The sequence below is a fragment of the Lemur catta genome, chromosome 8 (assembly GCF_020740605.2).
Source record: "Lemur catta isolate mLemCat1 chromosome 8, mLemCat1.pri, whole genome shotgun sequence".
In the NCBI taxonomy this organism is placed as follows: Eukaryota; Metazoa; Chordata; class Mammalia; order Primates; family Lemuridae; genus Lemur; species Lemur catta.
The window spans coordinates 92,717,553-92,861,731 of record NC_059135.1 but is presented as its reverse complement, the minus strand read 5'-3'; the positions used below and the strand labels follow the sequence as shown (position 1 = coordinate 92,861,731).

At 44.8% G+C, this 144,179-nt stretch overlaps 2 protein-coding genes and 2 long non-coding RNA genes across 9 annotated transcripts; 2 read left to right on the top strand and 2 right to left on the bottom strand.

Annotated features, from left to right (window-relative positions):
* Positions 1 to 15,134: 15,134 nt before the first annotated feature.
* TMEM177 (transmembrane protein 177) lies at positions 15,135 to 18,248 on the bottom strand. Its single transcript, XM_045559156.1, has 2 exons — positions 18,161 to 18,248; positions 15,135 to 16,422 (listed from the first exon to the last, which is right to left on the bottom strand). Exon 2 carries the CDS (start codon positions 16,398 to 16,400, stop codon positions 15,465 to 15,467), a length of 936 nt encoding a protein of 311 aa, XP_045415112.1. The 5' UTR covers positions 16,401 to 16,422; positions 18,161 to 18,248; the 3' UTR covers positions 15,135 to 15,464.
* A 7,845-nt stretch (positions 18,249 to 26,093) lies between these two features.
* LOC123643569 lies at positions 26,094 to 29,820 on the top strand. The gene is made up of 2 exons (XR_006736837.1): positions 26,094 to 26,353; positions 28,627 to 29,820. It is a non-coding gene; the product is annotated as an uncharacterized LOC123643569 (long non-coding RNA).
* A 16,046-nt stretch (positions 29,821 to 45,866) lies between these two features.
* CFAP221 (cilia and flagella associated protein 221) lies at positions 45,867 to 140,075 on the bottom strand. Of its 6 annotated transcripts, none has more exons than XM_045559149.1 (24): positions 139,948 to 140,075; positions 137,643 to 137,828; positions 136,335 to 136,435; positions 127,096 to 127,182; positions 126,863 to 126,961; positions 124,703 to 124,803; positions 98,927 to 99,030; positions 85,044 to 85,203; positions 82,403 to 82,523; positions 82,206 to 82,317; positions 81,905 to 82,013; positions 79,341 to 79,428; positions 75,037 to 75,126; positions 73,587 to 73,685; positions 69,754 to 69,859; positions 68,082 to 68,215; positions 65,525 to 65,605; positions 64,812 to 64,919; positions 64,587 to 64,721; positions 60,787 to 60,945; positions 59,376 to 59,467; positions 53,462 to 53,554; positions 50,339 to 50,434; positions 45,867 to 46,158 (listed from the first exon to the last, which is right to left on the bottom strand). In XM_045559149.1, the coding sequence occupies exons 2-24, from the start codon at positions 137,779 to 137,781 to the stop codon at positions 46,050 to 46,052; spliced, it is 2,523 nt and encodes an 840-aa protein (XP_045415105.1). In that variant the 5' UTR covers positions 137,782 to 137,828; positions 139,948 to 140,075; the 3' UTR covers positions 45,867 to 46,049. The 6 variants fall into 6 exon arrangements, with proteins under 6 accessions (XP_045415105.1, XP_045415109.1, XP_045415106.1 ...); XM_045559153.1 differs by lacking the exon at positions 139,948 to 140,075 and adding an exon at positions 139,728 to 139,782; XM_045559150.1 differs by lacking the exon at positions 139,948 to 140,075 and adding an exon at positions 139,594 to 139,611.
* Positions 111,003 to 120,096, top strand: LOC123643568. Its single transcript, XR_006736836.1, has 3 exons — positions 111,003 to 111,106; positions 114,552 to 114,657; positions 120,083 to 120,096. It is a non-coding gene; the product is annotated as an uncharacterized LOC123643568 (long non-coding RNA).
* Positions 140,076 to 144,179: the final 4,104 nt, after the last annotated feature.

The following is a 144,179-nucleotide window of genomic DNA, read 5'->3' as shown; positions in this document are numbered from 1 at the left end:
AACAGCTCTGTTCCCCTCTCCTGCCCCACCCCTAACCCGGGGCCTCTCAGGGAAAGAGGGGCCAGCCTCCCTGTGCTCTCGCATCCCACCAACCCACCTGGGTTCTGGACACATCTCAGGGGCTCTACAAGCAGGGCCTAGAACCAGCCTGGGCCAGAAACTTCACTCTTATTCTCCTGTTCTCTCCTCCCAGATCATTTGTCCAAGCCCAGGTGACACTCTCTTCCCCTAAGGGTCTAGGAGAGCTTTTGGAAAACAAAAGCCAGGAAACTACTGCTTTTTTTCTGCTTTCTAACTTCAAACCACTTCCCTGAGGCAAGGAGCACAGTAGCTTAAAGTGGGAGAAGAAAGGAAGAGAGGGAAAGGGGTTGGGAGGACAGGGAGGAATCCCTGACTGTTCCAGAACCATCAACCCCACATTCCTGCAAGGCCCTGCCTTCGCCTCCGTCCTGCCCTTCCTGTCCGGGGTCTGCCAGGCCGGGTGAGCCCTTCAGGGACAGCATCCTGTCCGTGATCCCGGCCTCCAGCACAGCCCGGCCTGGGGGAGCTGTGGATGCCGACAATCAGCAAACATCGCAACACAGCCAGAAACAGCTCCTGGAAGACACAGGCAGAGACAGAGAGAGGCGGAGAAAGAACAAAGCTGTGTAGATCTCCAGGGACAGCAATCCCCAGGAGAAGCTGCCTTTAGGGAAGTGAGACTTGCCGGGAGCCAGGAGACCCATGTGCAGCGACACCTTCCAAACAGGCTTGCATTTTCCCAGGGGCCAGGCCTGTCATCCACTGGGGGCGGGGGCAGAAACGACGGGAAAAGAGGCTGCCTTTCCCACCTAGCCCGAAGGCGGGTGCGACTGTGGGTAAGTACTTAGCCTTCCTGTAACTCTCATTTTTCTCAGCTCTAAAGTGAAGACAAGAGTCTCCCCATGAGGACTGAACGAGAATAGACGCGAAAGGACCCAACACGGTACCCGCCTGGCATAGGAGGATGCCACTTTCTCTCCCCATGTGGACAAGCCAGAGTTGCCCATTGCTTCAAATGTCCAGGAAAGCCGAGGACAGTGCCCCGGCGGCCCTCAGGCTCCCAGGAAAAGTAAACTGAGAGACACTGCAATGCTGGCTTCCCCCAGGAAGCCACCCGCCTGTGGACGCCCACGGCACACAGCTTCCTGCTGGTCCCTCCTGGCTCCACGCCGAGTACACCACCTCCTGTCTGTCCCCATCTCCTCTTTCGCTTCCGTCCCTGGTTCCTCTCCCCCATGAAGTTTGGTCACTAGAACCAGGGAGCCGACGAACCCGCTTCCTTGCCTCCCGGAGTTCGGCCGGCACGTCTTGGCGCTCGTGCTCATGTTGGGGCTCAGAAACTCAGGCCTCAAAGCTCGGGGCTGGGACATGCTGCGTGCTTTTGGATTAAAGGAAATCGGAAGGCCTTAGAAGCTGTCTCAGAACCAAGGACTTTCTAACCTTCTCCTGCCCCCTCTCTCTGAAGTTCCCTTATCTGAAGCTCCCCCAGAAGCCTTTGACCCCCTCCCCAGGAACCGCATCAAATAGTCAGGAAAGATGAACCACCAGAGGAGAGAAAAGACTAAAAGTTGTCACCACGTCCAGACTTTTCATCTGTTCTTCTGCGGGCAGCTCCAAGACATTACCTGGGAGACTTTGTACAGTGAGACAACCTTTGCTCACACTGAGCAAATTGTCACCACCTTCCTGGAGCTTAGAGGACCTTTGCTCCCGGCCATTGTCTGATCTTTGGACTCATTTATTTCCCCTAAAAACATCATTTGCTGCCCCTCAGCACTGCCTACATCCCACCCCCCACGAAGAGGGTGCTAGTTGGGCGTCAGCCCTCCCAGCCTCCATGAGTCTCGTATCTTATCAGTGCGCGCTCCCACGTGAGCTTGCATGCCACACACCCGCACGCCACACACCCGCACGCCACACACCCGCATGCCACACACCCGCAAGCCTTTTCCCCTGCTCATCTGTCTACTGCCGGTTCATCTCCGGGAACCGAATCGCCCAACAGAGTGACAGGGTGAGTGACAGAAGCAGCAGACAGGGAGGGAGGAGGAGTGAGGAATTGGCAGGTGTCCTGGGGGCCAGGCCTGTGTGGTTCAGGAGAGGGAAGAGCACATGCAAATCTCCGGCGGCGAGGAAGAACGGCCTGTAGCTCTGCGGAGCGGGAGCCCCGGCGAGAGGCATGTGGGAGACACAGAGCACAGGCAGACCCAACCCTCTGTCCCAGCAAGGGGCTCGGTTCTATGGGTGGCTCCAGTACCATCGAAGGCATGTCAGGTGTGAGCCGCACCCCTGGGTCTGCTGGGGAAGCCAGGTGCGTGGAGCTGTCAGCACCAGCCCGCAGATGGCCAGTCAGGCCTGTGTCCGGCCCCAGCAGCTCTCCAGGGCAGGCCGCTCCCACAGCGGCAGGGCTAGTGGGAGGGACACCTGACCTCACGACAGAGCGAAGACAAGGCAAAGGTTCCCAGATGAAGGTGTGGACAACCCCAGCTCATCCGTCACAAGACCCTCCACAGTCTAGCCCCTTCCCTGCCTGTCTACCTCCCCTCACATCCCGCCCCTGCCTTCCAGGCACGCGCCTGCCTCGGGGCCTTTGCCCTTGTCCTTCTCTGCCCAGAATGCCCTCCCCCAGATTTCCACTTGGCTCCCTCCCTCTTTGCTCCAGTGTCACCTCCCCATGGTGGGTCATCCTGGGCCACCGTACTGAGGAAAGCACCTGCTCCCTGCCCAGTGCTTCCCCTCCCTTGTCCCGCAGCCCCTCTCACCGTGCTGCGCACACTGTCGCTGCTTATTCCTCGCTCGCTGTCTGTGCCCGCACGGGAACACAAGGGCAGGAATTCTCACCCACTGCCGTTTCTCCAGGGCCTAGAACAGAGCCCGGCACATAGTAGGTGTTCAATAAGGGTGTACTAATGAATGGAGGGTTGGTGATACAGATGTGGCAGATTTGTGTAAAGCACCCCCGCCCCCCACCGTGGTCACTGTGAGGTCAGTGACAAAGTGACAAATACCAGCAGCAGGCCTCTCCAGGCCCAGTCCTCCTGGGACTTGTTGAGTGACCTCAATAATGACCTCAACAGCTGTCCACCCAGCCACACCTTTCCCTTGGCTCTGGTTTAATCCCTGAGGCCTGACCTCTGCCCACATGCTCGTGAACAGCTGGGATTTCTGGACGTGGTCCCCATCCAGGCTGCCCATTCTTCACTCCTGCATTTATCCATTGTGCCTTCTGGGCTGGGCCCTGGAGGACGCTCTGTGGACACAAAGACGAGGCGGTCACGGACCCTGGCCCTTCTCCCTGGACTGGCTTGCCCTGAGCCCTGAGCCAGCCCTCATACTCGGGGCAGCTGTACATCTCTTGCTCGGTAAATCAAAGAGTCTCGGGTTTTAGGCCAGGCCAGGCCTGCGAGCAGTGTGCGGCGGCAGAGCTAGTCCCCTCCTTTGATAAACTAGGATGCTGCTGAAGCTTCCCGAGGCCACACAGCTGGATGGGGACAAAGCCAGGACTCAAAGCAAGATGCATGGCCCAAGGCCACTGCCCTTAACAATATACTCACATAAACTCTGTAAATTCTCTCTCAAAATAGGATCGTTTATGTACAATTTATTTCCCCAGGGTGTTGTGAAGTTAAAAAAAAATAACATATATGAAAGTGTTTGTAAACTGATAAATGTGTCATGCAAATCTGGACTTTTCCCAGAACCTCGCACTGTGACTTGTACACAGTGGGTGCTCAAGAAATGCTTTCGGATTAGCTTGCGCTCAGCCCGCAGGCCTCACCCCCATGATGCTCCTCCCCACCTCTCTGCCCGTGCTCCGTCCTCCCACACACCGCCTGCCCACTCGCAGTCACCGAGCACCTCCAGCGGGCCGGGTGCCCAGCCAGGTGCCCGGGATGCAAAAAGGAGGACCCGGCCCTGCCCGCAAGACATTCACAGCCCAGTTGGGAGAGACAGACAAGGCACCAGACAAAATGCAGTGTGAAAAGTGCACGGAGAGCGTGCCAGGCTGCCATGGGAACGGAGGGGCGGGCTTGTAGCCACAAGAATGAAAACAGCTCCTTACATCTGTGCTCTGCTCTCAGCTTTTCACAGAGATGGGCGTGAGAGGTGGGGGAGGGATGGAAAATGAAATGGAGTTTTCCCAGACCCATTTTGTTCACATTGCAGGGCTGTCACCTCCGTTGAGCTTATGTTCTTTCAGTGGAAAAAAAGACAGACACAAAGACACTCTTGCCCACCCAAACGAAGCATCTTTAGCAGCTCTGTGTTGCACAAGCATTTTTTAATGTTTTGTTTTCAGAAGGGCTTTGCAGCATCAGCGGACGCTGGGCTGTACAGCCCGAGCACTAGCAATTCGTAGGGCTCCTCCAAGGGGCAGAGTTCTCACCTCCTCTTCATGATCCCCCCCCCCATGGCCCACTTCTGCTCACGCGTCTAAGTAGAGTGAATTTACTTGTGCTGGTTTGGTTCTTAAGCGTGGTACAGCTCCGGGGTGGGGTAGATAATGCTATGGTAACAAACAGCCCCCAAATCTGGGCCTGAAAAGCATAAGGTTTATTTTTGCTCCCACCACAGGTCCCTCACGTGTGGGCTCCACTCCACACCCTCCTCACCAGGGCACTCAGCACGTGGACCCCAGCAGGGACACAGAAGATGAAGAATGACACCTTGGCTCTCCAATGCGTTCGTGGGGCAGTAGCCCCCATGGCCAGAGCAGGTCCCGCAGCCACACCTCCCTGAGGGTGAGGAAGTGGGTGGGAACAGCGCCTGGGGAGCAGCACGTGCGCACAGCGCTGCCTCTGAGGGTCCCCAGGCTTCCGCAGCCCCACTCGGAGCCGGCCCACTCTCTCCGCACCTCGGCTCCCAATACCTGGGAGAACCTGGTGGGGCCAGCAAATTAATACCTTATTTAGGCTGGACTTCCAAACGCTGCCTGGGCGTGTCTGCATGCGTGGTGTGTGTAGATAGGTGTGTGTGTGTGTGTGTGTGTGTGTGTGTGATATGTCTGTTACGTGTTGTGTGTGTTGCTTATGTGTAGTGTGTATGGTGTGTGTGGTAAGTGGGTGTGTGTATATGCATGTGGTATGTATGTATGTGTGTATGTAGCATGTGTGTATATGTTTGTGGCTGGTGTGGTGTGTGGTGTGGTATGTGTGGTGTGTGTGTACAGTGTATGGTATGTATGTGTGTGGTGTGTGTGTGGTGTATGTGTGTGTTTATGGTATACTGCTTGTGTGTGTCATGTGTGTATGGTACATGTGTGTGGGTGCTGTGTTGTGTATGATGTGTGTGTGGTACAGTGCGTGTGTGTGGTAGTATACGGTATGTACGTGGGTATCGTATGTGTGGTGTGTATAGTGTTTATGTGTGTGGTGTGTATAGTGTTTGTGTGTGGGGGATGTGTGGTGTATGTGTGTGGTGTGTATAGTGTTTACGTGTGTGTTATGTGTGCATGTGTATCTTCTGTGGCTCCAGCTGGCGGGCAGAGGTCACGTGGGTGGGTCACATGCTGGAGACCTTGGTTTCAGGTGTGGCCGAGGTCTTTTCCCTCTGGAGGGATTGCATGGATTTGCGGGGCTCCACTCCTCTGGTAGTTAAAGAACATAACCTCAGTGTGGCTTACCCAAAAGCAGGGACTCCCAAACTTTAGGGCACCCAAATCTCCCCTTGCTCAACCGAATCAGTCAGGGAGAAGCTTGTGGAAACAGCAGCTTCCTGGGTCTTGCCCAGGGACCGCCTCACTGAGCAGCTCTCGGCAAGCCTGGGAACCTGCATCTAACGAGTGTCCCAGGTGATTCAGAGCTTCCTCTTCTGAAAGCTGATCGAATTTCACTATCTTCCTCTCCTTGGAGAAAGTTTTACGAAGAACCAGAATTTTAGAAGTGAGACCTTCAGGCCAGCACCGTGTGGGGACAAGGCAGTGACTGAGTGACAGAAACACTCCAGTCAGGGATCCTGGGTGTCCCACATGCTATGGCTTCAAGTCACTCCTCAAGAGCACCTTAGCACAGGGGCGAGGGGGCCCCCCACAGTCTCTGGGGGCTTTGCTGCTCACAGATGGCAGCTGCTGTGATCCTACCTCCCCGGGGAGGCCACACGGCCTTGGCAGAGAAACCAGCACAAGGTCTGCGAGAGGGGGCCACGGGTCCCCACCCTGGTCCCATCACCAACTACTCTGTTCATGGACTTAACCTCGCCAAGCTGCTGCTTCCCATCTGGCCCCAGGGACCGATCCCTGTCTTTCTTTAAGGGGTCTGTGGTCATTCAATGAGATAATGTAAGGAAACAGCCCGGCTCCCTATGTGGGAGCTGTAATGCTGTTCCCTGGAAGAACTTCCAATGTGGGCCTACACAGAACAGGCCTAAGGTGAAGCACCAAAAGCTCTCTCTGCCACCTCTGCTGAGAGCCACCCCGTGCTGGACTTGTCAGGGGGATGTGGCCGGGTGCTCTCATAGGTGCCACAGCCCGAGCTACAAGGCAGGCCTGCAGGCCCTTCCACCCGCACCTCCTTAATGGTCTCCAGGCCTCTTTCTCCTGCCCTTTCCTGGACTGTCTGTCCAGCCTTCCTCAGGCTAATGTAACCTCTGCATAATTGAGCCCCCCCCCCACTTGCTCAGCTGAAGATCTTATCATGAGGCAAAGCAAAACTGATTCATATGTATGCAAGTATTTTCCCAACAGCTGCCACGGTTTAGGCAACAGACGGCTCCTGACATTCACTTGGCCGGCAGAGCCAGCCTGAGGGGCTGGATCCAAAGTGGGTCCAACAGGAGTTAGGAGATGGAGGAAGCTAGGGGTCTCCAGGCTTAGGAGAAGGAGGCACTGACGGGCCAGGGTGGGCATCTGTGGCCCAAATCTCGAGCGGTCTAGAGTCCGTGACATCTGTGCTTGCTTCCTCTGCAGAGGCTGAGTCCAGACCCCACGGCTGGGCCACCTTTCCTTCCCAGGACCAGCACAGGACAATCGGGGTGTAAGAAGGCTGAGCGGGCTGCTCTGGTCCTGGGGAACAGTGGCCCAGCGTGGCCTCCAGCTGCTGCTGCACCAATGCCAGCAGGTAATGGGGATCCTTTGAAGGAGCCCAATCCAGAGGGGACAAAAAGGGGTCTGAAGGCCTTGTCACAGCAGTCTCTCCACTGTGTGGCTCTTGAGAAATGTGCACTGAGCCGACCTTGACAGGCCAGCATCTCTGGAGTCGGCCCTCTTGTCACGCTCCCCTTCTTTCCCTTCTGTCACACTAGCTCATGCATTCAGCAAACACTTCCCGAACAGGTACCGGGAATGAGACGTGGGTGTGCCCAACTGCTGCCCTTATAGAGGTCCCAGGCCCGCAGGGCAGTCAGACATATAAATAAAACTCTGCCAGGGGCTTGAGAACGCTGTGTAGGGCAGTGCTGCCAACCCTGACTCACACCGCAGTCACCTAAGACGTTTCCAAAAGTGCCACAGTGGGCCAGCTCTGATTTAGTCACTTCCCGACAACTGTGCCTTGGGCAATGACCAGTGAATAAAAATTGTGTTCAACTTCCTCAAGCTTTTTAACTCTGTGCCAGGGACTGTTCAAGGTGTTTTACAAATATTAACTCATTTTATCCTCAAAACAACCCCAGGTGATAGGCACTGTCATCATTCCAACTTATATACGGGGAAAGCTTAGGCACAGAGAGGGTAAGTGGCATGCCCAGAGTGGCAAGCTGCATGCAGAGCCAAGATCTTAACCCGGGTTGTCTGGCTCCAAGGCCAAAGATGGCCCAGCAGCCTTTCAGGACCCGGATTCCAGTATTTTCCCCGCCTCGGCAAATCGACCAAAGACACACACGACTCAGGCCTCCAGAGCTGCTCACAAGCACTGGCACCAGAAGGGCCCTCCCAATCTGCTGTGTTTAGCTCTGAAGTGGGCCGGGTCAAGGAACATAAGCTCAGAGACCTGGGGAAGTGGGAGTCCCTGCCACCGGGGAGAAGCCCTAGGATCTTGGTGGATGAAGTCAGGGAAAATTCAACACTGACCTTGATTCGAGGTCTTGGGGGAACCAAACCAGTGAGCAAACAGTATCCACCTGCCCGGGCTGGGTAAACCTCGCATGACTACAGCCACACCGTGACTGTCCGTGCCTAGCTAGCCCCCAGTGTCACGGCGTCAGACCCTGGCAGGTCTCGTTGGATGATGACAGTAGTCTGTACATACAGAGTCTGATGATAGAGCAATGACACTGCTGTCTGTGTGGCCCATGGTATCACCTCTCTCTGTGTGGGCTCTGCTCCTTAATCTGTTCCTTGGGCCCCCAGCCTTCACAATGCCTGCAGTGCCTGCCATCGGCAGCCTGTCCCCACAGCACCCTGGGCAGCAGACTGGGAGAAGGGACAGGGAGACGTGCGTGATAACATGAGTCTGGATCCGTCGATACGATTCACCCTTGACCTCTAGCAAGGAGCAAGGCCCTCTGGAGAACAAAGGCTCTGGGGGCTGGGATTGGAAGAAGTCAGGGTCAGTGTGGCTCTGAGTCCAGATGGCTCTTGCCAAGCCAGTCCTTGTCACTCCAATCCCCCATTATTACAGTAATAATAATTCCTTATAGAGTAATTCTTCATATTGAATTCTCCCTGTTCAGATGACTGTGGGGTTTCAGTTCCTGGCTGGACCCTGACTTATAAAAACCCCGCACGAACTGTCTCATGCTGGCTTATGTACAGGCCGTTCCTGTGGCCTGTTTCGCCCGGCTAAGTGAAAGTCGGGTGAGTAAGAGCACAGTGCTAGAGTCAGACTGCTTGGGTTGGGATCCCAAATCCAGCACTGGCTGGTGGGAAGCCATTCAACCTTTCTGTGCCTTGACCTACCTATCTATAAAATGGGGATAATAGGACTGTTGTATTAATAGAAATTACATGAGTTAATATATGTAAAGTGTTTGGCATACAATAAGTAATAGTAAGTATTTGACATTACTGTCATTGACTTCCTTCAACTCACTCTTGGGGGTTTCAGCAACAGGGTCACCTCTCCTGGGACGTTCTCCCCGACTGCCTCCCATCTCAGACTGAGTTGGGTGCCCTCCCCCCATGCTCCCTCACACACCTGCACAGCACTGATCTCACGTGTTGTCACTGCAGGTGTACTTGTCAGACTGTCTCTTCTGCAGGACTCTGAGCCCCTTGAGGGCAGGGGTGTGTCCCCAGGACCTCACACTGCACCTTACTGAGGGGGTAACTGTGTTGGTTCAGGTCATGTGAGAACTAGACCCCGAGACAGGGCTGCATGAGTAAGAGCTGTATCGGGGGAACGCCTGTGAAGGACAAGGCCCGGGGGAGGGACAGGGAAGGGTGGGGAGATTGTTCGGACCATGGCACAAGTCTTACATTGTGGAGGAGAGGGGGAAGGAAGGACCTCAGAATTCAGAGCAGTTCTAAGAATGGTTTGCCCAGGCCAGTGCAGAGTCCTCAAGCCATAGTCACCCACTGGAGGACTCAATTCACCTGCAGCAGTACTGCCACCATGCTCAGTCACTGGCTGAAAGCAGCCCTTGGAGGCACAGCACTGGATGGATCGAGAGAAACAACAGCCGGGGCTGTCAGTCAAGTCTGCTCCCACAGCAGGTCTGAGCGGCACATTTTCATGGCCGCCACCGTAACCAACAGACAGAAGGTTGGCCGTGCCCCAAAAATGCGGGGCCAGAAGCAGGGATGCCAGAATCTGTCGCCTTGATGCCAGGAGAGGGTGGCAGTCCAGAGCCCCTCTGAGTAGGCCTTTACATACACATGCACACGCACACAGAGTCCTGCTGCATAATGACATTTGGTCAATGTATGCATCATGGTGGTCCCATAAAATTGTAATATCATATTTTTACTGGGCCTTTTCTATGTTTAGATATACAAATACTTAGCATTGTGTTACCGTTGTCTACAGTATTGAGTACAGTAACATGCTGTACAGGTTTGTAGCCTGGAAGCAACAGGCTATACCATATAGCCCAGGTGTGTAGTAGGGTATATTATCTAGGTTTGTCTAAGTGCACTCGACGATGTTCACACAATGCTGAAATCATCTAAGTGATGCCTTTCTCAGAATGTATCCCCATCGTTAAACATGCATGACTATAAATGTCTGTAGCGATAAATCCTTACTGCTTGAATGAATAAACTCATTCAAATTCCATCATAACAGAATTACTTTCAGTTTTGTGAATTTCCTCCCAGGTCTTACCATGTTTTTATTATTGCAATCCCCATGCAGATAGTACCTCATATACTTTTTAAAAGATTTGGCATTTACAACTAATATTTCCTCATGCTTCTACTATAGTCTTCATAATGATATTTTTAATGGCTGAACAATATTCAACAAGTGATGTACCAAAATTTCCTAAGTTACTGCTATTCAACATTTCCATTATTCCTATTTTTTTGTATTTATACCTAATGCTCTTATGTATCTTTTTGGGCATACAGTATTTAATTTCTGTTGGATTATAGTCCTGGGATAAATCTAGATTTGAAGTTATTCAGTCAAAAGATACAGTTTCGTGATTGGATCAAGTTTTGTCAATTGCTTGCTAAAAACATTATGCCAGTTAATAAAGCGTATTAGTTATCTATTGCTGCATAACAAGTTACCACGACACCAAGCGGCTTACTGCGATGCACGTCTATTGCCTCGCTGTTTCTGGGGGTCAGGAATGCAGGCATGGTTTAAGCTGCTTCTCTGCTTTAGGGGCCCACAGACTGCAGTGAATGAAGGTGTTGGCTGAGGCTGGGACCTCGTCTGAAAGCTGGATGGGGGAAAGATTCTCGCCCAAGCTCACATGGTTGTTGGCAGGACTCAGGTCCTCGTGGCCTGTTGGACGGAGGGCCTCAGCTCCCAGCTGGCTGTTGGTCAGAGGCCACCCTTAGTTCCTTGTGACGTGGGCCTCTCCAACATGGCAACATGCTTCAAGACAAAACATATAAAGCCGAGAAGACAATAGAGTCTGCTTAGAAGACCAAAGTCACCATCTTTTGTAACTTAATCACAGAACGATGTCCCCTTAATGTTGCTGTATTATTGTTTAGAACCGAGAGGAGCAAGGGAAGCGGTTTATTACCCACAGCCAAGAACACCAGGACTGGGGATCACTAGGGGCCATCTCAGAGGCTGCTCAACACAAATACCATCAACAGCACATTTGTATCAGTTTTACCACGCCCTTACCAACACAATGTTTCAGCATTTAAAAATTAGTATATGGCCGGGCGCAGTGGCTCACGCCTGTAATCCTAGCACTCTGGGAGGCCGAGGCAGGTGGATAGCTTGAGGTCAGAAGTTCGAGACCAGCCTGAGCAAGAGCGAGACCCCGTCTTTAGCGAAAATAGAAAGAGATTATCTGGCCAACTAAAAATCTATATAGAAAAAATTAGCCGGGCATAGTGGTACATGCCTGTAGTCCCAGCTACTCGGGAGGCTGAGGCAGTAGGATCGCTTAAGCCAAGGAGTCTGAGGTTGCTGTGAGCTAGGGTGATGCCACGACACTCATTCTAGCCTGGGCAACAAAGCGAGACTCTGTCTCAAAAAAAAAAAAAAAATTACTAGTATAGCAGGTGTAAAGGACCATCTCCTGCTTCAACGCCCAGTATCTCCCCGTAGAGTCACCTGGGTCCTCTGCTCTCAGTTGCTGGCAAGTAATTAAGTAATTTCCCAGAGACAGATAGTAACCTGAACTGCCCTAAGTGGGGATTTGAAAAGCTTTACAGTAAAGCTGTATTAGGCAGCAGTGAGTTCTCTGGGAGGGTTTCAGTCTCAAGCAATTGCTGGTATTTGGGACCAGAGGTGTGAAATCATTTATTCAAGATCGCTCTGCCAGAGTGGTAGGGCCAGGATTTGAACCCACAGCTGGCTGCCCACTGTGCTCCCTCCCTGCCTCCTAAGGCCCCTCTGTCCTCAGCTGGTGCCTCCTGGAGCTCCATGACGCTCTGCCCTCTGCCCCATTCCCACCTCAGCACTAAGCATGACAGGTGGGTGCCCCTTCCTCTTCAGTGAGATGGAAGGGTCTCCCTGGAAGTTCTGCTCAGTGACCATTTCTTCCTAATAGAACAAGTGAGCATGAAAAGTCACCTCTAACCCAGCATGAGATGGGCTGCAGAATCCACAGTAAAAGTTTGCACCATGAAACCGTCAGCATAAATAGGCCAGTATAAATTTAGTGTTTTCAGAACAAAATCTGGAACCAGACTGCCAGCTTCAAATCCTTGTTCTGCCACTTACAAAGCTTTATGATTTAGGGCAAATTTCTTCACCTTTCTGTGCTCTTTCCTTGCCTGTAAAACTGAAGTAACAACATCACTAACTATGTGCCCCAATTGGGATAAACGAAAAAATGCCTCTAACAACATAGCACAGGGTGGTGCATAATAAAGGCCCCATTACATTACTTTGGGGATGTGGTGACAGGAGACAAGCAGGGCTCACTGGGTGGTGACCTGTGCATCCATCTGGGACTCAGCCTGTGATCTATGCACACATGGGGATCAGGTTCTGCATGTGTGTGCCCAGCTCCAGGCAAGGCTGAGTGGGGTCCTGCATTGTGGACACCGCTGGGGACAGAGGCAGTAGGGCCAGCTAGGGTCAGAGCCAATGCCAGAGCCATGACTCTGGGACTCCCTTCCCCATAATCTGGCTGGGTCCAACTGTGCACACGCATATGCGGGGGGTGAAGGGGCGGTCTCTGTGTGTCCACGTAGCTCCTGTAGGTCAGCCCTGGACCCCAGTTCTGGGTCTGTGCATGATTGCTCTGGGGTATTGGGCATCGCTGTACATTTATACCCAGAAAACCATGGACTTAGCATGGGCGGAAGCAGGGCCCAAGTCAGCAGAACAATGTTCTCCAGGGATCTGGGGCAGAGGCCTGATGACTACGGCACACAGTGGGTAACATTTACATGGTAACTTCTTGCCACCTGGCTCACCTGCAAAGCCCTTGAGCATGTTTCTTAACCTTTCTGGGGTCAACCCCTAAATCTGTGTGTAGAGGCACAATATTATCACAAAATCCTCCTGCTGCCCTGGGTAGTAATCTGTGGTATACAGGAAGTGACCCAGAAGTGTCCTGGGTTCCTCAGTGAAGCCAGCATTTGTAGAAGATTGGGGCCAAGCCCTGCCCTTGGAAAGCCCCAAGGTAGGGAAGATAGGACAGGATCAGATAGGTTTCACAGTGGCTTCATCCAGGGCATCCAGCCAGCCTTACTGTAGCTGCTGAGACTTTAGGGAGCTGGGGCTGTGTCTGCTGTAGCTTAGAGCCTTGTTCATTTATTAAAAAATATGGACAGCCTCAGTCCAGAGCTGTAAACAAGACACACAATTCTGCCACTGTAGATATTACTTTCCAGCAGAGTTAAACCATTAACTCTACCACATCTCAAATACAGTTAGCAGTCGGGCTAGGAAGAGGTTTAGGGTACATGACAGTACATAAATGGGGATCTGACAAGAGATGGGGGAGGTTCCCTAGGTGGAGCGATGCTGGAGGGGTCAGGACCCTGAGTATTCCCGCAGCAGCACTACATAACTGAGCAAAGGGCAGGCCAGAGACAGCGTCCCAGAGCAAGGACACAATGAACACAAGGCCTACATGGGGAAGGAGGGGAAAGCAGTTAAGGAACAGAAGTATGGGTGGGACTACGATCCTAGGGTCCGCAGAACTGGGACAAGTGGGATACCGGACGGGTGGGAGACAGAGCTTTAGCCAGAAAGCAAAGGGATGTCCCTATAGGGTTTTAAGCAGGGGAACCACCCAATCAGACCTACACTGCAAGAGCTGGGAGAGATGGGAGAAGAGCCAGGAAGCCCATGGAGATGAAGAAAAGGGGATGGAGCTGAGAGCCACTGGAAGGGCAAGGCTGGATGCTGGTCAGCCACAGCGGGAGGGAGAGGGACTGCTGGGCCGGAGCAGGCCCCCAGCAAGGCTGCTGCCTGCCTGCCAACCTGCCGGGAGGGGTCTCAGTGGGAGGGTTTGAGACGGCCTGGGCCAGGCTGTGGAGGACATGCAGAGCAGAGTGCGATGAGGCAGAGCAGCGTGCATGATGACCTGCGAGATGAGCAGGGGACCAGCTGCCCTCAGGAGCCAGCCTGTCCAAGTCCCGTGTGCAGCACGCTAGGCTCCAGCCCATGGCGAGTGACCCAGCAGGAAGGTGTGCTGGCCCCACTGCGCCCTGTGGCCCCCTCCCCTGGCTCACTTGCCTCTCAAGGTCTCCTGCCACGAACTGTCTGCCACCACTGAGTACCCTTCCCTGCATGTGGCCTAATCCCTTTGCCCTGAGTTACATAGGTGCCAGGCCTGAATTCTTCAAAACTCTCCCAGGGAAAATGTAATCTCCAGTGAAAAGATGCCATGAAGCACAGTCGGGCCTGGCTCCCTGATCACAACACAACTCTCACCTTCTGTAATATCCCGTCCAAGGATCAATACTTGGGGTCTGTGGCATCCACCATCAGAGGGCTCAAGAGAAACAAGCAGGGCAGGGACACAGCCTCCCATGGGTCCCTAGGGGGACATCAGGCCCAGTCCACTGCTCACCTCCACCCCTATGCTCTCCTCACTGCCCCCTAAGAGCCAAGCCCACCCCACCTTACTGCCTCTGCTCTCCAAGCCCTGGCCATGCTGTGTCCAGGGAGGCTGACCACTCCAGGGCTGCACCAGCGAGCTCCCTCCCTGCAGGGACTCAGTTTTGCAATGGTTTGTTCTTTCCTTTACCTTCGTGCAAAACTCAGGCCAAGTCTCCCAAGCCACAGGTTTCCTTGCCAGGTTCTGGAAACACCTCCCCTCTCCTTGGGTCCAGGGGACTCCCGGTGCCCTCTACCCCTTCTTGGTTCCCCCCTCTGTGAGACTGTCATCTGCATTTGCAGGACCCTGACTGTCACAACACCCTTAAGGCCCCACCAGAAAATAGCCTCTCAAGCCCACACTAACTTCTCATAGTGGCCTCTTAAATCTTTTAACCTCTACCACAGTGGAGGGAAATTGGGATTTGACTGCCAGGCAAATTGAGGGGTGGTTCTTCGCTATAAGAAAGTGTTCACATACTGCCAGAACCTCTGGTGGTGAGGTGTGGCCTGACTCCCACAGCCCACTGGAGACCAAAGACCAAGAAGGAGGGACGTACTGTTTATTTATGGCACGTCCTCTCTGCCAGGCCCTTAAGTTCATGATCTCACCTAACCCTATAATTCTTCGAGGTAGTTTACATTGTCTCCTCATTTTACAGTTTGGGAAACCAAAGGCTCAGATTCATAAAGGGACTTGCCCAAGGTCAATGAGTTTGGAAGCGGTGAGTTCATAGGGTAGAATCCAGGCTATTTAATTTCCAAGCCTGTGATTTTTCTGACCGTGAGCTGTGGGTGTAGAGGCACTAAGAGCCCCCGAGAGTCAACAGCAGTGTGGTGCCTGCACAAGGTGGAACTGTCCTTGTGATGAGCCCATCAGGAGCGGCCTGGGTTCAGGGTCATCCTCCACATCTGCAGCACAGAGTCCCGGCGGGTGGTGAAGGGTAAATGTTTGATGCGGAACCAGTGTCTGGGGATGATGTTCCCGCTGGGCGTATACAGCTTCTCCCCTTCCCTGCCCAGAAGACTGCGCAGGGCAAGGTTGCCCGACAGAATCTTCTCATAGAATTCCACTCCACCCTGGGCATAGGCTGCAGAGAGGGAGGCCGTGCAGCGGTCCTGCCAGGCTTCCAGGGAATGAGTGAGAGAGTCCGTGAAGAAGGTGTAGGCCACAAAGCCTGCCACTGCTGCCACCAAGTTGAAAGCAACCCGTAAATTCATGGGGCCTCCATAGAGCCCCAGGGCGTGCTTGGCACCCACACCCAGTGCCCAGGTCCCTGCCAGGCAAGCTGGGGCCAGCAGAGCCTGCAGGGCAGCTGCACTGCTTTCCAGGTACACCACCTCCCTGGCCAAGGCGAACTTCTGGGCATCATGTGACAGGGTCAGGGAATCTCTCAGCCTGGCACCTGCTGGGGTCTGCCAGTTCACACTTTGCCCATGTATGACCACAGTATGGTCAGCGTTAGTCACTAGGCCCCCTAGGAAGCTGGCAGGGATGCCCACCACAGCCCCAGCAGGGAGTTTTGGGAAGCCTGCAACCACAGGCTGGAAGGTGAACGTGGTGAAGGGCTTATAGCAATGGCCTGAGGGGATGCCTATGTCCTGTAGCACCTCTTGGAAGAGGTGTTGCAGCTTTGGAGCAAGCGGGGCTGGCCGGCCCTGAGGCCAGTACTGGTACAGCCACTGGACCACGGGGTCCGGGAAGAGGTGGTATGAGATCTGAACCCCAAAGAGGCCTGCGCAGGAACCTACCAAGAGTCCTGTCCTGTGTCTTTGCACAAATGCTGCAGCCTGCCACAGAGGACCAGCCATGAGTGCTGCCACCGCTGACAACCTGGGCCAAGAAAAAGAAAAGTCAGCCAACACTTCTCCGGGCCTGCCAGCAGACTGAACATTCCCCAAGGGCTGCACCCTTTTTAACTGAAACAATACAGTGCTGCCTGTGCATAGACTGCCTGTGTTCAAATCCCAGCTCATCTCTGTGCGTCACTTCTTCATCTGCCCTGCCCATCTCTGGGGTCGCTGAAGTAAGCACACGAATGAACATACATACAACTTAGTGCCTGGCACAGCAGCAGACATCCCTTGTGATAACGGCTGTAATTATTATTTTTATTCCCATGGCTAGGCACAGCACTAAGTGTGCTCCACCTTCATCCCATGGTAAAGCCCTACCATATGTTCAATTTATTGAGTACTTACTATTAATACATGCTAGACACAGTTTGAGAGTTTTACATATCATACCTAACAAACGAATCCTCACAATCTCATGACCTAATTACTACTATTGTCCCTATTTCAAAGCTGTGAAAACTGAGGCACAGGCAAAGTAAACTGGCCGAAACCCCGAGCTAGTAAAATGTCAGTGTTATGGGCCAAATTGTGTACCCCAAAATTCTTATGTTGAATTCCTAACCCCAGTACCTCACACTGTGACTGTATTTGCAGACAGTCTTTAAAGAGGTAATTTAAGGTTATTAGTGTAGGTTCTAATCTAATCTCACTGGTGTCTTACAAATAGAATTAGGATACAAACACAGAGGGAAGACCATTTAAAGATCCAGGGAGAAGACAACCATCTACAAGCTGAAGAGGGAGGCCTCAGGAGAAACCAGCACCTTGGTCTTGGGCTTCTAGCCTCCAGAACAGCGAGAAAATAAATTTCTGCCAGTTAGGCCACCACCCAGTCTGTGGCACTTTGTTACGGCAGCCGTAGGAGACGATAACTAGCACAGTATTTGAACACAGGCTTTCATGTACCCACAGCAAACTTCATTTTAGAAAATCTGTTATGCTAAATTACAAACATACAAAAGTAGGCAAAACAGTGCATCAACCAACTTCAATCATATCAACTCATGGCCAATCGTGTTTCATTTCTCTTCCTACCCACACCCCCATCCCACTATTGCCCCTATTTTAAAGCTGTGAAAACTGAGGCACAGGCAGGTTAAGTAAACTGACCAAAAAACCCTGACCTAGTAAAGTGGCAATATTATGGCCGAATTGTGCACCCCCAAATTCTTACGTTTAATTCCTAACCCCAGTACCTTGGGATATTTTGAAATATCTTAAGCAACCTATCACTTCATCCGTGACCATGTCGTGAAAACTTCACAATTATTTAACTTTGAAGCTTTCTGTAATCCTGTGAAAGTGTTTACTTAGCAATGAACTTGCCGCAAACAAGAACGCAGGGTACCGCTTGGCCCATTTTAATCAAGAACCCCTACAAGAATCGTATTACTTGGGCTTTTATTTTCCCAAGGCGGAACCTGAGGGTAGGTAAGGAAGGGTCGGTCCTTCCCGGGCAGGGTCCCAACACGCCAGGGCCGCCAGGACCACCGGCACCAAGACCGCGCTCTGGGCTAGGCCTCGGAGGCGGTGCCGAGCAGCCCGCAGGGGGCCGGGCCACCGGGGTCGCAGCTACGCTTCTACCCCGGCCTTCCAGGCTGCTCTGGAGGCCGAGCGCGCTCCGGAGAGGAAGCCGGAGAGAGGTCCAGCCCCACAGCCGGAAAGGGGTCCAGCCCAGCGGTCTGCGCGCACACCCGCCCGCTCCGCGTGCTCACCTCCTGCGCCGCCGCCCCGCACGCCGCCGCACGTGAGCGGGACGGGCGGCCGCAAAGCATGCCGGTCCAGGCCCCGGCGCGGGGACCTCAGGGGCGGGGCTGGGCCAAAGCTCGCGGGCCCGGGCTGGGGGCGGGGCCCTGGGGCGGGGCCGATGGCGCGAGGAGGAGCCTGCGGCTGCTCAGGCCGGCGGCGGAGGCCCCGCCCTTACCTGTGCGCCTAGGCGGGGTCTGTGCCCGGCAAGTGCGCGGACTTGGGGATTGAGCTGGGGGTTTAGCGTCGCAGGGTGGCGCTTCCTTATCTGAACTTGTAAGGCGTTTTTGGCCATTCCGTCTAACACTCGAGGGAACCGCGGCCCTGCCTGGGTCAGAGGGCGGCCTATGGCAGAGCCCCCCGCGGAGCCCAGACACATGGGTCTGGCAGGCCCGTGTCCTTTTCTGTCTGGAAGCGTCCACTCCCCGCCCGGGGCTCAGAGCTTTGTTTGTAAACACGTCCGCGGACCCCCAGGCTTCTCCCAGGTGCTCCCCACTGTGCAGTCCACGTCTGTCAGCTCTGCTTCCCAGCCCCTCTGTGATTTGGCCTGTGCGCCAAATTCAGCTCTCCAAGTGCCTTTGTAAACAAAGTTTTATTGGAACAAACCACGCCTATTCCTTCACCAGTTGTCGGCTTTTCTGCTAGAAGAAAAGAACTGAGTAGCTATGACGGAGACAGTCTGGTCCAGAGAGACTAAAATACTTACTCTGTGGCCTTTTACAGATAAAGTGTGCGGACCCCTGAAATATGAATAGATTATCTCAATTTTACCGACTGGTAACAGACATGGAGCTTGAGCACAGTGCCCAGCTAGTACGCACCGGAGCACGGTGGGACCCCAGCCCTCTGCATTTCCATTACCACTCCCGCCTCGGTACAGATTCCCTCCGGTGGGTCTTGCCAGTCTCCCAACTGGGTCTGGGCTCTGTGTGGCTTTCTCTTCCATTCCAGCCCCCAGGGAAGGGGTAAGGAGGGCTTATCTCCTGGGTGGAAAGGTTAGGACTAGGAAAGATGAAGATGTGAGGTGACCCGGCAGTGTGTGCGCATTGGGGTTGGGCTTTGGAAGGTTAGTAGCCTGTGGGCCACTGTGCCTCCAGGAAATGCCCAGTGTTGCCCTCCCGTCCCAATTACAGAAGGACCCGCCACAGGGAGTCAGTCAGAGCTGACCAGCCAGACCACGCCTGATTCCCAGCAAATCCCCCGTGCCCTTGAGTTTCCTGTGGCGGCACCTTGGGGTGGGCATTTCCTGCCTCAGGTTTGGTCCAGCAGCCCCTTGTGGAGTCATGGGCTGGTGAGGCAGAGAGAACCCTGCTGGCTCTAGCGGAGAACCTGGACTTTGTGTGGCTGTCCCAGACCTTGGCCGGTCCCTCAGCCCAGAATCAGTGCTTAGAAAGACTAAAGCCCAGGGAAAGAGACCTTGCTTAGGAGGCAGGGGGACCTCGGGATAATATGTGTCTCAAAGAGCCCTGTTACACTCTACTGCCAGGAAACTAGCTGCCAGCCCTAGAAACTAATTTGTGTAACTGGGGGGGGGGGGCACTTCCAATCACTTGCCCCAGAAAAGGAAGATCTGACTGGGGTCTTTCATTCAATCTCAGCGTTGAAAAGCATCCTGTCATAAATGGCTTCTGTGACCAATGCAAATCTCACGAGAGGGAAGGGCACAGAAGCTGGAACAGACTGCCAGGGTTAAATCCTGGCTCGGTCCCTTACTGGCTTGTGCCTTGAGCAAATTAGCCTCTTTGGGTTTAGTGTTCTCATCTGTATAATGGGGATAATAGTACTACCTACCCCCTAGGGTTGTTGGGGGGGGATAAAATGAGTTCATGTATGTATAGTGCCCCGTTTGTGTCACCTAGCTATGAGCTATTATTATTAAGGTCTGCTCTGCTTCTGAGATCCCAACTTTGGCCACTCAGTTCTTTGTATGTAAATGGTGCAATGTGATCTCGACCAAATCCAGAATGTGGGACATTCTACGGGGCAAAAGGCATGGTTCATCCAACATATCAATGGCATAAAAAAAAAAACAGAGAGGAGAAGGGGCCTCATAAAATAAAAGAGATTCGAGAGACATGGCAGTTAAATGCAATATGTGACTTTTGTGGGGATCCTGAATCAAATAACTGTAAAAAAAGAGACACTTGTCAACCTAAAATAATCAAAAAGGTCAGAATCTAGTTTAAAGAGACCTGAGACAGACTTCGGAGTTGCTGTGAGGAGTGCTCTGAAGAACACGAGGGGCTCAAGTTTTTAAATAAAAAAAGGACTAATCAGGAGAGGGGTGATTACAAAAGTGGTTCATTAGGAATTCTTATTGGTTTACAGAAATACCATTGGTTAGTGATTGGCTGCACATTGTTGAGCTATAGGGTGTGTGGCATTTTATGGCTACTTGTCCTCAGTAGTCTAGAGCCAGAATAGCAGGTGGCTTCAGGAAGTAATTATTTAGCTCAAGGGGGATTGAGATGTGACTATTGTTACATTTTAGATGACTTTCTGGGCCTGATGATTTAAAGGGGCTCACATTCTTCAGATAAAAGGTTTTTTCTTTCTCACGCTTTTGAGACAATTGGAAAAATTTGAATATGGATTGCACATTATATGCTATTAATAAATTATTGCATATTTTGTCAGGTGGGATGATAGCCTGAAGTTTATATAAACCAAAAAGTCCTTATTAATCATAAATGCATACTCAAGTATTTACAGGTAAACAACACAATGTCTACTATTTGATTCAAATTATTCCAGCCAAAACAAAACAAACAAAAAACATAGGCATAGATGAAATAACATTGACAAATGTTAGTTATTGTGAAGCTGCATGACAGGTTCAAAAGTTTTCATTATACCATGCTCTACTTTTGCGTGTGTTTGGAAATTTCCATAATTCCTTTTTTTCCAAAATAATTTCTAAAAATGTTTTTCAAATGTTTTTTAAAGTAGGCTGGCCAGTTGGACTTCATCAAAATGGAAAACTTTTGTGTATCAAAGAGCAGTATCAAACGCAGAAAGACAATCCACAGAATGGGAGAAGATATTTTCAAATCATAGATTGGATAAGGGCATAGTATCCAGAGTACATTGAGAACTCTAAGAACTCACAACAAAAAACAACCCAATTAAAAATGGGCAAACGACTTGAGTAGACATTTCTCCAAAAAAAGATACTCAAATAACCAAAAAACACTTAAAAATATGTTCATCATTATTAGTCACTAGGGAAATGCAAATAAAAACCGCAGAGATACTACTTGACAACCATTAGAGTGCTATAATAAAAAAATGGAAAATAATAAATGTTAACAAGGATGTGGAGAAACTAGAACCCTCATACGTTGCTGGTGGGAATGTAAATGGTACAGCCACTGTAGAAAATAGTTTCATGGTTCTTCAAAAAGTTAAACTTAAGCCATGTGCAGTAGTCTGAGCCTGTAGTCCCAGCTACTCAGTAGGCTGAGGCAGGAATGCTTGAGCCTAAGAATTTGAGGTCAGCTTGAGCAACATAGAGAGCCCCCATCTCTTAAAAATTTTTTTTAAAAGTTAAACTTAGAATTACCATATGACCCAGCTATTTTACTCCTGGGACTATACCCCAAAGAATTGAAAACAGGTACAAAGATTTGTACATCAATGCTCATGAAAACACTGTTCACAGTAAGCAAAAGGTTTGAAACAACCCAAATGTCCACCAGCTGATAACTGGATAAACAAATTATGGCATGGCATACATATCTATACAATGGAATATTAGAAAAAGAAGCCAAACTCTGTAAAATCTTTTTTTTTTTTTTGAGACAGAGTCTCGCTATGTTGCCCAGGCTAGAGTGCCGTGGCATCAAGCTCACAGCAACCTCAAACTCCTGGGCTTAAGCAATCTTTCTGCCCCAGCCTCCTGCGTAGCTGGGACTACAGGCATGCACCACCATGTCTGGCTAATTTTTTTTCTATATATATTTTTAGCTTTCCAGATCATTTATTTCTATTTTTAGTAGAAATGGGGTCTCATTCTTGCTCAGGCTGGTCTCGAACTCCTGACCTGGAGCGATCCTCCCACCTCAGCCTCCCAGAGTGCTAGGACTACAGGCATGAGCCACCATGCCTGGCCCTGTAAAATATTTTAAAGAGGTTTATTGTGAGCCAAGTTTGAGGGCCATGGCCTGGAGCTTCGCCCAAGAAGCCTTGAGCAAGCAGACTCACTATGGTTGGGTTACGGTTTGTTTTTATATATTTCAGGGAGACAGGAATTACAGGTAAAGTCATAAATCAATACACGGAAGATATATGTTGGTTTGGCCTGAAAAGGTGGGACATCTTGAAGTGGGGGCCTTACAGGTTACAGGTGGGTTTACAGATTCTTTGATTTGTAATTGATTAAAGAAATGAAGCTTTGTCTAAAGGCTTAGAATGTTTTAAGTTAAGATAAGGAAGTCTGCTAATCAGAGACAAGCCACTGGACATATATTGGGCATATGCCCAGACTTAAGTAACCTGTTAAGTAAATTGGGGACCTGCAGGTGTGGTTCAAGCTTTGTCTTGCATAGCCTTAGGCCTGTTAATGAGTTACAAAGGATATCTCCAAGAAGGGAGAGGGGCACCATGAGGCGTGTCTGACCTCCCTGCTCATGGCCAGCAACTAGTTGTAGGGTATTTCTGGGGGCTTATTGGCCAAGTGGAGGTCCATTCAGTCAGCTGGGGGGGCTTAAGATTTTATTCTAGTTCACATTACTCAGTCATGTAAAGGAATAAAATACTAATACATGCTACAACATAATCGACCTTAAAAACATTACACTACATGAAGGAAGCCAGATACAAAAGGACAAAGATTGCATAATTCCATTTATATAAAATGTCCAGAACAGGTAAATTCATTGAGACAAGAAGCAGATTAGTGGTTGCTAAGGGATAGGGAGGGGTAATGGGAATGCTAACAGGTATGAGGCTCCTTTTTTCAGTGATGAAATGTTTGGGTATTAGATAGTAGTGATGATTGTACAACATTGTGAATACACTAAAAACCAATTTTTACACTTCAAAATGGCTAAAGTGGCAAATTTTATGTTACGTGAATTTTATCTTGACAACATAAAGTAAGTGACTGAGGCAAAGATCTCAATCAATGTAGGTTTATTAAGCCAAAGTTTGAGAATGCATCTGGGAAAAATATAAGCCACAGACAAATCTGTGACTGTTTTTTCTGAAGAGGGATTTGGGACCTCAGTATTTGAGGGGAGAGTGCACACAGAAAGGAACAGGAGGAGGGGGTAGTGAGGAAAATGGTTACACTCTCGTGAGGCCCCGGAAATCTACATTTTACGTAAGATAAGGGGAAATTAGAAGAGAAGAAGGGACTGAAGGAAGAATCAATTATGCAGATGTCTCTGGGTAGGTGGACGAATTATTGATCTTGTCTCTGTTCTGCACCTGGGAAGATAAACTTGTGACCAACATTATTAGGGTGGAATAGAACAGATTTTAGTTTTAGGCGCTAGACTTAGCCTGTAGACCTAAGGTTACAATCTGCTTGTCCTTGTTTATGGGAGGCAAAGAAATTCCAGCAAGGAATTTCCTTATGAATGATCTGTGCGGGCAGTCCCTGTAGTTGCCGGAGGCCTTTTACCTTTTTGTGGGGATCTGGCTGACGCCTAGCAACAGCTGTTCATTTGGAAGGGGGGTGCTGCATGATTCAGCCTCCAGGTTTGACCTTCCTTTTTGCCTAAGGGGTTGGGGGAGAGGTCCTGAGATTTTTATTTTCCTATAGAATTTCAATAAAAAATGCATATATAAAAAAGTAGGTTGACTAATCCTATAGTAGAGCTGATAGACATTTATCAGTCATTCAGCTAAAGCCCCTGGGAGGATTATTTTTCAGAAATAAGGAGCAAGAACTGCGTGGGCTTCCCTGTAGAAAGAGGGTGTAGTCATCTGCATTGTTCTTGCGGGTACACCCAGCCCCACCAACTCCTCCCTCACCACTTTCTGGATGTGGTGGAAACTCTGCCACTCCTGTGTTCTTTCATTTATTCGTTCAGCTCCTGCCCTGTACCAAGTGATGGGGCTAAAACATGGATAAGAAAAAGTCACTGCCCTCAGTAGCTCCGTGGCCAATAAAGCAGACAGACGAACCCCTGGGAGCGCACAGCCCTCTTCTCTTCCCTCCGGTACAGCCCGGAAGGAGGATGCGGCCACTTCTTCCCTGGGAGGTGGCTTTGAACCTGAACTTTGGAAGACTTGTTGGAATTTGCTGGGTGGTCAAGGGGCGGGGTGGGTGCTTTTCCTGAAGAGATCAGGTCCCTCATTAGGGAGGGGAGGGCTGGCCACTGTCCGCTCTCAGCCAGATCCTCTCCCGAGTGAGGGAGTGGGGAGTGCTGAGGGAGGGGCCGCCACAAGAAGCCAGGCAAGGCCCCAGAGGGAAGCCGCGTGCATGACTTTGGGCTCAGGGGGCAGACTCTCAGAGCCAAGGCTTACATGGTCCCTCAGACCTCCTTACTACCCCCTAGTGTGAGGTCAGCACAGGCTGCACAGGGTGCTCTCTGTCCGGGAGGCTTCCAGATGGATGAGAGATGGCACTTTGTTGCTGCCGTTTGATAGGATCCAGGAATGGCTGTGACAGGTCTCTCACGGCTTCTCCTCCTCTGCTGGGATTCTCCATCTCAGGAACGTCCTGCTGAGGTCTGGGAGGAGCTGGCCTGACCCAGGGGGAACACTGCTAGGCCAGGGCTGGGGCTTGCTCCTACAACAGAGCCCCTGCCCTCCTCCTGCCAGGCAGACCTTCGGGGGACAGTACCCACTGGAGGGGAAGGGTTGTGAACCAAGCCCACAGTTATGCTCATGAATGGTGCCCCTGGGCTGCCAGCCAGCCAGGGGTCTCAGCGGCAGAACTGACAAGCCCTGGCCCTGCTAGCCGGGGTCGTACTTCTCCCCACTCCTCCCGAAAGGATGGTCTTGCTAATAAACAACTAACAGAGAAAAATAAACTATCTAACTTGCTATCTCTAAGATTAACCACAGGGATCTTAACTCGCAGTTTCTGATAATTAACTGCCCATAGAGAGTGTCTTCATAGCATTTGAGAAGAGCTGAGCAGAGAGAAAGGAAGTGTAAATCCTCCTTACCAGACCAACTCGGCCAGACTACCGGTAAGCTAGTCTCCAGAAGAAGAGAAAAAGAAAAGAACAACAAAACAAAACCCAGACGCAGCAGCTCCATAGCCGTTTTCCTGCTATCAGTCTGCCGCAGAAAAATTTTCTTTTTTTCCCCCTTTTTCCCCCTTAAAAATCCCAAGCTCCTTCTGCTTGAAACCAGCACTTCCCCCTTCTTTTTTTTGGGTGCCGAACCATTTCCCTCTTCTCTCTCTCCCTTCTTTCTCCCTCTCTCTCTCTCTGAGAAAGTAAAATAAACTTTTAATTCTTTCTGCCCTAATCTTCATGTTGAGAATTCTTTCTACACCCGTGTATGAATTCCTGCTAACACTGCTATTTGGGTGTTGGGTAGAGATTTCAGTAAGGGTTTGCTTATCCATTTATTTAGTATTTTTTATTTATGTAGCACCTGCAAACATAAGAAAATAAGATAATTCCAGTAGGGATAAGGCTATTAAGGAACTAATATGTTGGGAGCCAGCTTAGCCTTATGCAAAACGCCATCTTATACAAAGCGCCATCTTAAGCTTACATACTTCTTCTTCCTCCCTCTTGCACAAAGAAAGCGCGCGCAAAGCCTGTAACACCCCTCCCACTCCCTCGTCTCATATCACACCACCACCCTTCCTCCTATCAGCAGCTGCCACGAGTCCTTATTCCTACCCTCCCCCCGCTACAGTGCATATAAGCAGCCACCCAGCAATAAAATTTTGGGGCTTGATCAGAATCTTGTCTTGCCCCCATTTTGTGTGTCTCTTGTCTCTTTTCTTTCACCAGCAGCAGGTAGTCCTCCTCGCACCCCTGCGTTGTATGCCCCGCTGGTCGGGACATAAACTGGCGCCCAACGTGGGGCTGGAGGCACGGAACAGCGCTGTTGGCACCTACTCGGAAGACGCCCCGGCCGGGCACCCCCTGAGCCCAAGAGCTCGCTTGGAGCCCGTGAGCCATCAGCCCACGGGATAAGACTCCGCGTTGATCGTCGCTGGATTGGCCGCCCCAGCAGACATCGGAACGGTGAGTAGGTGATCATAATGGGACAAGAATTGAGCTCGCATGAGCTCTTCCTTAATGGTCTTAAGGATTCCCTCAAGGCACGCAGAATTAAGGCTAAAAAGAAAGATTTACGTAGTTTTTTTAGTTTCCTGGCTGATGTCTGTCCCTGGTTCCCTCAAGAGGGCACCACTGATCAAAAGTGCTGGAGACGGGTTGGTGACTGCCTCAATGACTATTATCGCACCTTTGGCCCTAGCAAGGTCCCTGTGTCTACCTTTTCCTACTGGAACTTAATTAATGATATTTTACAAATTCATTCTCAAGATTCGGACATTAAACATATAATCCAGACGGGCGAAGCGGCTCTTAAAGCCAGCTCTCGCCCCCCCTCGGCTTGCCACTCGGTTACCATAAGTATGCCGGAAGAGCCTGACAACTCCAATATTGAACCCCTCAAAGAAACTCTCAAAAAGGTCCCAAAATTATACCCTCCCCTCACTTCCTCCCCTCCTCACGATGATCAGCTCCCTCCTGAGGACCAGGAAGTCTTAGACGACCAGGCGGCTTATTACCATGATGAGGAGGACCCCTGGCGGCTTACTGCGCCAGTTCTTCATCCGTTACCCTCCGCTCCCCACAACCCCCCCCCTTATCACTTCCCTCAACCACTTCCGCCGTTTGAAAACCTTTTATGCCCTGCGCCCGAGGCACGTCCTCCAAATGACCCCCTGCCACAAATAAATTCTTCTCTAACCCAACAAATTTCCTCCCTTAGGGAAACACTCCGACAAAAACGGGAACACATTAGCTTAGTTAAAGAGCTTAGAGCCCTCGAGAGTGAGCTCGGCTCACTTCTTCTCAACAACTCTAGTACATCATCCAAGAAACAAAAAATTCCCGATCGGCCGTTACTGGCCTTTCCAGTTACACGAAGTCGCGCCCCCAGACCCCCTGATCAAGACAACATAGATGAGGAAGAGAGAGAGGAACAAGAAAACCCTGACTCCCAGGACCCGCCCTCTGCGGAGGAGGCCTCTGACACAGAGGAGCCTGAGGGTGACTCTTCCCATAATTCAGGACAAAAATATCGCAGACTCAATCTTAAACATCTTAAAGATCTAAAGGCTGCGGTCAGTTTATACGGGCCCACTGCGCCCTACACCATGGCACTTCTTGAGGGCCTTAGCGACCGATGGCTAACACCAAATGATTGGCTCATGCTAGCTCGTGCCACCCTCTCCAGGGGTGATTTTGTCCTCTGGCGTACAGACTTTGTAGAAAATTGCCGAGAAACAGCACAACGCAATGCAGAAAATAGAACTTCTAGGACCTGGACCAGAGACAAACTTTTAGGAAGACCCCCTTACCAGACTAATGAAATACAAGCCGCCTTCCCTCCGGGGTTACTAGGCCAAATTCAAAATGCTGGCTTGAAGGCCTGGCACCGTCTCCCGCCTAAGGGGTCCGCCACCACATCCCTAGCCAAAATCCGCCAGGGCCCAGATGAACCATACTGTGACTTTATCAGTAAACTTACAGATGCAGCAGAACGACTGGTTGGGGAAGGAGAAAACGAAAGTGTTTTTCTTAAACATCTAGCTTACGAGGACGCCAACCCCGCCTGCCAAGAAGCAATTCGCCCACACCGTAACGGCTCTCTTGCTGATTATATCAAATTATGCTCAGGAGTTGGGGCCTCCCACTCCATCGGTGTAGCCATCGGGGCAGCCCTAAAACCTCTTGTCGCCTCCGCACCTATAATTTCTTATCCAATGCCAACCCGATATTCTCAATAAGACTTTAGAAGTATATGTAAATGTCTGTTTTTCATAATTGCTCTTTATATTATGTGTTGTCAGACAAGATAGTTATTTAAGAAACATGGAAAATGCAGAAGTGACTATAGACAATGTTTTCACAAAAGTAACTATATAATGGTACAATAGATGAAGGCAATGCATGGCCTTCCAATAAAAAATATTTAAAGATTATATTATATTATATTACATCATGTTATAGTGTGATATAATATGTGACTATAAAATTAATTATATAATTGATATATAATGATATAATGTTTGATAATATTTGATAATGTAATTGATAATTGATGTAATATCATGATCCTGATTGTAATTGTGATATTATATTATATTGTGTTATATTATGAAATAATTATTAAAATAATTATTAATAATAATATAAATAATAAATAATTATTAAAAAGAATTATTTAACATAATTCAGCCAATCCAGGGACAAGTCCCTGAGAAGACTTGTTTCCTTCCTTGCAGGCAATGAAGCTCTGCCTCTTTATCCTCCTCATATGCTCCTCCTGCGCATACGCCGGCTTCGGACCCCCGCCAAATCCGCAGGAACTCATAAGACTCCTCTATGGGAACCCCTGTGACTGCGGTGGAGGTACGACCACGATTACCCCCTCCTCTTATACTAAAACAATTGACTGCTCCTCAAAAATAGCCTACCTAGCCTATAGTCAAACATACTCAGGGATTTCAGAACAACAATGGACCTGTGTGTCCAAGCCCACAATTATTCCCTCCACACAGGGCCGTCCTGGGCCTTGTCCTAGCAGCTGTTTGAGTGCAGTCTACACAGCAATCCATTCAAGCTGCTACACCTCTGCTCAGTTATGCACCCTTAATAATCAAACCTATTACACTGCCATCTTAGAAAGAAACTACCCTGGTACCTTTGGCAGTATCTTAGATGGAGAAAAATATGCTCAGGCATCTTGCTTGGGAACTGTTGGAAAGGACGTATGCTGGCACACCGTTGCCCCAATTCATATATCGGACGGTGGGGGCCCCAGCGACATTCAAAAACAATCCCAAGTCGCTCACCGCCTAGAGGAACTTGCCTGACGCCTATATCCTCTCTTAGATTATCATCCACTTGCTCTCCCCAAACCCAGAGATATTGCTCTAGACCCACAGACACAAAATATTCTCAAAGCCACATTCTCTCTATTAAATGCCACTAATCCCTCCCTTGCACAAGATTGCTGGCTATGCGTGACCTCTGGAACGCCCTTGCTTACCGCGATCCCCACCTATAACGTTTCCTACATCCCCCTTGACGATAGGACCAATTGTTCATTCTCCCCCCCTTTCAGAGTGCAACCTTCAGGCTTTAATTCCTCCGGTTGCCTCCAAAGACCATTTCAAAATAACTCTTACGATGTTGAGGTTGGATTTATTACCTTCTCTAACTGCCATACCATAACCAACATCTCCACCCCTGTTTGCTCTCCTCCGGGTCAGGTATTTGTCTGTGGGGGCAACCTCGCCTACACTGTACTCCCTACCAATTGGACAGGCCTCTGCATTTTAGCGAGCCTCCTCCCTGACATCTCCATTATCCCCGGGGAGGAACCTGTTCCCCTCCCTAGTTTTGACCTTGTGGCGGGACATCACCGACGCGCCCTCCACTTCATTCCCTTGCTTATAGGTTTGGGTATAGCAACTGCTATGGCCACTGGAGGTGCAGGAGTCGGGGTTGCTACCCATACCTATAATAAGTTGTCCCTCCAGTTAATCAATGATGTTCAAACTCTTTCTGGGACCATCAATGACCTACAAGACCAAATTGATTCACTGGCTGAGGTTGTCTTACAAAATCGCAGAGGATTAGACTTACTAACTGCGGAACAGGGAGGCATTTGTTTAGCCTTACAGGAACGGTGCTGTTTCTATGCCAACAAGTCTGGCATCGTCCGAGACAAGATCAAAAAATTACAAGAAGATCTCATCAAACGAAGAAAAGAATTATTTGAAAACCCACTCTGGACTGGACTTAACGGACTTCTCCCCTACCTTCTCCCTATCTTGGGCCCCCTCCTTTGCCTCCTTCTGCTTATAACCTTTGGACCCTGGGCATTTCGCCATTTTACAGATCTCATAAAAAGACAAATTGATGCTATCCTTGCTAAACCTATCCAAATTCATTACCAACGACTGGCAGTAGAGGATGGTTTTGGTGAAGATTGCTACGGCTCCCTCCCTACGGGGACGACATGCTAACCAGAGACATGTCTACCCCCTCCCTTCACAGGAGAGGGGTATGAGTACCGGGATGAGTGCAAAACAAAGTATTGCAAGGGAAGGTCACAAAAATTTCGACTTTCTCTGGGTATCCCTGAGAGCATGCCTGGCTTGCATAGAGGTTGGTATCTACTATTCTCTGGAATAAGTTCGGCTCTGCCTCTCCTCCCCAAAAGATACCAAGAGCCATCACTGGTGGGCACAGACGACCCACGGGAGGAGCCAGGCCCCTGCTCCCTCACCCGGTTAACGCTCACCTTCCTTCTTGTTTTAAAACAGAAAGGGAGATGTTGGGAGCCAGCTTAGCCTTATGCAAAACGCCATCTTATACAAAGCGCCATCTTAAGCTTACATACTTCTTCTTCCTCCCTCTTGCACAAAGAAAGCGCGCGCAAAGCCTGTGACACCCCTCCCACTCCCTCGTCTCATATCACACCACCACCCTTCCTCCTATCAGCAGCTGCCACGAGTCCTTATTCCTACCCTCCCCCCGCTACAGTGCATATAAGCAGCCACCCAGCAATAAAATTTTGGGGCTTGATCAGAATCTTGTCTTGCCCCCATTTTGTGTGTCTCTTGTCTCTTTTCTTTCACCAGCAGCAGGTAGTCCTCCTCGCACCCCTGCGTTGTATGCCCCGCTGGTCGGGACACTAATAGACTTAACAGGGTAGGGTAGGGAGTTCTTAGGGTGGTTAGGGAAGGCCTCTCTGAAGAGATGTTTGGGCTGAGATCTGAATGCAGGGAAGGAGGAGACGGACTGAGATGGATATCTGCATTAGGCCCAAAGCCCAAGGGCAGGAATGAGATCAAGGGCCGGGGAGCAGAAAGCACAGTGTGGCTGCACTAGAGTGGGCTGGAGGAGAGAGGAAGGAGAGGTTAGGGAGGAGGGCAGGGCTGGATGCCATTCTGATGGCAGTGGTGGTCATTGGTGGCCTAGCCAAGAGCTGTTTAGGGAGAGGTGAGCAGGAATGTCCAACCGGTTGAAGAGAGAATGGGAGGTGAGGCATACAGACAACTCTTCTGGCTGTGAGGGGAGCAGGCATGGGGTGGTTGCTCCAGGTGCACTTGGGGTCCAAGGGCTCAGTTTTGTTTTGTAAGGCATGTTTCTATGATAAGGATCTCTTTGAGAGAGAAACTGGTGATGCCAGAGAGGGGGACTGCTGCAGGAAGGCATTCCTGGGGTAGGTGAGGGAGGTCCAGGGCACTAGTGGGAGGATGGGCTCATGGGCAACCCGTCACTGCAGTGAGAGGGAAGCTGCCATCCAGGGCCCGGGCTGGGAATTTCATGCTGGGAAGATGCGGTTGTCCTTATCAATTGCCTCTTTTTCCTCACTGATCTATGGAGCAGCAGCGTCAACTGAGAGTGCAGTGGGGAGGGAGGGTTTGAAGAAAGCAGAAAAGATGTAGAATTTCTACTTGAAGGGAAGAAAGACCTTTCCACCAGGAAAATGGAATGATTTTTGTACAATATTGAGTGCCTATTTGAGATCTGGGTCAAAAACTCAAGGTGAGACTAGTTAGCATGGTTGTGGTATTCTCTCTAACAGTGTTTGGGTGCTCAGGTTGCAGGGTGGGTAGATAGACAGCTGGGTTTAATCAGAGCTGGGGTTTGCCAGTCAAGCACAAAGTAGAGAGAAAGGGGCAAGGCTGGGGAGGGTGTTTGCAGAGAAGTGGTTATATAGTGATGGACCATGAACTCTAAATCTAGCGAGGAGGATAGTGAGGGCCTGTGGGGTGATTTATCTACTTAACGCTGAACATACCATATGCCCTGCACTGAAGGACAAAGTGGCAAGATCATTGGTTCAGTGGAACTGCTGAATGGGGTCAGCACAGAAAGCCAAGTAGAAGTATGAAGAGGTGGTGATTAGAGGGTGGGAGTCCCGAAATGCACCTTTCAGAAGTGACGGCAGTATTGGTGATACCAAGTTCAACGGTATGACCGTGGGAGCAGATCACTGAGACCGGGAGGAAGAGAAGATGAAGAGTTGAGGAGGTTGTTAATTATGTTTTTATTTTCTATATTTTATGATGCTTTGACATCCGGGGGCTTTGCTAATCCTGGAGAGAATGCCTCTCCCAGGGTTAATTCCCAGAGAATGCAAATGACTCTCCAAGAGCATGGCTTTTGTATGCAAACCATCCAACCCAGAGCCCACATCCCCAGCCATCTCCTTTATCCCACTAACAGTGAACATTTCCCCCCTCTAAGTCTCCCCAGGATCAGATACCCAACAGCTAGAGAAAAGCCCGCTACTCCAGAGCCCGCTGAAATGATTCAAACTTTCCAGTCCTAAACTCCCTGCCTTGCTTGTTCCTTCCCACAGAAACCGCAGTAAAACCTCCAGGCCACGTGTTCCCCTCGCCCAGATATTTCCCACGTGGCCCTGCGTGGTACGGTGTGCCTCCCTACTCTCTAGAACTGAGGGTAATAAACTAATCCTTCAATGGCCTTGACCTCTCTGTGCTGTTGCTCTGGCCACCTCCACAAGTGAAATTCCAGGTATCATCAAAACGGGAGGCTGAGCCGTGGAGGATGTGGGTGGATTGCGTGTGCAGACGCAGAGTTTGCCAGGAATGGCGAAAGGTGGAGCGCTAACGAACCAGGGATGCAGGTGCTAGGACCACTGAAGGACGGGAGGCAGTGCGGGAGGTGGGTAGATAACAGCGGCAAGGACGGGTGGTGTACGGGAACGGTCTGCTGGCATCTCGGAGGAGCTGGATTCTGAAGGAGAAGGTGGCTGTGACAGCAGAGAGGACAACTATTCCGCCCTGATGTCCGAGGAGCAAGGGGAAGAAGGTGACTTCACTCGAGAGGGCTGTGGTGTCCTCCGGGAAGAGAGCCAAGCTTGGGGAGAGCAAGGAGGCGAAGAGAGCTGAAGGGGTGGGGATCTGCAGGGGAAGGACAAAGCGCTCTGAAGGTCACAGTGAAGTGACCCTGGGAGGCCTGCAAGGGGTGAGTGATCGGGACCAGATTCGGGGTAAACAGGAAATGAATACTGGGGTAAGCACCCAGGAAATGACAATTGACATCTGATGGGTTTAAAAAAATTTCTGAGGGGGATTTGGGCAGGAAAGGAATTGTTAAATTAATCAGGAGACTGTAACTGACTCTGTACCAGTCACCGAGTTTCAGCCACTCAAAGGCGGCCAGCTGTCCAAACCGTGTACAAATAAGGTAAACGTCAAGCTGTAACCAATCCAGCTGCTTCTGTACCTCACTCCCTTTTCTGTCTGTCACTTTCGTTTTTCTGCCCATAAATCCTATTCAACCACGCAGCAGCATGTGGCCGCTCTGACCCTATTCTGGTGGGGAGTGGGAGGTGGGGATCCCTGCCCCGTGCTAACTTGTTCTTTGCTCAATTAAACCCTGTTAAATTTAATTTGTCTAGACTTTTTTTCTTAACAGAGTACTTAAGAGTTACTAATGTTTTATTTACTATTCAGTTGACTAAAGTTTAAATATCTCATGTCTCTTAAGCCTAAAATCTCAATTTATAAATATTATCTTAATAGGTCCAGTAATTTTTATATAAAAATAAGAAATTTTTCTACTTGTTCTTTGATTAACTTTCAATTAACTCATAGGCTTCACAGATTAAATCTTTTTTAATTATACCACACCATTTCTGTACTTAATTGATCAAATTTCCTTAGACATTTCAAACCACACTTTCAAATTTAATTTAGCTGATTCTCTTAAATACATTAACACCCTGTATTAGGGTCCTCCGGAGAAACAGAGCCACTAGTATATATGTTCGTGTGTGTGTGTGTGTGTGTGTGTATTTAAGGAGATTTATTAGAAGGAATTGGCTCACGCAGTTATGGAAGCTGAGAAGTCCCAAGATCTGCAGTGGGCAAGCGGGACACCCAAGAGCAGTTCCAGTCTGAATGCAAAGCCCTAAAGAGGCAGGAAAGCTGAGGCTGCATCTGAGTCTGAAGGCAGAAGACTGATGTCCTAGTTCTAAGATAGTCTGGCAGAGAGAGACTTTCTTATTCCACCTTTTGTTCTGTTCAGGCCTTGGTGGATTGGATGCAGCCCACCCACACTGGGAAGAGCAGTCTACCCATTCAAATGTTCATCGCGTCCAGAAACGTCCTCACAGACACATTTAGAATAATGTTTGACCAAATATCTGGATGTCCCCTGGTCCAGTCCAGTTGACATGTAAAATTAACCATCAAGCCCCTGCAAAAGTAGTCTTTCAAATCTCATAAGTAAGATCTTCCTAACCTTTAAGCAATTCTTGTAAATCCAAAAAGATAGACAGAAAAATGTAACAGAGTCTCTTACTTGTTTCAAACGTCTTAAAATGGAAGTACATATGAAACAGTGGGGTGATTAAAGACCTCCTTATTATAGATAAACTACCAAGCACCAAAGTACCTGTTGATAATATGAGGAGATTCTTTTATGCATCCTGGGTTACAAATACACTCTCCCAACCCAGGGGCACAGAACCATCATCTTGGGCCATTTCATACTGAACCGCTTTGAATTGAGCTGTTGGGGGGATATTCGTGCTCAGGACAGGGGGCCAGAAAGGCTTCCTTATCTTAGGTTGGTGTCTATTAGGCCGAGAATCTGTGGGGATACTTAGACTTTCCAACACCATTTATTTATTTTTTCTGTTATAGCAAAATTTTCTACAATTTTTCTTTGCCTGGGTAGAGCCACTAAGGTTCTTCATCCCCTACTGGGATAAAAATGAATCTTTTAACTGCTCAATTTGCAATGATGAAATTCTGATATTGACCAAAACTTGAATACGGTATAGTTTGACTTGGTCCATGTACGGTAAATAAACATCATTTAAAACTTATACATGCCTTTTTTCTTCTTTTTAATTTTTTTTGGCTGCCTCATATGGCTCTACAGAGACCTATTGCTTTCTTTCTAATGCCAAAATTATCACAATTTGCTCAGTGGGAGCCCCTTTAGACTGGCTCCTATATCCTTTAAAACCACATGGGCAGTTTTGGAAGCATACTTTTTTTTTTTTTCTGGCAACAGATTGATGCTCCAGGGCCATCTTAATTATCCTTGCTCCAAGATATAAAATCAGATGCTTTCCCAGGATCCCTGGCTCCTTTCACTGGGAATGTGTATTTGAGACCAAAATCCAGGTGCTTTGGGCGTATCTTAGATCAGTCTACTTGACACTGGGAGTGGGTGACAGCACAGCAGGCCACATTAGAGACAGACTCAGAAAAGATGTATTTTTAAAATGTCATAGTATTGTATCATTATTTTTAATTTAACTCAACTGAGTACTCAAATAAACTTCTTCAAATATAAAAGATTCATTTTTTCTCATCTTGTCTGAGATACCAGCTTCCCTTATTGCCACAACATCCTCCTCTTGCTAATTTTAGCATGCCATGCTCTAGATGGCGGTCCACAGAGACAAACCCAATCCTGGATCCCTTGCCTGGGTTGCATCGCACCTCCCTGTCACTTTCACGATCCTCATTTTTCCGTCATGATAGACAAGACTATCTATCATGTCTTTTTGACATCAGAAGCTGGGACTTCCAGGAATGACTGTAGGTGAATCCGTCTGATTGAGTAGTATCAGCTCATTGAGGGATAAATGAAATGACTTTATTTTCCCAGTAATTGCTACTAACTGCACTCTTTAAACAGCTGGATTTCCTTATTAGCTGCTTTCCTTAATGATGCACAGTCCAAATCTGTAACTTGTCGGTCAGTATCAGTCTCACTTTGGTTAAGACTCAGACTCAGTGTTTGCTTTAAAACTTCAATCCCCTATTCCACGCAGAGCTGCCCCTACCACACCAGCACCCCATCCCCAGTGTAGACGATACTTGCTGCTCCAGGGGCCTGGGGTAGGGGGTGGTCTGCTCTCTCATCCATGGCTTTTTTCCTAGAGATTACTGTTCTGGTAGGAAGGATAGAAAGAGAAACAAAGACATTTCCCACAGGACTGCTCATTGGCTGTCCCCCGACCTCCACATCTGGGTCATAATGTGAACGGCCATGTTAGTGGTGGCCAAATTCTTGTCCCCTTTTGTTAACCTCTCTGCTAATCTAGTTTGATTTCTGGTGGTGGTGGCGGCAGGGGAGAGGGTAAACAGGACTGTGAGGCAGGATGAGATGAGTCTTGGTAAGTACTCCAGAGTTAGAACCTAGGGAAGGTGGGCAAGCAGTTTAGTTAAAGGTCCAGAGTCATTCTCTGCAAGTTACAGAACAGGCCCTGGGCAATTGGCCAGGCTTGTGGCTGGAGATGGGTGCATCAGCATAAAGCAGAGGTAAGAACTTCTGGAAGGTGGGGGACTAGGGGGTGCAGCAGAACCATTGGTGCCTCAAGGTGGACACCTTGGAGCTCTAGACAATGGGGACCTTGAGAGTAGCCTGTCTGTAGATTCAGCCTTGAGCCACATCAAGTTCCAATGTCAGGGAGAGTGAGCACATGAAAAAAGAGCCCTACATTTGGTGGGCATCCAGGTTTTGAGATATTGACAGCTGGACCTGAGACAGGACGTGTGTGTGTGTGTGTGTGTGTGTGTGCGCGCGCGCGCAAGGGTTTGCACTGTTGGTTACTGGGGATGGGGGAAGCATCCTCTGACTATCTTCTATCTACACCTCAAGGTCTTCCTTTTGCATTGCTTCCTCTTAAGTCTTTTCACTACGACTTTAACAAACTTCCTGCCAAACAGTATCAGAAATGAAACATTTTTCTGAAAATACACCACTTTTGGAGGATGTGTCACCAGCCCCCTGGGTCCATGCCTTGGCCAAGTCCCAAGATCTGATCAGGCTCTTTAGCAGAAGGAACGGACTCACTTAGGCTTCTTCAAGTAAAACAGAGGTTGTCGTAAGGCCAGAACCTGTTCCTGGGCTAGCTGGGAATGGGGAAGGCAGCTCAGGGACGGGTGTGCTTGGGTTCCATCCTGGCTCACCTCTTGCTGTCTCGTGGTGCCTCTGCTCTTTTTCCGTGTTGTCCAAATGCCACAATCCCACTTCCTTGTTGCCCTCTGACTTCAGTTCCTCATGGCCCATGGTGGCTGCCCCACCAACTTCTCTACTTCATGACTGTCCCAGCTTCTGTCCCTGTTGCTAACTTGCTCAGTCTCTTTCCACTCCTTGGTCCAGATTCCTGAGAGAAGGGATCAGACCAGCTCAGCCTACCTTTTTTTTTTTTTTTTTTTTTGAGACAGAGTCTCACTCCGTTGCCCAGCGGGCTAGAGTGAGTGCCGTGGCGTCAGCCTAGCTCACAGCAACCTCAGACTCCTGGGCTTAAGCGATCCTCCTGCCTCAGCCTCCCGAGTAGCTGGGACTACAGGCATGCGCCACAATGCTTGGCTAAATTTTCTATATATATTTTTAGCTGTCCATATTATTTCTTTCTATTTTTAGTAGAGACGGGGTCTCGCTCTTGCTCAGGCTGGTCTCGAACTCCTGAGCTCAAACAATCCTCCCGCCTCGGCCTCCCAGAGTGCTGGGATTACAGATGTGAGCCACCGTGCCCAGCCCAACCTACTTTTTAGTGCCAGGCTGTGAGTCCCTGGTCTGCCTGGCTTGCTCTGATGGGATTCACGTGATGAGGATGGGGAGGGGTGCTGTGGGCTCTCTGCCTTCCAGGTGAGTGACTGTCCCTTTCCTCGGTGCTCCTGGGCCTCCTGCAAGATGTCCTCCAGGAGAGCTAGGTCTCCTTGCCTTCGAGGTGAAACTCCTCTCTGTGATGATATCTAGTGAAAGGAGGGCAGACAGTCTGTGGCTGACCTGGAAGGTCTGGACAGAGACCTGAGACAGACTCCTCCACATCTCTGGAAGACATATGAGGGCGCAGTGAGCCAATCAGTCCATTCCCCTGCCTCCAGGGGGTCCATACTCTAAACTTCTCCACTCCTTAAACATTTACCCAAACCCGCCTCTGAAACCTGCCGGAAGAGTCAGAGACTTAGTGTTCTTTAGTGAAATGCTTCATCCCCTTCACCATTTGGAAAGTTCTCTTTCATGCCCAGATCCCAACTCAGCTATTGCAGGATGGGACATGGGTGGATGGAGGGTGGGGAGGATAACTGAAGAAGGTGGGTGGTGAGTAAGGACTCAGCTTCACTCCCTCAACAAATAAAAACATTGTGATGCTAATAATAGTTAATTTTATTACTGTGTACTTACTGTGCATTGCGCTAACAAGATTATCTTATTTAACCTCACAACAATCCCATGAATCAATACTGTTATTTCCTCCTATTTAATAAAAGGCAAGGGAACTGCATGAACTTGATAAATTTACAGAGACTACACACAATATTTATCAGGTCGGGGCTACATGACATGCCATGTCCTTCCATCTCTGACGTTCTGGATTCTAAATTCATCTATTAGGTTCAATTCCTATTTTTCCTATAGCAAATATATCCTATAAACATACATGCGATTGAAAATCTAAATGGTGTTAGACACATATTTTTCATATTTCTTTTATATCCTTTAATTCAGCAGACATTTATCAAGAGCCTGTGCCATGCCAAACACCTCGCTGCATGCTGTGGGCACGGAAGTGAGGAGGACACAGCTGCTGCCCTGGTGGGGCAAACACACCATCTCATTTATTTAGATCACAGCTGGTCACTTTCAGAGCCAGGACATTTGCTAATTTGTGTTTTTTCCATATTACATATCTTAAAGAACAAATAATTAAGTAAAGTATAAATATCATTATGTCATATCTTTACTCTTAGAGACCATAAAGCTGAATGTTTAAATAAAAAGTAAAGACATCCAAATCTGTAATATTTCCACTGACTGTCATGTAGTAGAGAGGAGAGTGGACTGGGTACCAGGAAAACTGGGTCCTCCCCAAACTTGGCTCTTCTGTTAATTGGACAAATCCATGAACCTTTCTGGGCCTCAGTTTCCCCACATATAAGTCGTGATAATTAAAGCTACTCTATGTATCTCAGAGTGCTGTGAGGATTGTTGAGATAATACTTTATAAACTGAAAGTGCTAGACAAGGAAGCAATTATAACTACTTCGAAATGAAGAAATTGCAGGGAATTATCCTGAGGTTCTTTGTTTATGTACTTCTCTGGCCTTAGAAAGAGAACGACGTGATAATCTAGAGACGAATGTTAGCCCTGATGTCCTCGCTCACTAGCCAGACTTGCTCATACCCAGGATCCTTAAGGAACCTGGGTGACTGATCCCACAGGGAGCCCCCAAACCTCACGTGGTCAGTGATTTCATTGAAGAAGCTTTTTTCTAAGGGATCGATTGTGGAAGAAAGTAAACGTAGAGTTTCTTTGCCTTTTCCACCTAAAGGAGGTCTGAGAAAAGGAAGAAAAACACAGATGACAATCCAAGTTTGGAAGTCAATTTGATTCATGGTGGGAACCGAGGGTACAACTTGGAGTCAGGGAAGGCCTTTCTCTAGGCATCCACCAGGTGGCACCAGATCCCTAACACAGTCAATGTAGCCTTTCCAAGGGGCCACAGCCGTTGGATGGCCCTTGGAAGGCAGAGACAGAAATAAAAGAAATTGGCTTTTGTTTATAGGTGGGGAAAATGAAATGGACACAAACAGGTGCACTGACATGAGAATAGGCCCAAAGTCATTTAACAAGCCCTGAGCCAGAGTTCACACAAATAATGCAATGCCGGGTGCCCAGAAGAAAGGGGGCTGGAGTAGGGGATTAACCAGGGGCTCAACAAGCATTGCTCGGGCCCCTCCTCTGTGGTGAGTACGGGGCCTGGTGGGCAGAGGCCCAGGAAAGGCTGAGCTGAGAAGGGCACTAAGGCGTGAAGGTGGTGGAGTCTTTGGGAACAGCATGTGCAAAGGCCCAGGGGTGTGACTGAGTGGGCTATGCTAGGGAACTGCTGGCAGATGAGGCCACAGACTGGTGCATGTGGAGGAGGAATGCAGAGAGTAGAGCATGGGAGCCTTTGAGGCCTTAAAATTATCAGTGAAAAGGATAAACCAGAAACCAAAGAGACCGGTTACCTGTAGAAGTTGGGTACCAGTGGGGCAGATGGGGGAATGAGAACAGGGCAGCAAGATGACATGTCCCTGAGTATGTAGTGTGCACAGCTCTGTTTCATACAGCATAGTAATGATCCACATGCCCTCCCCAAAACAAATAATTAACACCAACTAGGATGTGGGGGAACCCAATATGGAATATGAACAGTAATAAATGAACCTAACTGTCTCTCCAATGACTAATACAACCACACTAAAGGGAGTGAGGGGAAAAAAGAACTAGCCCAGGTTAACTTTGGAAAACTGTATTTTAACAAGGTCCTATAGCGCTAAAGTCCAAAAGAGCACAAATACTGTAATCTAGCTGGTAAATGTGCTTCTCACAGGGAGATGGGTTAACAATTCTGACATTACTTTACAGATATGCTAAGCTTGAACAAATAAGTAATGATATTGTAGATGAGGAGAGCAGGGTTTCTCACTGCAGGGAAGAAAATTACAAATAAGGAAGGGGGGAGCAAAACAAACCCACTGCATTGCACTGGAAGTATCAGTATAATGCGCGTTTTTGATACATATGCGGATATCTAGGTGCAGAGATACAGACGTGTGTCTATGTGTGGCTTGGTATAAATATGCATGTTTTCCAGCTCTGTCCACAGAGAGGGCCCAGAAGCAGTGGGACCCCAGTGGCAATAAGTACCCAGGTCTCTGTTTCTAAGCACCACTCTCTGATAAACGGAACTAGGGCTTCTGGGAGAAATGGTTGATTCCAGGGCTGAGGCTGGGAAAACAGACGGGCCTGGAACATCTTGTGGTGCTGGGAGGTAAGGCCGTGCTTCAGAAAGGCTGGCGGCAAGTCGGAAGGTCAGAGGAGCAACCCGAAGGAGCCCCCAGTGGCTGGGACAATTTGGACAACAAAAATAAACAATCATAGTGTTAGATTACAACCCATATAATAAAATAAATGTCCATGCTTCCATACTGCTATGAAGAAATACTGAATGAGGAAATAAATGACTAAATAAGGGAGAGGTGCAGCTCGTGGAAATCGTCATTAAACAGGCAGTGTGGTAATCGCTGTTGCAGACAAGACCCACTGACGGTCGCTAACGTGGGGATTCATATGCAGATTGGAAGATACACGGTGGGGAAAAGTTGAGGAGCAACAGGATGTTTGCATAATCTCAAAGCCTCTCCCCCAAGACATTTAATAATTACCAAGGGAAAAGCAGTAACTTTGCAGGGAGAAACTCGGCAGACACCACTTTAGCCAAGTAATCAAGGTAAACATCACCAGTAATAGGACACATCGACATCACAGGCCCCTTGACAAGATGAACCAAGACGGACATACTGCTTCTGTGGAATTCTTGCAAAAATGCATGACCTCTGGCCAGATGTGGTGGCTCATGCCTGTAATCCTAGCACTCTGGGAGGCCAAGGTGGGTGGATTGCTGGAGGTCAGGAGTTTGAGACCCTGTCTCTACTAAAAACAGAAAAATTAGCCGTTGTGGTGGCGCATGCCTGTAGTCCCAGCTACTTGGGAGGCTGAGGCAGGAGGATGGCTTTAGCCCAGGAGTTTGAGGTTGCTGTGAGCTAGGCTGACGCCACAGCACTCTAGCCTAGGCAACAGAGAGAGACCTTGTCTCAAAAAAAAAAAAAAAAAAATTGAAAACCTCATCCTAGTCCTGGAAAAACATTAGACAAACCTGCACTGAAGAGGCCTCTACAAAATAACTGCCGAATGTGTCCAGGTCATGAATGATAAGGAGAGACCGAGGGACTATCACAGACTAGTGGAGACAAAGCCGACACAATGACTGAGTGCAATGTGGACTCCTGGAACAGCGAGGGGACATTAGTCAGTGCTGTACCAGTTTTAATTTCCTGCTTTTGACCATTGTACCACAGTGGGTGTTAACATTAGGGGAAGCTGGGTAAAATGTACATGGGAGCTCTCTGCACTAGTTTTGTAAGTTTTCCTTAAGTCTAAATTATTTCAAAATAAAAGTTTTTAAAAAGGCTGAGGTCCTGCCCTGTGAGTTAAGGGGAACTCATGTGTTTTGAGCGATTGCTTCATGCCAGTTTTACTTTGCACATTTCCTAACTGAACCTCCCAGCCCCGTGTGAGGCAAGTTCTGACGCCTGCTTTTGCGGGAGGGAAACTGGCGTTTGGAGATGTCGGGAAGGCCCCGCAGTGTACGAGCAGGACTGGGATTCTAAGGCAACCAGTCAGGCCCCCAAGTTAGACTGTCCCCACCTCCCTGCAGGGAGGGGAGAGGCTGCAGAAGAAAGTGGAGGCAACACACCGAGGAGCAAGGGCCTGCAGTCTGGGGCAGGGTCTGGACTTCACCCGGCTTGGCTGCGGGTCAGATGCAGCTGGGGAGCTCTGACGGCTGCCATCGTCCAGCCTGCCCGGAAAGTGCGAAAGTGCCACTCAGCGCGTCTGAGGAGGGGCTCGGCCTTGTACGCCTGCAAAGCTCTCCGGATGGTCCTAAGGCGCAGCTGGGGTGAGGTCGCTCATGTCTAAGCCCTGGAGTATGGCGCTTCCCCGCAGAAGCCGCTAGGCTTTTGTTTTCCTTTGTTGGTGGGACAAGAGGTCTGACCCTGTGAAGAGCCTGACCAGCCTGTCCTCAGAGAAGTCCCCGGTGCCAGACAGCAGGAATTCTGACGGAATGTTCCAGAGTGGGGCACCTGGCTGGTCTCCTTTATTGCACCTCTGCCCTCTCTAGTCAACTGTCCACACAAACATGAAAAGTCTGCTTTAAACAGAAAACAGCTCATGTTACTCCCCTGCTCAAAACCCTCTAAGGGCTCCCCATGGCACTTGGCATGAAATCCAAATCCAAAGTCCGTTTCCTGGCGCAAGCTGCCACGTGAGCTGGCCCTGGCTGCTGCTGTGTTCAGTCCCTGCCGCTCTCCCCTCAGCTCACTGTGCTGGAGTCCTCGGGCCTTCCCCTTGACCCTCCAGCAAGCCAAGCACACCTCCTCGGAGGGCCTCCGCACATGCTGTCCCCTCGCCTGGAAAGCTCTGTCCCCGAACGACTGCATGGCTTGCTCCTTCACTTCAGTCAGGTCTCTGCTCAATGACACCTCCTCCGAGGGGCCTTTGGTGGCCACTCCCTGGCCCCTTGCCATCCTTTAGTATTCCTTTGTAACAGTTCTCATGACCCGGTACACCACACGTGTAAAATCTGTTTTCTGTCGTGTGTCTGCTTTGTCATGGGCAGACCCGGGTACTGACCCCTCCTAGACTTGATCTGTGTCCAGCTCCTGGAGGGTGCTCGGCAGCTCTTCTGAATTTTTCGTGTATGTGTGTATATCTGTGTGTGTGTGTGTGTGTGTGTGTGTGTGTGTATGTGCGGTGCCATCTCCCAGGCCTGTGTGGGTCTGGGGTTGCAGCTCTTCCCCTCTGCACCCCCGCCCAGCCAGCAGCGATGGTGTGAGCCTCAGACCTGGGAGAGACAGACGCCCATCAGATGCCAGGCTGCAAGGACAGCCTCAAGCTGGGGCAGCAACTGCAGCCAAGAGCCCAGGGTTCCTTAGTGGTCATCGGACCAGCCTCGGGCCGAGTTAGATCCCCCCTCTCCCAGGATGCCTGGACTTATCCCTGAAGGAAGAGAAACCTCTGGAAGGTAAGCACTTTTTGTTAAAAGTGAGATGGGAGCTGGTTGTGGTGGCTCACGCCTGCAATCCCAGCTACTCAGGAGGCTGAGGTGGGAGGATCACTTGAGCCCAGGAGTTTAAGACCAGCCTGGGCAACACAGTCAGACCCCTATCTCTTAAAAAAAAAGTGGGAGATACAGGTTGTAAACTTTGAGTAGTAAAAGTAATACAACCTCATCGTATCCCCTAAGCTGATGAGGTGGGGCAAATTGGTAGTTTAAAAAAGGAGGAGGAGGAGGAGGTAGGTGGAAAGCAGAGAAAGAAAACACAGAGGCCGCTGTGGGTGACTCTGGGATGAGATCTCTGGTGTTCGCGACCAGTAGCAGGCACTGACTCCGCCTCCTCTCCCCAGCACAGCCCACCGGCTCTGTGTCCTGGGTGCCCAGAGAGCCCCTCTCTGATTTTGCCCAGGCCTTGAAGTCACACAAGCTTTAGGATCTTCACCAGCTGGGGGCGTCATGTGACTTCTTGATCCCTGGGGTCTCCCCTGTGGAGCAGGAGGAACATGGCCTCCGGAGGGGCACTCCCGCTACAGGCCCAGAGGGTCTGGCACGTGGTAGACCCCAGGGAAAACACACTGTTCTTCTCGCTGGTCAGAAAGCCTGACTCGTGCCTTACTCACAATCTTGCGTTAATCGCTGCCTGTCCCCATTCCATAATTCCTTCACACACTGTCTCTCGAAAGACCACACTGAGTGTTGAGTAGAGTTTCCAGATTCAGCAATAAAACATAGGATGCCCAGTCCAGTTGGAATTTCAGATAAATGATGAGTGATTTTTCAGTGTAGCATGTTCCAAGTTGCATGTACACTATTGGGACGTACTTCTATGAGCACATTGTTTGTTGCATGTCTGACACTTCCTTTTATCAGGGAGCCCTAGGTCTGAGGAGTGACCACTGGGCTCTGGTCCCACAACTGTGTCCCTTTCACCCGCTGCCCCTGCCACCGGGGCATTTCCCACAGGGACTTGGTGTGTAACCGAATGAGGAAAACCTCTGTTTTCATCTAGGCACAATCTGTTTTGCACCGGGACTGGGATGCTCTTCAAGACAAACACTGAAGAAATGGCTTTCACAGACCCAAGCTCGCCCCTTTACCTGTATCGAGTGACGACAAGGAAATGACCCATAGTGATATTTAACTGTCCAAAGCATGTGAAGGGCTGCCTCAAACACGCCAGAGCTGGGGGGCCTGTACCTAAAGACCTTAGGTTTCCTGAGGGGAAAACAAATTTCAAAAAAATGTCTGAATCAATGAGTTAGGGAAGAGTACACATGACAGTCTGACGGCAGCTATTTATATGTGTGCACAGAGAAATGAGTGGAGTGGACACACCCAAATATATTTGGATAATTATGGGTTGTTACAACATAACCCAGATGTCATCAGACTTGCTGGCCTGTGCGTATGAATGTCGTCGTGTTAACAGACAGAAGTAAAAGGCCTGGAGTTCACTGGCCTCTTAGCAGTGACCTCCTGTCTTGGGTGCACCTGTGAGTCCCCAGAGGGCTGCCTTCCAGTCGTTCCCAAACCCGTCTGTGAGCTCCAGTCACCTCACAGTGTCCTCCCCAGGTCCAGCCCCTCCTCACCAGGGTCTGCCACCGGCACAGCTGCTGGGAAGCGGCATCCGTGCCAACCCTGTTCTCCCTGGGAGCGGCTGCCAAGCCGAAGCAGCAATGCTCGGGGGCTGGGGGGGCTGCTCCCACAGAGGAGGGAGCGAGCAGCCCCCCGCAAGCCCACCCTACCTCTGGCGCTGTCGGCACCAGGCTCTCAGTCTCTCATCACGCCTTGCTCACAAGTGTTCCAGCAATAAATCTTGTACCAAAAAGCCACCAACGTTGCCATCATACTAATGACATTTTATTTTTAAAAATAAAATTTATAATTTAAAAATATATACATCATCTACATATCAATCTTTTTCTCTGGAAGCTTTAATGTGATAAAATGGTTGGAATGTACATGCACACACAGGACCACAGTGGCCCGCAGAAAGCACATGAAGGGACCTGACCTCCTTGTGATTCTTATTCTAGGATCAGGTATGCGTTGAGAGCTTTGCTCCGCAGACTCTTCATCTCCTCCAGCACCTTTTCTCCCACCTTCTCTGCTGGTTGTGCCTGGTCTTTCACTTCTCTGAAAATCAAAAACCCCGACAAGGACATATGAGGGCACTTAATAAAACATGCAAGTCACCCACCACCACCCAGCGCTGCTGGTGAAGGGTGAGTTATTTTTTTTAACATATGAAGAAGGTTTTAATTACACTTAGTAATAATTTAGTTACTAGTGAAAATACTCAGCTTGTAAGTGATTCAAACCTGGCTTCCGGTCTCAGCTGCACCGATTCTCAGCACAGGCAAGTCACCTACCTGTCCTGAGACCCTGTTTCCTGATGTGCACACGCCTGTGACTCCATCTCCCAGGAACATTGTGAGGGGAAATGGGATCGTTCACAGAGATCCTAGCACGATGCCTTCTACATGCTCAGTCAGCCTTACCTGGTTTTCATCCTCATGAATGAAGGGGACACACACTATTTCTGACTCTGACCCTGCTCCAGACGCGTGGGAACCGAGAGTCAAGTGGTGGCCGGCGTGGAACCAAGACTGATGCCAGGATGGCCACAGCTTGCCGGGTGCCGCTTCAATTGGAGTGGTGTGAAACGAGGCTGTCAATGGAGGGGCACAATGGGGGCCAGACAAAGGGTGGGAGACGGGGAGGATCTGGGCTGCTTGGGGCCCAACTTGCCTCCTGGGGGGCAGGGCCAAGGCTTAGGTGCAGAGGCAGACTCGGTTCAGAGGCTGCCATGTGCTGACCAGTGTTCATGGATCTGGCAGGAGGTATGAGTGTGTTGGCTGAAAGGACAGATGTCTCACCTAAAGGTTGTGAACTCAGCTATATGAGCTGCCTGAGAGATGGGAGAATCCAACATAAATTTAAGTGCTTTTCAGACATTTTCTAAAGAGGGTGACATGTAAAGTTCTAACAAATGCCTGACAGTTTTGGAAAACCAGAAATACCTGAAAATGGACAATTAAAATCTCCCTAATGCATATAACTAAAGAAATTAATTGGAACCCTTTTAAGGAATCATGTCTAAAAATATACAGATCATGCATCCCTTTTGTTTTTTTTGAGACAGAGTCTCTCACTCTGTTGCCCGGGCTAGAGTGAGTGCTGTGGCGTCAGCCTAGCTCACAGCAACCTCAAACTCCTGGGCTCAAGTGATCCTACTGCCTCAGCCTCTCAAGTAGCTGGGACTACAGGCATGCGCCACCATGCCCAGCTAATTTTTTCTATATATACATATGTTTTTAGCTGTCCATATAATTTCTTTTCTATTTTTAGTAGAGACAGGGGTCTCGCTCTTACTCAGGCTGGTCTCGAACTCCTGAGCTCAAACAATCCGCCTGCCTCGGCCTTGAAGAGTGCTAGGATTACAGGCGTGAGCCACCGCGCCCGGCCCATGCATCCCTTTAAAGACACTAATGATTGAGTGATACTGTGATAGCCTAAGGAGTGTTGAAGGATGTGTCAGCAACTAAAGTCACTCCCACGGTTTCTTGGACATTTCACAACATGATTCCCTTTAGAGGGTCCTGAGGGGGCCGAGACCGCTGTCCCCGCAGCAAAGAATCTCTCCAGGTGATCTCAGCCCCTGAGGGAGAGCACATGGTTCTTTGCATCCATAAAAACAAATGTTTGCTGGAAACAAAATAAATAGCAGTTGTGCTGGGGGAAATTAAACATCAATTATATGTTCCTTTTGTTCTTTTCCTGTCTGTCCAAGCTCTGGCTGCATGTGCATCTGACAGGAGGACTCTGTTTGCTTCTGGCTGAGGGGAAAGGAGGTGAGGAGAGAAAGGACTAAGAACAGAGAGGAAAAAACTGAGCATCCGGTAATGCTTCACATGAGCTGAAGAGAATTTCAGAATCAAATAACTTTTGAAAATAGTCTGTGGGATATCAACCTGTTAGAATACTGTGCAGCCAATAAAATGATACTTACAGTGACAATTTTGACATGTGAAAAGCACACATAAAATAATTTTAACTGCAAAAGAGGTAAATTCCAAATGCCATGGGAATGTTTATTGCAAATGTGTGAAATTTATATATATATATTTTGAAAAATTAGAAGCTATTGGTGTGCAAGAAAATGTTTAGAGTTTATTATTTGTTAGTTTTTTTTACTCAAAATACATAAAAATGTAGCCAACATACATTAAAAAAAGAAGAAAAAAGATATACCACTTTGGGTGAATATATAAAGTAACTTAAATTTCATTTAATAATGATTTAATATTCAAATGTCATTCAACGTAAGCTACATAGTATAAATGGGGAAAACTCAAGTGAAAGAGCAAGTGGAGAGTTATATTGGATATTCCTCTGCCTGTAGGGTCAGCCATTACTACATCCAGGGGTAATTTTTGAAATAGAAAAAAAAAGTTTTTGTTTAAAACCTTTAGTCAACTATTTCAAACTTGAAGCAAAATACAAAGTGCATCTACTTGTTGGGGTGCAGGAAGTTTTATGTGCTGTGTAGTATAACATGATACTTTAATGAGTTAATTAACTAATCAAAACACATACTCACTGGAATTCTACTTAAAACTTTTATTTCCTAAATTGTTTTTCACCAGAAACTGCCAAGCTATTTTTCTGAAAAGCATTGGTTGCTGCAGGCCTCTGAAACTATCACAAACAAACCAGAGAAACCCCTTACTGCTCTAAGACATGTGACCTTTCCTTTCGGAAATGGCAGGGCCACCCACGACACCCTAAACAAAGGTAGAAGACAAACAGAAAATGAATTTTCAGCATATATAAGAAAGGGTAATTATCCTTAATAAATGGGAGACCCCTATAAAATAGGCAAAACAATCTTCTCATAAAAGAAGAAACATAGTTGATAAGGATAGGAAAATTTTTAATATCACTTGTAAACAAAGAAATTAAAACAATGAGATGGTCTTTAAAAAATCTGTGCTATTGATAAGGATGAAAACAACATGATAATATTCCATGTTGTCTGGGGCATTTGAAGGCAGGCAGCCCTAACCTCTGCTGGTAGTGGTTAATGCACTTTCAGGATGGCAATTAAATGATCTATGCTGAAAACTTAAAAAGCACATTGACCTAGAATTTCTCCTAAGGACAGTCCTAAGTTTGTAAGGAATTATGGCACAAGGACATTTGTTGCAGCACTATTAATAACAGCAAAACATTAAAAAGAGTTTACACGTTCATGAGTAGAGGGTTGGTTAAATAAATTATGGTACATACACTTAGTGAAATATAATGATGCATATTTATATTTACAAATATGTGTTTATGATATATTATTAAAACTACAGAAAACAAAACAATATGTACAACATGATCTGATTTTGTTAAAACCATATATATTTTTGAAAGTCCATATATCAAAATGTATGAATTACTACTTTTGGGTGGTAGGATTATTGTTTTTATTTTATTTTGTTATACTTTTCTGTATTTTCTGATTTTTTAATAATAAAAAGGGCATTTTTAAAATAGAAGAGCAAAAAAAAAGTACTGTATACCTGGAATTTCAAACTTATAAACCATATGAACTATAAGTGGTTATTTATATTACAGAAGTATTCTTCAAGACCAATTTTTTTGTTTTAATTTGTATGTCTTTCATTACAAATGAGTGTTTTTTGAACACATTTTCCATGTTTATTGTCATGTTTTCAAAGCCAATGTTTAGAAGGATGATGCTTGCTTAGCTAGTTAGCCTCTGATGGAAAGAAGGAGGAAAGAACATTTACTGAGCTCTAGTTCACATCAGGCAACCGCTAGATGCTTCCACACTTGGCATCCCATCCAATCCTCACAACTGCCCTGGGAGAGAGATTTTACTTTCTGCGTGTTACAGATGAGGAAACTGAGGCCCAGAGAAGATAAGTACAACAGCTTGGCTCGAGATCTCACATGTGATAAATGGTGGAGCTGGGATTCAGCCCCAGGGGTTGCTCCAGAGTCTGGGTTCTTTAAATCAAATGAAACTCAATCAACTATTTATAAAAAACTAACACGTGTCTGAAATTGATTGATAAACAAATGGAAAATCGATTTCAGTTTTTAAAGGCTTACTTGCCAACAACATTTCAGGGAGTATAATTGTGCATAAAATATACATATCAATATATGAAGCATCAGAAATGTGTCTCTTTCAAAGATTGAGATATTTAGATTCAGACAATGTGACAGTCCTGTACTCCATGTAGGACAAATTTTATTCCAGGCTACCTACTAATAAGGCATAAAAACATCCACTTACTTCTCCTTCCTGATGTCCTTGTAGTACAACATGGGGAATTCTGCTCGGATCATTTCTGGAGTCAATGTAACTTCTACATTCTGTTCACAGAGCTCACTGAAAGGTGATAAGATGTTTAGTGGGAACTGCTATTCCTTCCCAACATAAAAATAGAATGAAATATTGTGATCACTTAGGAGTTATGCAGTTCTTGTGGTATTTAACTTTAGTCCCATCTATTTTTGTTGAGTTTATGTTAAGAGAAGGATAAGGGTGATAAATTGCTTTCCACCAACAATGGTAGGAATAGTGGAAGTTATTTATAATCAGAGAATAAAAACAATTTTTAAAAATAGGGTTACAGAATTCATATTCCTTTCAGGTGCATATGGAACATTTACCAAAATTGACCATATCTTGGACTATAAAGAAAGCCTGAAAGATTTCATAAGGTTGAAATCATTCAGAGTATGTTCTCTGGCCACAATGAAATTATAATAGAAAACAATAGCAAAGAAGATAACTAGAGTCCACAATTGCTTTAAAATTAAACAATATATTTCTAAATAGCCTATTGATGAAAGAAGAAATTAAAGGGATCTAGGTTATTTTTTTATCTTTTTGTGGTCTGCTATCCCCTAGAGCAGGGATCAACAAACTTTTCCTGTAGAGACTTTGTGGGTCATATGATCTCTGCTACAACTACTCAACTCTGCTACTGCAGAGTGAAAGGAATCATAGAAAATATATAAGCAAATGGGTATGGCTGTGTTACAATAAAACTTTATTTACAAACACAGGTGGTGGGCCAGATTCAGCTGTGGGCCACAGTTTGCCAGCCTCTGGTTTAGAGCTTTGTTGTTTGATGGTTCAGGCTGGCTCACTGCATGTTGGGGTTGCAGCTGGAGTAAAACGAGAAGGAAGAGTGTGGAGAGACACATTGACTCTGTTAAGAGTCCTGAGCTCAGAAGTGAAATATATCTCATCTCGTTACATTCCACTGACAACTGCAAGGGAAGCTGGGAAATTTAGCCTCTAGTTTCAATGACTGTGACTTTAGAAGAAGAGAACAATAAATTTTTTGCAGTAGCCATCTCTGCCACACTCAGTTGAAGAGAAATGCTTCCAAGATTAAGAAGGCAACAAATCCTTCAAAGTTTGGAATTAAAAACAGGAACACTTTACTCAGCAGCAATATATGTAAACAGAGGTGGGCACGACAGGTTTTGTTAAGAAAAATGCCCTTGAAATCTGAAAAAAGTTGTTCTAGCCCCATAAGATTGAAAGCTATAATTTACGGAGTAGCAGCTACATGCTGGTGCTTTGCAAACATTATCTTCCCGTTAGCAGTTTCCAGCCCCTCTTCCTATTTCCCTTGACCTCCCCACTGGACTAGGAATCCCCCATTTCCACCATCTCTCCTGCCTCCCAAACCTCAACTCCAAGAAGGCTCTGAGGGTCTTATACTGAGTTATAAGTAAGACCCAAAATGTTCCCTCCCAGAGCTATTTGTGCTTTAATAGGGACAAAGCCCAAAGCTAAAGGAATGGATCTTTGGTAATAGAAGCTCAGGAAATAGAGTGAGGGAATAACTGTGGGGCTAAGGGTCTTCCTGATGCGCCTGTGACCTCGCCATGTAAGGCCGGCGGTCCTCTTTGTGCTGCACCTCAACTCTGTTGTCACAGATACAGCAATACATCCAAGTGTTCCTCTACACCCCAAGGATATTAAACATCAAAATTTAAAAATATCAGAAATATTTATTCATCTTTTATTCTTTCAGTATAACACAGGACAAAAGGAAACCTCTTGGGACATGACTATCTCTTCATTTGATATTTTGGAGCTCTAACCACGTATCTTCTTTCATTTTCATTTTCTCACTCTGTTACCATTGGGTGATATATTTTATTCAAAAGTGAGTTGTTGCTTGCCTACCAAGTGTCAGATACTGGGCTAGGGGTTTGGAATATCAAGGTCATTAATAATAACAGCTAAAGGTGGGGGAAAACACTAAACAAAAGTAAATTATATAAAAAATAATAATAGCTCCAATGACCAAGACCTTACTATGTGCCAGGCACCTGACTCAGCACTTGACACGTATTTACTCGTTTGCTTTTCGCAGCTACTCACGAGAGGGTCCTGGGGTTACCCCATTTTAAAGGTGAGGAAATGGAGGTGAAGTCACTTGTCCAAGGTGTATTGAAAGTGGGTGGCAGGGTGGAGGGTTTGAGCCCGCAGCCTACTCCCTTTATTACTATGCTATTAAACATCTCGAGTGCTCTACCATCATTCTGATGGAATCTAATTTTAAGGAAAGATGAGTATGTATGAAACTTTATGCTATGTTGGATAATTAAACTAGAAAACAGAAATGGATTTTACTTTTGCCTGGTAGAAAAGTACCCGCTAAAATGTACAGAACTTCTAACTCTCTCCCTGAAATTATGTGGTGATATAACAAATAGCTACATATATTTTTACAAAGGAGAAAGTAATGACTGTGATCTAGAGGCATCTGCAGGTGGGGCGAGGGCAGGTGATGCAGCTGGTTTCACGTGTGTGCTGGGCATTTGGGTGCCACACACTGAGGAGCTCACCATGGAGAAGCAGCCCTGGGAGAAGGGCACATGCTCTTCGTGGCTCGGAGTCCCCATTCTCGGGTCTGCTGCTGGTTCTCCAGCCACTGGGTTTAAATGGGCATAGGGATAAGAGATTCAAGGACACATTTTCATTGGTTGCTGGAGGCTGATCAGTAAAATCAAATGTAAGTGCCTTGCTTCCGGGCTTGTATTGCTTTTTGCCTATCCAAATCCTACCCATCTTTCATGCACTAACCCAATCCACATGACCACTAAAGCCTTCCAAGCCCATCTGGCACCACCTCTGATCTCCCCACCCTTGAGCTCCTGGAGCACCTAAGGATCAGTAGATTGTAGAGCTTAGAGACCGCGATTCTCCACCATGAACTTAATATCTAATCTTGGTGGTGATGTGGTTGGGTTATCTCCTCATTTGAGTCGCAAGCCCAGGCACTGTGTGCTCTTTTGAAATCCCTCACAGAACTGCACATGTTTTTGGAAAACAGACCACATTTAGAGACCAAAGGCAAACAAACAAACAAGCAAACAAAGAAAATACCGTTCAACTGTTTCTAGTCTGTCTTCTTCTGGTAAGGCAGCAAGAATTGCAGGGACTTCTGTGGGAAGCAAAACTGAACTGAGGGAGTCACAGCTGTGGAAAAATCCCATAGGCAGTCAAGAATTAGCGATCACATGAGAAGTCCTGGGGTCTTTATATAATTTTCTAAGGCACTTTTATTTCACCACTGATGAGGCGTCTACTACCCTGTCCTCCCTCCTTCCTGAAAACACACTCGTGGTTCCTGGCAGGCAAAGGTGGGGGGTGCAATAGGCCCCAACCCAACCCAGGCGAACGTTGCCAAATAAGACATTTTCTGGAGTTCAAAAACAGAATCATAGATTTTTTCAGTTGGTAATGTCTAAAATCACATTATTTCCTGGGGTGGGCATAGACAGTTTACTTTTGTGCTTAGTATTTTTTCCCCACCTTCATACTCTTCCTTAGTCATTCTATTCAGCTTTAAACCTTCCTCCCCATCCTCTGATGTATTGTTTGGTATTATAACTTCAGAGCTCTATATGAAAATTCCTGGATATTGAGCATATTAAAGGATTGAGAGGGGAGAAAAATATATTGTTATTTAAAAATTTGGCAGCAGACTTTCATTTCAAGAAGGTGGAATGAGCACTCACTTTTTTTGGTCCCAACACCTTCCTTATAAACCTTTCAAATTGTGTTGAAGGAATAAAAACTGAACACACAGCAGCAAAGAGAACAGGAGAAAGGACATCAGGGAATAAAAATCTTCAAAAATTTTCTGGAAGAAATTTCTAGAAGCTCGGCGAGTGCCGGCTCATGAACAAGAGCAAAGAATGACAGAGGCTGCAGCACACAGGAGGACACAGACCTCCCAGCAGATGCCGGAAAGGCCGCGGGCTGCAGGTGAGGGGCGGCACGAACCGGGAACAGTGACCAGCTGAAGGCTCCGTGTGTGCACGTATGTCTTTGAGGTAAGACTCTTATCTTTGTTTAGTTACTGTGCAAAAATGCACCTGCTTGCCAAGTGTGGAGGCTGGCTGGACGAACACCCAGAAAATGATGGCACCATGGTGTTTACAGATGGATAAAAGGATGACGACGGTATCTGTGAACTGATATAGAGTGATTTTCAGGAGATGCTAAGTGAAACAAGCAAATGCAGAAAAGCATATCTAGAACGCCACTTTTCGTGTAGGAAAGAAGGAGAAATAAGAAAATATATATATTCTGGTTAGCATTACAAAGAGAAACACAGGAAGGATAAGTTAGAAGGCCAAGCTGGTTACCCACCAGGGGTGGGAAATGGGAGGAGTGACTCTTTCCTGAGCATGCCCGTGTGTGTGTGTGTGTGTGTGTGTGTGTGTGTGTATGGTTTTCCTTCCACCATGCCTGTGGCCCCATCCCACCAGGACCCTCTTTTGTATAGTTTTGAGTTTGGAAAACAAATTACTGTTCTACACATTGAAAACTAAAATTAAGTCAATAAAAAAGGGAAATAAAAAGACTGAAAGCAAACTGAAACAAATAATATTTCACACAAATTCCATAACCACACTGGGTGGGGGGAGGGTGAGAGAGAGAGAGATTGAAAGAAAAGAAGAAAGACAGGAAAGAAGAAATGAGAAAAGAGAGAGAAGAAAGAGAAAGAAATAATTCAAGTAACTTATAAATATAGTATTTGAATATATAACCACAATCTTTGGTGGGATGGGGGTAGGAGGAGAACTACAAATAAATCTGAACTCTTTTCACCTTGAATGTTTATTAAAGTGGGTATGGGTGAAGCAATTTTGAAACAATTTTAGATGTATTATAAAACGTATTAGAAGCCAGGGTTCTCACAGTGGAAGAAGGAGACACAAACACAGAATGGTGGAAAGCAATCAATAGCTCAACCGATATGGACTGAAATTGTGGACATTGGTGTGAACTTTTTATTTCTAAAATATATATATGTATTTGTTGATATGCACACATATACATATGTGTACATAGATGTATGTGTGCATGCATATTTATATGTACATTATATATATGTGCGTGTGTGTATCCCTGACTTTGCTGAACAGGCAAAAAACCAAAAACACCCCAGTGACAATGTGCGCACCTAGCACCCAGATTTTGGTCTTTAATCCCATTTCCTACTAAAAGGAACCTGGGCCCCCACACCCAGAGTTATCCCTATTTATTGACTTCATGACAAAGAATCCAGGTTCTATTTGAAAATTCTACTGAAGCTTTAGAAGATGTGTAGTCAGGGGATTCCTGCTAAGAGGAGGGACTGAGAAGTTCAGAAGCTGGACCACTCTCCCAAGATCAGACTGATCTGGGAAGATGAAATGGTAAAAACCAAGAGTTTTTCATGAAACAAAACTAACCCAATGTTTACATTCTGAGATCAGCTTCCTCTAACATTTTGTGTTAATATGTTCTTTTAAAATTGAAATGGTGATGACAGTAGATGGTGGTTGAGCATTTTATTTGTTTTGTTTTGTTTTAATGTCCTTACTTGCCAAAGTAAAACTCTGACAATCCCAAGTCAGTTCCCAAAATACTTCTGGACATTTCATTCATTTATAAAATCTGGAAGTCTGGGAACTACTGGATCAGATAATTTCTTCAGTTGCTGTTGACACTCAGATTTTATGGAAGTACTTATTGACTTAACAAATTCTCTTTGAATTTACCAAAGAGTGGAGAAATCAATGAGCTGCTTCAATGATTCTGAATACAAAAATGACTTGAAATAAATAAACAGCAAATAATTACGTTGCATGATTTAGCAATAAGCAGATAACTCTTAGGGGCAAAAGATATAAGGGAAAACTCATAAGTAATAGGACGTAATTTACTCAAGTGAAATGGCTGCAAAATTGAAATATAATTAATGAAGTTGTAGGAACTTGCTATAGACTGAATTTTGTGTCCCTGCCAAAATTCATATGCTGGAACCTAACCCCCAATGTTATGGCATTTGGAGATCAAGCCTTTGGGAGATGCTTAGGTCATGAGTGTGAGGCCCTCATGAATGGGATGGGTGCCCTATAAAAGAAGCCCAAGAGAGCTCTGTTCCCGCTTCTGCCATGTGAGGACACAGTGAGAAGACAACCGTGTATGAACCAGGAAGCGGGCCCTCACCAGACACCCCATCTGCTGATGCCTTGATCTTGAGCTTCCCAGCCTCCAGAACTGTGAGAAATAAATTTCTGTTGTTTATAAACTTCCCAGTCTGAGGCATTTTGTTATAGCAGCCTGAATAAGTCAAGACAGACCTTAAAAAAAAATTATCCATCTTATTTTCTGTTTTTAGAAATAAAAACATGACCTAGAATCTTACATCCAGTGGAAATCCAGGGTAAGGAAATACAGAATCCTTTCTTGATTTCATGAGCTGTTAGGCAACTGCAGTTTATTTTGAAACACACTGGCTCAACAGAGCACTCAGGCATAGAGGCTGAAGTAACAACTCATGGTTGGGAAGTTTTCTGTAATTCATGTAGGATTCATGTTTAATTCATGGTGGAAGAAGCCCGAGGTAACTGCACTCTGACTGCTTGTTGAAAGAACAGCCTCGGGAGATTTTTCCAAGGACATTGCTTTGAAAAAAAAAAAAAAATAGGATGCTTTTTCCTACTTCTTGACACCTGTGCGTGCTGACAGTGGGCGCACACAGTCAGCAGGTCGCCACTTCCTGCCCTTCCTGATTTTGCTTATTCAGTCTCCAGGCAGCACCCCAAGCCCAACTCAAAAACCAGTTTACTGATCACATGGGTCAATTCTGAGGTGTCCTCGCCCCCCAGCAAAATGAGGCAGTTTACCGAAATGGTGACAGAGCATTGCCATCTGGTGGCAACAGAGTGACCGCGAGGTGCAATGGACAGGCGTGGAGGGCAGAAGAAAAGAAAGTGTTACTAAGCATGCACCAGGCTCGATGCTAGATGCTTCACATAATTATTTTGCTTTAATCCTCACAACAACCCTGTGAGGGCACCATCATCGGCTCTGTTTCACACAGGAGGAAATTATTGCTCAAAGGGCTTCTGTAATAAGTAACTCGCCCAAGGGCGCAGAGTGCAACACAGCTGCAAGCGATGGAGGTAGGACCTTCCAGCACCAACGCTTCCCTTCTCTCTACGTGGCCCCTTTCCCCTGACTGTGGAGATTTTAGAAGAATGCTAAAAATGAAGAACAAAGATGCTGACTTTATTTTGAGATGGCAACGTGGTGGATGAGATACAGATGAACTAATAGGAAAGGAACTAACATTTTTGAGTCACGTCCCAAGTCCCACGCTGGGTGCTTTGTGTTTAGGTCATGCTAGTCTCCAGGCAGAGGAGAGCAGCAGCGGAGCACTAAGGGAATGACCCACAGGGCGGCACACGGTAAAGCCCCTGGACGGACAGCGGCACTCGGCTTAATGCAGAAAGTGCTTCTCAGGGAAGCTCCTCAATGAAAGCAATGAAGGAGGAAGCCACAGCAAGTGTTCTAGGGTCACAAAATGGATTCCAACTATCTCCTCAAATACCTGGGGTGGGGGGGCAGGTGGATGGGTAGTGTACGTGGAGGAGCCACACACAAGGTGAGCTCTTGTGCTCCTGTCAAAGTTAAAATGTTGAGAAGGACCTTTGCAACAAGCCAATCCCCTTGTCTTATTGATAAGAGGACAGGGCTGTGAGAGTGGCTGAGGGGTGTGGCTGAGGCCATGTAGCTCCTGGAGGTCGTGTGACATTCCTGCTGGGTTTCTGAATCAGAGGACCCAGGGTCTACTAGTGGGAGCTGGGGGCGGGGTAGAAAGATCACCTGCTGATCTTGGTTGGTGGCAGAGCTCAGGTGTCCTGGCCACTCTTGGGGCCATGACAGTGCTCTGCTACCTGGGGGCGGGCCTCATTGTGGATCAGAGGATTTGAACAAAAGGTGACAGCCGAGGATAATCATTTTGAGACACTGGTCATATCTGCTCACCAATAACTTGTTTAGCTGTATATGGGCAATGGACTGAAGAAGCAAATTCAAAGTCAAGGGCTCAGGAGTGGGCTACGGACCGGGCAGAGTCTAAAGAAAAGGCACCAGGCTACGTGTTTTATATCTTATGGCTCTGAAGAGTATTAAATGAGCAAATTAGCAAAAATGTAGTTACGCTACATTTCTTCTTTTGTTGTCCCACATATTGTCATCTCCAGTTCCGTGTCTGGAGCTGGGCTGCAGGCCCTGCATGGAGCTGTGTCTGTAAGGATGCCACGGGGCACACGGTGAGTAGTGCCAGGCTGTGACGCGAGAGAGGTGGATCCTTTGGAATTTGATATGGGGGCTGCAGAAGGTGACTTTGGCAATTAAAACATTTTAAAGATTGACCATGAATATTTCAGCTGAATTATACTTATTGGTTGTCTACTTTTACTCAAGCATTGCCAATTAGCCACCTATGACATTATTTTTTTAAAAAAGTTTCTCTCAAGATAATTTCAAAGTATGAAAATCACTTATATATTACCACATTTCTCTGACTAGCAAACTTCCCTCATACTTTAAAAGTATGGTTTGCCTGGTGCAGAGGCTCAGCCTGTATTCTTAGCACTTTGGGAGGCCGAGGTAGGAGTTCAACATCAGCCTGAGCAAGAGTGAGACCCTGTCTCTATAAAAAATAGAAAAATTAGCCAGGCATGGTGGCATGCACCTGTAGTCCCAGCTACTCGGGAGGCTGAGGCAGGAGGATCCCTTGAGCCCAGGAGTTGGAGGCTGCAGTGAGCTACGATGATGCCACTGCACTGTAGCCTGGGTGACAGAGCGAGACCCTGTCCCCAAAAAAAAAAAAAAAAAGAAAAAAGAAAAGTATGGTTTGACATATTATAGGCATTTAACTTTTGGGGATCATTGCCTTTGTAATCCATGGGGCAAACGCGCCTGGAGAGACAAACAGGTGAGCCGTGCTTACCTCTGTGTGGCCTCCGTCTTGGAGGTGTCGGGCATGGAGTTGAACACCAGGGACTGGAACCTCTTCCAGTGCATTATGCCAGGAATGATGTCCTGTAACGAAACCCGGCACGGGGCTACCACACGGAAAGGAACTGTTTGGTGAGGTAAAGTCTAGAAACGACTCCTGTTTTGTTCAGGTGACACTTTTTCAGTCTTAAAAGGTTAGCTCCAATATTCATAGTTTCGGTAAGATTGATTGAATTTTTCTGAGGCAAAAAGGCACTTGCTCCAGCGAAGGGCATTAAACAACACGACTGAAGCTAGAGACAAGGGAGAGGTTATTTCCTTGGCTTCATTAGGTACACGAGCAACACGTCCTCAGGACAGAGGGCAGATGCGCACCACAGTCTGTTCTGATTATTGTGAGTGGGACGCTAAGGCGACACTCAGAGGGGCTGGCAGTTTGTGAAGGGCGCTCCCGGCAGGGGAAGCGCGTGTGCACCATGCGGAAGGAGAGCGCTGCCAGGAGGCCACTGGCTCGCCGAGTGCAGGGTGTGATGGGGTTGGCAGGAATGCGGCAGGAGAGGCAGGTCACAGGGCCTCTCGGGCCAGGCTGATGAGCTGGAGCGGCTCCCACAGGCAGCAGAACACACTGAGGGCTCTGGAGCAGGTTTGTGTCCAAGGAGGATGGCTGTGGGGGGCTGGCCACAGCAGCGGTGGGCCGTGGGGCGGACCGGAGGGAGATGTGTGTGCTGCTTAGGAGGCAGATGGGGCACCCGGTGGTGGTCAGAGATCGGGAATGAGGGAGAGGGAATGATCCAGGACCCCGTGGGTGACTGCACCAGTCCAAAGAACAAAAAGGCAAGTTGGTGGCACAGGAAGAGGAGGCAGTTTGGGGTGTGGCTGGCAGAAGTGGGGAGACAATGAGCTGAGTTAGGGATGTATTGAGTTGGAAGGGCCTGAGGTTAATCCTTGAGAGGTGCTGTGAGATATTCAGGCTGGTCATCTGGGGGGAGAAGGAATTCCTGGGGCCCCTTCTTTACTGTGCATGTGTCATGTCACCCATTCTGATGTTTCAACACTTGCTGGGGCCAAAGAAAGAGGAGGTCAGACCAAGAGGTTACGCACACCATGTGACCATTTTTACATGGTTAAAATAGGAACATCAGGCATGGCCTTCGAGGGGAAGCGAGAGTGAAAATGCTGGAAACAGGGCAGCAGGCAGCCTGAGAGGGGGTGTGGACAGGACAAGGCCGTGTCGAGTCTCCACCGTACCCCTTTAGGGCTGGCCGTACGAAGGCTGTTGTTCCCACTCTCGTTCTGCAGCTGTGGCTGAAAACCTTTGTCCAGCCGTGACCCTCTTTCTTCGTCCCCTGCCCCTCCCTGCAGCCCAGGGCCAGCTCTGCCAGTGAGGCTGGTGATGACATTACCATGTGATGGAGAAACTGCTTCTGGGTGAGAGAAATGCTGGACCCACTGTGGGACTCTTTGGTGAACTTGTACTTGGGGTGACAGCATAGATGATAATCTATCAAAGTTTCCGTATAGGTCAGAGGGTGCATTACAGCAAATAATCCTGGGCTGGGATTCTGCAGAAGAAAGGAAAGAGAAGATTCTTTTTTGTTTAGCAGTGTCTAAGCCAGGCATAGGACAGGCGTCAGCTACTGTTCTCTGTGGCTCTCACTAGCACTAACATTCTGCGATTCCATGTCAGCTCGGCTGGAAAAGAGAAGGACAGCAGAGGTGTCCTCAAGTTGGTAGCATTTTAAAATATCACAGTCATTCATAAACGTCTCTTTTCTGGTTTAAGAACTTCATTACATACCATATGGATTTGCTAAGCTCTCATGAAAACAAGTTTAACTGAAATCATAGCTTAAAACGGCTTCGAGTATTTATTTCTAACTTTGATGAATTAGGGGGAATTACTAAATAAGCAACTGGTTTTAAAAATTCAATAAGCTTCTGGTTTTGAAAACAAAAATAGCCCCTTAAAAGCTACTTTAAAGAGAAGGCAAAAAAAGAGGATGATATTTGATATATCAGGAAATGTCAACATTTAACTTTGTTTTGGTAATGTGTTTAATTCAGGAAGGGTCCATTTGGATGTAGTATCTGGTTTTAAGGGAGATTTTGTTTTTTACTAATTGTCCAGCAGAACTAATGGAGACACAGAGCAATTATAGTAAAATACTAAAATATAAAGCCTTTTAATGTTCTTTCCTGGGCTTGCATAACAAAACCCTACTCTAGTCCCAGACAACAACATAGATTTTCTCCCTCACAGTTATTTAATCTCAGATGTTTAAAAACCACTAACCTGAGATTTTGTGCTTTTTGTTTGTTTATACGATTTTTTTAAGTTAAAGAAAACACAACTCCTCTTGGCTTATGAAACCCAATCTTACTGCCTAGAAACAATGTCCCCCACAATTTAAATGACATGCACCTAGATAGGTGAGGCATTCTAGCACCCAGCTGCAATGGGTGGGAGGGCCCAGAAGTGGTGTGTTGGTGAGTCATGAAGGCTGGAAAGCCTGGAAGCTGTGAGTGCAGAGGCGACCTGCAGTGAGGGTCAGGATCAGGGCCTGGGGGAGAGGTGGGGAGAGGGCGGAGAGGCAGTGAAGCCCGCAGTAACGTAGAAACAAGCACACACCCCGCCAGAATGTTGCAGTTGAGGCAAGATCTGGGGTACATATGGAAGCAGTGATGGGGGCAAAGATGCACAGCACCAGGGGAGTGGGAAATTACCTTCAAGAGTGTCTCCTACTCTGGCTGACCGAGGACACGTAAGGTCACTATGGGGCCGGCTTTCTTGGTCTGCCTTGGGCCAAGTATAATGAATGCAGTCTTTTTGGAAAAGACAACTGCTCTGTCTCCAGTAGTTGTCCTACTTTAGATCCCCATGGCTACCAGACTAAGTGGTCTGAGTGATCACCCCATGATGATTTTAATTTTCCTCATATTAATGTATGCAGGGGTAGTGGCTCACCCATGCTACGAGGATTTGCGATGAAATGCAATGGGCTCCTGTCCCCAGGCACACATCCCAGAGGCTGTTTCTTTCCATTATTTCTGGATTTTGTGACTCTGATGGCCACTACCCTAACTCTAAATAGTATTCTTATTCTTCCATTCCTTGATTCTCAACCGCAAACAGTATCTACCAGCTCATTACAACGCAAGGTAAGGATTTTGCTTATGCACACCAATGATGACTGTAGCTTCACAATAAACTTTAAAGTCAGGTAGTGTAAGTCCTTCAACTATGTTCTTCAGAGTTGTTTTGGATATATCTGAGTTTCCATAAAAATTTCAGAATAAGCTTGTCAATATCTACAAAAGAAAAAAAAAACCTGCTGGGTTTTTTAATGGAATTGTGTTAAGCTTTTAGATTAATTTCAAGAGAATTGATCCCTTAACAATATTAGATATCACAATTCACCGACATGGTATATTTCTCCATTTATTTAGGTCTTCTTTGATTTCTCTCAGCAATATTTTATGATTTTCAGTGTATCAGTCTTAGACATTTTTGTCATATTTATCCCTAATGCTTCATATTTTTGATGCTATTAAGTGAAATGGCTTTTAAAATTTCAATTTCAGTGTGTTTGTTGTTAGTATATAGAAATATAATTGATTTTTGTATGGTGATTCTGTGTCCTGTAACCTTGCTAAATTCACTTAGTTTTAGTAGGTTTTTTTTTTTTTTTGTAGATTTCATTGTATTTTCTATATGGACAATACTTTTGTGAATAAAGACAGTTCTATGTCTTCTTTTAGAATCTGGGTGCCTTTTGTTTATTAATATTTTTCTTGCCTTGTTGCACTGGCTATAGTTACAATCTTGAATGGAATTAGTAAGGGCAGATACCCTTGCCTTATTCCTGATCTCAGGGGGAAAGGCATTCATTTATCATTCAGTTTGGTATCAGGTCTAGGTTTTAAATAGATACCCTTTATCAGATTGAGAAAGTTCCTTTCTATCCCTCACTTGCTGAGAGTGTTTATCAATAACGTATGTCAGATAATTTTTCTGTACCTATTGAGATTTTTTCCTTTTTAGTCTGTTAATATGCAAATTATATTGAGCTTTGAATGTTAAACTAACCTTGTATTCCTAGCACAAGCCCCTACTTGCTTATGATACATTATCCTTTTTACATAATCATAGATTTGATTTGTTAAAATTTTGTTACAAATTTTTACATCTATGTTTATGAAGGATACTGGCCTGTTCTTTTCTCTTCCTGCAATGTCTCTGTCTGACTTTGATGTCAGAGTAACATTAGCTTCTAGAATGAGTTGGGCAGTAGTCCCCTCTCTTCCATTTTCTGGAAGAGTTTGTGTAAATTTTTATTATTTCTTCTTTAAATCTTTGGCAGAATTCCCCAGTGAAGGCATCTGAATCTGGAGCTTTCTTCATGGGAAGGTTTTTAAACAGAATTCAATTTATTTAATAGATATAGAGCTATTTGGGTTATTTATCTCCTCTTGAATAAGATTTCATAGTTTGTGCCTTTTAAGGAATTTGCACATTTAAGTTGTCAAATTTACTGGCAGAAGTTTTTCATAATATTAACTTATTATCTTTTTAATATCTGTAGAATCTCTAGTGATGTCACCTTTCTCATTCCTCACATTGGTAATTTGTATCTTTTACCTTTTTTTCTGATCAGTTAGGATAGAGGTTTATTCATTTTATTGATCTTCTCAAAGAACCTATTGTTTTTCTATTTCCTATTTCATTGATTTTCACTCTGATCTTTATTGTTTCTTCTCTCTGCTTAGTTTGGTTTCATCTGCTCTTCTTTTTCTAGTTTCTTAAAGGGGTCACTTAGGACATTAATGTGAGACTTTTCTTCTTTTCTAATGTAGATGTATAGTGCTATAAATTTCCCACAATTTTTTTGTTTTCATTTTCATTCACTTAAAAATTCTTTCTAATTTCTCTTTTGATTTCTTCTTTGGCTTACATGTATATATTATATATAAGTAGAAAAGATCATCAAGTTATTTTTATTAAAAAATATAGGAATTGTTAAAAGACAGAAACAGTAACATTCTCCTAAAAACAAATGCTGGCAAATGATCTCAAAGGTGAGGTATTGTTTAACACTTGAAATTCCAAAGAGAAAAAAATATTCCAAACTAATGCTTCTGTTTTCTTATGGAGTAATTGCTGGAAGAAACACAGAACACAAGACTTTTGCCAACTGTTACTTACAAAAATATAAAGTGGATCATAATCTGGAGACATGGCTAAGGCCTCAGGCGGTTTCATGCTCAGGACTGAGGTCTTGCCAGAGAGCTCCGATGCGGAGTCCTGTTTTGGAAGGGCTATGATGGTGGTGACTTCATCCTATACAAGGACCAAGAGTAGTGTGTTAGTTTTGATGCTGGGATAAGAGGGGAAAAGTGAGAGTGATTCTTGAAGGTGGGGCTGTGTTACCTCAGCTCCTTGCTTCAGGGCTCGAGCAAGCTTCTGAGGTCTGTAACTTGTTGAAGATCTGTGGATGCAGAATGGCTGATACCTCTTAATTTTATATTGTTGAGGAACCTGAAGTGAAAGAAGATTGAATATCCTTAAAAACCTTTTACCATTCTCAACAGCATTTCTGACCTGCCTGATGGTAAAAGTAAAGCAAGCACCAGGTTTTAGCCATCAGACTGTAGTGAGTGCTCGTTGGCACCAGCACCGGACAGACTTTAGTGCAAGTCCTGAGCCCTGCTCGGGTTTCAGCACATACAAGCATTCATAATTACTCGACCATAGCATGTGGCTTAACTGTAAAAATATAACAAAATACTGTTATTTTCAAAAACAGCAGTGGTAATATACCTCAAGGAAGGCTGACTAATTTTTGTTCACTTCATCTTGTGTTTCTTCTTGAAGCTTCTAATATATGTAGTTTAGACAGCTTCGCTCCTGTATGCATAACATATGGTATATCCACAAAGACCCTAGTTTTCATAAGCTACATTAGGAAAAAAGAATCTGTTGTACCTCCCACATACCATCAAATAATAGCAAAGTCCACACAATGCGCTACACGGTATATTCCATAATAGAACAAAATCAATAAAATAATGCAATTTCACTTCAAGAATTTGTTTTCACTCCATAAGAAACTCAATTGATTAATACTGTGTAACAGATCTGACCTGCAAATTGAAGAAAGGATAACCGTGCTTGATTTGAACTTCTGAAGGTTTAATGGGGACTGGTCCAAGGCCATCAGGAGCCTAAAATGTAAAAAATAAAATAAAATAAAAAAAAAAGGACAGATAATCAGCACTGAGCAAAAGTGGTTATGTTTCTATTTCCACTGTCTGCTGAAACATTATCACGACCAGCTCTGCTCTCCAAGCAGCCACCCTTCCCACAGCCACAGTTGCTACTTGATCTGTGGGGTACGAAGGTAGCCCTGGTCATCCCCTTTTCTACATCTCTTAGCAGATGGTTTTTGGGGTCTTTTTTTCCCTACTGTTGTGGAAGCTGCAATGTGTCACCTAGAGTCCCTTTCAGGCTTGAGGGACTTAGTCCTCCAGCTAGGAGTTCTTTGAATAGAAACAACTCTCGGGTCAGCCCTCTTCAGGGATTGCCTTGGCTAAAGGCAGCTGCCTCAGTCAAGGTCATGTGCCCCTCCTGGGCAGCTACCTCCAATGACAAGTTGAAGCCAAGGTGCAAATGCTGGGTCCTCTCACCCTATGCCAGCCTCAGAGCTCCTCATCCGCCCAGCGGAGGCCTTTGTTGAAACGGATTGAAGTCCTACTTCTCTCTCTGTCCAATTGTCCCCTCTGCTTGCCTTCCACAGGTGCTAATCCCCAAAGCGCTGCCTAATACACTGCCAGCATGCTAATCTGCCTCAGACATTCAGAGAACCTGGAACGGTGCCTGGCATATGATAGGCACTCAATAAATGCCATACTTCACCTAATCTAATACAACATCGTTAAGTTAATATGATGAAATGTTAATATGCCATCGATTATAAGACATTTCCCAATTACAAGGATGCTAAATGTAAAAAAAAAGTGCATCTTAGAAGTGATGAATTACAGTATTTATGGAATAAATTAATACATTCTTTTTTAATAGACAGGAATGCTGAGTGCTCCATTTTTCAACAGCCCTAAGTAGTGGAGAAGTCTTTGTAGCGCTAACAAAAATATTAAATGAAATGGATAAACTTTGGACCATTCAAAAACAATGAGGTGGGCTGCACAGCACAGTGATGATCTCCTCCCACCCCATCGCCCTATTCACCCCGTTAATTACTGAGTGTCAGATACTGACCATTGCTCAAAAGTCACAGATTCATTATATGCTAGGAACTAATTGTTCTGATTTTTAAGTCATTTACTGAACACAGAGGGCATAGAATTTCTAAATTCAGTCCTATAATTCTTAAGTATATTAACCTACAATACTTAACAAATATTTTAGGATGTGAATGGTAAGTTAATTCTTGGAAATCAAAAAGTTATTTTGATGCACTTGTATGTTTATCACAGCACAACTCACAATCACAGATATGGAATCAACTTAAGTGTCCATCAACTGATGAGTGGATAAAGAAATTATGGTACATATGTAGTACTACATAGTGGTACCATGGAGCACTACCCAGGGATAAGAAAGAATGAAATAACATCTTTTTCAGGAACTTGGATAAAACTGGAGGCCATTATCCTAAGTGAAGTAACTCAGGAACAGAAAAGTAAACGCCTCATGTTCTCCCTTATAAGTGGGAGCTAAACTCTGGCCACACAAGGGCACACAGAGTGGTATAATGGACACTAGAGACTCACAGCGGGGAGGGTGGGCAGTGAGGGATGAAAAACTACCTGTGGGGTACAACGTACACCACTTGGGTGTTGGGTACACCAAAAGCCCAGACTCCACCACTATACAATATACACATGTAACAGAATGCAACTTGTATTCCCTAAATCCATTAAAAAAGAGAGAGAGAATAAAGAAAGAAGAAAATTATTTTGCATGTGTACTTACAATATTGACTTAAGCACACTTTTTATTACTAATGGTGTGAACTTGAGCAACGTTTTATTACTGGCTATGTGACTTTGTGCCTCAGTTTCCTCATCTGTAAAATAATAACTCTATCACATAGATTTGTTGAAGATTAAATGAGGTGATACAACTGAAGCAACTGAAGCACTTAAGATGCTGCCTGACTCGTGGTAATGCAATGTAGGGGTTAACTACCATTTCCATTATAATGCATCATTGTGCCCATGAGTGAGAGAAAGAAAGAAACAGAGGTGGCTCATGAGTCTGATGGGCCAGATGATTAGATTCTGGGGCCACATTCCCTCCTTCCTAGGTCAGGCCCAGACCTGGAGGCTGCCCATCTCTGGCCCCCTAAGCAGAAGGGCTCAGCTGAACAGAACCTGCCTTCCCAGGCCAGGCTGGGCCTTCTTGGGTCCTCTCTCTGCCCTTGCGCTCTCAGGTCGGGTCCCAGGGCGGTCAGGCGGGGCTGTGTTCATGCTGGGTTCCAGGTTACCAGCAAGCTCTGTGCAGGATAGGTGCCAGGCAGACGGCCGGAGATGCTGCCTGGCTTAGCACTGGGCACGATTCCCTGGGCACAGGCCTCCCTGGGGTTCCTCTTGGAGAAGGTGAAGGATGAGGCTGAGGGAGGGTCTGCCTTGGTATCTGCCCCTGCCGCCCCCTGCCTCACAGCCAGACGACACCTACCAGCTCGTTGGAGGCCTGAGGAGGACTGTGGGACGGGAACTCGAAGGGCAGCACCTCCTTGGGTGACAAGGAGAACCGCCTGCAGTAAGAATCCTGACTGACCCACGGCAGCAGGAATTTAGAAGAATTCTTGTCTGTGGGTAACAAACAAAACAGGAATTTTAGGGGGTTCTTATAAGGTACTTTTATGGGAAACCACCGTCTATAGTCACATATTTGTCATACACCGACTAGTGGGGGTTCGCCACACGCTCTTTCAGACAGAATATCTGTGTTTATGTAGATACGTGTATATTTCTACGTTTACTGTTTCCATCGCTACTTACCTCAACCTCTTCTCCAATTTTTAAAAATTTTGCTTTATTTTTACTTCCAAAAAACTCTATTTCCTAATTAAAATATAGTATCTTGGATGAATTCAGCAAAGAAAAAGGCTAAATTAAAGAAGTATCTGAAGACATTTTACAAATATCCACACATAATTCATAGGTAAATTTTACAATTTTTTTTGAAAAGAAGAGTTTCTTTATTAGAAACTTCAATACCAGAAGTAAAAATAATATAGGAGGAAAAAAAATCATTAAAATGCTATATAATGTTTTGAAAAACAAAACGCCCATCCGGAGCTTGGTGGAAAGGCAGAGGTGGTGTGGTTGCTGCTGGGGGAGGAGGGGAAGCCTGAGCCAGGCTGAGGGCTCGGGCCAGGGAGGGAGGGAGGGTCAGAAGGATCAGGGCCTGCTTGTGCATCTGCACGTGAGCCACAGATCGCAAATACGTATATTGTGAGAAGATGGTGACATATATGGCTTTTGGGCTCCCAGAAGCTACTGAGAGTGAGCCTCCAACTGCCCCAGCCAACCTGGGCACCAGAGGACTGGAATTTCTTTAAATAGCAAAGACAATAAGAGAGTATAAAGCTTAATGTGCAAATATGAGGCTGAGAAAATACCCGATTCAGCCGATCAATCAGGATAAATGATGACTGCCCTAGTCTCTCTGGTGACAAGAGGAAGCAGAGGGCCCAAAACAGGAGGTAGCACTATGGCCGAACTTCACAGACATCACTGCATGGTCTGGGGCTGACCAGGTATTCTGGCCCCACCTGGCATGGAGATCTGCTTCATGTCATGTGACAGGCTGAGTGATGGCACCCGAAGGTGTCTACATCCCGTGCCCTGGAACCCACAAATATGTTACCTTCCACAGTAAAAGGGACTTTGCAGGTGTGATTAAGTTAAGGATCTTGAGATGGGGAGATGATTCTGGATTCTCCAGGTGGGCCCTGTGTAGTCACAGGGGCTGCATAAGAGGGAGACAGGAGTGTCAGAAAAGGAGACATGATGACTGAAGCAAGAGGTTAGAGTGGTGGCCAGGGGGCCTGGGGCCAAGGAGTGCAGGTGGGCTCCAGAAGCAAGAAGGGGCAAGGAAATTGGCTTTCTGCGGGACTCCAGAGGGGACGCAGCCCTCTGACCTCCAGAACTGCAAGATAATAAATTTGTGCTGTTTTAAGCCATGAAGTTTGTGTTGATTTTTTACAGTCGCAGTAGGAAACCAATACGCGCGATTTATGAAAACACTTTAATTCCACATAGCTACGTTCATAATAAAGAAACCTCACGCTGCGAGGAACGGCCCAGTCTCGGCATCGCTGCACATTGCAGCCACACTTTACCTTGTCCTGACGACTGTTTTGCTTGACTGATCTTTTCCTTTATACTCTCTCTGTCCATTTTATGAACAGCAGTCAGCATATTGTGTAATCGTCGCTGAACGATGACCTGGAATTGGAAAGTGTAACGATTTCAAATTATTAATCGACACATGCCCATTTTGGTATTCAAGCTAATTCAATTTCCGTGACCACAACTAAGGGCTGACACGACCACTGTGAGTCAGAATTCACAGGGAGAACGGCACGCTGCCCTAGACTGAGGCCACGGGCACGTCAAGGTCTGGGCAATGTTGATTTGCCCGAATACAAAAAGACCAGGTTGTCATCTGGCCTTGTCCCACCCAATTTATGAGCCTCGATTTTCTCATAATTTCAGAGTGGAAAGAATGACCAGTTCCACATCCTTTCTCCTAGATATATCTGAATAGTAATGTGACTGCTGTGCTATTTTCAGAGTTGAAGGACAGACTACACGGGCGACTCTGTAGCAATAGGGCTGTGGATTATGGGCAATGCCAACTGCATTCATTCCACCGGGCTTTGCAGTCAGAGGGGACGCTGCTGCATGGGAGCACTGCTGTCCCCAGAGCACTTCCCTCCACTGTACTGCTGCGAGGGGCTCTTTCACTTAACAAGTGTTATGAAGCAGGTACTCTGTGCCCAGCCCCACTGAGACACCAGGGATGCAGTGAGGAGCAAGTAAACATCCCGCCCGCACAGAGCTCGCACTCCAAGTGTGTTCGTGGGGAGCTGGGGTGAGAGGACAATAACAACCTACATGGACAAACAAGAGGAACGCCATGAAGAAAATAAAATGGAGCAGACGCATGAGGGCACGACTGACGGGCCGGAGGGGGGGGCCTCTGCCCACGCATGCAAGGATAATGGGGGAAGGCCACTGGGAAGTGAGGTTTGAACTAAGACTTAAATGACAAGGGGACAATGATATAAAGATCTTGGCAAGAGAGTTCTGAGCAGAGGAGCCAGCCAGTACAAAGACCCTGATGCAGGAACAAAGGAGACATGCCTAGGGGGACAGAGAGAACTCCAGTGTGGCCTGGTAGCCTTGATAAAAATTGTGCATTTAATTCTAATTGTGATGGGAAGTCTTTGGGGGATTTTGGCAGGGGAGGGGTACTGTCATCTGTAAGCTTTTCAAATACTACTCTGGCTGCTGTTTGGGGACTGGAAGTGGGGACACCTGTGACAGTGGTCCAGGCAAGGGGTGCTGGGGGCCTGGGCTGTGGCTGTAGCTGGGGAGATGGCAAGAAGTCACTAGGCTGGGGGCATATTGGCACATAAAACTGGCAGCACTTGCTGTGGAGTGTGAGGAAGACCTGGGCCGTCACTCAGAGCAAAGCCAGTCACTGCTGACACCCCTCTGTTCAAGCTGAGGGCTTGCTGCAGAAGCGCTGAGGTGGCCTCGCTGGTGGCATGCCAGCCTGGCCAGTCTCTTGCTGCTGTCTGCCCATTGTCAAGGGCCATGCTTTCCACTCAGACACAGCTGTGTGCTGCCTCTTTCTACTGCTTTCTTCTCGAGCCAAGCCTCTTGTGGCTGCCCCTGCTTGCACATACGCAGAGACCGCCCAGGGACACGGCTCCACAGGGCCTTGGAGGCTGGAAAGTATGTGGCCCGATGCAGTGAACTCAGCCTCCTCCACCTAGACGGTCACTGGTCCAGGCTCAGAGGACCGTCTGAAACACAAGCTGTAACATCAACTTTTGGAGTCCCTTACAAATTTCACTCATTTAATCCTCACAACACTACGAGACAGGTCTTATTACTATTATCTTCAGTACTCACATGAGGAAACTAAGGCACAGAGGTTATGTAACTGGTTCAAATGAGAAAGCTCCTAGGAAGCAGCAGCAGAACTTAGCGCAGGCCGTCTGGCTCTGGAGCCCACGTCTTAACCACTGCTCGAGGTGCGGGCCTGCCAACCAGGGAGGCCATACTCGAGTGGCATGGCTGAGAGATCTACAGGCAACGTAAGATGCAAAAGGCACCAAGGAGATCCCTGAGTGCTAAAGCTCAGAAGGATTGTTTCTTACAGGAAAAGTAGACTTGAGCTGGCACAAAGGACACACATGGGCCCATGGAGTGTAGATGGAGAGGCATTTTAGTTGAAGGGTGAGGACCAGAAACACAGGTTGGTAGTAGGGAACAAGAATGATGTGTTTGGAGGAAGAGCAGGACTGGAACAGTGTAGAGCTGTGGTCCCCACCCCCTGGGCCCAGGACTGGTACAGGTCCATGGCCCATCAGGAACTGGGCTGCACAGGAGGAGGTGAGTGGCAGGTGAGCCAGCAAAGCTTCATCTGTATTTACAGCCGCTCCCCATCACTCACATCACTGCCTGAGCTCTGCCTTCCCTCCTCCCCCAACCCTCGTGGAAAAATTGTCTTCCATGAAACCAGTCCCTGGTGCCAAAAAGGATGGGGACAACTGATGTAGAGGACATTGGGAGCTGGAGAGGTACAGCTACAGCCAGATCGGGGGGCTCCTTACACCCCTACTGGCATTAGAGGGTCACAAGTCTTCATTTTATCCTGATAACAGGAAGCCACTGGAGGCTAGAACTGTGCTCAGTGGAAGAGCAGTGTGAGGGTGAGGAAGCCAGGGCAGGGAGATGACACCTTCGAAGGGCAAACCATGAGCTTGGATGTCAAGGAAAATATCTCTCAGGAATTCTCAGTTGTTCTCTCTAGATGTAACTGATCAATATCCCATTGTTCTAGAGAACAACTCCACTCCTAGGTACATATACTCAAAAGAATTGAAAACATATGTCCACAAACTTGTACACAAATGTTCATAGCAGCATTACTTTTGGTAGCCAAAAGGTGAAAACAACTGAAACATCCATCAGCTGATGGACGGATAAAGAATATGTAGTCTATCCAAACAATAGACTATTATTCAGCCATAAAAAGGAATGAAGTAATGATACATGCTAAAACATGCACAAACCTTGAAGATACATTAAGTGAAAGAAGCTAGTTACAAAAGGCCACGCGTTGGTATTTTTTTTAATTTTTAATTTTTTTAGAGATGAGGTCTGGCTGTGTTGCCCGGGCTGGAGTGCAGCAGTTACTCACAGGTGCAATCCACTACGGATCAGCACGGGAGTTCCGACCTGCTTCACTCCCGACATGGGTCAATTCACCCCTCCTTAGGCAACCCGGTGGTCCCTGCTCCTGGGAGGTCACCATATTGATGTCGAACACAGTGTGGACACCTGATCGGCATAGCGCACTATAGCGCAGACTTCCTGGACTGAAGCGATCCTCACCTGCCAGCGTAGCTGGGACTACAGGCACCTGCCCCCCCACTCAGCTGAATGTTTAAAGTGATGGATATGGTAATTACCCTGCTTTGGTCATTATACGATGTTACATGCACTGAAACATTACACTGTGCCCAGTACGTACAATTATTATGTGTTTCGATTGTAAATTTAAAAATTAATCAATTTTTGTTAAAAAGGCCACTTATTGTATGATTCCATTTACATAAAATGTCCAGAGCAGGCAAATCCATAGAGGCAGCAAGTAGATTAGCTGTTGCCAGGGCTGGGAGAAGGAGGGCGTGGGGAGTGACTGCTAATGGGTATGAGCTTCTTTCTGAGGTGATAAAAATGCTCTAAAATTAGACAGTGGTGATGGCTGCCCAACTCTGAATATGCTAACAACTAGTAAACTGTGCACTTTACAAGGGTGAATTTTATGGCCTGAGAATTGTATCTCAATAAAGATGTTATAAAAAACCCATTGCTTGATTTCCTGTGCTGATAACCAAACAAATCAAAATTTCAATCTGGTGCTGAGACTTACCTTGCGTGCTACTTGTTGAAACCGTCTTTGTGTCCTGAACCTGCTGACCCAGGTATTATTAATGAGTGGATCAAAATTAGGATGAAATTCCTTGATTTTCTGTGAATATAAAATATAGGCACATCTTACATTTAAATTTTAACTCCTGGGATTTAATACAACTTAACTCCTGGCATTTAATAAAAATGCTTTAGAATTTTATCCCAAATCAAGTTATTATTTATTTGTTTTGCCATTTAGTAAGCATTTATTAAGCACTTTTAGTGTACACAGCATTATAGGGAATAAATACTTCTTGAGTTGGGGGCCAAAAGTGAAAGACAAGATTTGGGTTTTAAGAAACTTATAGTCTAGTTAGTTAAGCTCGCGCAAACACATGTGACCCCAAGGAAGAAGAATGTCCCAGAGAAATCAATCCCACGTGGTAGATGCTGGTGCTATATCCAGAACTGGGAGGAGTAAGCTGTGAGATACCCCAGCTGGGAAGGAGGACAGTTTAGCTCAGCCCTGCACGCCCTGGGCACCAGCGTGCATGGTCAGTAAATGCCGAGGAGGAAAGGGTGCCCGGGGGTGTAGTGAGGTGAGCCAGAGCCTCAGGCACTGAAGGTTCTTGATAGGGAAAGAGCCTGAAGACAAAGCCATCAGATATGCATCAGTCTTACAGTGGCATACTCAGTGAGCTGCAGAGAAGAGGGAGAGGAGAGGTGTGTGAACAAAAACCTATTGAATTAGGCGTGGGTGTGGCATGAAAGCTGAACTCCAGTATGGCCTTGCGAAAGAGCTATTGGCAAGACTGTGGCCACATTAAATGTAGGGGGAGATAATTCAGATATGGTAAACTCAGCAAAGAAAAGTGAGAATGATAGAGATGGGGAGATCAGGAAGAATTTTTTTTTCATTGTTAAAATTAAAAATTGGAGTTTGAGCCAGAAAGTATTACATGACAGAGGAGATTCAGGCAGAGGGGCTACTGTCTCCATCGTACATTTGAGGACACTAAGACACCACAGCTAAGAGGCCTGTCCCAGGTCCAATATCTGTCATAGAGTGGGGACCAGGACTCTGGCTTCTGACTTCTGGTTTTGTATCCTTTCTACCAAGGGAAGGGGGAGTGAACAGAGGTCCGGGAGCCCACCTTGAGGACCTGTAGGCAGGGGCTCAGAGAGTGAAGGGAAACAAAAAAGGAGACCAAAAAAGAGAAAGTAGAGAGGCGGGAAGGGGGAGCACAGTATGTCATGCTGTTAATGTCAAGAGAAACATTATTTATAAGTTTTGACGCTTTACTTGTTAAAACACGGTAAAAAAAAAAAGCACTCTGAAAATGTAAGCATATTAAAAATTATTAAATGTCTCTCAGTAAAAGAATTTCCATAAAATTTTTAGCATTTTTGAAAATAAGCATTTAAAGAGCTGCCAATAATTAGATTCCAAATAAAGGAAAGTTACCCACCTCTGCTAGATCACGAACGACCCGTTTATGGTTAACTTCTGTCTTGAGTCGCTGAAATTCCTCATCCACAATAGGATCTCCTCTATCCAGCTGGATTTTTAATCATCAAAATAATTAAAGTTGGATGCAAATGCAAAAAACTATTTCTCTTTAAAACTGTTAGAAACCCATTAAGTAGTTGGCCAAATCTACCCGGGGAGCTCCCGCTGGGAATGCGGGAGACACAGGTCAGTTAATATGGTCATCACGATTACACTTATAAACACAGGGAGCCTTGATAGAAGCACAGACTCGATGCCTTCTTTTCATAAGTAAAGGATAGTCTCAGAAATTATTTCCAAGACACTTAAAATTCACAGAAAGGATTTTAGGAAACTGTGTCATTATGGCAGTATATAGATTTCATTGAAAAGAGATTTAATGTCCTAACGAAGTTTTAAGCTCCTCGGAGCTGATTACCCAAGAGTCAGGTTTTAAGGAAGGCACGTGGTCATTCCCCCCTTTCCTGGGTGCTGGAGGTTGACAGGTCTCTCTGGGCTGGAAAGCAACCTGCCCCTTCTCTGAAGTGACTGGTCCCGAGTTGCTCTCCTTCCCCCGCCTGCCTGCTTAATGGCTCCTGGGCTCTCTTTCCTACTCCGGGGAGTCACCAGTGACTCCTGGGCTAGGCTGGCTGGGCTTGGACCAGTGTCCATATAGCCTGCCCTGTGGACAGAGGACGGCGAGCTCTGCAGGTCACGTTAGTCTTTGCCTACCTGTAGGTTCTATTGTCCGTGAAAACTATCAATAGCTTGGCTCTTAAGCACATCATTCATAATCATTTTTAAAGGCTTAGTTGGAAAAAACCTATTCTGATCATCACATTAACGCCCTATCCAGAAATAAGAGAGGTGTGTTATCGTCACCAGGGTGGTGAGCTGTCTATCTCTGATCTGCACATATCAGGAATTTGAGCCTGAAATTACACCTTAAGTTCAAAGTACAGATTTCATGGGGAGAGACCCAGACCCCACCACCACTAAGAGTAAAGTAAAACAGGCCATTTAAAGAAGAGATTGGCAAATAGAGCGTTAGCAAGAATAAAGATAGAATAATAATATCTTTATTAAGACTACTTATTTATGACAAACATTTTGGAATTTAATATTATTGAATATTATTTACCCTTTCCCCTGAGTAAAAGCACATCATTCTTGATGGTTTGTGCCAAACAGCTATGATGCCAGCTCCCCTCCTTCCCCCATCATTTCTCTTTTTCTCAACTTTCTGCCATATGCCTTGGGCTGCCAGGTGTTCCTTGCCACTGGTCACCTGCCAGGACTCAGTTGCCAGATGAAATCCCCGGGACACAGAGAATAGGGTTCCTGCTACACTTATAGTGTCTCCAATATACCGGGGCCCCAGGGAGGCCTGCTCATCCTTCTTTTTGTCCCGTGAGCGATGCTAAGGACGTAACTGCACCTTTCCTGTAAATGCCCAATCATGGCATGCCTATTAACTTCATCTTTAAAAAAGTTAGAAAATAGCATTCCATTGTAGAGTTGACAGAAAATACTTGATAGTTTGTTTTTAAAATAGCACGCAGAAAATCTGAACTCACTGAACTAAACTTAAATGCCAATATAACATGTGCCTTTTTAAATGTAATGATTTTATATTCTTTTGTTTTTCTTATGAAAAATAAAGAAAAATAAGACAAATGTACTTAAATATCTGGTTTGCACTCCACATTTAGAAACAGAAATATAGCCTCTAGAAAGAGAAATATATCCTCTAGAAAGAGAAATATATGAATATGAGAAACATTCCTATCTGACAGGACACATGTTTTCCCCTAATCCCACCTACCCACTGCTGCCAAGTTAGTTTACCTGAAGCTCACACTTCCAAGCTTAAATATCTGTGTTAGGATCTGAATTGTGTCCCCCCAAAATTCATATGTTGAAGCCCTAACCCCCAGTATCTTAACAAGTGACTGTATTTGGAAATGGGGTCTTTAAAAGAGGCGATCAAGTTAAAATGAGGTCATTAGAGTAGGTCTTCATCCAGTATGACTGGTGTTCTTATAAGAAGAGGAGATTAGGACACAGACACACACAGAGGGAGGACCATGTGAAAACACAGGGAGAAGGCATCCATCCATCCATAAGCCAACGAGAGAGGGCTGGGACAGATCCTTCCCTCATGGCTCTCAGAAGGAGCAGACAAAAATATACACTGGGGAAAAGCATCTTTATCCAATAAATGGTGCTGGGAAAACTGGATAGCCACACGTAGAAGACTGAAACAAGATCCGCACCTCTTACCTCTCACAAAAATCAACTCACAGTGGATAACAGACTTAAACCTAAGGCATGAAACTATAAGAATTCTAGAAGAAAATGTTGGAAAAACTCTTATAGATATCAGCCTAGGGAAAGAATTTATGAAGAAGACATAGCAATCACAGCAACAACAAAAATAAATAAATGGGACCTGATCAAATTAAAAAGCTTCTGCACCGCCAAGGAAACCATCATGAGAGCAAACAGACAACCTAGAGAATGGGAGAAAATATTCACATGTTACACATCTAATAAAGGGCTAATAACTAGAATCTGTATAGAACTCAGGAAAATCAGCAAGCAAAAAATCAAACAACCCCATTAAAAAGTGGGCAAAGGACATGAATACAAACTTTTCAAAAGAAGACAGACTAATGGCCAATAAACATATGAAAAAATGCTCAACATCTCTAATCATCAGGGAAATTCAAATCAAACCCACAATGAGATATTAATTAACTCCAGTGAGAATGGCTTTTATCAGAAAGTCCCAAAACAACAAATGTTGGTGTGAATTCGGAGAGTTAGGAACACTCATACACTGCTGGTGGGACTACAAACTAGTACTACCTCTGCGGAAAGTAATATGGAGATACCTCAAAGAGCTAAAAGTAGAACTGCCATTAGATCCAGCAATCTCATTACTGGGCATCTACCCAAAGGAAAAAAAGACATTCTACAAAAAGGACATCTGCTGTAGAATGTTTAAAGCAGCACAATTCACAACTGCAAAGATGTGGAAATAACCTAAGTGTCCATCAATACATGAGTGATTAATCAAATGTGGTATATGTATACCATGGAGTTCTACTCAGCCACAAAAAACAATGGTGATCTAGCACCTCTTGCATTATCTTGGATAGAGCTGGAGACCATTCTACTAAGTGAAGTATCACAAGAATGGAAAAACAAGCTCCACATGTATTCACCATCAAATTGGTACTAATTGATCAACACTTAAGTGCACATATAATAGTAATATTCATCAGGTGCTGGGAAGGTAGGGTGGAGGAGGGGATGGGCATATTCGTATCTAATGGGTGCCGTGTGCACCATTTGGGGGATGGACATGCTTGAAGCTCTGACTTGGGCGGGGCAAAGGGAATATATGTAACCTAAACATTTGTATCCCTGTAATATTCTGAAACAAAAAAACAAAAAAACAAAAAAAAAAAAAAAGAAGGAAACAACCCAGCTAAGAAGTTGATCTTGCACTCCTAGCCTCCAGAACCTGGAGAAAATAAATTTCTGTTGTTTTAAGCCACCCAGTCTGTGGTACTTTGTTGTGGCAGCCCGAGCAGACTAACAGAATATGTGATGGATGATTCTGCAAGTCCTACCAATAAATCCAAACCCCGCAGACATGGAGCCTCAGCTGAGTCCTACCACCTCTGGCCCAGGTGTGTCCTGTGCTTTAGCCACTACGGATACGTCACCAGTGTTCTCTGCACCTGCCCTGCAGGTAACAGCTGTCTCCCACGCCACAGTGAGGCCATGGCTGTTGCCCAGTCCCACAGGTCATGTCTCCGAATCTACAGGTGCTACCTTGGCGTTGTGGGTGCAGCCCCACTCCTCTCAGCCCAGTTTCCCTCTCTCTGCTCAGCCCATTTGAGGATCTCTGACTTGGGACTGTCATGCGCATCTGTCTCTGGCATGGCTACTGGTCACCATCTTTCAGTTTCTCTTGCCTTCATGCTCTGCAGATCATGGGACAGGGGCACCCCACGCCCAGATTCTAGCCTGCGTTGAGCCATTTCTTCCATCTGAATGACTCTGTCCTCTGTACGACTTTTCAAAATTATGCCATGTCTTCCAGGAAGCTTTCCAATTAGGCAGCCTTGATTTATGGTTAACAATTTTCTTATTATTAGCCTCCTCCACTTCCAACTTAACTGTAAGTTTTCTTTCATCTGCATCTTGCATATAGTAGGAATTCAAAATGTTTAGTGAGACAAATGATAGCAAATCAGCAGTGATTCTGACCTTATATTTGGCGCATGCTCTTTGCCACTCCTCAGTGAGCTCTTTTCTATGTTTAAAAGACATAGGATCTTTACCAAGGTGCACCTGCCTGGAGAGAAAAAAACAGCTTCCAGAACCCATCAGAATATTAGAATACCATAGTCAGCTTTAGCACGGACTGTCTTCACTATATTCCACAACTGAAAAGGGTGCGGAGATATTGGAGGAGACACTGTGGTCGAGTAGGTGGAGAAGTTATCGAGATTCCAGCAACGTAACTAAGATGAATAAAGTGTTCTACAAAATGAAGCTTACCTTCTAGCAACACATGCTAAAGTATTTCTGAACAAAAACATCTGGATGCTCAGCATCATTAGTCATTGGGGAAATGCAAATCAAAACCACAACCATATACTACTTTATACCCACTGGGATGGTCATAAAAACAATAATGGAAAATAAAAGGCATTATCAGGGAAGCAGAGAAATTGTAACCCTCATATGTTGCTAGTGGGAATGCAAAATGGTACAGCCACCATGGAAAACCATTTGATGGCTCCCCAAAAAGTTAACCATGGAGTTATCGCATGACTTAGCAGTTCTACTCCTACACATGTGCCCAAGAGAACTGAAAAGATATGGTCACATAAAAACTTGTATCTAAATGTTCACAGCAGCATTATTCATAGTAGCCAAAAAAGTAGAAACCACTAAAATGTCCATTAACTGGTGAATGAATAAACAAAACGCTGTATATCCATACAATGGAATATTATTAAGCCATAAAAAGGAATGAAGTACTAATATATGCTATGATGTGGTTGAATCTTAAAAACATGTTACATGTTAAGTGGAAGAAGATAGTCACAAAAGACCATGTAATATGTGATTCAATTTACATGAAATGCCCAGAATAGGCAAATCCATAGAGACAGAAGGTAGGTTAGTGGTTGTCAGGGGCTCCACGGAGTCGGGAATGGGGGGAGACTGTCAATGGGTACGGGGTTTCTTTCTGGAGTGATGACAATACTTTGGTATTCAGCATGTAATATCCATCATGAAACCCGGCACGTCTCCAAAATAAATATGACTTTAACAGTGGGGATGGGTGTCTGGAGAACTATTTTAGATTAAAGGGGACTAAAGAGACATGGAGACTAAATACAAACTGTATGACCTTTGATTGGACCCTGCATTCCCCTCTCCAAAAACAAAAAGGACCCAAAACCTCAGGTATAAAGGACATTATGGGGACAATTGTATCAGTGTTCAATTTCTTGGACGTGATTACCGTAATGTTGGAGAACGTCCTCGTTCTTAGGAGCCATATGCTAAAGTATGTGGGGTGAAGCTTGTTGATGTCTGGAATTTACTTTCAAATGGCTCAGAAACGTGTGTGTGCACGTGTGTGTACAGTGAGGGGAGGCATATGTGCGTCATGTGAACAATTAGTGAACCTAGGTCAAGTGTACATGGGTGTGACTTGCAGGTTTAAAATCTTTTGACAAAAAGTTGGGAAAAATATTAAGTGAACAACATAGTATTCAGAATGGAATTCAGGATGTGATTTCAAGTCTGTTGTAAAGAAACACACAAAAAAGAAAAAAACACCATATTAAGTAATGGTGGTTAGTTGCTGAGTGTTGGCATCACAGTAATTTTTTTCCTTCTCCATGCTTTAAAAAAATATTTTTTTCAAGTTTCCTGCAATGAATGGCCTTTGTTTCTGAAACGTGTATCTGTTTTTCATAATAGGGAAAAAGTATTTAAAAAAATAAAAGCTTCAATTCCTTCCCAACTGAGGCAGGACTGTGAAGCAAACTTAAGCCGAAGCAGAAGGGATTTCTGTCTGATACAAACGCCATTCCTCCCCGAGACAGGGGAGCAGGGAGGGGGCACCTTCGAGGTGAGGCACAGTCTCACGGAAGTGTGGGGGCAGGTGCACACCACGGGCAGCCTCTCAGTGACACTTTCCAGAAGCCTCTTTCTAAGCTCAATTTGAGAGCTTTTAAAGCTTACTTTAGCTCAATCTGTACACAAGGATACGGCTGGTCTGATCTGCTAAAAAAACCCTTTTGGTGTGAAAAGGTTCCATTTTGGTCACAGAAACATAAGAATTCTCACATCTGAGTTTTAGAACCTCCACCAGGCGCCCTCTCGAATACCCCCACCCCAGGGGGCTCCCCGGAAGGCCTGCCTCTGGGGCACACAGCCCATGCACCGGGGCTCCTGGTGGGTGAGAGGTGATGGGGTGAGGTTGGGGTGTCCAAGCCACCCAGATTTATCCTAGAGTGAGGGGGTGCTGGCAGCAGTGGCCAGCGGGGAGCAGGGGCCCAGTGTCTCCCACAATTCACTCTAGTTCTGTCACTGACGGGTCGTGCTTAGGAAAGAGCATGGTTGGTCACATTAATTTATTCCTAATAGAAACTCCATTCTGAAATAGAAGGACCAATGGTGGAGACCGAATAATCAAATTCTCCAAAGGGCATAAAAAGTTATTACATTTCGTGTGTCTCCTGTATAAAAGACCATCACCTAACAACAACTGTACTGTCACTTGATAGAAATATTTGCTCATTATTTACCACTTAAGATGATTTTCGATCTCTTCATAAGTGTGCTGTTTGACTTTCTGTTCAAAGAGTGCCTCCTTCATCTGTCTTGTTTTTGAAATTTTAGTGCCTTGGTCCAAAACTGAAGGCAGGAGCAAACAGTGATTATATCAGTAATCAAATCAGAATCATTTGCAGACAGTAAAACACATTTCTAATGGCCAAGCATAATAGCCATCTAACCGAGTTTTGCTGTTCCTGAGTAATAAATGTGACAAGCAACAATTCTTTCATATTCTGCCCAGGGGCTGATTTATGGGGATCAGCTAGTTACCTTCTCTTAATTCTTTAATCTTCAATTTTCCCGCTTCTTGGTTTAAAACAGTCGCCACAGCATATGGATTTGATAAATCTACTGGAAATCTCAAGTTCTGGTACACAATTTCCTGAGAGACCAGATCAGCAGGGACAATGCGTTATTGCACTGCACCGTCACACCTCGAATCTCACTGAGGATGATGCCTATTTTACCTTGCTCTTCTGAGGTTTCGCCTTCGCTGGTTGCCGGTGAAAATTTATATGTGTCATTGCTTTTTCTGGAGGAACGTTCACTTTCTTAGAAAGAGTGTTTAACCTTTCAAACTCTTCTAATCTATAGTTTAAAAGAGATATTAAATTAGTATATGCCCATAACTCAAGGTTCCTATTTTTATGTTCCTTCTGATAATATGTCTTGCAGCCCATCATCCTCTCTAAACTGAAAATAAATCTGTGTACCAAAACAGCGGTCTACGAAAATAAATACGAGGTCAGTGTATTAGAGTATAATCATATATATCGAAATAGCCCACCAATGGTTGTTTTTCCTTACATTCTTAAAGAACATCACAAGTGAAAACATGACATGCTAAAAAAATGCTCGCATAATTCACTTCAAGGCTGTTGGTTGTCAATACCTAAATTTATTACATTTAAAAAATCTTACCTTGATTTATCTTCCCGGTAAAAGAGTGACTATGCTCGTTGTTTGTGGGAAGATCTTTCAAACAGACGTTCAGACTAATGTTTGGGATCTTTTCTGTAGTGGAAAACTGCCTTTGGATGCAGGTAGGTAGAAACAGTGCGGCTAACAGCCCGAAGACGCTATTCGGGTTATTTATTATGAGATGTAGGAGAACTATGTTAGCTTCAGAAATGCTACCTATGAAGCATTTCTTTAAGCAAGAATGTATGAACACTTGTTTTATAGGATGAGCACTTGTTTTCCATGACATTACAGAAGTAAGACAAGAACATGCTAACATTCATTCATTCTGACAATCCATTGACATTTGCTGAGCACCTACTGAACCAGCCCGGTTGCATAATATGCAACATATGCTAGCAACCCCAAATTTAAAATCTACCCACATAAGAGCATCCTTAAAGATTCACGGCATGGCAGAACCTGTCCCGTGGTGAGACACACGTTGACTGCCATGCTCTGATACGCAGGGATGAGGTGCTTGGCTTGGGAGTGAGCTGTGGCTCAGCACATCTCAATAGGGCTTTGACATGCCCTCTGCTGTAAACATTTGGGGACAACAAAACTTCTTGGGGTTAAAAACAGTCTCCTGAACAACTCTAACTGCCAGTGTTGGTGATGGAAATGAAGGGGTCTAAAGAAAATGATAAACTGAAGAGTTACACGTGGAATTTGGCAGTGCCAGATTGAAGACGTGAGTAAGTCTGTTACACATCCTACACTGAAACAAAGAAAGCAATCCAAGAAAATCTCAGAGAACACTCCAGCCAGTATAATTTTTTCCGCTTCATGGTGGAATGTATATGTTATAGTACTATTTGCAGTTCAGGGAGGCATGCGGGTCTTGAGACATAGTCCTTGAAATGTCGAATGCACTAAATAAGACATTAACATAATAGTTTAGAAATAGTGTATGCCTGCATTTCAGTGTGCTTCTACCACACAGTGCTCTCGTGTATTTAAGAACACATCTATGGAAGGATACACAAGTAAAAATCCCACTCAGGTGATGTCTTCGCGAAAGTCACTTGATTATTGCAGCATGGGACATGAGAGAGCAAACAGCATTTTGCTGGCCTGGTTCCCTGACACCAGAAAAGTTAGCACTGTTTTTTATTTGTATTCAATTCTACTTGTGTTTATTGCTTGAGTGATTTTCTTTCTACTATGGTTACTCGCAGGATTTGAGTTCAGTAGGCCACACCAATATCCCACAGTTGACTTAGACTGCTTTGACTTTTTAGGAAGAGAATACTGACATAAATATTTAAGAAATCATGGAGTTGGTTCATACTTCGGTATAAGGTTGCTACTCCACTTTTAATATGCTGATGTTAACATGTGATGTGTATCCATGCATGAAGGAAAGATGAGGAAAATCAAAACATTTCTTTATCATTTTCAAGATAATTATCAGGATTTTCCAAGATTAGTATTTATACTGTTATAACTTTTCCTTTTAATTTTTATAACAGTCATGAGCATAAGGAAAAAAAACTTATGACACTAACCAGATACACTGGAATATAAACATACAAGCTCATATTCAAATGGAAATGGAAGTTGAGAAAAGATTTGTTATGAAATAAAACTTAATCCCATTTCATCTCTTCCCTCTGACTTGAACTCTGATGGTGCTTTAAAAAACCCTGCAGTGTGGCACATGTCCATCTCTGCCTCATGTGAAGTCACCTGCTGTAATGTCTTATTTTGGTATCTTGAGGATGTGGCCATTTCTGAAGAGGCCTTGCAGTGAATGCTGCACACAGCAGGCACTTGATTAATTATAATGTTATAGAGAAACTTTAAAAATAGTTATGTTATTTTGGCCCTATGGTTTAAATTTTTGAATAGGCAGTAATACATGCATATGGTAAGAAATTCAAATGGCGTACCAGTAGTAATCAGTGAAAGCATTATGCCCCCAAATCCCTTTTTGAAATCATTTCTTCCCTTCATGGCAGAAGCAACTACTGCTACTAGCATAGTCTATGTATTACTGTTATAAAGTGTACTTTTTGCAGGCTCATCATGTTAAATAAGGTTTCAATGGCATTCTGTTACAAGAGCAACAGCATGGAAGAAAGTAAGACTTGGATTTCTGAAAAAGTGTTAAGAATAAACAAAAACATTGCAAAGAAGCCATACGGTAAGCCCATGTTGGGATAGCACGTTCCGGTGAAGACACATTCGTACGGTTGAGAGTTGAACTGTGAAATCCACAGCTGCATTTTGATTTGTGCAGTCCCATACTGCAAGGGTGTGAACTTAACAGTCACATTCATCTTCCCTTTAGCCGGAATTATTCCTGAGGGGAACGAAATGAGAAAACGTGATACTGTCTCTTCTTGCCAAGGCCGATCAAAAAGGCTGACACACACACACAAATACGGTTGACCTTTGAATAACTCGGGGGTTAGGGGTTGAAAATCCATGTATAACTTTTGACTCCCCCAGAACTTTACTAATAGCCTAGTGTTGCCCAGAAGCCTTACTGAAAACATAAACCATCGATTAACACATATTTTGTATGTTATATGTATTATATACTGTGTTCTCACAGTAAAGTAAGCTAGAAAAAGAAAATGTTAAGAAAGTAATAAAGAAGAGAAAACATATTTAATATTCATTAAGTGGGAGGGGATCATTATAATGGTCTTTATCCTCATTGTCTTCAAGTTAAGTCAGCTTAGGAGGAGGTGGAAGGGGAGGTGTGGGTCTTGCTGTCTCAGGGGTGGCAGAGGAGGAAGGGCTGGAGGCCGTAGCAGAGCGAGGAGAGGCAGGCGCACTCGGTGTAACTTCCATTGAACACAATCTGTGTGCAAGCAGGCCTGGACTGTTCAAACCTGTGTTGTTCAAGGGTCAACTGTACATTCTTCCCATGCTAAGCACAAATACAGTATTTCTATTATCTTTATATAGTCTTTTCATTAAATACACGTGAATCAACTTCTGCATGTTTACAATGATCTTATTTATCAATTACTGCATTTATCCTTCATAATCATTATTTGATTGTGTCAGTTATATAAATATAGGCACATCAATCTGCATTAGTGATTCAGACATGAATTCCCAGAACTATCATCTTTAAGCAAATTACCAGATGTCGATGTTAATGCTGTAAGCAACAAGGAAAAGCTAGGAACACACGTATGAGTTTGTGTCACAGTAATTCAGTTCCCTATATTTTTCTGTAATTTGATTCTCCCCTTTCAGATCTTTAGGATAGACTGCTGTTCTCTCCAAAGTCAAATATCACACTGTGCCTTCTTCCTCCTTTGTATCTGGTGCCAACAGGGCTTGAGACATAGTAAGTGCTCAACAAATGTGTAAAGAAAAATAGAAAGGAGGGAGGATGGATGTACTAGGTGCGATGACAGCTAACGTTCTCTCTGGCTTCCACTGAAGGCTCTTTGGTTTGCTTTCTGGATGAGACCCCTGGTCCTTCCGCTGTCCCCACAGGGGCCTTGCACAGTCCCTCATAAGTGCCTGGCATACCCTCCTTGCTGTCTATCCCTTCCTCTGAATCTTGTATTACTCTCCTTTCTCTCTATGCGCAATCACATGGACCATTCACTCAGCTATTCAAGTATCGACTGAGCATTTACTATGTGTTTCAGGCACTTGAGATACATCAATAAACAAAACAAAGTTCCAGATCTCATAGAGTTTATGGTCTAGTTGCGGACAGCAAAAAAAAAAAAAAATTCAGAAAGAAAGAAATGAATATAAAATACACAGTCAAGTCATGCAGGGCATGGGGAAGCAAGCGGGTGGGAAGGAAAGCCCCTGGCGAGGAAATGAAGAGGTCTGGGGAAAAGGGGGTCTTGGCTCCAACCCCTGACTCGGGCTCCTGCTGCCTCGGGCTTGGCACTTGTTGCTCTCTGGGCCTGGAGAGCTCTCTCTCTACATCCTCTCTTAGCTTCTTTATCCTACTCCCTAAAATTATCTTGTCTACCATCTGCCTTCCCCTAGATTAGAACGTACATTTTAGGAAAACAGGTTTGTTATGGCCTTCCCAGATCAATAAATTCTTGTTGAATGAGTGAATGAACCCAAACTTGAAAGCTTGTCAACCTGTATTACTTGAAACTCCTCCTGCCTCTCCCTGAAATTCTGTCATCCCTACTGGACTCACGTGCCACCTCAATTGTAATCTTTCAAAGTTTGCCCATCTCCCAACTAGATCGTAAGCCCCAAAGGCAGATACCAGCTCCGTACTTCTTTTATCTTCCTAGATCCCTGTCACAGGGTTTTAGAAATAAATCTTTGTCAATTTTCTGAGCACAGAAGCCAAAATCTTAAATGACACCCACTAGTGACCCTAGGCTAGGGTCCACTGCAGGACAGAATCGGCAGAAGAGCTAGGGTCTATTACCTGACTGGAAACCCTGATTCTCCACAACACGTGCGACTTCAATATCTTGACCACTCACTTGGTCAGAAAATATACCCATTTGATCCATAATTCACTGGGGGCTTTATATAATAACATTCTATTGCTTCTGCTCTAGCTCATTAACTTAAAAAGAACAAGAAAAAGCTCTGGAGCAAGGATTAATGTTTGCCTTGACCTGGTTGATTTATTTTTAATTGCTCCCAGCCCAGATCTAATACATAAAGCACACTGTGGTGGTGTAGTCCAGGCAACCAGAGTAAACTGCTTTTTCCACTAACAGGGATACCAGTTAATGTAGCTCTGTTAACAGAGCCAGAGCGGTGGACTGCCCAATGTGCACAGCTGTAAACGGCGTGCCAAAGAGTCATAGCTTACTGCTTGGAAAAAACTAACAGTGGTTCAAAGGAGAATATGTTTCACATTTTAAAAGTAGGAAAACTTAAAGTCATTCTATAAAAAAGACATCTGCACCCGAATGTTTGTAGCAGCACAGTTCACAATTGCAAGGATGTGGAGACAACCCAAATGCCCATCAATTCATGAGTGGATTAGTAAATTGTGGTATATGTATACCATGGAGTATTACTCAGCTATGAGAAATAATGGTGATATACAATCTCTTATGTTCTCCTGGATAGAGTTGGAACCCATTCTACTAAGTGAAGTATCTCAATAATGGAAAAATAAGCACCACATGTACTCACCAGCAAATTGGTTTCCCTGATCATCACCTAAATGCACATTTGGGAATAACACCAATTGGGGGTCGGACAGATATGGGGGTGGGGGGAGGGGATGGGTGTATAACTACATGATGAGTGTGTTGCGCACTGTCTGGGGAATGGACATGCTTGAAGCTCTGACTCGGGTGGGATGGGGGGCGTGGGCAATATACATAACCTAAACTTTTGTACCCCTAGAATAAGCTGAAATTTAAAAAAAAGTTAAAAGTAGGAAAACTTATGTTTTAATAGTGAGAAGGGCACCCCCAAAATGACTACTTCATTTTTTTTTTTTTGAGACAGAGTCTTGCTCTGTTGCCTGGGCTAGAGTGCCGTGGCATCAAACTCACAGCAACCTCAAACTCCTGGGCTTAAGGGATCCTCCTGCCTCAGCCTCCTGAGTAGCTGGGACTATAGGCATGTGCCACCATGCCCAGCTAATTTTTTTTTCTATATATATTTTTAGCTGTCCAGATCATTTCTTTCTATTTTTAGTAGAGACAGGGACTCACTCTTGCTCAGGCTGGTCTTGAACTCCTGAGCTCAAACAATCCGCCCACCTCGGCCTCCCAAAGTGCTAGGATTACAGGTGTGAGCCATCTCGCCCGGCCATGACTACTTCATTTTTAAAAGCCCTATTTTATGGTTTCAGCCCAAGTCTATCCATGGTCAATTTCAGATTGCTACCCTTAGATAACAAGAGATAATGTTAAATCACCCAGGGCAGAGAGGGTGGTGAGCAGAGACAGAGAGGAAAGAACAAAACTAAAAATAAACTAAAAGCTAAGAACATCCTAGTTTATCAATGAAATGGGTATTATGAAGAAAATGTAATGACATCAAAAAAAAGTTATAATGATAAATGAAGTCACCAGGAAACACCATTATGTCTTTGCCTAGATTACAATTATATAAAGCATGTGCATAAATATGGAATGTTATTAAAAGGAGATGGAAAAATAAAAGCACATTATTTGTTAGGGAGTAAGGCCCAGGATGGGGATAATTTTTAAAAAGTTCTTTTTTCCAACATGTCCATACAGTGTTACTATAATATTGTTATCATTTTAAAACATCTTTTTCTTCAAAGACCTCCGAAAGTACTGATTGCTCTCCCTAAATTGTCAGAGAGCCATTCAATCCACCTACTTAACGTGTTAACAAATATTGGTTTTAATATTCCAAGATTTAGGGTTCTACTAACTGTGTGACTGGGTAAACTACTTACTCTCTCTAAACTTTGGTTGGGAAATTCATAGCCACATAGTTTTAAAATCATCCACGAGCTGTTGACAAATTCTAACAATGCTTTTCGTTTGGTTTCCCAGATTACAGAAGGGAGAGCAACCATCTGACTCACGGTGGTGACACTCAAAATCACTGCTGCTGCCCAGGGTGTGTTTGCAAGAGAAGGGCCCAGAGACCACCAGACCCTGATTCACACACTTGTTTGGTTACACGTGAGCTCTGTGACTTAGTTTGGTTACCTTACCTGAGGCTCAGCTTTCTCATCTATAAAATGGGACAAAGCTCAAAAGAGAAAAGAATTGCACCGGGTCTGGGATAATGCTTGGTACATGGTATGTGTCCTATAAATGTGGCCTTCCCAATGCTTGTGCTAAATAAAACCAGCAATAATTTATTGTGCATTAAATTATCGTTAAAATGTCAGGAAGAGGAAATATTTCTTTGAAAAGCTTACACTTGACCCATTTGAGTTCTTAAACAGGAAGAGGGAGTTGCCTCCCGACGCCCAGCCACTGGGATGAGCTTCCAAAGCACCGGGTCTTTCCTGTTGCTCCACGGAAGTGCCAAATCCCGGCGAATCTAGGTCAGAAGGCAAGGGCTGGGCTGCCTCTGGAAAGGTCTAGTTTACCGTTTAGGCCTGGAGACTTACCATGAAGAGGTGGGCATAAGCCCTGAGCTACATACATGTTCTAACCTTCCTGGGAAGAACCAGCTCCTGCCCAGCCACAGCGGATGACTGACACGGCACAGCTCCTTGGACTGCTAGTAACCCCCAGGACTTACTTCAGTCTTGCATTCCCTTATCCCTCCAGCAAGCTTTTTTGACTAGAACCAGAAATAAGTGGTAAAATAAAGTCTTTCAGAATCTACCGACTTTCCTTTCCATCTGCGTGCATCAAGTATCCAAAACGCGGACATCAGGCGCAAGACCGGAGCCTCCCGAGGGCTCTGCCCGTGCTGACGGGAAGTTGTGCAGACAAAGTCTGAGTAGAGGACACCGTGGAAACTAAGCCAGGTCAGGAATCCCTTTTCTGCCAAGCATAAAAGCTGCCGGCCAGGGACAATTCGTGTAGCACACACACATTGGTGCCACCACGCCAGGCACTGGGGCAAGCACCACAGAGCCAGCGCCTGCAGGGGACAAAGTGACTGCCGGGAAGTCTGGAAGTCAGACTGCACTCAAGGAGCTGCAGGGAGAGCGGCGGGCACCCCACCCACCCAGGGCCCGAGCTGGAGCCTCGGGGCCCCTTCAGCAAGGCCCATCGACTCCAGCATCACCCCTCACCATCCCCAAGGCCACCACCCATCCTCACCAGCCGCAGCTTCCTTCCTGGGGGGCTGCCTGCCTCCACCTTGTGCCACTCCAACCCACTCTCCCCTCAGGAGCCAAACAGATCTTTTAAAACGTATATGAGGCCAGGCCACCCCCTGCTTCAAACTCAGAGCCAAATCCTAACTCCCACCTACTCAAGGTCCTGCTGGCCTCTCCAATGGGCCACACACTCTCCTTGCCTTGCTCACGCCCCCTGGACACCCTGAGCTCCCTTGAGTGTGACCTTGCTAAGTCCGTTCTATCCTGATGGCCCTTGTGTGGGTGGCTTCCTCTGTGTGACATCCTCTTCCCCAGCTCTTCCCAAGTCTGGCATCTCTTTGTCAACCAGGTCTAAGCTGACATGACTCTTCCCCCAAGAGGCTCTTCCTGACCACCCAGTTGATGGCAGTCGCCTGGGCACATCACCATGCCTTATTTTTCTTCACAATTATTTTGACTCTGGGCAATGTCTTTGGTTTGTGGGCTGCCTTTCCCCTCCACCCCCCACTGGAATCTATGCTCCAACACAGCACGGACCGTGTCTGTCTTGATCTCTGGGTACGCAGGGCCTATGACAGAGTCTGAGGCCCAGCAGGTGCTCCGCAGTAACCTACGGAAGACTGTGGGACCCCAGGGAGGAGGTGAGCCCTACAGAAACCAACCCCAGGCATTTCTGGTCAAGGACGGCGAAGTAAAGCTTTTTTAACTCAACTCCCCTCCACCAAAACTCACCAGAACAATAAGGGAAAATGGGTAAAAAGGGAGAGGAAAAACATCTACTCAACAAGGCAAGTGGCCACAGCCCCAGAGCACAAACAAGCAGCGGGACTACTAAATGCTGTGACCTGAGGCACAGGAGCATGCTGAGAGCCAAGAGGGTACTTTGCCCCAAAGTAAGAGTCACAGTCCTGAAAAACAGCTCCTACCACCCTCTGGTTAAAGTGACAAATTGTAAGCATGTGGGTGGGCCCTGGAGAAGTGGGGACAATGACAAAAGAGACTGGACCCTAGCGACATAGACTAGGAGGGCAGGGGGCTGAAGAAGCAACTACACTGCCATAGCCATGCCCATTGTCTGTGACCCATTCAGAGGGAGGTGACCTGGTGGAGAAAGAGGGGAGTGGTGACTGCTGCACAGGTGACTTAGTGACTCTCCTGTGAGCACCTCGGCCTCCTGAGCACAGGGCAGTGACGGGAGACGTTTTCCCGGGATGCACGAACATGCACACAGGGGTGGGGGGTGTGGGCAGATTCTCTATGTCCCAACCCTAGCCCTGCCACTGCCCAACCGAGTGCACTTGGGCAACTTGCCTGAACACTCTGTGCCTCAGTTTCCTCATCTGAAAAGTGGACATAATAACAGAAGCAACTTTATAAGAGTTGTTGCGGGTATCAGATGAGTTATGCATTCGGAGTGGTGTCTGGCATGTGCCAAACCCTATGTAAGCATTAGCTATTGTTATTACTATTAGCCCTTCTTCCACATTGTTCTTCTGCCGGGAGCAGGCCCTACTCAAAGTTGAGTCCAATGCTGAATAGAAACAGCACAGGAACTATGCACGTGAACTGCAAAATGAAAACTAATACTTTCTGGAGGAGGAAAGGAACAGAAGCAAAATCAGAGAAAGAACACATCACAGGAGGACAGCCTTCGAACACGGGCGCTTCGCTGGAGTCTTACAGGAAACAGCCTGGTCTTGTCACAGGAGCAGTCGCCAGAATTCAAGGAAGCAGTATTAGAACACACTAGGAGGAGATGAAAAGAAAGTCGGCGGAACTCAGGAAACAAACGGAACAAGAAAAGGAACCGTCACTGAGGCAGAAATTGCCGCAGAAGGAACAATAAAAACAAAAAACGAAAAACGAACACACACACATGCATACGCATATCTACATACTGCATACATACACATGTACCACATACATACACCACACACATGCATGCACACACACCACATACACATACCGTACACACACACACACATAAACACATAGGCATATACACACATGCTGAAAACACAGGTACGGACATGGCAGGTAGGAACGGGAAATCCACACAAAATGAAGTTAAAGAAGATCATGAGGGCTGTCAGGAAAGTATCCAGCCATAATTTTCATAATTTTTCATATTGCATGGCTGGATACTTTCTGGACAGCCCTTGTACATACTGAAGGCAAAAGAGAACCAGCATTACACACGCAATTGATACTCCTGAGGAAGAGAATAAAGCATAGAACATTAAAATATTTAACATTTTAATAGTTGAAACATTTCCTAAAATAATAACTCATTTTTTTCTCCCCATCAAAAGGACAGGCCATGTTCCAGGGGAGAAAAAAATGAAACCAATACATATCCTGGTACATTACTTAACCTCAAGACTGAAAAAAAAGACCCCTAGGGCCTCAAGAATTTACCTTGGATGGGGAAAGATTCAGTCCAGCCTCCAAATTCCTGGCAAAGTCAACACCAGAGCACAATCAGCAATGTTTACGAAGTTCTAGGTGAACACAGTTGTAAACCCCCAACTGTTATACCTCGCCAAATTGTCCTTTAAGATTACAGGCAGCAGAGAGACTCTCTGACATGCAAGCACTCCCAGCATGTGGCCAGGAACCTCTGGTTGACAAGCCACTAGGTGACAACATCCAGACTGCCAGAAAAAGCTAAATAAAGAGTTTGGGAATGGAAAGAACGTGGGATGAAGAATAGAAGTCAACACCCTGGCTGCATTTCAACAGAATCTAAGTGACTGTGGCATTTATGGTCACAAAACAGAACGTGAATGCTGTCATCTATACAGCACAGAATAGAGTCACAGAGCTGGAGCTGCACGCGGGGAGGGAAAGTGTCCGTGTGCTGTGTCCCCACCTTCTACAGCCGAGATTCTGGCTGAAGGTGGGGCACGCAGTTGCAGAATATGATGGTGGCCCTGACCTTTTCATGTTTTCATAATCTCTTTTCATTTTAGCAGTAAATTTTAGGAACAAATATGACATGCATCAAGGAAGTTTCTTAATTTCTTCAGCTTCACTTGTTTTTCTTAAGTCAATATCAGGGAACAACAACGATTTTTTTGTATCATATTATCTCGTTTTTCTTATAGTTTTCTCTGTCCCTGCATCATTATATGAGGCCAGCCTCCCTCTTTCTCCTCTTCGTACATAAGCACGGAGCGGTGTCTGCGGTGGTGTTCGACAAATGTTCCTGATGCTTATTACTGAGATTCTCAGTAGTGTTTTTTCAATGTAGGTTTTGTACTGTAATGCATGTTTTAATTTTTTATAATAAATATATCATTTTTATAAAGCTCACACATGCAAACATTTACGTTTGTTTAAACCCATTTCTCCTATACTTATACCCAGAGTGATTCCTGTTTTTCCTCTGTTGTTTCTGTTACCTGGTTTTTGGCATAGAACCTGCCCCAGACTGGTGCTATAGGACCTGCAGAAGGGCCCGCTCTCCATGTGAAAGCTGGTACTCTCCTCAACCTCCTGGAAGACAAGCTTTCCCATCCCTGGCTTCTCCCTGGGCCTCACTGGGACCAGCGCTTCTGGGTGGACAGCGGAGGTAAGAGTTTGGTCAAGGGACAGGCATTGTTCTCTGGGTCAAGTTCGTTGACTGCTGCTGCGGTCAAGTGAGCTCAACCAGTCCAGACTGGTACCCCACCAAATAGTCCTCTTGAACACGAGATACTTAGGGCCGCTGAAGGCAAGAAGAATATGCAAGCCTTGGTTGAGAGCTATTCCTAATTTCTTCAACTTTTCTCTCACAAAACAGAATTTTCCTAAACTCTTAGTCTATGCTACGAGTGCGTATGTCCCCTGTCCTATACCAAGGCATCCTGTATCATTACTCTTCCAGCTTAGCGCAGTGGTTGAGACTTTGCGTCTGGAGTCAGGCAGATCCTGCTGCCCTGGGCAAGTCTCTCTGAGCCTCAGCTGTCCTCAGCTACAAAAAGGTGATAGTAATGGTTTCCTCCTCCCAGGGCTGTAGGTTTAAATGAAATAGTGCATGTGACGTGCTTAGCACAGCACCTGGCATATGGCTAACACTTAGTAAACGGAAGTGATTATTAACACTATGCCAGTCACACTGTGTAAAACCGCTGCCACCCCTCAAGAACATAGTGAGTGCCGAGTAAAATGGACCATTGCTACCAGTGTGACAGAGAATTGCCACCTGCCTGTCTAGCTTTTCTGTTTTCTTCAATGTGTATTTATTAATTAATTATCTATGTCCTTTAAAAGCTAGGGGACTCATTTGCATCTACTATATTAACTCTTCCTAACTGTTCTCCCTTCCTCTTCATTAGGTTTGGTGCTTTAGAAAATCCTTTAAAAGTCTGATCTCTTGACTTTTCTTCTCCTGAGCATTCTTTTCCAACCCTGCACGTGGCCCCTGGCTATTCCTCAAACATTTGCTGAACTGGATGGTTATCAGAGGCCCTTTGCTGGTGTACCTCACTCAGGTCCGTCATTTGTTTGAAGTAAACCTTGCCAAAGATCTGTATGTCACCATTTTTATAAACAGTCATATAACCAGTATATATTTTCTAGGATGAGGCTGTTCCTCATGGTCCTAACTACCAATAAAAAACATTTTATGGGGGCCTGTTTTGTGTGCTGACATCCAAAGGCCTTAACATCCCCATGTCAATCCTGATGTGTCCCCTGCACAGTTTGTGCTAGGGTTTGGGGGCCTTCTGTCTCACCAGTCTGCTGGCATATGGTGAGGGGGGGAGGAGAAGCAGGGACACCTTCTCCCTGTTCATATTCTTATCTGGATGGAGCGCTCGGTGCAGGGACTCCCAAAGGCTGCTGGATCTTGCAGGTGAGGCTTGTTACGTGATACAATACCTCAACCAGGGGCCAACGGGCCTTTGGAGATAAAAGAGGCAAAAAGGAGTTAACATTTGCTCCCCTTTGAAACCTAAAGGGGTAAATGCTGGCGTGTGGGCAGCACGGTGCAGGTATTGCCAGGAGTATGAATAAGTCCACCTGAGACAGCGTGATTGGACGAGGAGCCCAGACCTGCCCACTGCAGGAGGTGCATGGAGGCGTCGTGGACTTGACAGGCAGGCTGCAGTGTTCTTGGTGTCCTGGTGCTCACCTGGGGGAAGGGAGATTTGCTGCTTGCTGGGATATGCTGCCTGCTGGGGTGGGTGGTGGCCCTCAGGTGACGCCTGTAACCAAAAAGTAGTCTGAGGCCAAAGCAAGGGCGGAAGCTCCGGGATTACTCCCAAATCCATATAAAGTTGTAAGAAATTTGCATCTCAGAAGAAAATGCCAAATATACAGTTATTTGTAAGTGGCTTATATATTCCTCATAACTGAAAAAAGAGAATGAAATTATGGAAAGTTTATATAAAAATTCTGGACAGTAGCTCCCAAGGAACTCTTGCTTAGCTAGACATTTTATGCTGTAATTTGCCATTTATGTGAACTGGATGCATTCTTCCTTAGTGACTGTGACAACAAGGGAATTTCCAGGATTACAAAATAGTCACAAGTAGACAAGTTCAACAATTTTTTTGTGGCATTTGACTGGTCTCCAATACTAATAGGATATTGGCCAAAGTTGAGTATGGCTGGCTTTTCCAAAATTATCAGCAGTGTTCCTGATGTTTTAATTACATTGAGTTTTTGTCAGCAGCACAAGAAAGGTCATAAAATCCTTTACTCATTTTCCCCAGTCTTGGAAAATCCTTGGCTGGTGAGCAGATTCAGCTTCTGACAGCTACAGAGCACATCTGCGTCTTCAGGATGCCCAGTGGGCACGTGGCTGGCTGAGTTAAAGTTGAGGGCATATCTCATAAATGCAATTAGCTTTCTTCACACTGTTTTCATTTGGCAAGCCAGAGCACAAAATGCCTGGAAGGTGTGCAGAGACGATGGTTCTCATTCCTATAGCAGATGTGGCTTATAACCTGACAGACTAGGGATGTCCTCACTAGTCTTTCAGAAACTGGTTACCAAAGGTGAGCTTAAAACAGTGTCTACAAATATAGATGCTAACTGTGTCAGATTAGCCCATGGTTCTTAGCCTATCTGAACCCAGTTTGTAACATGGAGGCAATAATGCCTCATGGCCAGAAAGTGGCCCATTACTGTCCAGCTGTCCAGCCTCTGAGACACGCCAGATGCTGGCATGTGAGGAAAGCCGCTGGGCACAAGCTGGCCTGGGTGACCTGCCTGCTGGCGCTACAGCCACTCCCCATGCAGCCGGCCAAGGCTTTAAGAGTCATCACTCAATTCCGTAACCTCGCAAGTGTAACAATCAAAGATGCACCGATGTATCAACTAAGTGGGAAACCAAACCAAGAAAATTCCTGAGAGACCAGTGGGCCAGTGGATGCCCTGAGTCTCATAAAACAGCTCCTGAAGAGGCCAAATGGTTGAGCCCATGAGAACAGTTTGGAAAGCCAGCAACACCATCCACCCAGGGCAGATCGCTTAAAACAGCAAAGAGGGATCCCAAACTTTGAAGAGCCCTGGCTTGCCTTCCTGCCTTCATTGATTCATTCTCTTCCCTTGCACCACACCATCCTGATTTTGCTCCTGTTCTCTGTTCCTGGATCCACAGCCCCTGGCTGTCCCGTGAGTGCCTGGGCACTCAGGGCTTGGCCCTTGGTCCACTTCCCTATCCTCACTCACTGCCTGGGTGACCTCATGTCCAGTCCCGCGGCTCTACCATCGGTTAACACCTGGTGACGCCCAAATTTCTGTCTTTGGCTCTCACCTCTCTTTGGACTCCAAACTGGTATATTCAATTTAATTTCACTTAAAGGAGGAATTTAAAATACAAATAACAAAGTGCTAGAACAATCACAAAGGCATATCAGATGGACCAGACAAAGTATCTCTCGCAAAACGCATCTGTCTGGATTACAAGGCTGTGCATTTTATAATCTGAGCGCTCAGGGAAAGGCCTGCATAATTTTTTTTAAGTGTTTCACACATAGTTGTCAGTGAACTCTGCTCAGTGCTGCATTTTCTTACCTACATAGTCCCTGGGTTTTGAATAGGTTGTGTTTCAAAACCCCTTTGGGAAATTAGTATTCTGGGTCTTAGGTCACAGTTTTTCAGAGAAGTTTGGCAAGACTGTTAGTGCCCTACCTTCTCCTCCCCTCCCTGGCCGCCAACACCAGCTCAGGTCAGGCGCTCAAGGCCCACGTTAGTTCATTCCAGCACCAGGAGCCCTCGCTGCCTCTCTTGCCCACCTCACTCACACCCGCACCACTGCCGACACGCTGACCTGTCTGCAAACAGCTCCCATCACAGCTGCTCAGAAATCTCAGCCGTTCCCTTCTGTCTGCAGAACTTAACAGGAGTATGTACCATCAGCCAGGGCAGGGCCGAGGGAAGGCCTATTGTAAGAATATCAGCTATACTTAAAATGTGAAATACCACCTTGTGTAGTATAATTTTGGTAAACATCTATTTTCCCTTCTTTTTAAGGCCCAAACAGCTGAAAATAAAAACCTCTTCTCTTTGGAAAGAGAATCAAGTACGTTCTTTTCTTTTCTTTTTTTGCAATATATACAGTTATATTTTAAAAATCCCAGAATGGCTCCTGGTTCTCTAGAAAATAATCTATATATCTCTGATAATTCAGAATTAATTCAAAGTTTCTGCTTTGAACACTCATTTGTTGGACAAAATATGCACCTGCAGTGCTGAAAGAGTTATGAGCAAATGAATACCCAGACTTAAAACAAAACAAAAGAAATTGTTTTAGCATTCACAGTAGACCACTGTGGACAGATATTTAAACCACAAACCTAAACACTGAGACAGAAACTGGGAAGCAGAAATCACTTCAGGTGTAAAATTTCACATTCAAATGTCCTCAGCAGCACAGGGGTCTATGTCCTTCGGGGCATGCAAAGACAGGCCATCCGTACCTCAAGTGAGACAAATACCTTAGAGCCTTCACTAAGATTCTGACAGCTCTGGAAGAAATAAGATTTCTATTTTATATGAAATTGAATTAAAAGGTGAATACAGAGCCGAGAATGTACCAAGAGCCAAAATTAGAATTAGAATGGATCAATTTCTGATTTCAAGTTTTGACTTTGGAAGAAACTTACTTACCCAGACATTACAAATTATCTGCATGATACAAACTATCCAAAAGTGTCCTTATTCCCAAGTGCCCAATTCCAATTTACATTATGTCAAATGTGTAAAAATTTGTTACTGTTACACATTTGAAAATATAATAATACATTCAAATGTGATTTATTCTTGTTTTTAGAACCCTGAGATCTACTTTCCAAATTCTCTCTTTGATCTGAGAACGCTGAGGAAATTGGAAACCTGAAAGGTTGACTCTCCTTACCTGATGTTGGCTCAATAGTGAAGGCTTGATGAGACCGAAGCAAAGTGACATGGAACTCGAAATCTACAGGGCAGCTACACTGCAAAGGAATAACATAACTTTTGCTGCAAAACAAACAAAAAGAAAATTACAACATTATTTTTCTTTACAACTAGCTCTTTTGGTAGCAAGGAATAGAGCCTCAAGTTATATATAATAATAAACAACAATTACGATGGCCAACACTGAGTTAGTGCTTGCTGTGTGCCAGGAGCTGTCCTGTGCATTCCCATATATTAACTATTTTAATCCTAGGAGGTGGTGCTATGATTATCCCCACTTATGGAAGAGGAAACTGAGGCACAAGTGAGGGGAAATGTTCTGCACAAGGTGACGTGGCTGGTTAGTGGCGGAACTGGGATTCAAGGCAGGTAGACTGTGCTTGGTGTCTACACACCTACTACCACTGTCCTGCTGTCTTAGGCACCGTTAGGTTTATGCTCCAGACACTCAGAGTAACGAGGAAAGGCAATCTCTACCCCACAACAAGGCCTCAGACAACCAAGGAAATGCCGAACTGATAGGCCTTATAGAAAGCCTGGGTGACCTCTGGCCCTCACAGACCTGGACTCGATAGCACGGAAGCCACATTCGGGCTGTTCAGTTGGAACAGACTAGAGACTGTTTGGTCAGAAGTCCGGCAGCCATTAGAGAACCTGGAGGGGGCCTATGTATTCAGAAATGCTGTGTCACCCCGAGACAAGGCAGACTTCTAAGCAAGCTTGACAATGTCACTGCACCACAGGAGCTGTGGCAGAGATGGTGCGTCTCGGAGAGCCCCAGGCTTCCCTTAATGTCCCCTCCTACTTTCAGGGCAGCCCAAGTCGGCAGTGTGAGCAAGGCTGGGAAGCAGAGCCCTCCAGGGTCACTCAGCATCTGCTCAGCAGCAGGAAGTTGAGCTCCTCCTTTCAAGTGACCCAGCCACTCCCCGCCTTTCTTTGCACCTCGCACCTCCTTCCTTGTCTGGCCACCAGCCGGCCTCTTCATCCTGGTCTCCGTGCAGTGCATCTCCCCCATAACTCCCAAGCCCTCACGCCCACCACGGCCCATCATGGCCCTCCTGCCTCAGGGCTGGCCCTACCTCTTATCCTTTTGGGTGCTGGCCTCCCTGCCAGCGGCCCATCCCCTCCCATTGCCCAGTGCAATTCCCGGGAGAATGCGACTGTCATGTGCACAGAGCTGCCGGGCCAGCTGGGATCTGCCTTCTGGGGTGGTGCCCACGCAGACCCATCTGTCGTGGACTTCTCCCATCACGACGGGCCTCCCTCGCTGCCCAGCGCCCGTTTTCCCTGGAGACGCTGCGTGCTATGAGGGCAGAGCCCGAGTCCACTCGGGTCTCCAGAGTACCCCAGAGTCCCGCACAGACCAAACGCTCAACAAGTGTTTGTTGGAGCAAAGTGAAATAACCCCTTTACAAATGTAGCTGTTAAAACTATGACCAAAGTATTTTTACTTGGCCTTAAAATTCATTACCTTTTAAAAAAATCTGTGAAATATTTCAAATATAAAGAAAAATATAAAGAAAAATAATACGAAGATTCCTTTATCCACCACCAAGTGTTATTAAAGCTTTTGCTTTGGCTATATCACTGGTATATTTTTAAAGATAAAAAGCATCACAGAAGAGTTGAAGCTCCCTGTTCACCTGTCCCCAGTCCTCTCCCCTTCCTCCCTCCCTCTAGGGGTGACCTACCCCGTATTCGCTATCATTCCCCTGAATTCTTTTTTTTTTTTTTTTTGAGACAGAGTCTCACTTTGTTGCCCAGGCTAGAGTGAGTGCCGTGGCATCAGCCTAGCTCACAGCAACCTCAAACTCCTGGGCTTAAGCGATCCTACTGCCTCAGCCTCCCGAGTAGCTGGGACTACAGGCATGCACCACCATGTCCGGCTAATTTTTTCTATATATATTTTAGTTGGTCAGATAATTTCTTTCTATTTTTAGTAGAGACGGGGTCTCACTCTAGCTCAGGCTGGTCTCGAACTCCTGACCTGGAGCGATCCACCCGCCTCGGCCTCCCAGAGTGCTAGGATTACAGGCGTGAGCCACCGCACCTGGCCGATTCCCATGAATTCTAATAGTATCACTGCATTTGTATGTACTCATAAAATATATAATGTATTGTTTGTTTTTCATAATATTGTTCTGAAACTTGCTATTTTTGCTCAACACTGTGATTTTGATATTTATCCATGAAGTTCTGTTCATTCACTGTAACTAGTGAAGTGCATTCCATTATATGACTGCACCACACTTGTTTGCACTTTTCCACTATTACAATGTGGCACTGAAGATCCTTGTGCACAACTCCACGTGCACCTGTAGCAGAGGTGCACCTACTCTAGGTATAACAGAAAAATGGAATCGCTGGTTAGTATTATAGCAAATAAAACTATCAACTTTTTAAGATATGGCCAAAATGTTTTTCAAAGCCCTTTACCAATTGACACTTCCACTAGCAGCAGAAGGGAGTTTCTGTTGTTTAGCAACATTTAGGATTTTCAGGTATTTTAACTTCTGCCAACATGATGGAGGTGAGATGGTACCTCCTTTCTTTGAGGTTGAGCTTCTATTCCTGTGGACCCATTTGGGTTTCCTCTTTTATGAATTGCCTGTGCTTATCCTTTGTCCATTTTTCTATTGGGTTGTTTTGTTCTTTTATTCATTTTTGAATTCTAATATTAATTTTGTTAATTATATGCATTGCAAATATCTTTTCCAAGCCATAGTTTATTTTATGATTTATTTATGGTGTCTTGTTGAATAGAAGTTTTTCATTTTAAGATAGCCTTATCTATCTTTATTTTGGAGAGAATTGAAATCTGTTCCAAACTATGAACGTGGCATGTCTCTAATTTATTCAGGTTTCATTTTAAGTCCTTCAAACAAATTTTACAAATTTCTCCATAGTGAGCTCATACATTTTGGTTAGATTTTTTTCCCCTAGGTGTCTTGGTGTGTTTGGGCTGCTAGAACAGAACCATAGACTGGGTGGCTTATAAACAACAGAAATTTATTTCTAACAGTTCTGGAGGCTGGGAAATCCAGGACCAAGGTGTTGGCAGATTTGGTGTCTGGTGAGGGCCTGCTTCCTGGTTCATAAATGGCCATCTTCTCACCGTGCCTACACACGGTAGAAGGGACCATGGAGCTCTCCTGGGTCTCTCTTATAAGAAGACCAATCCCCTCACGAGGGCTTTGTCCTCATGACCTAATCACCTTCCAAAGGCCCCGTCTCCTAATAACATCACCATGGGGGTTAGATTTCAACATATGAATTTTGGGGGGAAACAAACATTCAGGCCATAGCACCAGGCATCTTATAGTTGCTGTTGCTGTTGTGAATGGATTTTTTTCTTTCCTAATTCATTATTACTAGTGTATTACAATGCTATCTGTTTTTGGATATTGATCTAAAACCACACTAATGTCTCTTATGCGTTGTAAAAGTTTATCTGTAGATTTCCTTAGATTTTTCTATATAGAAAATCATATAATCTTAAGACCCAAAAACAAAAAACTAAAGGACCCTTTTCTATTTACTTTTCCAGTTCATATAACTCATACTTTTTTTCAGATCATTGGACTGATGATGACTGCTAGCACAATACTAAATGGAAGTGATAATAGAGGGCATCCTTTTCTTACTTTGACTTCATTGGAACAATTTTAATGTTATACCACTAAGAATCATGTTTCTGGAAGGCCTGTGATAGTCTTTATCAAGTCAAGGAAATTTCCTTCTATTGCTAAGCTTTTTTTCTCCCGTTTAATCACAAATGAGTTTTCTTTTTGTTAAAATTTGTCTGGTATACCTAACTTTTCCATTATTTTATTTTCAAACTTTCAGAAAAGTTTTATTTTAGGGGCATCTCTAGGAAGCAGCATATAGCTGGATTTTTAAAAAGACAATTTGGTAATCTTTTTTTAAAAAAATAGGTGAGTTTACTCTGTTTTCGTTTGTAACAATTAGTGATAAATACATTTGAATTTATTTCTACCACCTCGTTTTGTGATTTCTTTGTTTCATTTTTGTCCTTTTGCCTCTTGCTGGACTGATTGCTTTTACATTTCTTCTTTTTTTTCTCCTATGATTTGGCAGCGATAGATTGTATTTCTATTATTTCAACTGTTACTCTTAATTTAAAAAAAATTACTAGCAACAAAGTTCCCAACAAAATCTCAATGTATCTAGTATTTCTACCTTCCTTCCAAACATAGTGTGGCAAGCCTTACCTGCCCACTTAACACTTTTTCTTACCCCCACCACCTTGTATATGTTATGCTGAGTTTTGATTTTAACTTACTTTTAAACAAACAACAAAAATACTGATTTTAAAAATAGTTAATCATTAATTAAATTTAGTGACACGTCAAATTTTGGTGGTCACCATTGTTCCTGGCTTCCCACAGCTGCTCTCTGGTATTCTTTTCTTCTTGCTGGTATCTATCTTTTAACATTTCTTTCAGTGAGGGCTGTGTGGGGGAAATTCTTATGTATATAAACTTATTTTTTATTTTCTTCCTTGGACAATAATTTAGCTGGGAAAAATTTTAGGTTGACTGTTTATTTTCCCTTGGCATTTTGACAATATTTACTCTTTATCTTTCCCTAATTGTTTGTTGCTGGTGAAGAACTGCTGTGATCATTCCTTTGTAGGTAATCACTCTTTTCTCTCCGGTAGCTTTTAAGGGTTTCTCTTCATCCTTGATGCTCTCTGCAGCTTGACTCCTGTGTGTCTAGGTAGGAATTTATCTTTGCCCTGCTTGATATTTGAATGCTCTGATCTAAAGCTTCATAATTATCTTTAATTCTGCAAAACTCTCAGCTATTAACTCTTCACATGTTGCTCATCTGCTGTCTTCTCCACTCTCCTCTGACAAAACTCTTACTAGATACATGTTGGAGCTTCTCAGTTTAGCTTCCACACCTCCTAATTTCCCTTTCATTTAATCTCTCTATGCTATGCTCTGGATGAATTCCTAAGTATTATCTTCTAATGTAGAAGATACTTAATCTAAGTATTAATTCCTAAGTATTATCTTCTAAGGTAGAAATACTTAATCTTTTATTCAACTGTGTCCATTGTGGAATTTATTTGATCTATTGAGATTTTAAATTTAAATATCTACATTTTGAATTCCTAAGATTTCTAATTGGTTATTCTTCTCTACCTTCTCTTTTAAAAATTTCTACCTATTTTTGTTTCATAATTTCTTGATTTTTTAAATGGAAGTTTGCTTCATCTGTCTCATTGAGGCTCGTAAGCGTACTATTTTAAAGTCTTATTAGACTTCTCTAAAAAATTCATTTATCCAATTATATTCTGATTGTAAGGTTTTGGCTGTCTTTCTTAGCATGAGATTTATTCTTGTGTTTTGGAAATTGGATTTGAAGGCTCGTTTTGATTAAAAAGATTTAATCTATATTGAATTTTATAATGGCACATTGGGGCTCCTGCCAGGCAGCTATTTCAGGGCTACAGTGTACTCAGTCCCTGGGGCGGCAGGTAACTTGGCTCGCCTCTGCATCACAGCCTGGCTATTATCATCCTCCACTTTCCTCTGGCCACAACTGGGTGCAAAGCCAGGCGACAGGTCAGGAAAGGGTTCCCAGCTTTCTTTCATGAGGAGTGCAAAGGTTGAACAGCTCACCTTTTCCCCTGACTTCAAACAGCAGGCCAGGTGCCGATGGCTTGAATCAGTGGGACACGTGTGGTCTCCTTTACCCCATGCAAGTGACCTCCAACCCCCCACTGCCTACTCTGGAACCTGGACCCTGCAAGCCTGTGGCTTCGCTCTGCTCCCCACTTAGCATTTCTATTCTGTCCCTGCTCTATAGAGTTGTTTATCTTGTTTCTGAGATACACACACACACACACACACATATATGTTTTTGGAGTTCTCTTTTTTATATTTTATTGGTCACTAATTGGTATTTGGAGTAGAAACGGTTCACTGCAGTGTAAGCTCACTGCTTTATCTTTACTAGGTGTCTCTAAATGTACTCTGGAGAGACCTACATTCTGAATGCAGACAGCTCCTAATGCCTGTCCAGCAATGCCCTGTTTCTAATTAACTTTTACCATATTTGTTTTTAAAATATTGTTCACTAGCTGTGATTGTCTGGGAGAGGAAGGTAGCTACCCTCTGAGTACAGGAGATCCACAATAGAGTAGAGGCCTGCCCAGACTTTATACAACCATGTCCAAGGGCCCTAGGTTTCCGATATAAGTTCTGGATAAGGGTTACCATACAGAGTAATATCTTTAGCCAACAAGGATATGAATGTTTCATCAGTTTTTCTACCCAACTCATAAATCCTATTCTAAATCAGGCTCTGCTAGAGGTATCCATTCAATCTTAACTCTCTGAGATGCTTCCTAATTCTGAAAAACAGAGTATATGAAGGTCATTACATTTTCCAGGCAATTCACCCTAAAAGACACTCAGGCCCCACTCAGGATCAGTTACTCTACCAGCACTGGGTAGAAAAAACTAACAGGGCAAGTTACACATATGCATGCAAGTTACGTATGGCCCTTAGGATGTATGCAAGCCTGGGTAATGTGCAAAGTGAAGTGTTAAAGTGTCTAAACACGGTCTTTGAAGATGAGGCTGGTGACGCACATGGATGCAGGGGCTGTGTTGTGTTGTGTAACCCAGGGGTCTGTTCAGTGCTGTCTCAGCAAGGTGGAATCCGATGTTTAGGGCTCTTCCACTAAAAGCTGCATGTTTGCATTTTCCTGAATTGAAACAAACAAACAAAAACTCCTGGGGCTCTTCCCGTTGGTCATGTATACCCAATTTTCAATTAATTTCACAGGTCTGATAATTCCTATAGAAAAGGTATCAGGGTATTTGTTAATAATGATTACATGAAGCCAAGTTCCTGATACATTAACCAGCCTGGAAAAATAAACAATTGCTTAAAGTCACAGAATTCCAAGTACAGAAGGAGTCAGAGCAGTGCAAGTAACACAAGTGCCAATGGAATTGCTGAACTTTGCTCTCACCGCTGCTGTTCACGTTATGAACGTCAAATTAGTGCGCATGGCCATCATAGCCATAAGTCAAGGACAGTCTAGATGAATTTCGGTCAAAACAAATTTTAGCTAACATAAAATTTAGTTTATTTAGAAGCTTTTCATATTTCAAGAAACAGAATCCTATTAGACTTGGGGTGGAATTAAAAATCCTAAACTAAATTCCCTCAGCTAAATACCATTAAAACTGATCTACAATGAATAAAAATGAATAAATACACATATTTTATGCCTATTATTCCTCAGAAGTAAATAGGAACCTGAATTAGAGTTCTGCTATAATCTATAAGAATCAGGTAATTAAAATATTAAAGCAAGTAAAAGTTAGTACTTTTGGAAATAACCATAACTTTTATCCCTGTTACTTTATTATTTAAACATTTTATCAATTATGTTAAGGCTACGTATAAAAATATATTAAGTAGTTTTAAAGAATTATTCCATATTTTGAATAAAATCCAACTCAAATCTTTTGAATACTAGACATATGTATTATGATCATGTAGAAATTGTATGCCTATTAGAAGAGAGAAATTTGCCTTATAGAAAGTAAATAGAATATATTAATATAAATCCAAATTTCTTTCTTGTCTCTTCTCTAGGATTTTTGAGAAAAGGAATGATCTGTAAACTTATTGTAGATAACAAAAAATCAAGTATACTCTTTAATTCAAAAATCTCAATATCTAGAGAGCGGAATGAATAGGCCATTTTGCCATAATGGGATTTGTCTCCTTTTGGGGAGAATGAAGGTTAACTGACGATAAGTGTGATGAATGCTAATTCCAAGATGGCTGGATTCAGAAGGCACAGTAAATTAGCCATTAGTTACTATGCCTATGTAAAGTTTGAGGGAAATACCACCAAGATAAAGGGATGAATTCCCACAGAGATGTATGGATAAGGTAACCTATAATAGACAATAATGTGGTGGTTTCAATGCCAAGTGAAGCTTGGAGTTAATAGGCCCAGTGATTTCATTTTAGGGTTAAGTCAATCTAGTGGGACTTTTCCTTTGTCAACTGCTCATTGATAAGGGAATCAATTACAGCTCACAAGATGTAGACAACCATAACGTATATGTGGATCATTCTTTCCTTTCCAAACGTACAGAAGACTCCTGAAACAATCTAGAGTCTGGGCATGCTTTGGGGTTATACATTGTGGCAGTTTTCAAACAAGTCTACAAATTTCTCAACACTCTTTCAGGGGTGAAGTCTATGTCTCCTTCCCTTGATTCTGGGCTCTATGATTACTCAATTAATAGACTGCAATGGATGTAATATTTGTACTTGTTTCTTGAGACCAAGGCCTAAGAAACTGGTATCTTCTACTTCTCTTGGGACACTCACTCTGGAACCTAGTCACCATGTTGTAAGGAAGCCCAAGTAGACCGTGGAAAGACCTACAAGGGGAGAACCGAGGCACCTGGCCCTGAGGCCAGGTGAGCTCCCAAACAATAGCCAGCATGTGAATGGAACACCTTGGAAGCAGATCTTTCAACTCCTTTGATTAACAGTCATCAAGGAAAGCTTATAAAATCCTGCCATGGACTGTTCGTGTCCCCTTAAAATTTACATGTTGAAGCCTCAATTCTTGTGATGGAGGTGGGGCCTTTGGGAAGTAATTGGGTTTAGATGAGGTCAAGAGGATGGAGCCTCCCTGATGGGATTTAGCACCCTTTTAAGAGGAAGGAATCAAGGCCCCCTCCCTGCCATGCATGTAAGGAAACCGGGAAAAGGCCCTCACCAAAACCTGACCATGGGCACCCTGATCTCGGACTTCCCAGCCCCCAGAGCATGAGGAACATTTGCTGTTTAAACCACCCAGTCTACGGTAATTTGTCATCACAGCCTGAGCTGAGGCAAGGCCCAGGACCTTTTCTCAAATGTTACCAAGTTCCTCTCAGATACTGGCATGTACATAGAGAGAGAGAAGGAAATCTGGGACTGACCAATTATTTTCATTTAAGCTTTAAATATAAATTCAGAATGTCACCAACAGAAACAGAAGGAAATAAGACACAATGTTAGTTGCCCAATTAGATTCCCAACTTCCAAACAAATGGGCAACAATTCGAAAAGCTATGAAGAGCTGAGGGTAAAATTTAGTTCAAATTTCAAAGAATGCTCTTTTATTTAAGATAATTTATGGACTTTTGAATTTTCATGTATTGCTTATATTATTTTCAAAGACACAACTAATCTCACTGGGATTGGGGTCTCAAACCAGAAGTACAGTAGACCATAACCCTTAACGATAAAGTTAAATAAAGATAAATAGAATAATTCCTTCTTCAATCTTACTTAGTCCTTCCTGTTGGTAAAACTGCCCCCACCCCCTACCCTCCCCCCTGCACCAGCAGTTAGGAAAAGGAGGAATTCTGGTGAAAACACTTGGGAACAAACTGAACTAAATGAGATCACCTCTCCATACTTGGTCAAAGAACTTAAAGATTCCTCTAGGGGCGTGAAAGGAACTGACCTCAGAAAAAGTTAGTGGTGACCAGATGACATATCTGCCATCTGTAAAGATAGTATATACCCTATTCATATTTCACTGTTTTGAAAAAATTTTCTAAAATATACATAACATAAAATTTACCACTTTAACCATTTCAGGTGCAGAGTTCAGTGGCCATACGTACAGTCACATTATTGTGCAACCATCACGATCCATCCACAGACCTTTCTTCTCTTGCCAAACTGAAACTCTGCACCCATTAAACACGGACTCCTTATCCCCTCTTCCCGCAGCCCCTAGCAACCGCTGTTCTACTTTCTGTGTCTATGAATTCGACTACTCTAGGTACTTCATGTGGGTGAAACTACACAGTATAAAATGCCTTTTAAAAACTAAATATTGGCTGGGCGCGGAGGTTCATGGCTGTGATCCTAGCACTCTGGGAGGCTGAGGCGGGCGGATTGTTTGAGCTCACAAGTTTGAGACCAGCCTGAGCAAGAGCAAGACCTCGTCTCTACTAAAAATAGAAAAATTAGCAGGGCACGGTGGCACATGCCTGTAGTCCCAGCTACTCGGGAGGCTGAGGCAGGAGGATCGCTGGAGCCCAGGAGTTTGAAGTTGCAGTGAGCAATGATGATGCCACTGCCCTCTAGCTTGGGTGACAGAGAGAGACTCTGTCTCAAAACAAAACAAAACAAAACAAAACCCCAACTAAATATTAACTTCACTTAAAGTATTAATATAACTAATAAATTTGATAGGAAATAGCTCTTTATAATTCACCAGAGTTGCAGACAATGTGGGGTAACATGCGGTAAGGAAAGCAATTCAGGGTGGCACCTGGAGGTGGGAGCAGGGCCTGTGGCTGGAGCCCAGGGACAAGGCAAGCTGGCAGCAGGAACAAGAGCCACATCCAAGGGAAGGGAAGAAGCCATGCAGACGTGATGGGAAATGATAAGCCTCCTGCAGATTGGTTTCTTTTTTTGTTGAGAAAAATATAGTATTTATTGGGAAAATATAAGAGGATACATTAAAAACTACCGATAGCCTCTTCGTTTGGAATAGGGGGTAGAAGAGACCATATGCTGACCGTATTCAAAGCACACTGCCTCAGGGCTCAATGACCCATAGAAACGTGGCCTGTACAGCCAGCTGGACACCAGCGGCCAGTTAATCAGCCCTTGTGGCTCAGCCAGCAGCAATTATTAAAGGAAAAAGCTCACTTGGTGGCAGAGTAACAAATGACTTTAAAAAAAACAAAAAACAAAAAACAAAGCAACTTAAATTCAAATTATTTGTGGTTTTGAAATTGCAGTACATAAGAAATTGGGGTGAAAATTTGGGGCACATTTAATAGAAAACAGCTATTTAAGAAATCATAGTTACAATTCAGTTGACTGGTTGGCAGTTACTCTATTCTAAGTATTTTGACAGGTGTTAAATAATCACATTCTAGATGCCACATTGAAAGTGCCTGTGTGCCTGTGTGTGCACGAGTGTGTGTAGGTACCACAAACCTGTGATGTTGCAGTAGCAGTGGTGACCAGATGTGGCTGCCTGTGCAGTGTGGAGTGTGGGATTCGACAGCTGTATAAACTAAGCAAAGAGGTGGGGGCACCCAGAAATCACTCTCAATTTAAGCGTGTCTCTCCAAGGCCAAAAACTATCCACAATTTTTGCCTTTGCTCCTTCTAGGAATGTGCTTTGAGTAGACACTAACACTCATTATGCTATATTCTTCAATATTAGAATTGGGAATTCATCCATGAATACTTTTTCCAACAGTAGTTCAAAGTTTCTTACTGCTTAGTACATGATACTAGCTTCATGTTAAGCCACAATATGTATATGCTGTTCAATGTAATGAATCATTCCAAGAGTTTATAGAGACTGGGAGACTCTAAAGGAGAAAGATGCTCCACCTTTAATTCCTGCCCCTGGTATGTGCATTCATTTGCTCCAGATGCTGATCATAAGTGTGTGCCGCTCGTTATTTGGTCCCATGCAAGCCAACTGAACAATGTGCGTAAAGTCTAACGGAGAAAAGCAGAGTATTAGAATTGCCAAGCTAGACTTTCGTAAGGTCAATATTGGCTCTCTCTGTTTTTGATTTTTCAGTCTTTCCATTGCTTTCTCTGTGAGCCAAGTCTAGAATTTAACATTTGGTAAGAAAAACTTAAAAAAAATTAGCTCAGGTCTTCCATTGAAAGTTTCCTTTGTTGACTACCTCAAGTCAGCACCTACTTCTGCTAAATGAAAGGGAGAAGTATTTACTCCCTTTCATTATTATAATACAGATACCTATAGTTTAGAGGTTATACGTCATAAAGGGTCAAGATAAGTAACTAGTTTGATGCTAGATCAGCAAAGGGAAATTGAATCAAAGAATTTTAACTACAAAGTCTGGGAAATTTTTTCATGCAGTAAAAATTCAGGCTGTTGTTAAGTGACAAGCAATTGTTTTGTCCAAAGATCAATGTGAAATATTATTATAAGCTCAGTATTGTTCCCTATGCCCAGGTAGGGGCTGAAGTAAAACCCAGGAGCACCGACAAGCTCAAGGCACCCTTGTCAGAATGTCTCCATGAAATGCTGCTGCTCCTTCATACCAACTGTGAGTTTGGGACACATAAAGTGAGTAAGCAGCATGTTTCTCTTAACAAGCTGAAGATGTAAACTTTTTTTCTCAAGTAGGGAGGGCTTCAAAAAATCCTTCTGAGCATTGGTTTGATAGTCTTCTCCTGACGCCTTCGTTCTAGCCCACTTACAGCTGGTTCTCAGCCCCCTCTCATAGGTGCACTCTCTTGGCACAATTCAAGACTGGTTTTGGTTGTAGTCTATGCTGGGGCAAACTCTCACCATCAATCTTCCTTCTCATGCTTGCTTAAGAAAGCACATTCCCATGTGGCCCAGATGCATTAAACTCCAGGGGCAGTGAAAGAATTTGTTCACATTTGGACATATCCTGACCTTGGTTGTTCCCACACTTTCTAAAAGGAGCCATGAGGTTCACTGCCTAAGGAAAAGCATCCTGCATCCTTTGGTAAATTTCTAAACTTAAGACTTAAAATTTCAAGAAACTAAAATACCCTGGCATTGGAATGGAGTAGCCAGGGACCTTTTCTGTTAGTGTTGTTGGCATGGCCCTGTGGTCTTCAGAGCCTCTGCAACCCTGAGAGGAGTATATGGTCCACTTGCTTTGGGAGCCCATGGCTGCCTTGCCCATGGGACAAGACCCAGAATGGATCCCCTCCTGGATTTCCCATCACTTCCCCAGGTGACTTTTAGCTAAGTTTGTGTATAACATACTAACCAACTCACTGGTCAACAGAGTCAGTTTGGCGCAAGGAAGATCAGTTGGTGGGAGAAAAATTGTTCAACTGACTGGATTTGCTCCAAATTTCAACTAGTTATTAATATTTGGTACCAGGAATACATTATCGCAGAAACCACAGAGCATGATGAATTAATGTGAATCTTTTTAGAACCATGTGAATGGTAAGATATAAAATTTCCATATCTAATGTAAGTTTGTTCATAATTACTTGTATATATAAGAAGGGTGAGAGTGTGTTTTATCTATAATACTCTCTAAGATACTGATTACAAAATTTAACAAGCCATGATGGTTTGGTTTATCTAGTCATACAGCACAGTTTCAACATACAGAAAAGAAAGAGAACCAAAAATCCTTTGAACCTCACGATGCTGTGTTCGACTTAGAGATGCTGGACCGAAACTGGGACGCAACTCTTTATTTCCAGAAGCTGTCAAAATACATTTCACCAGATCCTAAGCCACCAAAGTTGTTCATAGGTAGTTGGCAAGCATCCACATGGAATTTTATCTCAGTAAGGAAAATTTACAACCACCAAATCCAGCCACTGAAAATGTAGTCGATGAATATACACAAGTCCACTTTATGACTTTGTAGAAAATGTGCTGAGGTGCTAGCCAGTCCTCAGAGAGGCTCTACCCAGATTGTAGTTGCTGCTCCTCGGAAGCAACCTCGAAGTAACAAAGCAAAATTAGTGGTATTAAACACAAACCTATAACTTCTGACAATTCTGTCCAAATTGATTCCATGCACAAAGGGAAAACATGAATTTGTGTTCTTCCATCAGCTCTGTGCCTCCTCACAACGTACAGTATTTCTTCTTTTGCTGTAAAAATGGTTACTATGCTCATTTAAAAGTGTAAGTGCCATTGGAACCCTCACACATTGCTGGTGGGAATGTAAATGGCACAGCCACTTTGGAAAACAGCCTGGCGGTTCTTCAAAATGTCAAAGAGTTACCCTATGACCTAAAAATTCCTCTCCTAAATATACCCAAGAGAAATGAAAATATACATCTACATAAAAACATATACACCAATGTTCACAGCAGCATTGTTCATAATAGCTCCAAAGGGGAAACAACACATATGTCCATCAATTAATGAGTAAAATAAAAAATGTGATATATCCACACAATGAAATATTATTCATCAATGAAAAGGAATGAAGTAATAATACAAATTGGATAAACTACAAGTTGGATCACCCTTGAAAACATTATACTAAATGAGAGAAATCAGTCACACAAGTCCTTATATTGTGTAGGAAATGTCCAGAACAGGCACATTTATAGAGACAGAAAGGAAATTAGTTTGCTTGAGGCTGGAAATTTTGGGGGTGGGGATAGGGAGTGGTTATCATGTTTCTTTTTGGAGTTATAAACATGCTCTAAAATTGATTGTGGATGGTTGCATATACTAAAAACCATTGAGTTACACACTTTAAAGTAGCAAATTTTATGATATGTGAATTATATCCCAATAAAACCTTTAAAAAAATTGTGTGTGTGTCTTAGTCCATGCTATGATTTGAATGTGGTTTGTCCCCACCAAAATTCATCGAAATTTGATCCCCAGTGTGGTAGTGCTGGGATGTGGGGCTTAGTGGGAGACGTTTGGTTCATGGAAATGGATCCTTTATGGATTGATTAATGAGTGAGTTCTTGCTGTCGCAGAACTGGCTTAGTTACCATGGGAGCAGGTTGTTCCTTCTTGTGCTTGGTCTCTGTGCACACGCCTCTCCCCTCTGCATCCATCGCAAGCTGAAGCAGCACCACACCCTCATCAGATGGGCTGTCTGGAAAGTCTCGGACTTTCCAGCTACCAAAATCATGAACCAAATAAACCTCTTTTACATCTTACCTGCCTTAGGTATGTGGTTATAGTAACACAGAACGGACTATGACAGTTTGTTTCATGCTGCTGTAATGGAACATGACAGACTGGGTAATTTATAAAGAAAAGAAACTTACTTCTCACAGTTCTGGAGACTGGGAAGTCCTAGATCGAGGGGCCCACATTGGGCAGGGGCCCTCATTTTGTGTTATCTCATGGCAGGAGGACAAAGAGAGAGTGAGAGAGAGACGAAAGGGGGCAGAATTTGTTCTTTTATAAGAAACCCACTTCCTTTATAATGAACCCACCGCCGTGATAAGGGCATTAATCCACCCGTAAGAGCCAAGCCTTCCTAGCCTAATCACTTCCCATTAGGCCCCACCTCCAACACTGTTGTGCTGGGGATTAAGTTTCCAACACATGCTTTTTGGGGGACACATTCAAACCACAGCAAAGTGCCAAGACAAGGAGGAAACTCTTCATCTTCAGTCCCACAGCCACACCCTCACCTCAGGTCCTGCCCCGCCCCTTTGTGGAATGGTCATTGACTACTCTCTCCAGCTTGTGCACAGTCCTTGACAGTCTATTTGGGGGCTTCACACGGGCCTCTCTGCCATCACCCAGGTCCTCAGTGTTGGAAGCCCACCCTCAACTTGGCTGGCCAACCCTCCCACTTCAAGCCTCTCACTGCGATTTCTCTGTATGTTGTCTGCCTCCGTTAATGTGGGAGCCAAACTGGACAGGTCTCATCTGTGCATTCCTTAAGTAAAAATTTCTGTAATCATAATAGCTAAGACAAATAGCTAACTATATGGTAAGCACTGTTAAGTATTAAAAACTTTTAGCTCTTACTGTGAATAAGTTCTATTTTAACTCATTTAACCCTCAGAACAATTGCATTTTACAGATGAAGATTCTGAGATGCAGAGAGGCTATCGTTTTCCAGAGTCATACAGCATCACGGAACACAGAGTGGACTGGAATCCAGGCAGAATGTCTTCAGAGCTTTATGGGTCTGTGCTAGTAAACATGACACTGTATTGCCTCATCTCCTTTTCAGTTTCTTTATTCAAAGTCCTCCTGGGCCAGGATGGTAACCAAAACGAATGTGAGCCAATAGGAAGCAGTGGGGACTGTGGCAAGCTGGGAAGGGCACTGACTTGTAAAGAGGAGCTTCTACCCAACCCAGCTGAGCTTATTATCATGCACGAACAGGGGCCCAGTGCTGCTGGATCTTCTTCTTCTTTTTTTTTTTTAAAGAGAAGTGGAAATCCAAATTTTTATGTGAAATCTCTTAATCTTTCAATGTTGGCAGCTAATTCAATTGTTCTTAAAAAACCCAAAACTGTGTGGACCACCACTGTGTGGGCCAAACCACGCAGGCCAATGGCTTCATTAAATCAGAGGCTACACATGGGGAGCCAGCAGGTCAAATTCAGATTAGATAACTAAATGAATAAATTAATAATGAAGCAATGACAAGTTGAAGATTTAAAAAAAGACTGCAATGGACTGGATCTCTGAGGATGGATGAACCACTTCTCCTTTATTTTCTTCTAACAATCTAAAAATTTCTTAGAGACCATCTTAATCTTTAGGCTTTTCAAAAGAAGGTGCAAATGGAAAGACTGGCTGAAGTACGAATGATGAAAGTCGAATAAACCAGTAGCAAAACTGTAAGTAAACCTCACGACAATCAGAATGGCTACTATCAAAAAATAAAAACAACAAACATCAAATAACAAGTGTTGGCATGGATGTGGAGAAATTGGAACTTTTGTGTACTATTGGTGGGAATGTAAAATGGTACAGCCACTACGGAAAACAGTATAGCAGTTCCTCAAAAAATTGAAAATAGAATTACCATACGATCCAGCAATTCCACTCTGGCATATACCCAAAAGAACTGAAAACAGGGTCTTGAAGAGATATATATATATTTTTTTGAGACAGAATCTCACTCTGTTGCCCAGGCTAGAGTGCCATGGCATCAGCCTAGCTCACAGCAACCTTAAACTCCTGGGCTCAAGCAATCCTTCTGCCTCAGCCTCCCGAGTAGCTGGGACTACAGGCATGCGCCACCATGCTTGGCTAATTTTTTCTATATATTTTTAGTTGTCCAGCTAATTTCTTTCTATTTTTAGTAGAGACAGGGTGTTGCTCTTGCTCAGGCTGGTCTTGAACTCCTGAGCTCATATAATCCACCTGCCTCGGCCTTCCAGAGTGCTAGGATTACAGGCGTGAGCCACCGCGCCCAGCCTTGAAGAGATATTTGCACACCCATGTTCATGGCAAAATTATTCACAATAGCCAAAGGCAGAAGCAAGTCAAATGCATTGACAGATGCATGGATAAACAAGTATGGTGTATACATATGATGGACTATTATTCAGCCTAAAAAAGGAAGGAAATTCTACAACATGGATGAACCTTGAGGGCATTATGCTAAGTGAAATAAGCCAGTCAGAAAAAGACAAATACTGTATGATTTCACTTATACGCGGTTTCTGGAGTAGTCAAATTCATAGAAAACAGAAAGTAAAATGGTGATTGCCAGGGGCTGAGGGGAGGGGAAAGTTGGAGTTTGTTTAACAGGTACAGAGTTTCAGTTTTACAAGATAAAAAAATTCTGGAGATTGGTTGAACAACAATGTAAATATACTTAACACTATTGAACTATACACTTAAAAATGGCTAAGATAGTAAATTTTATTTTATGTGTTTTTTCATCACAACTCATGAATAAAAAAATCAGGAAGGGAAATACCAGCTTTAGGCAGCTATAGTCTTCTGTGTGGAAAAAGAGAAATACCCAACTCCAGCCCCCCAGCCATCCTGTCTCACCTAAGGGGGTGGGGAACAACTGAGAAGTACTTGTGAAGTTCAAAGTTCAGAGGCACAGACTCAACTTACTAAAAAACTGAGACTTCACCATATGACTATAGACTGCCTCCCCTCTCCATTACTAAAAGTCTATTTATAGCAGCTCCTTTTGCCCAGTACATGATGTCTGGCTATCAAGGCAAAATTACAAGGCCAACTAAAAGGCAAAAACAAACAAACAAACAAACAAAAAAACAGTTTGAAGAGACAAAACAGGCATCAGAACCAGGCATGTCAGGGATGTTGGAATCATCAGACAGGGAATTTAAAACAACTAGATTAATGTGCTAAGGGCTGTATGGATAAAGTAGACAGCATGCAAGAACAGATGGAAAATGTAAGCAGAGAGATGGAAATTCTAAAAAAGAACCAAAAAGAACTTCTAGCAATCAAAGGCACTGTAACAGAAATGAAGAATGCCTTTGATAGACTTATTAGCAGATTGGACATAGCTGAGGAAAAAAAAAATCTCTGAGCTTGAGGATATATCAATAGAAACTTCTAAAACTGAAAAGCAAAGATGAAAAAGAAAAACAAAAACAGAACAGAACATCCAAGAACTGTGGGAAAACTATAAAAGGTATAATATATGTGCAATGGGAATATCCGATGAAGAAAAAAGAGAGAAATGAACAGAAGAAACGTTTGAAACAATGACTGAGAATTTCCCCAAATTCATGTCAGACACCAAACCACAGATCTTAGAAGCTCAGAGAACACCGTGCAGGATAATAAATGCAAAAAACAAACAAACAAAAAACCCTACACCTAGGCATATAATTTTCAAACTACAGAAAATCAAAGACGCTGGGCATGGTGGCTCACGCCTATAATCCTAGCACTTTGTTAGGCCAAGATGGGAGGATTACTTCAGCTCAGGAGTTTGACACCAGCCTGAGCAACAGTGAGACTCCATCTCTTCTAAAAACAGAAAAGTTAACCAAGTGTTGTGGTATGCACCTGTAGTTCTAGCTACTTGGGAGGCCAAGGCAAGAAGATGGCTTGAGCCCAGGAGTTTGAAGTTGCAGTGAGCTATGATGATGCTTCTGCACTCTACCCAGGGTGACAGAGCAAGACTTCGTCTCCAAAAAAAAAAGAAAAATCAAAGACAAAGAAAAAAATTCCTGAAAGAAGTCAGAGTGAAAGAACACCTTACCTATAGAGGAACAAAGATAAGAACTGCATCTGACTTCTCCTTAGAAATCATGCAAGCAAGAAGAGAGTGGAGTGAAATATTTAAAGTATTAAGAAACAGAAAACACCACCTTAGAATTATGTGCCCTGTGAAATTATCCTTCAAAAATGAAGGAGAAATAAGAACTTTCTCAGACAAAAATTGAGGGAATTTGCTGCAAGTAAACTTGTCTTAAAAGAAGTTCTTTAGAGAGAAGGAAAATAATATGGGTTAGAAATTCAGATCTACACAAAGAAAGGAAGAGCAATGAAGAAAGATTAAGTGAAGGTAAACTTAAAATTTTTCCCAGTAAGACTGATAGCTTCAAAAAAAATAGAAAAATAAATAAATAAATAAATCTTTAATTTTTCTTATTTTTAACTGATCTAATAACTAAGAGTTTGTTCAAAATAATAGCAACAGTGGTTTCAATTATGTATTCTTATGTATATATCTTATATGTGCATACATGCACATGTGTGTGTATATATATATATGCTTATGTATGTTTATATATATGCAAAATGAACAACAGCAATTATGAGGGAGGAATTAGGACTATTTTGCAATTATAAGGTTCTAACACTACCCATGAAGCAGTACAATGTTGTTTCGAAGTGGCTTGCATTAGTTGTAAAAGTTTATTGCAATCTCTAAGGCAACCACTTAAAAAAGTAAACAAAGAAGTATAACTGATAAACTAAGAAAAAAGAGAAAAAGGAATCATATAAAATGCTCAATTAAAATCACAAAAGGCAGAAAAACAGTGTAAGACAAAAATAAAAAATAGGAACAAAGGTAACAAATAGAAAACAGTAACAAATATGGTAGCTATTAATCCAACCATATCAATAATCACTTGGAACATCAGTGGTCTAAATGCACCAATTAAAAGACAGAAATTGGCTGGGTGCAGTGGCTCATGCCTGTAATCCTACCACTCTGGGAGACTGAGGTGCAAAGATTGCCTGAGGTCAGGAGTTCAAGACCAGCCTGAGCAAGACCCTGTAAAAACTTATATCCACACAAAAACCTGCACATGAACATTTAATGCAGCTTTATTCATAATCGTCAAAACTTGGAAGCCAACAAGATGTCCTTCGGTAGGTGGATGGATAAACAAACTGTGGTACATCAGACAATGAAATATTATTCAGCACTGAAAAAAATGAACTATCAAGCCATAAAAAGACATGGAGGAAATCTAAATGCATATTACTAAGTGAAAGAACCCAGTCTGAAAAAACTGAATACTGTCTCATCCCAACTGTATGACATTCTGAAAATGGGAAAACTATGAAGACAGTAAAAAGATCCATGGTTGCCAGGGGTGGTGGGGGGCTGGGGAGGGGGATGAATTGGCAGAGCTCAGGATTTTTAGAGCAGTGAAAATACTCTGTAAGATACCATAAAGGTGGGTACACATCATACGGTTGTCCAAACCCGTAAGGTATGCAGCGCCGAGTGAACCCTAACCTACATGCTTTGGGTGATGATGCTGTGTCAATGTAGGTTCACTGATTGTAACAAATACACCAGTCTGGTGTAGGGTGTTGATAATGGGGGAGGCTCTGCATGTGTCGGGGGCAGGGTGGCAGGGCGAAATGGGAAACCTCTGTACCTTCCTCCCAATTTTGCTATGAACTTCAAACTGCTCTAAAAATATAAAGTTTTAAAAAAAAAAATCCAGGCCCTATTACGGTAAGATAAATAGTTATAAAAATGGGCAGGTTGATAAATTTTATGCTTTGTGTATTTTACAACAAAAACTAAAAATAAAATCTAAAACTCAGAAGGAAAAAGAGCCCTGCAAGTAGGGTCAGGTGTCCCATCTCCTAAAGACACGGTGACAAGTGGGTGGTTGAGCCAGCAGAGGCGCTGACCCCGGAGCTGCCCCTCGACTGGGGTGAGTGGGGAGGAAAGACCCGTGAGGCTGAGACGTTGGGCTTAGAAGCCACCAAGCAGCTCAGACAAATGCAGAGAGGCAGCTCACAGGTGCATCATTTCTGGTCCCATGGTCTGATGTGACAGGCAGCCCCTGGAGAAATGAAGGAAGCCATGTTGGGGGTGCTCTTGTCTGTATGGGGGAGTGGGAGGGCGGGGCTCATGCTAAGGCAGACAAGGAGCAAGGCTCAATGGGCCTTGCTCACAAGGATGGGCTGTGATATGGACAAAATGAGCGTGTCAAGCTTGGAGACCACAGGCGAGATGGCAATTGAAGGCGATTGCTTCTCACGCATCAGACGCAGTGGCAGGGAGCAAGCCCACCCCTGCAGGGAGGAATATTTTATCACTGGTAGTATTTAGAATTGTTGGTGCGTGGTGATACGCAAAAGCAGACTGACGTTTGGTGAAGTTTATTGCTTAAACATTTTCTGCAGATGCTGACCCCTCCCCCCAATTGCCTGCATGTGGAGCAGACCACGCCCACCACCCGCCTCTCAGTGTGCCACTGCTTAGGAGTCCCTGGAGGCTGCCAGTGTCTCCTTCCTAGGCCCTGCTCTGTCCTGGGAAGGGAAAGCAGCCCAGAGATGGCTCACTGGTGTACGTCAGCCCTGCATTATCCAGCAATGACACAGCCACCGAGAGGTCATCACCTCTGCCAGGTGACAGCTGGTATCCACTCAGCTGCTCATGGAACCTGCCATCACTCCAGGAAAGCATGATGCCAGAGGTGGAGGAAGCCTAGTGGCACGTGGACAGAGCGGGCATATAAGTCAAGGACCAGTCGGCTTGTCTAGATTTGTAGGGGTACTGTTGGCACTCTCCTTCACCAGCGGCCTGTCACCTTGACCTTCTCCAAAGAACTGCCCTTGGCTGGGGGGCTGGGCATCCCCATCCCTAGCCTTCACTGCTTTACGAGTTATTCCTTAATAAATCGTGTACAATGAATCCTGTTTGCGCTCCTAAGGAACCTGACCTAAGACCCTACGATGTATTTGGGTATTTGCGATCACTGCCTATTTTCGAAGTGTCCCGGGCCCTCTTGTCTTGTGCCTGGCTCACCGCAGCAGTCTGGCCGTGGCCCCTCCAATCTCTGCACACGGCAGCCAAAGTGAGGTTTCTGAACTGGAACTATGCTGTGTCATTTCTCCACTTTAGTCTTTCAGAGTAAAATCTGCACTTCCCAGCCAAGCCTATGAGGCCCTTCTCGCTCAGCCCTCTCCCTGCTTCCCTGCCACAGTTCGTGTACTCATGTCCAGTCACAGGAATGTCTAGACAGGCCCAAACGAGCTGCACCATTTCTCATCTCTACCTTTGCCTGTGCTACTGCACTGCCTGGGACAGCCCCTCCTCTCTTCCACCCCACACCCTCCTTTTGCTGGCTAATTTCTGGCCAAATTTCCAAACAGCTCAGACATGTTCTCCTCCTGGAAGTCTTGTCTGAGCTCTCCTGCCCCCAACTCACTTCAACCGAGCTGGGCATTCTTCCTCGGCATACACTGGATCAGGAATGAGAACTGTCCATGTGATCGTAGCGCTAGGTCTTGACCATCTCTGCATCCTCGGGGCCTCACAGCGTGCCCGGCACACGGCAGGCATTCAATAAAGGTTGGCTGAATGAATGGCGCATAAAGAACCCACTCAAATGATTCCTTCAACCCCCAAGGTAGCCTAGAATTAACAGGAAACATTTTAGGGGGCAGCCTTTTCCAGTACTCACCCCCTGTCCTGTTACCACAAATTTTGGATTAGATGCAGCCTAGGACAGTTTGAGTAGTTAAAAGCTGATAAAAAGCCACTATGTAATGGGCATGAAGTCTTGGGAAGGCAATGCCTACTGCCAGAATGTTGGGAAGAAAAAAGTAGCGTGCTTGTCTCTTGAAAGGTTTCTTTAAAATATTACATCATTATACACAATGACTCAGTTAAATAAACTGTTTAGCTGAAATTTTCATCCTGATTATAAATGAAGAGCATTATGCACAACAAATCTTGGGAAAAGCCTCCAGGGAGGTTGGCAGATTTTTGTTTTAAGAATCCAAGACAGATGTCTGCATTATTAGGCATATTATTTTCAACAGTTTTATAAACCATTGTTCTCAACTCATAAACCTAGCTTATGAGCCAAATAAAAAGTAATTTGTGGAGGTGAAAAAAGAAGGAAACAAAAAAAGAACTAATAAACTAGAAAGTTGATTCCTGCCACTTAGCTTTTGATACAAAATTTGCTGTATCTGCCCACTTAAAGGCCCAGATATCTATCTGTTGGGCCTCAAGATGCATAGAGTCCCCGTGCTCTGCAAGGAGGGACTCTCCTTTTTCAATTCTTGGGGTCCCTGTAATATGAGAAGGCGTGAGTGAAGACAGGAAGGGGTGGTGAGAGGGAGGAGGAAGTCCTGTGACGGAGTTCTGGCAGAATTCTTTGGGGAAAATAATTAGAGAATGGAAGAGCATGGGGCCAAGAATAAATTAGTCACCAAAAATGCAAAAGTCTGATAATGCCTTTGTAGGAGAAACAGAAATTCACACACACTGCAGGTGGGTGTGTAAATGCCAACGACCATTTTGGAAAACGGCTTGTCATTACATAGTACTACTAAACCTCTGTTGTGACCTGCAGTTCCACTTCTAGGTATATACCCTGGAGAAGCTCTAGAACGTGTGCCCCTGGAGCCACCCACTGTACAAGATACAAAAAAACAGTGCTCATCACAGCAAAAAAAAAAAAAAAAAAATAGTGGAAACAACCCATAGGTCCACAAGCAGGAGGTGGATAAAACCTGTGGTAAATTCATGCAGTGGACACCCCACAACAGTGAATACAGCATATACACTAACATGGCTCAACCACAAAAATTAATGCTAAGGGAAAAAACAATTACCAAAGAATTTAGACACAGTATGATTCCATTTATGTAAAGATCAAAAACTGGCAAAGGTAGCAATGTGTGCTTTAGGGGTGATACATATGTGTCCAATAAGTCCAGGGAATGACTATCACAAGATTCAGAACAGTGACTGCAAAGGTACTGGTCATATTTTATGCCTTAAAACAAGAATTCATTATTATTATTCGTTAAACTGTACAAATGATTATATTCTCTTTTACAAGTATTATTGGTTTTAAATTTTTCAAGAGTCGTTTTAAAACAAAAGTAAACAGAGATGGTGAGTGAGAGCTCACCGGGAAGGTGGGGGGTGGCAGGGTGGGAGGAGAGTCACACATCAGCTGGACCAACGAGATTGTTCCAGATCTAAATTCTTGAGTGCCACTCAAAGACAACGAAAAATAGAAGGGCCCTGAAGCTCATGCACAGTGATCCATAAGCCTCCACCACCATCAAAATCGTTCACTTGCTTTTTCTAACTCAACACACCCAGTCATTAGCAACTCGCACGGTCTGCTCAGCGCTGCCTGCACGCTCCCCTGCCCCTGCCTTCACCCTCCAGGCCTGCCTTTGCCCTCCCTCTGGTCCTGTGTCAACAGCGTTTAGCGTTTGCCAGTTACCAGATGGATTAAAGCCCTTCAGTGGCCCTTTGTCACCTGCACGACGTAGTCCACCCTGTCTGCTGCCACCATGCCTTTGTGGAAGCTCTTTCCCGACCTAGAGTGCTTTCCTGATGTCCCCAGGCCATGGTGCCCTCTTAGGATAACCCAGATGTCACCTTCTATATGAGCTGCACTCAGCAACTGCTGTAATTAATTGATGACATGGTCCTATCCCCATTAGTCTCTGAGACCTTCAGGACCAGAGCATTTGTCTAGTCATCTTTTTACCATGGTGGTGTTCAGAATGTCAACCAATCCACCCTTCACAGGCAGCAAGGAATCCGAGTGGATACTGTACAAGGCTGAGCCGGGTCCTGCAGGTGCCTCCCTCCATCCCCAAATTGCTAGGTATTCACTCCTTAGTTGCTGAATCATTGGGAAGGGGGGAGGGGCCAGGTGGCTGGGGTGCAGTGATGGGGGATTCAGGACAGTATATATTTTCCAACTAGTATAGAAGTATTTGAATATTTTAACAACTGACATGACCATTATATAGTTGGCCCTCTGCATTCATAGGTTCCACATCCATGAATTCAACCAACCTTGGATGGAAAATATTTGGGAATATCTGTGACTGTACTGAACATGTACAGACTTTTTTTCTTGTCATTATTCCCTAAATAATAAAGTACAAAAACTATTTACATAGCAGTTACATTGCATTAGCTTAATCTAGAGATGTTTTAAAAATCTACGTCAATCTAGAGATGTTATATGGGAAGATGTGCGCAGGTTATATGTAAATACTACACCATTTTGTATAAGTGACGAGTGTCTGTGGATTTGGGTATCCACAAGGGGTGCTGGAACCAATCAACCCCCCATGGACACCATATCTAACAGCTCAGTATCCATCTAGGGACAGAGACCACTATGCCTGGGAGTAGGCATTTAATAAGCATTTACTGAAAGAATTAGACATATCAAATTACAAATGGAATCATTAGCCATTTTCCAAACACGAAGAGGAGCATTTGAGATTTGGCATCTGTAGTGAATATCTGTTGTCTTTGCTTGCTTTCATCTGAAAACAGATGGGTTACGTGGATGGGCACGTGATCCAAGCTGGTCCAATAAGACTCAATGTTGGGTTTTTGCTTGAATACCCCCATCTCTTCAGCCTCTCCAATCACCCCTCTTACCAGGCTCACATCTGGAGCTTCTGGCACCTGCCTTGCCCCCGTGCAGGGGATGCACAGGGCAGAACCACCAAGATATGGAGAGAGTCAAGCTCCTGCAACCTGACTTAAACCCTACGCTTAGCTGTGCCTGAAGATCCGCTCGGCCTGTACCTTTCAGTTCAATGACCCAATAAATTCCCTTTCTTGCTTATGATATTTTGATTTTTATGTGTTTTTGTTTTTTTGCCTTTTGCAACTACAAGTCCAGTCTATTTCAGGCAGAAGGATGAGCTGCCATTAGGACAAACACAAGGCTAGTTTTTACATGAGTATCTCTTAACTTTTCACATCTTTTAACATTTTACTGGTTCATTTTGGTAACTCACCTTTCACCAAGTAGAACATGTGACAGATTTATAAATGAGGGAAAGTCCAGTTTGTTCAGGACAGGATAGGCATGGATAGGAACAAGCAAAGTGTCATCTCCCTAAAATTAATGGGGAAAAAGTCAAGTTTAACATTTAGAAGACTACAATTTTTAAAGACAAACTTGTAGATGCTTTATTTCTTGTCTTGTTTTCTATTGTATAAAATTATTTCAAGAAACTTCAGTGCTTAAGTACGACATTAGAAATACTGAGTTTTCTTAGTCATAAACAAACTGTAGAAAATTTTAAGTACTCTTCATTGAAATGGTCACTACTATCCAAGAAAGTTAAAGAATATGATGTCTCATATAAATATGAAGACAGTAATCAATCTGCTTCTATTTCAGACACTTATAAGGAAACACATCCTTCAGTGATCCAAGAAAAACAGAAGCCAGTGCAGAATCACCTGACCCAGACAGCACAGAATAGAAAACAATTTACTGGCAAGAGGGCACAGAAACCTGCTTCTTGTCTCCTATAATGTTTACCTTGAGCAAGACTTTTAACCTCTCAAGGCTTTGTTTTTCCCTTTGCAAGATGGAGACAATTATGCCTTTCCTTAAAGGTCTTTTTAAAAATTAAAGCAGGTGATGGCCTTAAAAAGTTAAAAGTTCTGCATAACTGAGAGGTATTATTATTGACTAGCATTGCTATTAAGTAGCAGAAAATACGCCCTGGCACTCAACAATGCCTGCTCCAGGGATTTCTCTTCTGCTCAGTGCAGGTCTTCCTTCTGAAAGCAATATTCTGGTTTCATTTTTAGGATTTTTAAAAAAAAATCGAAACTCCAAAAAATTATAATGGTTTGCCTCATTCTTAAGGAAATGTGTTTTTTGATCTAAAATACCATTTTAGGTGTCTTGGGTCTAAGGTTCTTTCCCTCCCCCTGTGGAAACGCAACTCTAACATGATGATGTGAGTCAATGAGGCGACACTATTGATTTATAAAAATTAAGTTTGCAAATTTTTATAACTTTTTTTTAAAAAAGGAAAGTCAAAGTGAAATGCCTTTAAGATAAGTCACCTTACTGTAAGATTGTAAGTAATAAAATCATTGCTTGAAAAGAAAAAAAAAATGGAAACATTTGTTACTAAAGCATAGTCTTCCATTCTAGTTTTGAATCATCAAGAATTTAGTTAACCTGGGGGCTTCTCAAGTTGCAAGATTAGGCTTGGACTATAGAGCAAAAGGAGGGGTGAGAGTGACAGTTTTTAGAGAAGGATTGACCACTCTGGCTGAAGGCCAAAGGGGGAATTAGGTGACCTAAGAAAGGCTCAGAAAAACTCAAAGGCTTCTAATCATATCTTTTGCCCACTTTTTAATGGTTTTTTTTTGCTGATTTGTTTGAGTTCTTTTTATATTAACCTGGATGGAACTGAAGACCATTCTTCTAAGTGAAGTATCAAAAGAATGGAAAAACAAACACCACATGTACTCACCATTAAATTGGAATTAATTGAACAACACTTATGTGCACATATGCAAGTAACATTCACTGGCAATCAAGCAGGTGGAGGCGGGGAGGAGAGGGTGGGTAAATTCACACCCACTGGGTACAATGCACACTATCTGGGGGATGGGCACACTTACAACTGTGACTGAAACAGTACAAAAGTGATTTATGTAACCAAAAGGTTTGTACCCCATAATATTCTGAAATAAAAAAATAAAATAAAGAACTCAAAGGGCTCCCACCTCCCTGCGGGACCTTAGGGCTGCCTCTGCGGACATTCCTGTAGCTGGTGTTTATAATCACAACCCGAGTGGTTGTTAATTTTTCAACCTGGCACTTAAAGGCGAATGTTAAAGTTATTTGAAAAAGCCTTCATCAACTGCCAGTGCCACATGATAAATGAGCTTTTAGGCGCAGGGCAGTGAGAAATCTGCCGCAGTGTCTCTTGACTCTGTCCAGGTCCTCAGAGCCTGACACTTTCCCAGCGGGAGCCCATGTCACCGGGCAGCCAGCCAGTATGCCAGCCAGACTGGCTACCAGGGGACACCCGGGCACCGGGCTGAGAAAGCTCTAACTGGTCCTTCCCTCTCTCTTCCTCCCTTGAGGACGTAAAGTTCAACCCACCCTCCCAAAAAATAAAAAGCAATTTTGAGAAACTTGCCTTACAGTGAACGCGGATGCAGTCATAATAGTATCGCCACTCATCTGGAGAAAATGTAACGGTGACCATTAGGGACAAGCCAGGGACAAGGTGGTGCTCCTGGAAGACAAGCAGGCTCTTGTCACTGTGGGTGACAACACACTGCACACCTGGCCCATGCAGGCCTGACACACAGAAAACCACAACCCAGCAAAGAACACCGTGGGGAGGACAGGTAACGAAAAGGCGCTTACCTTTTTCTCATAATTGATCTGGAAGTATTTGGTTTGTGGGGGTAAAATATGAACGTGTGTGTCTTCATCAGAAATGTTGACCAGGTGCTGGAAGAGAAGAAGCAGCATTTAGAGTAAATACACTGCTTAATTTATTTGCATATTCAGCTCCTCATTTCTTTATACCTCATCTTTGTTCCTAAAGGCATTTGAGGAGACATAATGTATTTTTTAAATGTTTCAAAAGATTTAAAATACCTCATACACCATTTAAAGGATAATAAAATAAACACACCACACACCATGTCAAGAATAATAAAATATGCCCCACGTGCCTACCGCCCCCGTAGGAACAGTACCAGAGCGCGCGGCCTCTGGTCCCCACCAGGGTTGTGTCTTCCTTTACGGCCCCTCCCCACCATTGTAACAGTTACCCTGTGTGCTTTCTGTCAAACTCAACTTAGTCCTGTGACTCAACTGAGCTAAGAAGCCAGCCACCCATTCCTATAGGTTCTCTAATTACATGCCACTGGTTTTGGGGGCCAGAGGATCTTCGGCCCATCAGAAAATCAGAAAAGAGAGTGTGGTGAGCACAGCCGCCAATCCAGCCCTGGGGCAATGAAGAGGCCGGGTCAGGACTTCCACAGGGACAGGAGAAGGCCGTCCCTGTGAGGCAGGATCAGCTGGTGGATAAATAAGCTGGGTCTGGAAGAAAGAGGTGTTTCTCCTTCCTCTGCTCGAGAAGGAAGCAGGAACTTTGGGTTCTGGGGACCTGGGCTTCGCCTGGGCCAGGGGAAAGTTGGGAGACCTCTGGTTTCCGAAGTCTACGCCAGAGGCTGGGCCTGTCACAAGGGCTCCGAAGGCCCATTGCCCGAGGCCTCACATTCTCCGAGGCCCTAAGCTAGACTTTAGGCATCATCTCTCAATGAACTTACACTTTGTTTGCATGTGTTAAAAGTTCTTATTTGTTACATGTGAACATTCTTAAAGTACTACAATTTTTGTGACCCTGTTTTGGAATATCATCTCTTTTTTCATTATGTTAAAAGCCTAAAAAAAAGTTTCTGAAGCCTTTCTTGACCTCCAAGCAGCAGTCTTGGTGAAGGTGTGGGTTCCCAGGGCGTGGTCCCCGAGAGTGGTCCTTCCAAGAGAGAAACCTGGATGGGCTGGGCCCAGCTCACCCAGAGCCCTGGGGAGGTGGGACCTGCCTAGGGACAGAGAGCTGCCACTTGGTCCTGGGCCTGGAAGCCATGACAAAGAGCTCTGTCCACATGCTTGTCATGGGGGAAGGATTGTGAAGGCCTCGAGCTGGAGTCCAGGGAGAACTGGAGCAGAAGTGCTTCTATCATCTGTCATTTACTTTAAAATAATTCAGTAAGGCATCAAAACAGTGGAACAAACAAGGGCATATGAACTGGTTTTAATGTGTACCCCGGGGGTGGTTAACCTCAGAAGAAATTGGCAATCCACACTCTAGGAGTACTCAGTGAGCACTGAAAGAGCCTAATCCAGCATCCACACTCCAGAAGTGGCTGCCAGAGTGCTTCAATTACGCTCACACAAGTCAATGCTGGCGAGTCTTCTATATCAGCACAAGGGATACTCAGGATCTGTGGATTACCTGGAAATACTATCCAGGCACTTCCACCCTCGAACAAAAGGGATATGAGAATCTGGTGAGCCCAGAAGCTCGATATCCTTTAGAATGACATTCAAGGGCCCACGACTTGAATTATTTTCTTAAGGAATAAAACAACATAGATCCCATTCATGATAGTAAAAGGTACATTATTTGGCCATAGTTTCCCACATTTGCCTTTAAAGATTCTCCATCTGGAATTGTTCATTTGGATCAATAGAGAAATAAGAAATAACTCAAACAAAAATGTAGACATTTAGGTAATAGGAATTCAGAAAGAGGAAAAAAATGTCCAGCTTCTATTTGAGATCTGAAGTGAATGGACACTAGCTAAGACCGAAGGGCCAGGCCCACGGCTCCACGTGGCAGGTGGCAGAGAAGGCAGTCAGCAGACCATGGCGATGGCGGGGAGAAAAATCCTTCTGACAAGGACATTTCAACCAAATGTTAACTACAACAATTCTAGGGGACATGGTGCCACTGAGCTTTTCAATGCACTTAAAACAATAAGATGTAACAAATTAAAGCAAAAAATGAACAACTTGCTCCCTACATTTTAGGAAACAAAGTCAACATCCAAGAGACTCACTTCCAAAATATATTGGAGTACTGGAGATACTACTAATTTTGTGGTCCTCAATTTTTAGTTGCAAATACTCATTGCTTCCTATAATAGTCCATGTTCTTTGTCTTACCAAAGACTGTGCTGTCTGAGCCCTAGGAAGACTGAAGAGGCCATGTAGTACAATCCCTTATTTTATGAAGACACAGGAACTTGGTGCTGCCCACAGGGCACCTGGCTGAGTGGCAGAGTTGGGCCTAGAACCTGGTCTCCAGCTCCGGCCGAGGGCTCTTTCCACCCCATCCCACTGTCCCATAGCTCAGTGTATCTCAGTGCTCAAACCACATTTCCTATCTTTTTTTAATGCTTATCAGCAGATCAGCTTTATTTTTAGAATGTTAAAAATAATATCCTTTCATGGATAAAATGACATTCCTGCCTTTCCATTTATAACTAAAACTGGGAAAAATAATCATCATTCAAAGAATAAAAAACCTTCAGAAAATGAATTAAGTGCTTAGAAAGTATATGTTAAATTAGTATTAAGAGTTTACTTGAGGCTGGGCACGGTGGCTCAGGCCGGTAATCCTAGCACTCTGGGAGGCCGAGGCAGGCGGATTGTTAGAACTCAGGAGTTCGAGACCAGCCTGAGCAACAGCGAGACTCCATCTCTACTAAAAATAGAAAGAAATTATATGGACAGCTAAAAAAATATATATACAAAAAATTAGCCAGGCATGGTGGCGCATGCCTGTAGTCCCAGCTACTCGGGAGGCTGAGGCAGGAGGATCGCTTGAGCCCAGGAGTTTGAGGTTGCTGTGAGCTACGCTGATGTCACCGTACTCTAGTCCAGGCAACAGAGTGAGACTGTCTCAAAAAAAAAAAAAAAAAAAAAAAAGTTTATTTGAAAACATAACAAAACATGTATAACCCAGTGTTTCCCTTGAGGCAAGCTAAAATTGCTAAAATCCTACCCTGTGTCCCAATTTTGGGGTCAGTGGATATCCCAGTCCCTCCAGGATCTCTGTTCTCGTGGGAGCTGACCTTCTCCTGGCCCTGGGGGACCCGTTCCCCTGGTGCTGCCTCCACAGGGCGCCATCTTGACTCTAACATGCAATTCAGCCCCTTCTGTGGTTTTTCAGAACCTCTTCCCACTTCAAAAAAAAAAAAAAAACATCAAAAAAAAAAAAATGCCACCAGCCAGACATCAAGTAGTTACGGGTTGAACAGCCATTACTCAGCACTTAAAGGAGTTTCCCATACAGGTCTCACAGTTCTCTTCACTACCCTCCCATGTCTGCTTGGCGCTCCCTCTGTGTCCCCTCGGGAGAGTCTATTCTCCCCTTTGAGAGAAGAGCAGAACCGGCCCTCCAGTGAAGTCTTGGCTCGGAGGGGCGCTAACCTTCAAACACAACATTCCCGCCTCCAAGATCAGGGGCACAGCTCCTCAGAGAAGGTTAATACTTAACACAAGGGATCTGAGACAAAATTCAAGCAGGCTTACAAGTTTTTTGAAGTGTTTTATCTTAAAATGCATTTTGGTCATGTATTTTACTCTAAAATGTTGCCCCATGCTAGCATTTCTCCAAAATATGAGAGCAAAATTGATGCACTAGAAAGATATGCTATATTTATACCGTGGCTACAATTCCCCCACCCACACACCGAGGAGAAGCCGTTGGGATTCACGGCCCTAATTTTGAGAAGCAAGATTCTGGGCAGGGGTTGGGGGTGTCTCTAAAGGCTGCAATAGGGAATTGGAAAATGTTATAATCTTCGAAAGCTGGAAGGAACTGTTCATTTATTTAAGATGATAATTTACAGGCTAACAGTTTTGTTTTGGGCTGGCAACAGCAATACCCGTTGTCCTGCGGGAAAACTGATGGATTATTTAATTAATAAATGTAATTTCCCGCACAAAATCACATTGCACAAATGGAAAAAAGAATTTAAGGGGGTCTTGGTTTTGAGAAAACTGGGGACCATTATTTCAAATTTTAGAGTAAATTGATACACTGATTTCAGTATGAATGCAAGTAAAATGTTTCATACCCTTTAACCAGATCTGGATCGATCTCAAATGTTAATGAACAATTTACTGCAGTTTTAAACACACATTCAATCATTCCATTCTTTGGCAATTTGCACAGTTTCCTGTAACAAACCAAGATAAAAGCAATTGTTGGATTTCCCCCCTAGTCTGGCAAGAATCTCAAGGTAATTGCCTCTGGCTTCCGCTTAACTTCGCTGGTAGAAACAGGAGGCTGGTGCTCCCAAGATCTCCCAGAATGTTATTGAGATGAAATCATTTTGTACTTTTATCTATTTCTGTTTGTTTTAATGTCTGATAGAAGCACTATGATTTTTTAGGCTTTACACTGTATTTACTTGGAATTAGAGTGTCTCTGCCAAGTCAATCTCTTCTAATAAAGTGAGTTCAGTATCATTCACTCAAGTGTCCCTGAGTGCTGGGGGCAGCACTACAAAAGACACATGGCCTCTGTTCTCCAACGGAATGGTGCAGAATTGAGGTTTCCTATCTTTGCCAATAATTAAATCATACTCCCTTGCCACCCTGCATTCTCAATGGGGGTAATATCACACAAAAGGGAAATGAAAATTGATTCTAGAGGGGGCCAAGGCAATCTTAGACATTACAGTATCTTGCAACCTTCTGAAGCTCAACCCCACCTGACAAAATCTTACTCCTTAGTATTTAGTTTCTCATTAACGCCTCCATAGGGGACAATAATTAAAGAAAGGTTGAGAACCACATCCATCCTCTAAAATTCCACTAAATTGGTTCTTCCACAAGCACATCACTCCCCTGCTCAAAAACACTTCATTAACTTCCTGCTGCTTTCTGACTTACACACGTGCTCTTTATGTTAGCATTTTCTTCCCAACCCACATGTCCACCTTCTCCACCACATCCTCCCTCCAAAGCCCTAATGGTCCAGGTAAACCACATTGCACATGGGCCTCCAAATATGCCATGTGCTCGCTCAGCCCGAACTTCTCTCACATCTTCCTCTGTGCCTTGAACGTCTCCTCCTCACTTCCCTCTTTGCTGTTGGGTGATCCCACATGGCTTCCCCTCCACAAGCCCTTGTTACAGCCCCCTCCATGGGTGAGAGGCTGCCTCTCCACAGAGCATCTTCTTTTTACTTCACTCCACCTTGCTTGCCTGGTATCATGTTTGAGTTATTTGGTGCTTTTTTAATACCTTCTACCACTTGGAAAACTTTTGATTTTGTTCACCTTAGCATTTCCCGTAATGCTTTGACATAATGTTTGTTTGGCACAGAACAGACACTCTCACTAACTGTGCATGGAATTAAACAGAAGAAAATCCTTAACTCTATTAAAAACATGACAGCGTACACCAGACAGTACAACTTCATTGGCAATAATAAAATAATATGCAAAAATGATATTGGAGAAATAAATAGGAAAGTGTACATTCAATATGATTCAAATTATGAAGAGGGCAAAATAATTTTAAATTTAGTAACATTACTGGAATCATTGACATTACACTAAGCAAAAAAGCAAAAAAAAAAAATGCTAGTTTAAAAAAGCTATGTATAACCCAAAAGAGTCATGTTGTTGTTAATTTTTTGGCATTGTAACTTTTAAAATTACCAGTTAATTATTAATTCTACTAACTGCCATCCTGTAAAGAATGTCAATATTTCTTGAAACTAAGGGAATCTTGGCAAGCTAATTAAGACTTATGTGTAACAAAACACCATAGACTAGAAAAAAAAAAAAGAATGAAAGAAAAGGACTTATGTGATTCTGAGGAAAGTCTATGTTAAGAAAGGTGAGACCTCCTCTCTTGAACCCACACAGGTGGAAAATGCCACCTGTGACAAAAGTTATAAAACGTCTATTATAAAAAAGAATTGTGACTTAACATTGTTAAGATTGCAATATTTGCCAAATTGATCTACAGATTCAATACATCTCCTATCAAAAATCCTACAAGCTGATCCTAAAACTTAAATGGAATTTCAAGGAACCCAGAATAGCCAAAACAACCTTTAAAAAGAGCAAAATCGGAAGACTCAGGCTTTCTGATTTCAAAACTTAACACAAGCTGCAGTAATCAAGTGTGGTACTGCCTTAAGTATAGACATATACGTAGATCAGTGAAGTAGAATTGAGAGTCCATATATGAACATATACATTTACAGTCTATTGATTTTCAGCAAGAGAGCCCAGACCATTCAATGGGGGAATGAACAGTCTTTTCAACAAATAACACTGGAACATGCAAGAGATTGAAGTTGAATCCCTACCTCACACAATTCACAAAAATGAATTCAAAATGAACTATAGACCTAAATATAAGAGCCAAAACTACAAAACTCCTAGAAGAAAACATAGGAAATCTTTATGACTTTGAATTTGTCAGTGGTTTCTGAAATGTGACACCAAAAGCATAAGCAATAAGAGAAAAAATAGATAAATTGGACATCATCAAAATTTTTTAAAAACTCTTGTGCTGCAAAGGACACTATAAAGAGAGTTAAAAGAATCTACAGGATGGAAAAAATACTTATAAGTTACTTGTATCCAAAACACATAAGGAACTCTTAAAACTCAGCAATAAAAAGAAAAATCCCTTAATTATAAAATGGACAGGGATTTGAATAGACATTTCTCTAAAGAAGACATACAAATGGCCAGTAAGCTCATAAATAAGTAAATCAAATAAAACTAGTGAATTGAATAGTGGCCTCAAAAAGATACGCACACATTCTAATCCCTGGATCCGGTGAATGTGACCTTACTGGAAAAGAGGTCTTTGCAAATGTTATTAAGTTAAGGATCTTGAGATGACATCATTCTGGATTACCCAGTTGGGGCCTAAATCCAATCAGTGTCCTTTTAAAAGCAAAAGAGGAAAAGACCCGGGAAACAGAGGAGAAGGCCAAGTGAAGCGAAAGGTAGAGATTGGAGTTATGCAGCCACAAGCCCAGGAATACCTGGAGCCACCAGAAACTGGAAGATTCTCCCCAAGAGCCTTGGAAGAAGTGCAGCTCTGCTGGTACCTTGATTTAGGACTCTGACCTCCAGAACTGTCAGAGAACACATTTCTGTTTTTTTAATACCCTAAATTTATGGTAATTTGTTACAGCAGCCATAGAAAACTAATATAACATATAACACAACAATTCTACTCCTTGGTATATATCCAAGAGAACTGAAAATACATCCACAAAAAAAAAAGTGCATCAGTGTTCACAGCAGCATTATCCACGATAACCCCAAAGTGTGAACAACCAAACATCCATCAACTAATGCACGGATAAACAAAATGCGATCTATCCACACAATGGAATATTATTCAGCCATAAAAAGGGATGAAGTACCAACACATGCTATAACTTAGATAAGCCTGGAAAACATTGTGCTAAGTGAAAGAAGTCAGTCATCAAAGACAACATATTGTATGATTCCATTTATATGAAATGTCCAGAAGAGGTAAATCATACTATAGAGACAGAAAATAGATGAGTGTTTGCCTAAGGTGGGGGTGGGGCAGGAGTGGGGGTGGGAGAATTGAGGGAGTGGAGAATAAGTAGTGATTTACAACAAGTGTGGGGTTTCTCTTTAAGGTGATAAAAACATTCTAAATTTAGATTGTGGCAATGGTTGCACAACTCTGAGAATATACTAAAAATTATCTCATGTATATTATAAATGGGTGAATTTATAGTATGTGAATTATTAATATACCTCAATAAACATGTAAAAAAAGAAAATCGTAAGAAGCAAGTAATAAAATTCTATTTTAGTGTTTGGTATATATTTAGTTTATAAACAATGAGTAATTATGAATCATAATTATTAATATTTTAGATATATCCTACCATAACCTAGATAGCAAACCTCACAACCAGGAAAAGTAGGCTTCAAAATGAATCATTAACTTTGGTCTTTGATGCTGTGTTCTAAGAAATGTGACCTCGGAGTTTGATAGGTGAAGTTCCTAATCACAGTTTTAAATCCTAAGTCTTACCCTAGGAGGAAATGCTCGGCACATAGCAGGTTCCCTTCCTGGTCTATTCTCTGTCCTCACGTCAATGCGTAAGGACCCTTGGAAACTGTGTTCTCCCTCTGTTTGTTAGGCATTGCCTGATAGAAAACTAATTTTACTTCCCAGTAGCTTTACCACTTGTCAGTTTCCTCCAGTGTTTCTCTTCACTCTGAACAATCTAATGAGATAACTGGAACTCTTTCTTAAAATGATCCACTTTAAGACATGGCTTCTAAGAATGCAGTACATCTATAAGTAGAGAGTCTGTTGTGGCAGGGACAGGTCCTCAGTGTAGCTCTGTGGCAAACTGCAGTCACTATAGGCTTTGCCACTGGGCAGTCTAGCCCTTCATCTGTCTCTTCTGGTCAAGTGGCCAAAGCCTATAGCGACTTCAGTTTACCACGGAGCTACACCGAGGTCCGGTGGAGCTGGCCCCTGCCTCCTCAGACCTAGACAAGTTCTCTCTGGCCAGAGCGACTGATTAAGAGTGGGCATCTGACCCGAGCAGATAAAACGCAGGCCTGGCTGGAACCTCGTAGGAAAGGGACTCCCCACTCTCTGGTGCTGCGGGCGTGCAGCAAGAGCGGTTTGGCAACCTAACAGCCAAATTCTGTCTCCGTCACTTAGCATCTCTGTGTCCTTGAACAAATTATTAACCTTTTGGAATTTCGGTTTCTTCATCTATGTAATAAGAGTAATAATGCAGCATCCAGAGCTAGTATAAGGACTAAATTAAATCATGTAAAACACAAAGCGCAGGACCTGGCCCCTAAGAGTCGCTCAGCAATGACGCCTGTTTGGAAAGAGTGCTGTGGGAGCCTTTGGAAATAACTTGTCCAAGGACACTGATGCAACTTTAAAGTTTCTCATCATGGAACTCTCTTTCTGGCCTAATTTACACCAACACTTTGGCCGATTATGCTGTTCTTTAGATGAATGAGTAATAGAAATGCAGAACATTCATGTCATTTCGTTATTATGATTAATTATCCCACTTAAAAAGTACCTACCAGAATCTGTTGGTGTTGTTTTTCTACTCGATAGCCTCCAAAATGTAATATGCCAGGTCTCGCCTGTATCACCTTATTATTCAGTAGTTTTGCATAAACCTCTATAAAAACAATGTAGATAAGTGTATCATGAGACATCAAAGAAAATATTAAATTAAAGAAGATCCAATTAACATAGGCTCTCTTTAATTTGGGGCATTTTAAGCACATGAAAGTTGCAGACACTGGATACAGCTGTCAACAAGATTAATTATCTGTTCCAAATAAACTGTACTCCTTCTCCCTCTCTATTTTTAAACATCGCTTGGGAGATACTACCATTGCAATACAAATTCATATATACTGTCTATTACCTACTAAAAGAAATTGCTCTTCACCATTTTGAGCACATCTTTGTAATAAAATACCAACTCATAAAGCGCACACAGCCTGCCTCTGCTCTAGCACTGAGCTTACTTATTATGTGATGAATACCCAGGTCAAAGTAACCAAACACCAAATGTTTAATTTTATTACTGTGTACTTAGCTTTTATTGTTTGATTTCCTCCGAATAGAATTACAATGTGATATAGAGTAATCTTAAAACTCTGAATAATTATCACTCTGGACAGTAAGTAATGTGTGTAATGTGAATTTTTTTTTTCAGTCTTGAGAACAAAATTAAAACACCGAAGCTCACAAAAGTGTCCAGGTCTATAAAACTTTCTGCAGCTCTTTACTTAGGCAGGAGCAGGGACATGTGGAGAAGTGCTTTGTGCCAGGCAGCGGTCTGACGGAGCCGGGAGTGACCTGGTGTGGCTGGACTGGGGATGAGTAGGGCACAGCATGGGGATGGTGCTGGGTGGGAGGTTCAGATGGAACAGCGAGGGGGGCCAAATGCCAAGCAAAGGAACTGTGACTTTATTCTGTATGCAAGGGGAATGGTTGGGAGTACTTAAGCAGGATAGGGACAAGTGCCAGCCTGGATTCTAGAAAGAAAATTGACAGGACAAGAGCGTGCCCAGGGAGGAGATCACTGTAAGAGTCCCAGTAACCCACTGAAGATGAGAAACAAGGCAGTGGGGCCAGATAGGAGAGAAATTTGAGGAAGTAGAAGCAACAGAACTTGTTGACTAATTTACACCACAAAAATCTATCAGGTAAGTGGATGGATCTAAATAGAACCATTGTTCTTAGTCATAAAACCTATGATAAGCCTATAAAATGATACAGATAAATCAGCCCCCAAAATTCCATTATGCTTTCTGGACTTTGGCTCCCCTGGGAAGATATGAGTTATAAAGTAAATCTGTCTTCTAGCCACTTACTCGATTCTAGGAGGTGATTAGGTACTTCTGTTCTTTTCTTAGGCTTCTCCACCAGGCTCTTCAAAACGAGGGGCCCCGTGCTCTTAAAGGGTTCTTCGGCATTCTTTAGTTCTCTGCTGGGGGCTTTCACCACTGCCATTTTATCATGAAAAATGGAGTCTTCTTTTTAAAGCCAAAGGTCATTTCCTGGGGAGAAAAGAGTAGCAGTGTAATCATCCATGAGAAACGTACATTTTTTTCTCATTCCCTGACAAATGTACCTTGTCACTGCGTGGCTTACTGTGGTTCAGGCACTCCCTGCCCCCCATCTCTGCCGGCCACTCCATTCCCACACACATGGCTGTCCCATTAATCTTCTTACAACGCACATCACAAACCAATACTGTGCCATTGCTCCAAACCTTCCTGTGGTCCTTAATTTTTCTCAAGAGCTTTCCCCAAAATGTACTCCTGAGATGCTTCTTGAGCTCACTGTAGGGCCACATGAAGCAGGTAGTAAAGCATCTCACAGTCAAATAAATGTGGAAAATATTGAAGTAAACAGTTAAATAGGACTCTTCTTTCTGAGATTTCTCTAAGTCAGTTTCTTAGAGCATGAGACCATGGAACCCTTTAACATTCAGAGACACAGCTTATAGGGCCCGCTGCTTTTACGGGGCATTTACGGGGCACGCTGCTAACAGGGGGTGATGAGAAGGTAGAGCCTAGTCAGCCAGGCCCATAGCCCTGGGGACACTCCTAGGGGCTCTGCAGTTCTCAGTTGACGTCGAACCCTGTGTCTGACTTCCCTTAACACACTCATTAAGTTCCACTTTCTTCATGAAGTCTACTCCGATCCAATACCCTTTAACATTCTTTAGTGGCCGGGCGCAGTGGTTCATGCCTGTAATCCTAGCACTCTGGGAGGCCAAGGTGGGAGGATCGCTTGAGTTCAGGAGTTCGAGACCAGCCTGAGCAAGAGTGAGACCCCCATCTCTACTAGAAATAGAAAGAAATTAGCTGGACAACTAAAAATATATGGAAAAAATTAGCCGGGCATGGTGGCACATGCCTGTAGTCCCAGCTACTTGGGAGGCTGAGACAGAAGGATTGCTTGAGCCCAGGAGTTTGAGGTTGCTGTGAGCTAGGCTGGTGCCACCACAGCACTCTAGCTTGGGCAAAAGAGCAAGACTCTCTCCAAAACAAAACAAAACAAAACAAAAAACAAAACATTCTTTAGCAATCACTGCTTCTAGTACATATTTGACATTGATAATTTATTGCCCTGTAATGACATTTTACAAATCTTTCATTTCCCTATATCTTCCACAACTAAATCTCTTAAGTTGGGTCCCTCGCACAGACAGGAGGGTTGCTCTGTGAAACCCCTGAAATTGAATGTAAAATGCGTGGATCTTTATGTGTTTGTGTTTTTGTTTTTTTGTGGAGGAGGCCCATAGCTTTAGACTCCCAACAGTCTACAGCCTCAAGCAACACACAGTGAATACAGCGAAGGGGGCGCTTAATAGTCACTTTCGAAAGAACGTTCTCCTTTCCCTCACGTCCCTGCCCCCAAGCGCGCTGAAGAATGTCTCCCCTACCCCCAGCTCAGCACCGCCTTCTCCCCACCAGCTTCCGTCGCCTCCAGCCCTTCGACAGGTGCCCGGGCTCACCCACCGGCCCCTTCTCCTGGTCCCTCTAACTCCTCAAACCCCTGCCGGCACTAGGCCAGGTGATTGAGCGGAGCCATTTCCACGCCGCCCCCGCCCAGCTCACCCGCCGCCACGTGACCTCGTCTTCGCTGCCAAGCCCCCGGGGGTCCCCTCGCCCTGCGCTCTCCGGAGCAAGCCCGCCCCCCCCCCCCCCCCCCGGCCAAACACCTCCTCTCGGCGACCTTTCACTCCACTGCCTGCTAAGGGTAGGGGTCGCCCCCAGACCCACGCATCGCCCCATCCTCGATCATCACCCAGACCTCTCCTCCGACCGCGGGACTTGCGGCTGGACCGCCGCCCGGGGCTGAGGCTGCTCAGAAGCTGGGCGGCCGACCCCTGGCCGCCCCCAGGCCACCCCCGGGCCACCCCCGGCCCCCGGTCCGAGGCCGCTCACTCTGGAGATCGTTCCCGGGCGGGATTCGGCCGGCGGCGCACAGGCTCGGAGCGTCGCCATGACGACGCGGACGCGCTCCGGGCTGGCTTGCGGACGCCACCAAAGTCCCCCGGGACGTGGGGGGAGCCGGGCGGCCCCGGCTGGGCCGGGGACCGTGGGCAACTTCCGGGGGCTCGGGGCAGTCTGCGCGGCCTGGAGAGGAGTAGAGGGAGCAACTTACGGTATGCGAGGCTTGTGGACTCCCGAGGGGCAGCGAGAAAGTGGGGAGACGACAGGCACCGGCCACCCGCGGGAGCGCAGGACCAGGGCCGGGGCTCCCAGCGCGGAGGCTGGAGCTTCCGCCGCCTTCGCTCGCCCAAGCCCCGCGGTTTCGTAGTTTGTTTGCATTTTCCATTATGGTAAATTTCAAACTAAGGTAGGCAGAGGGTATATGGACCTTCAACGCTCAGCTGCGGCCATGATCAGGTCACGGCCAATCTCATTTCATCTGCACCGTTTCCTCACTCCCTGTATTATTTTGAAGAAAATCCCGGACATCATTTCACCCATAAATATTTCAGAATATACTTCCAAAAGATAAGGATTCTTTGTTTAAAAAAATAACCACAATACCAGTACCTTTAAAATTACAATACCTTCTTAGCATCTTCAAATATCCAGCACTCAATTATCTCATAAATACGTAAAGTGTTTTTTAAGAGTTTGCCAATTTGAATCAGAATCCAAATAAAATTCACACATGGGATCAATTGATATGTCTTTTAGGTCTCTTAATTAATAGATTCCCTCTCCATCTCTTTTGTTGTTGTTGTTGGAATTCATTCATTGAGGAAACTTTCTGTCCTTGACACTGATGTTTAGGGGTTGTAAACATGACAAGGGGCCTGCCCCCCTGACCTCCTGCCCTGCCCACGCCCTCCTGCTCATCCATGAACATTGTCCTTTGCACAGATGGCTCAGGCTTCTCTCTTCTCAGAAGCTGTGCTTGTCTCCCTCCCTCCTTGTATGATCTACACTTGCTTGTTGTTATTTGTGGGTTCATGTTCATAAGTGATTATAATAACAGTTCAATGAGAATACCTGCCTTTCCTACATCATCACTTGTGCTGGATGTGTGTATCCATTCCCCTCCCCACACTGGAAATGCTCGTTTTTTTCATTCTCATTCTCCACTCCCCCATCTTACTTACTAAAAATCTCCCCATCTTTCAAGGCTAGCACTAGATAAGGTACTCTCGCAGCCTCTTCGTAACCCTCTAGGCCAGAAGGGCTCTTTCTTTTCTGGGCCCCCATAACACTTTGTTTCACTTGTGTTTAACTCTTGATATGCTGAACCCATCATTATTTGTGTATATGTCTTAAACTGCAGAATTCTTAGGGGAGGGGACTGTACCTTATCTTTGGATCTCCCACAGCCCTTGACACAGTTCTTTGTCCATACTGATTACTCAGAAACTGTTGGCCAAGGGTGTGAAACAATTCATTTGCTTATAGAGTAAGTTGCTTTAGTTCTTTCTGTTTTGTTGCCATAACAAGGTTGTAGATTTTAAGAGAACAGGTACTATGTTTCCCACAGTCTGGGAGCTTTCCACCCCTGCACAAATCATGATTGTTTCCATATATTTTTGAATGGGTATTGGACAATTATTTTTAATTTGTACTTAATTTTTTCTTAGAAAAATTGCCAAATTCCATCTTATGTGTAGATAACACATAGGTCTTTAGGTAAGCAATTAACCAAATTGCATATTTTAGTGTAGTGGACACTGCTGATTGCCTACTTCCACTTTCAAACAGAACCCCAGCTTTACTCAAGTTTCTTCCCAATTCTGGCAGTAGATCCTGATTAATCTAGGCCAATCATAGAATTCCCAAGCCACTTGCCCACCTTGTGGGTTGGGAATGTATCCAGTTCTGGCCACAGAAACATTAGGGAAAGGCCTCTGGGGGACCTCTGGAGAAGACTGACTTTCTCCTAAAAAGACATACATAGACATAGTATCTTTCCCCTTCTGTACTTTGTAGTGTCTGGAAGTGATTCCTGGAACTGCAGCTGCCATCAGAGGGGCCCTCGTGTTAAGATGATGCTGAGGACAGGAAAAGATGGAGACGGGAAGAAGACCCTGGGCCTAGATGATGTCATTTCACCTCTGGTTGTTTGTTGCTTGCAATCTGTTATTTCTTCCTTGCACCTGAAAACGTGTTACATATAATGATTTCTAAACACTTACTACTCAAAGTGTAAACTGTGGCCAGGAGCTTGTTCAGAATGCAGAATTTCAGGCTATACCAGACCTACTGCATAAGAATCAGCATTTTAATAAGATCCCCCAGGAGATTCATAGGCACGTTAAAGTTTGAGAATCTGATGGATTGAACTGATGGAGCCCTACAATTATAGCTGTTTTAGATAATCAATTATTTAGTCAATTTAATTTTGTGTTCCACATTTATTTCACTTAGAGTTTACAAGGAGCAGAACACGAAGGTGTGCCAGCCTCCACCAAATGAATGCAATGAGATGAGTGTGATAACAGGCATGGAAGCTATAAGCTATAAGCTTTGGTAGGACAGGGGGAGCTGTTAATTTCCTTGCTTAAAGCTCCTCAGTAGCTTCACATTATACAGAAGATAAAATTCAAAATCTTTAACATGCTTTCAGGGCCATGCAGGACCTGACTGCTGGCCTCTCGCTGCTCACCCCACTTTACTGTGCTCCGTCACCTCCCCTTAGCCTGGTATGGTGGGTGCAAATCCTAAGACACTGTTCCCATGGAGACACGGGGTCCTTGTCCCCTCCCTTTGAATCTGGATGGGGCTATGACTGCTTTAACTGCCTGGTTGAGTCCCACCTGAATTTCTGACACCAAAATCTGTGAGACATAATGAAATGGTGTTGTTTTAAGCCTTCAAGTTTTGGGATAGCAAGTTATGCTGCAGCGATAAATAGCCAGAAACTTGCCTAATTCCCACTCAGCCAAAGGATCCCTTCCTCAGAGGTGCTTCTCCTGGCTTTCTTTCTCAGTCAGGGCCCCTCCCATTATGCTCTCTCTCAGCACCGACTTCTCTTCCTTCATAGCTGTCTTAGTCCATTTGGGCTACTATAGCAAAACACCTTAGACCCAGGGGCTTACAAACAACAGAAATTTATTTCTCACAGTTCAGGAGGCTGGGAAGTCCAAGGTCAAGGCACCAGCATATTTGGTGTCTGCTGAGGGCTCGCCTTCTGGTTTATGGATGGTGCCTTCTTGCTGTGTTTTCACATGGCAGAAGGGGTGCATGAGCTCCCTTGGGCTTCTTTTACAGGGGCACTAATTCCATTCAGGAGGGCTCTGTCTTCATGATCTAATCACATCCAGAAAGGTTCCTCTTACAAATACCATTACCTTGGGAGTTAGGTTTCAACATATGAATTATGGGGGGACATATTCAGACCATAGCTGCTGGGATTACCTCTTTGATATCTGTTTTCCTGAACTCTATAAGTTCAGTGAAGGCTGGCTAGCTCACCACTATATACACATCACCTTGCACACTGCCAAGTACATTCTGGGACTTCAAAAATATTTGTAGAATTAAGTCATTAATGAGTTGTGCCAAATGATTTCCATATTTTAAATTGTACATATTTTTAGAATATGGGCAATATATTCATAGGGTTCAAAATTCAAGCAGTAGACCAGGTGCAGTGACTCACATATGTAATCCTAGCACTTTGGGAGGCCAAGGCAGGAGGATTGCTTGAGGCCAGGAGTGTGAGCCTAGCCTGGGCATCACAGCAAGATCCCATCTCTAAAAAAAAAAAAGTCAGCCAGGCATGGTAGGACATGCCTGTAGTTCCAATTACTCATGAGGCTGAGACAGGAGGATCGCTTGAGCCCAGGAACCTGAGGCTGCAGTGAGCTTTGATTATGCCACTGCATTCCAATTTGGGTGAGAGAGGGAGACCCTGTCTCTAAAAAACAAAAAAGAAAAAAACAAACCCACCAAAATTCAAGAAGCAAAAAATCTTCCCTCCTGCCTCTACCTTTATCCTTCAGGTTCCCTTTCACAGAGGTAACTCATGTTGCCAGGTTCTTACTTATCTTTCTAGGAATATTTTATACGTATCCTGGCTTTCTTTCTTTTTTTTTTTTTTTTTTATGAGACAGAGTTTTGCTCTGTTGCCTGGGCTAGAGTGCAGTGGCGTCAGCCTAGCTCACAGCAACCTCAAACTCCTGGGCTCAAGCAATCCTTCTGCCTCAGCCTCCCGAGTAGCTGGGACTACAGGCATGTGCCACCATGCCCAGCTAATTTTTTTTCTATATATATTTTTAGCTGTCCAGATCATTTCTTTCTATTTTTAGTAGAGAAGGGGATCTCGCTCTTGTTCAGGCTGGTCTCGAACTCCTGACCTCGAGTGATCCTCCTGCCTCGACCTTCCAGAGTGCTAGGATTACAGGTGTGAGCCAC

Coding starts and splice junctions, on each gene's coding strand:
- TMEM177 (XM_045559156.1), bottom strand. CDS start 16,400: ATGGCTGGTCCTCTGTGGCAGGCTGCAGCATTTGTGCAAAGACACAGG.
- CFAP221 (XM_045559149.1), bottom strand. CDS start 137,781: ATGGCAGTGGTGAAAGCCCCCAGCAGAGAACTAAAGAATGCCGAAGAA. Junction 82,318..82,402: donor CGAAACCTCAGAAGAGCAAG/GTAAAATAGGCA, acceptor CTGGTCTCTCAG/GAAATTGTGTACCAGAACTT. Junction 46,159..50,338: donor AAGGACATCAGGAAGGAGAA/GTAAGTGGATGT, acceptor TTTGATTTTCAG/AGAAGTGAAAGACCAGGCAC.